The sequence below is a fragment of the Cricetulus griseus genome, chromosome 6 (assembly GCF_003668045.3).
Source record: "Cricetulus griseus strain 17A/GY chromosome 6, alternate assembly CriGri-PICRH-1.0, whole genome shotgun sequence".
In the NCBI taxonomy this organism is placed as follows: domain Eukaryota; kingdom Metazoa; phylum Chordata; class Mammalia; order Rodentia; family Cricetidae; genus Cricetulus; species Cricetulus griseus.
The window spans coordinates 146,702,659-146,821,135 of NC_048599.1; the positions used below are offsets into that span (position 1 = coordinate 146,702,659).

The window sequence follows — 118,477 nt, forward strand, 5'->3', positions numbered from 1 at the left end:
ATAGTAGTCTGGGCTGGCATCCATGGTCTCTTAGTGTAGGTAGAATATCTATCCAGGACCTTCTGGCTTTCAAAGTTTCCAAGGAAAAGTCAGGTGTGATTCTGATAAGTTTGCCTTTATAGGTTACTTGACCTTTTTCCTTTGCTGCTCTTAATATTTTCTCTTTGTTGTGTATTCTTGTTGTTTTGATTATTATGTGGTGATCGTGACCTTTTTTTTTTTTGTTCAGTCTATTTGGTGTTCTGTAGGCTTCTTGTATTTTCATTGGCATGTCTTTCTTTAGGTTGGGAAAGTTTTCTTCTATGATTTTTTTTTTTTTTTAGATTTTATTTATTATGTATACAACATTCTGCTTCCATGTATATCTGCACACCAGAAGAGGGCACCAGATCTCATTACGGATGGTTGTGAGCCACCATGTGGTTGCTGGGAATTGAACTCAGGACCTCTGGAAGAACAGTCAGTGCTCTTAATCTCTGAGCCATCTCTCCAGCCCCTTCTTCTATGATTTTGTTGAATATGTTTTCTGCGCCTTTGAGTTGGATTTCTTCACCTTCTTCTATACCTATTATTCTTAGGTTTGGTCTTTTCATAGTATCCCATATTTTCTGGATATTTTGTGTTAGGGATTTGTTGGACTTAAGATTTTCTTTGGTCGATAAATCTATTTCTGCTAGTGTGTCTTCAACTCCTTAGATTCTCTCTTCCATCTCTTGAATTCTGTTGGTTATGTTTACATCTGTAGTTCCTGATCATTTACCCAGCTTTTCTATTTCCAGCATTCCCTCAGATTGTGCTTTCTTTATTGTCTCTAATTCAGTTTTTAGGTCTTGAACAGTTTCCTTGAGAGATTTGTTGATAATTTGTAATTTTTTGGTTTGTTTTGTCTTCAATTTCTTTAAGGGATTTTCTCATGTTCTCTTTGAGGTCCTCTATCATTTTCCTGAAGATGTTTTTAAGGTCATTCTCTTTTGGTTCATCTGCATCGTGATGTTGAGGTCTTAACTGGTGTATGGTTCCTAGTCTCTGGTGATGTCATATTGGGTTTTCTGTTGTTGGATGTACTTTTACCTTGTCCTCTTCTCATCCTTTCTTCTGGTGGGTGTAGCAAGTGTTTCTTGTTCTCCTGGTGGTTGTGGGACCACTGTTCCCTTCTGGTAGATGCAAGCAGATCCAATACTGTGATGTCGGCCCTCTTCTCGTGGATGGAGGTGTCACTGTTACCCCGGTATCGGCAGTGTTCCGGCGTGCCAGGTCCGGCCGGGCCCGCCGGGCCTTGGGGTGACTCTGAGCAGCGATGCCTTCATTAAAAACCCCTTTCTCCCTTTCCTGCTCCTCTCCTTCCATTCTCTCCACACATTCCTTTCTCTGTCTTATCTGGCTTAGAGGCATTAAAGAATATTCTACTCATTTATCTAATTGAGTGTGTGTGTACATGTGAGCACCTGTGTGTGGTGTCCACCTTTTTTTTTTTTAAGATTTATTTATTTAGTATGAATACAACATCCTGCCTGCATGTCTGTCTGCAGGTCAGAAGAGGGTGCCAGATCTCATTATGGATGGTTGTGAGCCACCATGTGTGTTCAAGAGGAGGGCAGCCCTTGACATTGGCCTGGTGCTTGAGGGCAAGCTATGGTGTTCTTTGTGTATTATGTCACAGAACACCAAGGCCAGACAAAATGCAGATGACATAGAAAGAGTACCTTTACAGATACCCAGCCTACAATCCACAGCCCCAGAGAAGCTAGAACCCTCTTCCAGAAACAGACGCAGAAATCCACAACTAACCATTGACCCAAGCTCCTGGAGTACAATCAAAGTGAGGGAGGAGTGATAATATGAACAAAGGAGTCAAGACCATGATGGGGAAACCCACAGAATCAGCTGACCCAAGCTAGTGAGAGATCACTGACTCAGATCTGACGAATGGGGAACCTGCATAAGACCAAACTAGACTCCCTGAATATAGGTGACAGTGGTGTGATTGGGGCAATATATGAGGCCACTGGCAGTGGGTCCAAGATCTAACTCTAAAGCACAAACTGACTTAGTGGAGCCCATTCTATATTGAGAGATACCTTGCCCAGCCTAGACACAGGGGTGTGGGGGTGGAGAGGTGCCTTGGTCCTGCCTCAGTGAGATGATGGGGCAGACTTAGGCTTCCTAGGGGAGGCCTTACCCTCTCTGAAGAGCAGATGGGAGGTGGAGTGGGGAGGAGGAAGTGGGAGGAGCGGGAGGAGAGGAGGGAGGGGGAACTGGGATTGGAATGTAAAAAAATAAATTAATAAAAATGCTAGCCGGGCGTTGGTGGCACACGCCTTTAATCCCAGCCCTCAGGAGGCAGAGGCAGGCGGATCTCTGTGAGTTCGAGACCAGCCTGGTCTACAAGAGCTAGTTCCTGGACAGCCTCCAAAGCCACAGAGAAACCCTGTCTCGAAAAAAAAAATGCTAACAAAGAATACCTTTACAATCATGTTTGAGCAGAGAAGAAAAACAAGAACATTGTCCAAACCACAAAAAACCAAACAAACAAACAAAAAACCAAAAAAAAAAAAAAATGCATCTGGCTAATCTGAGCCAATGACTTTTTTTTTTAACTAACTGGAAGAGAGTCAAGATGCCCCATTATAGGGTTGCCTGTGTGTCCAGCCCAGGGCAGAGCTCTGCGTCCTTGAAGTCTCCCCAAATAATTTACCACAGCCCAAATCCCATAGTCTTTTCTTACCCCCTCTTACCATGGTATGTTTTGCCTCTTTGAAATCAACAGATGCTCTGAAAAGAGCATGAATGTGGCTGGGAAAGTCCTAGTACCCAGGCTGACCTGCCCCCCCTTTAGATTCCTGACTGGAAACCTCCAGTGGTCTCTTCCCACTGAGAGTGCATTATAACCCACAGTCTGTTCACTTTCTTTCTAAACAATCATCTTCCTTTCGAGATACAATTGATCCTTTCCATCCCGAGTTTCAGAGACATGAACTTCCTCAGCACATTTGCCCACTGGTCACCTTCAGAACCATCTTGCACACTCATACCCATTCCCTGTGTGTTAGTGTCAGAGCGTTTGCACATCACGATTGTTGAGCAGCTGCCACAGAGGCCATATGACCTGGAATGGCTGACATGTCTACTGAGGTTCAGATCCAGCCATGGCAAAGACGAGCAAGCAATATGCTTATTGAATCCACCCTTCCATTCTTCCTCTTCCTTCTTTTTAAGACAAGCTTTGAGACTCATCAAATAGTCTAGGGAGGTTGTCCAGAGAGTTCCTGGAACCCACCTGTCCCCACCTGCCCAGCACTGGGGTCACCAGTGCATGGTATCTATCACTCCCAGCTTTTTACAAATTCTGGCAAGTGAATTTCTTGGCTTCTCTAGCCTAAGATGAGCTTCCTACATCTCAACCATTTATGTGTCAAACTGGCTTTTCCTTAAGAAAAATCTAGACCTCTGCTTAATATTTTTCATTAGAGTTACTTCTTGACACACCTATGGCAAAGGGAGATTTTAAACCAGGACTCGGACATGCCGCCTGTTTCCCAGGACTCTCTTGTAGAGCTCTAACATAGAAACTGTTGGTGTTCTGGTCCACCTCCACAGTAACTTGCTTAGGTGTCTTCCTCAGCTTTGAAGACTCTCCTGCCTCCCCCCCCCTCCAGGTCCCTACATCCTTCTCTAGGAAGCCCCAGACAGCACCTTCAGCTCTCTTCACATTTACAGACAGAAATACATAACTCATTGTGTGCATGCGTTTGGTTTTGTTTCTGTTTCTCATCTGAGATTATCACATGATCTTAGTGCTTTAGATAGAAATGACCAGAATGGCCAGGTCCCTTGTTTTCCAGACCAACAGAGAGATTTTTTAGGTTGTGAGCCTAGCCTTTAACAGCTGAGCTATCCCTCCAGGCCCCAACAGAGAGATTAAGGGAGCTTAATCTACCAATGAGGGGCAAAGCCAAATCTAGAACTTGGATGCTCATGTTCTTCTCTGTCAGTGAGAGCCCACAGGCAAGAGCTTCCTGGATCCCTGTCAAATTCTGGGCATTGTGCAAGGCCCTGGAAATAAAGGAAAATAGAGTGGTTATAGACCTTGCTCATGCACAGCTCATTATGGATTCAGGGTGGCACATGCTATACAATTCTATATGATTAAATCGAAACGGTGTACAAGTGTCTTGGAGGAGAATTGCATTTGGCCTGGTTATGACTAAGGAAGTGTGCTTGGAAGGTATAGGAGCAGAAGAGCTATTAACAACCCAGCTTCGTTTCTGGATTAAACTGGTTCATTTGCCACCACTCTTGGGGATGGGAGCCCAACAGCTTGTGCCTCAGAAGCAGGCCCCTTTACCCTTTGTTCATCACGAAGAGGCAGGAGCCATATGCAGGCGTGCTTAGCTGAAGCCCCTCTGCTCTCACTTGGCATCTTGGTCATATGCTGTGTAGCTAGGCATCTTTTTGGCATTGACACCCAAAAGTCTGCAGTTCCTGGAAGTAGAAAAGTCCCTGCCATTGATGAGACAAGTTATGAAGGTTCAGATATTTCCACTGACTTGGTAAAAGGCAGATTCCTTTTGTCCTTGTTACCATGACATCAACTGACCTATTTACACATTTCTTATGTTAACTCAGTGGGGCATAGTTAACTACGCTTAAGCTCTGGTTACATTTTGCTTTCATCTTAGGAAATCATCCAGTGTAAGCCTGGGCTGTTCAGGGGTGGACCGGGGACACACGTAAGCTTTTATCTCTGATCTGCCTCTCACTAGGCTGGGGAATTGCTCATGTTTGGAGCCTCCATTTTGGCAGCTGTGAAATGGGGATAACAATCATCTCCATACTCTGGCAAGTCTGAGACCAAATGCAGACATCTAGAACTCTTTCATGAGACCTAATGCACTGTCACTTGAAATTTAACCTCCTGTATAAAGCACAAACTTAGGATCCGAGAGAGACTAGGTCCAGGCCAGAACGACAGTCTTTGGTTTCCTTTCTCTGGGTTTTTGCACTGGGGTCTGCCTTCTGGTAGAGCAATTACTGGCAAGAATGAGTTCCCTGGGAAATGGACAGGAGCTGAGAGAGGGAGGAAGGGAGGAGAGTGGAGACTTTTCCTGTCAGGGGCACAGGGAGAGTGGGAGAGGGAGCTGACAGAGAACAACTCTTCTGCCTTCTCAGTAGCTGGAGGCCTCTGGGGGTGGACTTCTGGGGTCAAGGTTCTCTATTGCCTTTTCGCCCTCTGTGTATTTGAAGCTGAGTCAGGACAAAGTAACAGTTTTTAATACAGTTGAGTGCAAAGCCAAGTTTCTGCCCTTGCTTTCTTTCAAGTAAAGGCTATGTTTTATAGGGTGCTACATTTCAGGGGACTCTTTTTCTGGCCCCAACAATCACTCCCAACTGCTAAGTGTTCAGTGTTGCTCAGTTTATTGGTGCCGATGTCCAACAACTTTGGGGGACCTGTCTTCATGTCCCCACAAAGCTCTGTTATTGCACAAAGTCATAACTTCAACTTGTGCCTTATTAAAAGAAAGTGCAGTGAATTTTGGGATAAGTTTCCAAATAAGACTATCTTCTAGGGGAAAGAGAATGCCACCAACAGGAGTCCACAGGGAAAGTGACCCAGCTGAATTTCCTCAGGCATTTTCACAGCCGTTTAAAAAGATGTCTTCAACAAACTCATCCAAATTAGCTAAAAATGCTTGACATGATGTACAAGTCCTGTCTGTGGGCCAATATTCAATCCAGGTGGAGGAGTCTAGAGGGTAGATGTACCTGTCAAGGCAAAATGGAAACAGTGTTGGTGAGGCCAGCCACAGCCAGAGGAAAGCTCTTCCTTGGGAAGAGATCAGATGTGGGCAAGTGTGTGTGTGTGTGTGTGTGTGTGTGTGTGTGTGTGTGTGTGTGTGTGTGTGTGTGTGTGTGAATGTGGTGTGTGTGTATGAGTGTGTGTGAATGTGTTGTATGTGTGTGCTTTCATGCATGTACATGTAGAAGCCAGAAGTCAACCTTGGGTGCTGTTCCTTGGACACTGTCTACATTTGTATTTTTTGAGACAAAGCCTCTTACTGGCCTAGAACTTGCCAAGTAGGTATGCTAGTCTGTCCTGCAAGCCCCAGGGATTCATCTGTCTCCATTTCTCCAGCAATGAGATTACAAGTGCACCACCATGCCTGGCTTTTGTTTAAATTCTTTTTTATTATTATTTTATGAGTGTAGGTGTTTTGTCTGACTGAAAGTTTGTGCACTACATGTGATCCTGGTACCTGCAGAGCCCAAAGGAAAGCATTAGTTCCCCCACAATTACAGTTACAGATGGTTGAAGCCACCATGTGTGTGTAGGGAATTGAACCTGGGGCCTCTGGGAGAGCAGCCAGTGCTCTCAATCACTGAGCCATCTCTCCAGTCCTGAATGTCTATTTTGTTTGAATGTTGATTCTGGTCCTTGCTTGAACTCGGTTCTTTATGCTTGCATAGCAAGCACTTTCCTGACAAAGTTGTGCTCTCTGCCTTCAAGCCCAGCTCTGTCCAGATAATAAGGTGTGTATTTAAACATTCTTCTCTCTACAGTTAGGACTCTTTGCACACTGAGGGAGCGGGCAGGTGACTAGAGGATGTGGACACACTGTCTTAGTTCCTCATCAGGTTGAGTCACTTGGATGTCTCAGCTCTCAGTCAAGGCTTTAGGCACTGTGGAATTCTAGATACTCATAATGCACTGTTAGTTGAAGTTAAGGCACAAATGGAATGTCAGTGTAGTTAAGAGAAAATGACACTCAGGTTGGAGAAGAGACCGGGGGCTACAAATGCTGGTGACTTACCGGAAACTGAAATTGTGTTTGATTTGCAGAGCCTCTTTGCCCATGATTAAGTACTGCTTGCCTTTCACCAGATCAGCGTTGGCACAGCTCATCTTTCTAATGAAGGTGATTTCAGAGTCCTTCTCAGCAGCAGCATCACCTAAGAGACGCACAGGAGTGCTATCATAGCCACATTCTAATGTTAGAGTCACAAACTCTCTTGTGCTGCCCAGTTCCTCATGGCCATGAGAGGCGAATAGCGAATACTGTTGAATAGCGAATAGCTAATACTATACTCCCCCTGTGACTGAGGGGGGACTCTGGAGTCAGGCTGTCTGGGTTAAACCCCACCAGTGCCACTTCCTGTTGTGTGGCTCTGGTCACTGGTTCATGCTCCCTGTAGTAAGGGCTCAGTCCCCTCATTTGAATAATAAGCATGACAATATTACTGCAGAACTATAGGGAGATTAAACGGCTAACATGAAAAGTGCTGAGGACAAAGTAAGACTAAGTGTTATTACTTCTCAGATCCAGGATTGCTGTTCAACAGTTGTGCAGTATTTATCTCCAGGTGTTATATACATAATTAGGGATGAATTTGGTAGCTGGCAATGGTCAGCTTTCTGGAAAAGCATGTGATGTGGAGGGACGGCAGGTTTTATGGAAGATAACTTGGAGAATACAAAAGGATTCAGAAGTAGCCAGGACATGCTGCTTCGACCCAGCATGCAATCTTCCCCATGTTGAGCCTGTTGAGTTTCACATATGTTTGGGTTCACAGTATCAGCTAAGCCCTGCTTGTCTACCTTTGTAGTAACAGTAACAGAGATTGACTCAGGGTCTTCTACACTGATTACTCAGCCCCTCCCTCACTTCTTTCATATCTTTATGCCTTAACCTATCCAATCTCTCCCTCTCCCGTCCCTCTCTTCTCACTTCCCTCCCTCCCCTACTCGGTCTCTCTCTGGTCTATATGTATGTGCTTATGCAGGCAAGAGGTTGACTTTGGATGTTTCCTGTATCACTTTTCATCTTAGTTTTGGAGACAAGGTCTCTTAACCAAGGGGTCACCATTTTGGCTAGACTTGGTGGCCAGGATCCATTTGCTTACACACCCAGCTCGAACACTGGGCTTACAGATGTGCATCATTGTATCTGGCTATCTATGAGTGGTGGGGATCTGAACTCTAGTCCTCATGCTTGAGCAGTGGTACTTTACTCACTGGGCCAACCCCCAGCACGGACACCTGAATTTTTACTCCAGTGTTTTGTTCCACATGTCTTAGTTCTCAGACACACGAGAAATGTCAGGGATTGCACCTGACTCATTGTTGTAATATTAAGTGCCATTATTCAGCTATTAAACTGTGACACGGTCTCCTGAACAGTTAAAGCCTGAAGAACTCTTGAACCTGTCAGTAAAGTATATATCATTGCTGCATACATAACTTTTTCTAGTAACATCGATTCTAGCATAATACACTAGTTCAGACTAGTTTTTTTAGACTATCCAGGGATACAGCTCCCTGTTGTAGCAATGCCTGAGTCACATCCCCAGCAACCTCAAGCCAGCCACTGTTAGAGAAAACAGTGAGGCTACACTGGCTCTTAAATTTTACAACATTTTGTTAGTGAAAATTTTCAAGTGAGTTCAGATGAGCGAGAATAGTTAGCTTCAGCAATCACAACCCCTTTCTTTTGTCCCAATATTCTCACCTGCTCCTAGCATGCTTGAATATATAGAAACAAAAATTTGTCAATATACCTTGATTCTAAATGGGTTCTGTGTAAGCAGGAAGCATGGGGGCTTCTGGTATTTATGTGAATTCAAATTTTCTAATAAGCATTGAAGTGAACATCCAAGATGAGGAGACAAAGTACCAAAAATTTGTTTAGCCTTTCAAGTTTACTAGAATTAATCTTCAGAATCCATAGGACAAAGAGGAAATGACACTAACAAAGGGCTGTGACTTAGGGACCATCCGATACTGGCGTGAAATCAGAGCCATCTGGGTGTCTGTGGATACCAAGCGAGCACTGGTGTTAAACAAACGAACAATTTGTATTTCTCAGGAGAAAAAAGCCTTCATTCTTTTAGTGAAAGACAAATGGCAGCCAGAGGAAGGGGCACATGCCTTTGAGCCAGGCATGTGGGCAGCTGATACAGAGGGTTGTGAGTTCAAGGCCAGTCTGAGCTACACGGTAAGACCATATCGTTTTAAAACTTAAAGAAAAGATGTGGTTAATTATTGCTTCCGATGCGACGATCATACAAAAACAGTGCTTAAAATTTGGAGAGTGGAAAGATCAAACCATTTCATCAGAATGGCAATCACAGTGCAAAAAAGAGGGGCCAGTGATCCTCAATGATACACAAATGAGACAGCAGACAACAGAAACCAGGGAAGATTATTAAAAAAATTAGCTTGATCTAGAGCATGCTAGTCAAGAGCCAAGAATCTTCTGACATCAGGACAGATGCACATCAAGAAAATCATATTACAGTGTAGACTTAGAGTCTTACTCATTACAGAATGTATATCTACTCAACTGAGAAATCTGCTGTTTGGAGATATAAACAAGGCTATAAACTCAAGTTACTTAATAAATAATTATTTCATTTTAATGTCTTTTAAGGGCCGGCAAGATGGCCCAGCAGGGAAAGGTACTTGGCTCTAAGCCTGATGACCTAAGTTCAAGGCCCAGGTGTCACATGGTGGAAGGAGAGAGCCAACTCCTTCAAGTTGTCCTCTGACTCCCATGTATGCCATAGATGCACACACACACACACACACACACACACACACACACACACACACACACACATGTACAAATGAGTAAATGTGATAAAAGGTGTGTTTTAATTAACTTAAATGAAACGCTAAGGCTAAGATGGTTATGCAGACATGGGAAACATTTGCTGAAACCAGTGACAAGAGAATTCAAGGAGAAATAGACACTTCATGAAGGTGAGGCCCCATGACTGTTTTCCAGTCTTCTCCTCCATGTCTGCTACAGTGTCTGGCTGGTAAGGTACACTAAATGCCGAGGGGGAGGAGGAGATCTCACCTGCTCTGTAAATATCCAGAAGAGTTGCAGTGTACTTGACAAAAATGTTTTCTTCAGTGGTGGCTGTGATCCTAACCTTGTAAGCTGGTAAAGACAAAACAGGACAGGATGAAGCAGTTCTGACAGACACCACTAATGCCACCCCGTAGGAGCCAGGGCTTGTCATCAGATGGGGAATGTGGATGGCAGTTATCAGGGCACCCTAGGGTGGATCTCATTTATTCCATGGATCTTCCCAAATCCCTCGGCCAAATCGTTAGATTAAAAAAGAAAAGTGAAGATGAATTCAAAGGAAGGAAACACAGGAAGTTCATTCCAGTGTGAGGAAATCTGCTGAGAAGATTCTGTGGACAGAGATGGCAGGAACAGCAGGATTAGGGCCACTCCGTTCCCATCACTAGGTCCCTCATGGCCCTGGGCAAACATTTAAGTTCCTTGAGCCTCAGTTTCTTCACTGGTAAATAGTGCCAGGGTTTGATGTTCTAGAGCAGTGGCCTTCAACCTTCCTAATGCTGTGACCCTATAATAAGATTTCATAACTCTAATCTTGCTACTGTTATGAATTTTAATGTAAATATCTGCTATTCGACCCCAAGGGGTCATGACACACAGGTTGAGAACTGCTGGCTGCTTTTAAGGGCCTTATGGAACTCATGTTGCGGTCTGAGTGTGAATGTTCTCTGTAAGATCACGTGTTTGAGGCTGGAAAGATGGCTCAGAGGTTAAGAACACTGCCTGTCCTTCCAGAGGACCTGAGTTCAATTCCCACCACCCATATGGTGGCTCACAACTATCCATAGTGAGATCTGGTGGCCTCTTCTGGCCTGCAGAGAGAACACTGTATACATAATAAATAAATAAATCATCTAAAAAAACCATGTGTTTGAATGCTTGGTTACCAGCTGGTTGGAAAGGGTGTGGAATCTTTAAGAAGTAAAGCCCTCCCAGAGGAAATGGGTCACTGGGGGTGGGTCCTACAGCTTTATAGACAAGGCTTACTTCCTGTTCCCTTTCTACTTCTTGAGTGCAGATGCAATGTGCCCTCCCAACCTGCAGTCTTGTGTTCCCACCATGGTGGGCTTTATTCTGCTGGAACAAGAAGCCAAAATGAAGCCTTTCTCCCTTATGATGCTTTTATTGAGGTATTTTGTCACAGTAATGGAAAAGGAACTCAGATGTCCAGTGAAAAACCACCAGCAAAGCATACAAAAAAGCTAAACCAGCTGTGTGTGTGTGTGTGTGTGTGTGTGTTTAAACTTGGAAACAACATTCTTTCTGAAGGAATTTAAAAATGATAGTGTACGATTTTATACCCCCCAAAAAACTCAACCCAAGCCAGAAGCACCTGAAATAAACACAGGGAATGAAAGACAGGCAGGGTATCCCACACCACAGCAGACAGCATCAACTCCAAAGGCAGGCAAGGGTGTCCCACACCACAACGGACAGTATCAACTCCAAAGACAAAGGAGCCATTTTCGTTTTCTTTTCTTTCCTTTTTCTCCCCCCCTCCCCCCGCCAAGGGTGTCAGATCCCCTGGGACTGGAGTTATAGACAGTTATAGATATCTATGTGGGTACTGGGAATTGAACCTTGATCCCCTGGAAGAGAAGCCAGTGCTCTTAATCCTCAAGCCATCTCTCCAGCCCCTACTTATTTAGTTTTCTATAGCAGTGATAAGATACATGGGTCGAGGCAACTCAGAGAAGAAAGTTTATTTGTGGCTTCTGGCTTCAGAGTTAGAGCCTATGATAGCAGAGCAGAGGCACCGTGAAAGAACAGCTGAGAGTTTATATCTCACCTCCAGCTGGAGGCAGAGAGAGAGTCTGGGACTAGCAAGGACTCTTGAAACTTTGAAGCCTCCTCCCCAAACAATTCTACCAACTGAGGACCAAGTATTCAAATGTATGGAGCCTATGGAGGCCATTCTTATTCAGGGACAGCTATCCACGGAAACTTAGATCTGAGCTCCGGACACTGAGAAATGAGGAGAGTCCCAAGACAGCAACTCCCCCCCACCTCTCTCTCTCTCTCTCTCTCTCTCTCTATCTATCTAAATATAATTATTTAGTAGCCCTTCTATGCCTTAAAGAAAAATATAAAAAAAAAAACCTTTGCTTTTTTTCTCCTCCTACTCTATTGTCTTCACTGGAAGAACACACAGCTGAAATCCTAAGACTCTGTGGTCTTCCTTCCTCTTTCCTTCCTTCCTTCCTTACTTCCTTCCTTCCTTCCTCCCTCCCTCCCTCCCTCCTTCCCTCCTTCCTTCCTTCCTTTCTTTCTGTTATTTTTAAATTGTGTGTGTGTGTGTGTGTGTGTGTGTGTGTGTGTGTGTGTGTGTGTATGTGTTGATGCACACAAATGCAGGTACTCACGGAGGCCAGAGAGCTTGGATCTCTAAATCTGGAGTTACAGGAGGTTGTGAGCTGCCCAACTGACATAGGTGCTGGGGACTAAACTCAGAGTCTATGGAAGAGGACTATACACGCCTAACCACTGAGCAATTCCTTAAGCCCCAAGTTCTGTGTTTTTTTTCCAAAAGTTTTCTTGGAATAAGCATAATATATCTATTCAGAAGGACCTAGCAAGGGAAATGTTTTGCTGGACACCTGTCTCTCCAATTATCATCAATGAAAAATCATACTTCTTTGTTGAATAACATATAACTTTGTACCCTAATGCTAAAAATTGATGACATTTTCCTTCAAGGGACTCCCCCAAAATGTTGTATCCACACAATGTCACTAATGTGCAGTGTTCCATCTTTCTAACTGAACATGTATTGATGAAATTTCATGGTCAACTCTGTTGAACGTCTTCACTTACCATATGCAATCTCTGGTTTACATGCTGTTTCTTTCCTGGTGTTTGCAGAGATGGACAGGTCCAGTTCCACCTGCAGCTGCCCACAGTCAGCTAGATTGTGTGGAGAGTGGCTGAGAGTTAGCTGACTGTACTGAAGCAGGCACTCACTGTGCACGTAGACAGTCTCCAATGAGCCCTGAGACAATCTGGGATCATTTTTTACAAATGCTAGATCCCTAAGACCTGTCCATTTTCTTTCTTCCATGAAGTGAAATATTACATAAGGCAAAAGATAAACCAGCAGCCAAAGGTTTAGCTATAAGTTGGTACAATAAGGACCTAAGAAGTAGAAAAACAAAAAATAACCAGAAACAACAAAACAAACACAATTAAGCAAACCCTAATAGATGGGCAAACAATCAAAACCAACACTAACTTGGACTCATAGAGAAATGATGTTGATTTCTGATGAGTTTGGTGAGTTGCCAAAAAGGCTTCCTTTGATCTCAAGTTAAACTTGGAGAAGTGACAGAAAATTCCATTAACTAGAATTAGGAGAGAGAGGAAGGCCTGGTGGGCTAGTCCTGCATTCTGTTCTCTTTGACTATGGTCCTTTGCTAAAAAAAATTAGGTGAAAGTAAAAAAGAAACTATTATGTCCCCCAGGAAACCCACCAGCCATCTCGATGGAGTTTCTTCTGCTTTTGTATAGGGTCCCACCAAGGTGTTTGGGAGCTGTAAGGAAGCATCTTAGGGAGTCATTACTTTTCAGTCATCTAAGATTACATATCTACTTCTGAGAAACTATGGTTTGGCCAAACAGCTTCCCAAGATTCCCTTAAGACAGGGACAGGCAGGGTAAACAGGCAATTACCTTCTACACATTTGCATGCTGTTCCTTCACAAACTCTCTGAAGCCTGCTGTCAGAGGTGCTATAAAACATGGTGCATTGCTTGTCTGTGGGAAAGGAGACACGGTCACAAGAAGTGGCTGGGCTGATACACAACACATGTAGTCATTGAGTCTTTTACAATTTAAAAGATTGACTGTCGCCGGTGTTGGTGGCGCATGCCTTGAATCCCAGCACACGGGAGGCAGAGGCTGAGGCAGAGGCAGGCGGATCTCTGTGAATTCGAGGCCAGCTTGGTCTCCAGAGCGAGTGCCAGGATAGGCTCCAAAGCTACACAGAGAAACCCTGTCTTGAAAAACAAAACAAAACAAAACAAAAAAAGATTGACTGTCTTTGTCAATCTTTTAAATTATAGCTCCAGGCCCAAGGGGGTTAAATTATGAATTGGCTGTCCTGGAAGGGTCCCTGTTCCCGAAGAACCTTCCCACCTCCACCTTGTTATTTTGGCTCTGTGCTTGGGATTTTACTGTTCATTAGTCATTTCTTAGTTATATAGTCCAGTTATTTTAAAAAGGAAGAAGCTGAACAATGACACATGAATCCATTGCTTGATTATGAAGTCATTTGAATGCAGTATCTAAAAGAGAGTGTTCAGGCTGGACTTTCTTAAGTGGCTCTAAGAACGGCAGTTGGTAAAATGTGTGGACTTCCTTTGATTTTTAAGTTACAGGAACACAGCAGAGACTTCAGAGTGGAGTAGAGCTGGTTACCTGGTCTATGATATTCATACACCGTGAAGGTAGCAGGATTCAGAAACCCAACTTGGAAAAGTTCAAATATCCGGAAGCGGACACAAAGGAAATCTCTGGAGGGAATCTGTTTGACACATTGAAGGTTGTAAGGAAGTTGTGGGGGAGAGTGATTCACAATGGCTCAGGCTGGAAAGATGTGAGGGTAGGAGGGGATGCCAGGAGGCCAAGCTTACCGAATTCAGTTGCAGAATAACATGGCCATCTTTGATCTGGTAATCATTTAGGAGTTGATCCACTCCTTCTACAAGCTAAGGAAGAAAGAGGAGACAGAGACAGACAGACAGAGAGAGGGGGAGAGAGAGAGAGAGAGCTTGATTTTACTTTCCCATCTTTGAGTTTAATTGCATTTCCCCATTGCCTATGCCTCACCACTCAGCTGAAGCATGAGCCCAATAAATCCCTGAGCACACTACTGCTTCATTTTCATAAGTCAAATCACAGATTGTTTGTTTTGGAGAGTATTTTGGGTGATTGTATGAGATTGAGGTATTAAGGTAAAAAAATATAAATTTGCCCATAAAATTTATGTAGGAAATAATGTAGGAAAGAAACCCCAGCATTCACAACATCTCAAAGAAAACACTTGCAGCACGTAAATCTTCTTGGTTTGCTCCAATTCCAGTTGGCAGAGAGATATCCATCACTGCGTGGGAGGACCCAGATGCTGACTCTTCTCTGCTGGGCTTGTAGCTAGGACATGGTAGAGATTGAGAAATGGATTAAATAAATTAAAAGATTCTTAAAGAAAGGGCCTAACAATGCAGCCTTTGGCTCTCCTGAGACTATGAGAGCTGTATCGCCTAGGCTGGCCTCAAACTCACTAGTTCTGCCTGCCTCTTCTTTCCCAAGTGCTAAGCTTAAAAGTGCACCACTATGCCTGCCATCAGCCTTTAACGTTTAAGTTTGGTTCTATGTATTATGGTATATGGGTCAGAATGTGTGAGTGTTAGAGTTGTGGAGGGTCTCTGGGCTCTCTATTCTAATGCTTCCTTGGCCAGAAATGCCAGCACACCACTGTTCTGGAACGGAGCAGATGAAGTTAGGGCTGGAGTGTGTCCCCTGGCCGAGGTTACACAGCTTACACAGCTGCTTCCAACAGAGCTGTGTGTGAATCCAGGCTTCAAAGACTCTGTTGTCTAGGAAGTTTGCTAGTTTGAAGTTAAGGAAAAGCAAAGTGGGTAAAATATAATCTCTCTCTCTCTCTCTCTCTCTCTCTCTCTCTCTCTCTCTTTCTCTGAAGGGGGACCAGGAAATCCAGGTCTTGACCCAGTTTTACTGAGCAATTTCCACAAATCATTTTCTTATTTGTGAAAGTCACTGTAAGGAGTATAGCCAGGTGTTTTAAACCATCTTTATGACTCTTGGGCTTTGAGAGGAGGAGGCTTAGTGCTACCAGTGGACAGAGGAGAAGGGTGGGTGAGGAGGAGGCGGGGAAGGAGCTAGTGGTGCAAGGCGACCCTTGGTTCCAGCCACACCTCAAGATTCTCAAAAGCTGATGCACACTGGAGCGGAGAGGCAGGGGTGGGGGTGGGGGAGTGAGGGTAGGGGTAGTTCACAATTGATTTCACCCAAAGGACCACTTAGGGAAACAGATGGCATGGGGAGCTTGAGAGGTATTGGGGTACATCTTTTCCTCAGTCACCCGTGAAGAGCACTCAAACCAGCTCTTAGGAGGAATTAAAAAAAATCTCATTTATCACAATAATTAAAGGCACTAAAAAGATAATCCCTGACTCATAAAAATGTAACTCCATCCCCACCAAAGGAGCCATTTAGAAGGGTACACGGGATGCCTTTGACCTATGCCTTGACATCTGAGCTTGTCCTTAATTGGATGGGAAGAAGCAGAGATTTCTGGCTCACAGATGCAAATACTAGTCTGCAGGGTGCAAAAGGGCCTCCCGGTGGAGAGTGTCTATGAAAAGGTCGTTGGAGCTCGATGATTGGTTGCCATGGGGACTGTTTCAATGGTGCAACAGAAATCCTTCGTCCAAGAAGCCCTTTGCCTGATGCTAAAACTAGCAATCTTCCCCAAAGGCGTTTTGATTTAGAAATGAAATCCTTCCCCACCCCCACCCATTTTCCTATGATTTTTACCAAGAGGTTGTTTAAAAAAAAAACAAAAAACCCAAAACTAATTAACACAAAAGAGGCCTCTGACTGTACAGTGTGCTAGCAATTTTTTAATCAGGAGAGAATATTTGAAGGCAAAGAATTTCTTAAATGAATAAGGATTGCTTAGTTACTTTGGAATCCACCCAAGCTAACTTTAGTGACACTGTTCCAAAAGCAATTTCCACCTGCCTATTTGGAACCCTCTGTCTTTAATTTGTTTAAAAAAAATCAAGCGAAACAAGCAAAAAACCAAAGCAAGACCAAAACAACATCCAAAAGATATGCTGTCTAGCACCACAGTTGCACATGCTCTCTTTTTTTTTAATTTTAATTTTTTTCTTTTGTTTTTCGAAACAAGGTTTCTCTGTGCAGCAGGCTGGCCTCGAACTCACATAGATCCGACTGCCTCTGCCTCCTGAGTGCTGGGATTAAAGGCATGTGACACCATTGCCTGGCTTCCACTTGCTCTTTTGTATTTTGACAACTGGGATTAGACATCCCCTCCAAGAAGTTCAATGACTTTGAAAGCACCGTTTTGTGTACAGCAGGGTTGGGGACAATCAGAACTAGCAGAAACTCAGAGGCAGGACAGTCCGATATGCTTCCTAGGACAGATGCAGAGAATGAAGGGATATACTCTGCTCAGGGCCATTGGAATGTTTGCAGGGAGAGCTACCTGTGAGTGAGCCACCCCTTATCCCAGAGCTCTTCTCCAGGCAGCTCCACGAGTCGCCTTGTCAGTCCTGTGCACTGATTCTAGCTCTCCTTCTGTTTGCTCAGACCGCTGTGACAGATATTTCAGGTGTCAAAGATAGCTGTGGCATGGCTTCATCCCCAGCTAAGGGGATTTAAGAGGAGGAATGGCAGCTAGCTTGAAGAAAGCTTCTGGGAGAAAGGTTTGAGAAGCAGAGGGTAAAATCTGCCAAGGTGATGGAAGGAAAGATGATGGAAGGAAGGAAGTTAGGAAGAAAGGGAGGGAGGGAGAGAGAGAAAGAGGGAGAGAAGGAGGGAGGAAAGAGAGAATTAAGGAGGGAAGGAAATGCAGGCAATGAAGCATGGCGGTGAGAAAATCCAGAGAAGTGCAAGGCTGGGGGCATAGAGAAGAAACTGCTGGGAAGGCAGCAGCGGAGGGCAACTGCTTCTCAGGATTGACAGTCTTAGAGTGTATAGATTGAAAGAGGTAGTTTAGATGCTGTAAGGGGGGGGGTCAGGGAATTGAGGCCTTTCTGGTTTCTTTACCTCCTTTATTTCTAAAACCAGGGAATTCCTATGTCATCCCCAAAGTCCATTCAGTTAGAATCTAGTATACATTTTGTGCCAATTTTCTCAGTCCACACTGGGTACTTCAGTATCGTGTATGATTACATGTATGTATAACCAACAAAACATGATTTGGGCTTTACCTGATATTAACAATGTTGAGATTTATGAGGACAGAACATGGCTTGTGGCCCTGAGAGGTGATGGGAAGATGAAGGAACTTGTCCTTGGTCTGGCTTTGCTACCGACGGTTCACTCTGTGCTCACTAAACCTGGAAGTATGTATGTTTCAAAATCCATGCACACTTTACACACACACCAGGAAGGAGGCTGTGGTGAGCAGTGCACACTTTAGACATGCACTAGGAAGGAGGCTGTGGTGAGCAGTGCAGTTTGTAGGCTATGCTGAGTAGATTCATGGTCTTCAAAGATGCTCATATCCTAATCTCCCGAGCCTGTGATGATCTGTGGCAATGAGGGCATCACACATGTGACTTGGTTCAGGATGGGGTGTCAAGGGTTATTCGTTGGACTCACAAGGCACTTTGTAAAGGCAAGATAAAGGTGAGTCAGTGGAGGTGATGATGACTGGAGCCAAAACTATAGCGAGCCGGGATGCTGCCTAGCAGCAATAAGAGCTAATATAGAGGCCAACTTAGGGTTTTGCCAGCAGATGGGTTGACATCAACAGTCTCAATGTGGGCTGCATTTGGGTGCTTCTTAAGTTTCTGACCTGAGTGTGCAGCTTGGGCTGAGGGCAATTGGCTCTAAGGAATGGAGGTTTTGCTGGTAAATGTGATTCCAGCCTTCCCCTCCCCTCCCCCCAAAAAGATAGGAATCGTGTATGAGAATTTTTCTGGTATCACATTTCTACCATTCTGAAAGATCAACAAAGGTTATTATACCATTGGAATCAGAAGAAGACAAAACCCAGGAGGGATGACAATGTGTGAGCAAACCCAGAGTTGCCCTCTAGAATAAGCAGCTATTTAAGAATTCTTGCTGCATTCTGCATTTAAAAATGAACAACTGGCTGGGTGGTGGTGGCACACACCTTTAATCCCAGCACTCAGGAGGCAGAGGGAGGTGGATTTCTGAGTTTGAGGTCAGCCTGGTCTACAGAAGTGAGTTACAGGATAGCCAGGACTGTTAACCAAAACCAACCAACCAACCTACCAACAAAACAAAACAAAATAAAAAACTAGAATCAAGTGAATGAATGAACAAATGAACAGCTGAGTTCTCACTAAAAGGCACTGAAGTACTGCAGTGAAAGCAAGGCCCACGGAAGCCTCTACCCCTGCTGTGAAATGGGCTCACCTGGCACATGCTATTATGTGCTTGTGTCCAGAGTCACTGCGGCTGGGGTAGCTGGAGGCTGGCACACAGACAAACACACAAATTACAAAGTAGAAAGTAGACTATTTTTTACTTGTTTTGGAGCATGCTTGGACAGAATCCTTAATGAGAAAGTCTCTAAACACATTTAACAATGATTTGTGATCTGCAAGTTGGTACTTGTGGAGATTTTAAAGCTACTGGCACCAAAAGCAATAGAAATCCAAAGGAATATTCCATTTTGAGCCTTACAACCTGTTGTCTTCTTTAAAAATATCAGTACTAAAGCACCAACCCTGAGTACATTCAGCTTAGCAGCTATGCCACTTGATATTAGTTTGTAACAGTTAATAAAATTACATCTATTGTAATAAATGGTAGTCATGGTTACTTGGAAGCCAACCTACTTAATAACTAGATTAAGATTTTTTTTTCTTCTCACAGGCACAGGTTTCCTAATTAGCAAAGTTCTCTACCTGACATTTTCAAAGTGTAGCCAAAATACAGAGAACAGCAGGTCATCTTACCGTCAATGTCTTGAGTATCAATTTTCAGGTAAAAGCTGCAGAATTCATCAGAGATGCTGGTTTTGTGAACCACAGTTTTTACCTATGTTGGGGTACACAAACAAGAAGACTATGTAACATGGGAAATGAAAGGGCATCACTCTAGCTAGGAGAGAGGAGACTGGCTTTTGGAATCCAGCATAGTTAGTACATGTGAATGAATCAGTAACTCTGCAGTCCAAGCAAACACAAAAACTTGAAAACACAAAATGATGACTTTGGGCCAAGCACAGTGTTCATCTGAATCCCACATAGTCAGATGGGAAGAATGACTTCTCAGGCATCTGCTCCTTAGCCTGTACAGTTTAATGTCTTACCTTAGTCTTAGCTAGCCTAAGAAGAGTTCATTTCTCCTAACTCCACACACTATCAAGGCAAACAACTCACTGTAAATGTGTTTGGATGAGTGTTTGCCAGAAATAGATACACTGACAGCAACCAGGATTTCTGGAAAAATAAACAGCCCATTTTCCTCCATGTCATCACATAAACAGTCCTTGAAACAATTAATGTGCCAAAGGTGAAAATGTCATCAAAAGAATCAATAGAATGTTAATTTCTGTTCAGAAAATGAAGACTGTGTGGACATACACAAAGATGTGTAAATGAGAGATGTTATGAACCATGCAACACACACAACATGAGTCTGGTAAATATACATGCAACCATAAAATTTATACATATGTGTACTAGGTAACAATAGGGATATTTTCTAAGAAAAATTCATTAGGCAACTTTTTCATTGTGCAAACATCATAGGGTATATTTTTATAAACTAAGATAGCTATGGCATCACTAGCTATTGCAGTCTTATGAGACTATAATACATGTAGCCAATTGTTGGCAGAAATATCACAATGCAGTTGCATGCCTATATGCAATATGTACAAAATTTCCACAAACACACAGAGAGTATGCAAACAAGGACCACCAGTTACTATCCAAAATAAACTGTGACAATGGTCAAGACAGCAAGAAAGAATTAGACAAATGAACCTTACTTCAGTCATGGTAATCTTATGTTCTTCTATATATATGTTTCTCTTATTGGTTGATGAATAAAACACTGATTGGCCAGTAGCCAGTCAGGAATTATAGGTGGGGCTACCAGATGAGGAGAAGGCTGGGTAGAGGAAAGAGAGAAGTCACCAGGGGAGACTCCATGTAGCTGTTGGGAAGATAGGATGCTGGAGATGAAACCATGTAGAAATATATAGATTAGTTGTTATGGGTTAATATTTAAGAGCGAGCTAGCCAGTAAGAAGCTTGAGCTATCGGCCAACAGTTTATAATTAATAGAAGCCTCTTTGTTAATTTGGTGCTAAAGGGCTTCAGGGCCAGATGGGAAAGAAACTCCATCCACAATGATCCAAGTCATATTTATGTGACTTTCCATTTCCATCAAAGTGTGTGTGTGTGTGTGTGTGTGTGTGTGTGTGTGTGTGTGTGTGTACACAGCTTTCCTTGGTACCTGTCAAATACTCACATATACTGTAGCCAAGCCATTGCTAAATCCTGTGGTGATGATGAGGTCATCATTGACAGGTACCTGAGGGGCGGACAGAGAAACCATGCTTTCACTCATCATTTGATAGAGGGCAGAGAGAGCAAAGAAAGGAGGGGGAGACCTGCAGTCTCTCTTGTTCTTGTGAAATTAAATGGATGACACTGAAGATCTGAACACAGCAGGCACTAAAAGATCCTGGGGTCTTCCTACCCCTCCCTTCTATGTGTAAACAGGAAGTCCTTCCCCTTAGCAAGCCAACTAAAGCAACACATTAGAGGTCAAATATATATATATATATATATATAATATATATATATATATATATAATGTTGTGTGTGTGTGTGTGTGTGTGTGTGTGTGTGTGTGTATGTATATATTCTATATAAAACTAGATATTCATTAAATATATATATATATATATATATACATACATACATATATATTCATTGTAAAAACTAGATATTTATTCATTTTTCCAAAATGAATTCCTTTTGGAGTTTAGTTCAGGACTTAGCATCTCATGTGCCAATGGAATTGTTTTTTCTCTTTCTGTTTCTCTCTCTCTCTTTTTGTTGTTTTTCGAGCCAGCTGGCTGTCCTGGAACTCTATCTGTAGACCAGGTTGGCCTCAAATTCACAGAGATCTGCCCGTCTCTGCCTCCTGAGTGCTGGGATTAAAGGTGTGCGCCACACTGTGGATTGTTTTCATAAGCATCAAGATGCAAGACTCTGAAGTGGCCACAAAACATTTCAATCCTCTACTACTTCTCCCTTTGCACCTCCCTTTCACTTCTTGATGGCTCATCTTCCCACTTCTCGTTGGCTTGTGTTAATTTAAATCCCAGGCATCCCCCCCCTAGCCCCTAGAACGCTACCCCAAGTCTCTGGCCACTCCACTTAATTGCACTGCAAATCTATCTTAGCTGTTCTTCCCACTCTTCTGGGAGGAAAGTGAAGACATGGATTCCCCCAAGCAGCCCCCCTCTCTCGAGGTGTGCTATCACCCACAGACTCGGTAGTTTGGGGACATAATGGAAAAGATGTTTTTTATCCAGACCAAAGCCTCAGCTGCTACTTCACGCCACACTTTGAGGGTTCATTTCTCTTTGCCTAGCACAGTGGTGCAAGGGGGGCTTGGCACACGTTCAAGTCTGTCAATCTTTCCTTCAAATTTTAGTAAACCTAGGGAAATAGGTCACCTCTCCTGCTGTCCCTGACAGGACACAGCAGCATTGCTTAGGGGATGAGTGCTTTGAGATGCCGAATGAGGGACATTTCTGGGGTGATGAGTCTTGGAAATGCTGTGCTATACGCCATCTCTGTCCCTCTTCCTCCCAGAGTCACCATGCTTGGTAACAAACATATTAAAGACAGATTTAACTGAATTTAAAGTAGTCAGCAATCTCACACATTGCTTCACGTAACACATTTTAGGAAAAGCTGTGGCAGAGAATCTGAAGGTGGGTAGCAGCGGCCCAGGCAGCATCCACGCGGAGGTGGGCCTAGTGTAAGTTGGCAAAAGGCCCCTCACAGCATTACTCATAAAGAGAGAAGTAATTCTGCCTACTTGAAGTAGGCTGTGGTGGTTCATTTTGATGGTCACGTTGATACGATTAGCATCATCCAGGAAGAGCATCTCAGTGAGGGATTGTCTGTATTGGGTTGGCCCCTCAGCATGTCTATAGGGGAGTGTCTTAATTATACTAATTTATATAGGAAGATCTGCCTACTGTGGGTGGCACTATTCTCTGGGTGCTGGATTGTATAAAACTGGAGCAAGTGAGCTGAACATAAGCATTCTCACACACTGGACTGCGAACACGAGTTCACAGCCGCTTAATGCTCCCGCCTCCTTGAATTCCCGACAATGATGGACTGTGTCCCAGAATTGAGTTAAAAGAACCCTTTCTCCCCTAAGTAGATTTTTTGGGGTGGGGATATTTTATCACAGCACAGGGAATGAAAATAGGACATGCTGCTGAGACCTACAGCTCCTCGTTAGAGCATAGACTCAGGGCACGTGCCTCTGGTGACTTCTTTTTTTTTTTTTTTTTTTTTGCGGGTGGTGGTGGGACAGCGTGAACACAGTCCCCCACACCTACAAATTATGCAGTCGAGTTTCCTGAATTTGGAGAAATCGCAGGGGTCAGCACATCCAGAGTGCAACGGATAAACCTCTACCTGGGAAAACCACTTTCGTGATCATGGTATCTCCCCTGCCAAATAAGTATGTCTCCAGTGACTTCTAAATGTTCCCTGGGACAAAAGACATTCCCAACCTAGGGGTCAGCACAGCAACCTTCAGAGTCCCAGGGAGTGAAAAAATATGGACACCAATGCATATGCATATATCATGTGACCAGTACAGATTGAAAAAGCCACGCCCAATGCCTATGCCCTGTTTCCAGATCTAACTTTCTAAAAGGAAGTTGAGAATCAGATCTGTATTTGAATGTTTGCATCACTAACTATTGACATAGATCTTTGTCTATGGCCATGTCCTTATCACTATTGTATTATTATTTTGCTATGAGCCACTGGTTTGTGGTTTTTGCTTAAGCTTTATTTCTCATGTCTATTTATAAGCATGGATCTGTAGGGCATGTAGACAGTGAGGACTATTTATGGTGATATATTATTTATAATTTGTTAAAGCTTGCCTGGAGTTTCAGAAAGCAAAGTCAGTCACAAGCCATAGAAGCCAGGCACACAGAAGCTAGAAGCTAGGAGGTGGTGGTACACACCTCAATCCTAGGACTCAGGATTAAGAGATAGATGGATCTCTGTGAGTTCAAGGCCATCCAGATCTATACAAGATTGATCCAGTCCTAAAGAGAAACAACTCACACAAAGATGATCTCAGCACCCAGGATGGCACGCCTTTAATCTCAGCATTAGGGAGGTATATAAGACAGGAGCAAAGTAATATCAGGCATTCATTCTCCAGCCATGCTGAGAATAGGAACACCTCAGCCCTGTAGGAGGTAAGAGTTTTCTGGTGGCTTGGCTGCTTTGCTTTCCTGATCTATAGCTTGAACCCCAATCTCTGTCTTTGGGTCTTTTATTTATTGTGTTACAACGATTGCCATTTGCTTATATATTAAATGCATTAAATTCACACACGATAATTAGAAAAATGTGCATTTGCCTATGTAGACTGGCAGCAATAATAATATAGAATATACTTTGCCTAATGTATGCTTTTCTTTGGGAAGTTTTCATAAACTGTTAAGAGTTTTCCCTTAAAAAAAATCTAGCCTTGGAAATAGACATGGAGCTTGACCTAAGTTCAAGCTAGCTGCAGTCCATGAGCAAGACCGATGGCAAGAGGGACCTGCAGCAGGTGCCAGGCAGGTCTTTCACTTCTCTGCAGTGGCACTTTTGTGTGTGCTGCTACTTATGGTGAAGGTTCTTCTCTTCTCTTCACCTGGCTACCCCTCTCTGATTCTCCCAGTGTAGCCCATACGTGTGGACATACCCTTCCCTACACAGAACCTCTGTCAGCCTGCATCAGATGGCCCCACTGCACCTCCATGTAGGTGTTTCTGGACTCTTATTTAAATGACTGTCCCTCCACAGGACATGAGTTTGTTGTATTTTTTTCTTGAGTCACCAGTGCCTGAGATGTAACAGGCACCCTGCTTATGTGTCGGCTGGTACTTGGTGCATGCTTAAACAGTGAATAAAAGCATACATACAGAAAGGATGGGAGAAATGATTTAAAGTCTCCCATCTGATTGCAAAATATTTCATTTACCTCCACTGGTCTCCCAAGGAAATTCTTCTCCGTCATCTTATACTGGTAGAAATCACCTTTGTGTTTGTAGGAGACATTGATGTCCATATTCAAATGAAGTTGTTTAGCCAGGAGTGAATATTCTGTCAGGCCCTCGATGGCATTAATTGTGTCCTATCAATAATTAGCAAGGCACAAAAACATATTTAGTTTATTTATACATGCTCAGTTTGCAAATAACCCACTTTTGTTTTGACAATAGAATTCTGATATGTAGACTTGAACTTGGAATACTCTTACTTCAGCCTCCCAAGTGCTGTGTACACCCAGCTAGCTCTACAAATGCCTGTCATAGGTAGCACTGTCAGGAGATGAAACTCAAGCTGACTGAGTGAAGCGAGTGGAGGGGCCCACTGTGGAGGCATAAGGACGATCCCTCTCTCCCTAGGAAGGACATTGTTTTCATCAGGGACAGGAAGGAAGTGTGGCTCAGGTATGGGTTCTCAACATATTCTGCACACATGCATCCTCAGGTAGGTCACTCTGAAAAATGCCTCTGATACGTAGGATTATCTCTTTCTCACACTTTAGTCTCAGTTTAAACACACCCACAGCAAGGCCACAAACCATCCCTTTATGATAGTTTTAATGTTCATTTCTTGCCTTTTATAGCATTCACGTCTATTTATAACACTTTTATTTATAGTTGTTGATTGCTGACAATTAGAATGTAAGATTCATGGAGCACACGGGTACCCATCCTTCCTTGGTGTTTGCTACAGTTGATTTTGTATCCTTCAGTTCATAAATTGGAAACTTGATATTCAATGTGGCAATGTGGAGGAAGGTAGGATTTAATGGGAGGTGTGCAGGTCATGGGCACCTGTTGTGGTATATTATTTGAAGCCTCTGGGCTTTTATCCTCTATTCTATATACCTTTCTTTTCTTTTCTTTTCTTTTCTTTTCTTTTCTTTTCTTGCCTTCTCTTTTCTTTTCCCTTCTTTCTTCCTTTCTTTCTTCCTTCCTTTCTTCCTTCCTTTCTTCCTTCCTTCCTTCCCTCCCTTTCTCTGTTACTGGCTGTGGAGCTGGGTGGCTGGCCCCTGTTGTCTTCCTCTCCTTCTCCTTTTCTTGCTCCCCATTCTTTCTTCCCAAATTTCTCCTCCTATTTATTGTCTCTGCCTGCCAGCCCCACCTATCCTTTCTCTTGTCTACCTATTGGCCATTCAGCTCTTTATTGGACCAATCAGGTGTTTTAGACAAGCAAAGTAACACAGCTTCACAGAGTTAGACAAATGCAACATTAAAGCATGCAACACATCTTTGCATCATTAAAAAAAAAGTTTCACAGCATGAACAAATGTAATGCATCTTCAAGTAATATTCCACAACAGGCACCACCCTCACAAGTAGATTGATGCCGTTATCCGTATAAAAGAATGAATTTGCCCCTCTCTCTCCTCTCCCCTCGTCTCCTTCTTCCCCTCCCTTCCTTCTTCTCTCCCCTCTTTTTCCTTCTCTTTGTCCTTCGTGGGATGACACAGAAAACATTTCCTTGCCAAATTACAGCCCCTCAATCTTGGTCTTTCCATCCTTGAGAAGCATGAGCTAATAAATGCCTATTAATTAGAATTAGAAATTTCTATACATTATAAATTAATTATAATGATTTGTAATTATTAATTATTAATAATTTTAAGTGTTATATTTTTATGTGATTGGCAGTACTCACATCTGCACAAACGCATAATGTGTTATATACAACATTATAATAGCCACAAATCTAGTAGTAGGCAATAGGAAATTTTCAGCTCTATTATAATTTTATGAATCACCATTATATTTATGGTCTGTTATTGACCAAAACATTGTATGCAATACATGATTGTGCATTATCCAACTATATAACAGGGTCACAACATAAAACATGATTGATAGCTAAACACCATTCAGGAGAGGAATCATTAGCACCTTTGCTTCCATGGCAACCACTATTTCTTAAACAGGATGTGATGTAATTGCTGGTAACCTGCAGCCTTTCATGGTCTTCAAAGACAATGAAAGAAGCACAGGGGGCCATAGAGTCAGGAGACATGGTGCTGATTTGGCTCCTTGAATAAACCTCTTTAGGTTCATTTCTTTTCCTGAATAATGAAGTTACCAATAATCTCCAGGGTCCTGTGATTCTAGACCTGATTTGTACCTATGGCAGGCAGCTCATTTGTTGGAAAAAGTCATGGAGGCCAGATGAGTGTGGAAGGTGTGAGAAACAAGCACAGATCAAGCGAACTACATGTTACCTGGGTAGAGTAAAAGCCGCCTCCGTATCTCTGCTCTTCAGACAGCCACTTGATGATTGGGTTGACATAATTTGTCTCCTTCAGGTTCAGGCTGGTGAGCAAAGCATAGGCTGTGGTTTCTACCATACCTGCCGAGCCGCTGTTAGGTACAGAGCTGTCTGTATGTTGCAGAGTGTCTTTCCAGAAACGGTAAAAGGGTGGATCACCTGATGGCAACACACAACATTCATTAGCAGAAGTAAAAATGGAAACACCTAGCAGGTGTGTGATGACCTTCTTATCTCTAGAAGTTCTCATCTTTTTCAGAACTTTGTCAAGTTTCAAACCTGAGACAAATGACTGAGGTGTCTATTTATCATATCACAGTGGACCTGGCTACCAGGTTCTCCCAGCATCCCCCAATACCTACCTGTTACAGGGTATGGCTGACATGCTCCTCTCTCTACCCTGAACTCTCCAGCCCAGGGTCTGGGCTGTCCTTCCTCCAGAGGCTCTTCCTTATATAATCCAGACATTTTGGTTACCCTCACCTTTTGCACCTTTGGCCTCCTGGCTGCTGCACCTGGTTCCTCTTTCTACCTTCCCCTCCCCCTCCCCACATGGCCCAGCTCAGTCTGGTCATGTCCCCTCTGGACTGTCCCAGATGTCCCTGCCTCTGGCTATGCTCTCCCACAATGCCTAGAATAAACTTTCTCCTCCACCATACCTAGGAGCAGTCCTGTCCTTTCCTTTTTAGTTTTTTTTCCATTCAAACTTCATCAAGGTAGCCAAGACAAAATGAGATCCCATAATACTAGGCCCCTTGCCTCCATTGTAGGATGGGCATGCATGCCGGAGCACATAGACTGGCTGACAGCAGAGCAGTAGCCTGAAAAGCTGGGACTCAGGAACCAGGTTCTAATCTGTTCTCTCCTACTAACCAGCTGGACCAACACAGAAAGTTGATTAGTTCTGTGGGACCCAGGCTCCTCATACTGTGAGTAGGTAATATTCATGTCTATGTAGTGAAACTCACAGAGATAAACAGGAAAACGTATTTATAAGTCAGCAAGCTCCATGCATAAATGAAGGATTATCATTATCCACACTGGAAGAATAATTTGATGTATTATCTTTCTCTTTTGAGGAACACCAAAATCACAGCCTGGAATGTGTGAGATGATACCCAAATCAACAGGTAGGGTCTTCTATTATCTCTTCCCAAAGAATGTATCCATATTTTCACATGTGCAATGTTTTTCATACCATAGATCCTAACTTATATTTACTGTTGCTCTAGTAACATAAAGAAATCACTGCAAATCTTTCTTGGAGTAATTTTTTTAAATAGTAAGATCTGACTTTTTTGCGGGTTATCTAATTTTGAGGTATCTTTACAATTAGTTGATATATGATTTACATGACTCTGAACAAAATATTTTCTTATTCTTCTCATATTCAGATTTACCATATTTAAAATGAAAGGTTTATTTGAGTTATTCAGTTCCCTCCTAGTTTTTTAAGTGTATGATTTTATAATGCACCTTACAATACCCCAGACATTTTTGTGCTATTTCTGAATCATTGAAGAAGTGGTTTTGAGGTGTGTATTAAAGTTTGGGCATTTTTAAACAATGACAAAAGTGAAATTTTGTAGATGGTCATACACCTCACATAAAACTTATTAAACATTTACAAAACTCAGATTGGGACAGGGCTCGGAACTGCCAGCCATGACAACCACTTTAATCTCCTGGTGAGATATAAACCAGGTCACACAGTCCTTGGTTCAGTGTCTTCTGGGGTCTTGAAGTGAAACTTAATGCCTTGAGCCAGGCAGTTCTGTGATGGAGGACACAGTCTGGAGAGTGAAAGCAGCATAGCCAATTTTAGCTTCAGCTCATCAACTCACCTGGGCTGCTGCGGTTTAAGCTGGCTTGTTCTCAATGACACCAGGGTTGGGTGGGAAGAGAGAGGAAGGGATGCTTTTCTGGAGGGAATAGGTTAGTCACTCTAGTTCGGTCCTCTCTTCTGTCTCCCTAAAGCTCCCACTTGTATTCCCACCATTAGGGCTTCACCAGAAGCCATCATGATGCTGGAGCTGTGTGTTTGGATCTCTTTCCTTTGCCCAACTCCGGTACTGCATTGTGACAACAGAACATGTACCAAGACAGGTGCTTAACCATTGCATAACTGTATACTTAATCCTGGAGACATCGTAATGACCCCTAAGTTCCCATCTCGCTCACCTTTCCTCCTTGCTCTCACTTCCTGCTCTTCATCTCATTGCTTTGCACCACACTGGCCTCCATGCTGCTATGGGAACACCAGGAATGCTCAGGCCCTGGGCATTTACACAGCTGTTTCTTGCTTCCTTTCAACTTTATACTCAAATACAGTTATATGCTGCACAATGATATTTCAGCTAATGGTAAACCCATATGTGGCATTATTTTCCCCATTATCTACATGGTTGTGGTACTTAGGTTTGTGTAAGTACTCTGTGATGCTCGTGCAGAGAGAAACCTTTCTCTGAATACACTGAGTGACATTCAGCTGTACCATGTTCTTGTGAGGCTTAATCCCAAGTACACAACCCAGCTCCTTATTGTATCTTTTCTCTGCATTGTGGGATATTTGTACACTGTGAGGATGTGTTGCTGTGATGGGTGTAACGGTCAACAGACAGGCAGGACAGACAGGAAGGACTTCCAGACAGAGAGAGAACACTGAGAAGAAGAAAGGCAGAGTCACCAGCCAGATGGAGAGGAAACAGGATGGGCAGTACAGAGTAAAGGTAACCGAGCCATGTAAAAGAATGTAGATGAAACGATATGGGTTAATTTAAGTTATAAGAACTAGTAGGAACAAGCCTAAGGTAAGGCCAAGCTTTCATGTTATTATTATTACTTTTTGTGAGCTGGCAGCCCAAGGAAAACTCCATCTACACCCTGTTTGATTTTTCTTCATTTTACTTATTTCTCATGCTTACCTCTCCCCAACTAGAATTTAAGTATTATAAGAACATGGGTTTTTTTTAAATAAGTATGTTATTTGTTTGTTTATTTGTGTGTGTGTGTGTGTAAGTGAGTGCAAATGTGCCGTGGCATGCTTGTATCTCAGTGATTAGACTCAGGTTGTCAGGCTGAGCAGCAACCCCCCAGTTGGCCCTGGATGTTTTCTTTGTCTTTTTCTTTGAGATAGTGTCTCACCATGTAGCCCAAACTGGTGTGGAACTCTGGATCCCCCTGCCTCAGTGACTTGAGTGCTGGGATTACAGGAGTGCACTATCACAGTCAGCCACTTAGGATTTATCCTTCTCTGTTTTATTTGTTGATTTGTCCTGGGTACAGCAGTGTCCAGCACCCAGGAAGAATTCATAGGATGTCCAACAGCAATGCACTGAATGAATGAATAAGTATTTGCTGAGTGAATAAATGATTGAGTAGCAGGATTCATCACCTTGAGGTGTGATGGTTGCTTTCTCCTGGGTAAGGATAGTGTCTCACTTTACTTCCATCTCACTCACTCCCCAGTGTTTGGTTGGAATCTCCAATTTGCCCCTGCATAATTCAGAAAGCCCCATACCTCTCTTTCCCCAAACCCTGACTGCTCAGAGAGTCTCCAAACACAGGAAAGGCGCCAAAAAGCCCAGTTCCGCATTCTCGGTGGCCACTGCGGCTTCCTCCCCTGAAGCTGTCAGCTGCCCAGGTCTCCACCTAAGTGCTCAGCTTTTGACCATACTTGAGCACAAACCTAGCTTGTAGCAGACACCCCTCACCTAGAACCTATAAAGTCTCCCTGCTTTCCTTTATGGGCCTGACTCTTCTAGCTTTGATTTTGGAATGGAGAACCTGTCCAGGAGTTGCTTTGCTTAAATAAACCTGTTGTTATACCTTTCCAATTTGGATTGAACTGGCTTACTGCATTGGTGGAGAAACCTATTATTGGGGGGCAGGAAACCTATTACCCAGGGTGCAGACTCTTGGTGCTCAGTCAGTGCCTGCTGAGAAGCAGTATGGAAAGAGTCCTACCTTTAACCAAAGCTTCCCTTTTCAGGGCTGAGACGACTGAACGAAATTGAGGGTGGGTTTTGTCTCCTAGGGAAAGAGCATAGGCCACAATGGCCAGTGTGAAGGTACTCTTGGATGGCAGGGCCTTTTCAAGCAGGAAGGAGTCAGCTTTAGCTAGTGCTGTGTTAATTTTCTGGAAACAAGAGCAGAAGACAATTAATTTTCTTTGTCCAGCATCTGTAAACTGATGGGAGTAACCTCGAGGTTGCTGGTACACTGCTGTGTGTGTGTGTGGTACAAAGACCCTAGAGACCTGTGAATACAGTCAGCAATGGGTGGCAGTGAAGACCCTGGACATCTGTGAACACAATCAACAAAGCAAATCCTTTACGGAGAAGGGGTGGAGTGTATCTCAGAAGAAATCATGTGGTTGTCCAAATTGGGCTATGCTCTCTGCCACTGAGTTCCTATTTTCCTTGAGAAGTTTGTCACTTGAGTTTATAATTCCATCACTGACCCAACCCCTTGAGGAGATGCAACAGTGTAGACAGGATTTTCATCCTGAGTCAGTGTAGCTGAGACAAAGCCATGTGTTCAAAAGGATCATACCAAAACAAAAGAGAACAGAACCATAGCAGCAAAAGGAACAGAGCATACAGAGCTCTCTGACCCTCACAAGAGTCCCTGTTGTGAACCACTATGAATGACAAGCCAGGTTGAGCTTGCTAGCATCCTACCTGGCCCCTGTGGGCACGAGTGTCAACCAGCACCTAGAAGGCTGGGACTGAGTTCTTGTTGATTATTTTCTCTGAGGTGTGAACACCGGTGCTTATGGAACTACCAGAACAGAAGAAAGCTTTTGTGGCTCCTGTTCTGCAAATCCTCATTGGAAACTGAAGTTCCAGCTCAGTTCTGTACCCTCCTTTACAGGACATGTGTAGTTGACTTTGGCTTTGCAGACAGGAGTGCTTTAGCCTCAGAGCAGGGCTCTCACTCTTCCACAAAGGGCTGCTATCTATGTTAACCTTTGGATGCTTCCTTTACCTCCTTTTTTTGGGGGGGGGACATGGACTCCCACTGAACTTGGAGCTTCCTAGTAGGCAATACTGTCTGACCAGCAACTCTCGGGGATCATCAGTCTCTGCCTTCCAGGACTGGTGTTACAGATGTGGTCAGGTTGCACCCAGCTTTTTATGTTCATGCTGCCTCAGTGGCAAGCACTTTACTGACTGAGCCATCTCCCATCTCCCACTGGGGAGCTTCTGTGCTAAATAAGTGGGTCTTCTCTGTATCTCCTCAGCTTCCAAGCAAACAAAATAGTATGACCCAAAGAAATGAAAGTGTGATTGGATGCTGGGGGGGGCGGGGGCTGTCCTCTACAATGCTGAAGGCAACAGTAATGCACACGTAACAGAAGAGATTAGAGCAGGAGGCTAGGAGCTGGAGAGATGGTTCAGCAGGTTAAGAGCACTGGCTGCTCTTGCAGGGAACCTGAGTTCAGTTCCCAACATCCATTATCAGGTGGCTCACCCGTCACCTATAACTCTAGCTCCAGGGAACCTGATGGCCTCTTCTGGCCTCCAAGGTGGGCATACAGACAAGCAGGCACATATGCTTACATAGTACATATGCACAAAAATAAAATTTAAAAAGAGAGGGGAGCTAGACACATTGACTCATTCTCCCCTCAATGTCCCAGTTACTATCCCAGCTCTACAATCTACTAATCAATAACACGGAGCAATGGGGTCATCCTACCTTGTCACCTCTTGATGGACCTACAGGCCGGACTACATGGCAGAACCCATCACAGTAATGAAACTCTGTGATTCTGGTCTTAAGGTTATTTTCAAGTAATAGGAAAAGCAGTAAAAGAAGCATTTGAAATGAAGTGTACTCTGATTGGTGCCCCCCCCCCCCCGCCAGGTGTGTGACAGACTATGCCAGGCTCGGGAAAGAGAACTGGTTCTTACCATTAGAGGGCATATGTCGATGGCTTTCCTAATTCCAATCACAGAAAAGGCTGTAAGATACAAAGTTCTCTCTTGGGCTTCAACAGGCAAAGTACCCTAAAAACAAAACAGTTTTAAAAGAAGGGCAAATGACATTTTTAAACTGAAACGATCTGGTTCAAATCTCTTTTGGGGCCACCTCCATGTGCCCACATCACGCACTCCAGCTGGACACTTATGCTTTCCCAAGAACACTGGAGTTTTGCAAATGCCTTCCTTAGCCTGTCGCCCCATCTTCACCTGTCAGCCACACCTCATGATTCTTTAACCTCCCCTTCATGATCCTGTTAAAATGCCACGCCCACTATGCAGCACCATTTAGCCCTCTTAGTGCAGGTGTGATCCAGTGCCAGGCTTACAAGATCTCCAGTGGAGTTGTTCTACCTCCACAGACGAATTTTATGTCACTCACAATCTAATTCTCTTGGTGCAATTCTAATTCTTTGAATGAATTTCAATCTCTCTCTTTCTCCTCTCTCTTCTCTTTCTACTCCTTCCCTCTCCTTCACTCTGAATTAAAATTTGCAAGTATAATAGGTATATGAAAAGTGTTCATTGTTGCTAGTCATCAGAGAAATCCAAACTCAAACCACAAGGAGACAATATCTCACACGGTTGCCATTGAGATGACAGAAACACAGGAGGTGAATGTTGCCAAGGTATGGAGAAAAGAGAAGCACCGTGCATCATTGCTGGGAAATTAGCACAGCCACTGTGCAACATAGTACAGAGGTCTCCAAACTATTGATGTACCAGTTCTACTCCAGGGTATATATCCAGGAAAAGTGAATTAGGATCTCAAAGATGCATTTCACTCCCATGTTCACTGCAGCACTGTTCATGATAGCAAGCTTTGGGACACACACACACACACACACACACACACACACTCGAAAACAGGTTTTATGTTATAAATATGAACAGCTTTGGTAAAAAGGAGAAATAACTTTGAAGAAAGATTCAGACACGTTTCATTGTCTCTCCTACATCTCCCAGGAGTCACATGTGAGCTTCATCTTTTCTGCTCCTCCAATCTAGACTCAGTGCCCTGCTGCCAGTGAAACTGGGTTTCCCTTTCACTACTAAGTAATACACATTTGAAAATCCTCATGTCTGACTTATATGCTCATTGTCAACCTGCCACCATCTAGAGTCCCCTGGAAGAGGATGATGGAGGATTGTCTAGATGAGGTTGGCTGTGGGCATTTTTGTGGATAATTAATTATCTTGATTATGTTAATTGATGTGAGAAGACAAGCCCCTGTGGCATCATCCAGCATTCCCCTCTTCAGTTCCTGCTGCCATGACTTCCCAGCTACAACGGGCTGTGTCTGTAACTGTGAGCAGAAAAACCTTCTCCCAGAATTTGCTGTTGTTGGGTATTTTATCACAGCAACATAATGAAACTAGGATAATTGTATATCTTTTCCTCTCTCCTCTAACCTCCATAATAGGATGGAAATAAAATGAGAGTCTGTAAGTAAAACTAACACTGATTTACACATTTGATTTCCTTACCTGTAATTTTACTGGTAGATATTGGGAATTTTCCTTGAAAGATCCATTTTCCAGCTGACAGTTCTCAATCAGCCACAGAAGAGAATTACAGATTGAGTTTTGGTCTTGTTTCACATACTTAGCCACTTGTCCAAGAACCCGCAAAGCAAAGGCTGTTAACCTTCAAGACAAAACCACACACACACTTTAGAACATGGAGTCTCCCCTGGCTTTGTATGTACAGTGGTTATTTGCATACTTTTATTCTTTAGAAGAAACTAAAACACAAGACATGCAATTCTAGAGTAAGTCATTCATTATTTTACAAAGTGACAAGATTTGAAAAACCTTCAAGACATTCAGTCAACAATATGAGCAGCACATCTGTGATTATGACGCTGTTAGCTAGCACTCAAAAAGTTGACTCCTGGAAAGGGTTCAACCTCCACTGCTGGTGGGAATGCTAACTTGTACAGCCACTTTGGAAATCAGTATGGCGACTCCTCAAGAAAATGGGAATCAGTCTACCACAAGATCCAGCAATTCCACTCCTAGGCATATACCCAAAAGAAGCACATTCATACAACAAGAACATCTGTTCAACGATGTTCATAGCAGCACTATTTGTAATACCCAGAAACTGGAAGCAGCCTAGATGCCCCTCAATGGAAGAATAGATAGAGAAAATGTGGTACATTTATACAATGGAGTACTACTCGGCAGAAAAAAAAAAACAATGGAATTTTGAAATTTGCAGGAAAATGGATGGAACTTGAAGAAACCATTCTGAGTGAGGTAACCCAATCACAAAAAGACAAACATGGTATGTACTCACTCATATGTGGATTTCAGACATAGAGTAAGGGATTACCAGACTACAATCCACACTGACAGAGAAGCCAGTAAACAAGGAGGACCCTAAGAGAGACACACATGGTCCCCTGGAGAAGGGAAAAGGGTCAAGATTCCCTGAGCAAATTGAGAGCACGGGAAGAGGGGGGAGGGAGCTACGAGAATGAGAAGGGAAGAAGAGGAAGGATGCAGAGGGGGCAGAAAGGTTGAGTCAGGTGTAGATTAGAAGAAAGGATATGTGATAGGTAGGATTTTAGTTGGGGGGGTGGTAGGGGAGGAAGGGAGGGAGAAGGGAACTGGGATTGTTATGTAATTCAATCTTGTTTGTAATTCAAATTAAAAAAATGATTAAAAAATAAAAAAGTTGACTCCTGGTGACATAAAAAAAAGTGCCACATTAAGTTAAAGGTCACAGAGTTGAGGCAAGCAGTTTTGAGTTAAAGCACTGATCCATAAAAGTGAGCTAAGAAGAGGAAATGTGTGCATCTGTGCCTTCCTGAGGACTATCTGGGGTCATTTGTCCCTGGAAGCAGCTCTCTCCCTTCCTGTTAAGCTCTGCCCTGACTCAGAATCTGCCACCTGACAAGGAAGCTTTAGGGACGTCACCTACTTAGACAGAAAGCGGTCCACTAACATCCAGCACAGACTAATCGTGAGGACAGGACTCATGGCCTTGCTAGCGGCCCCAGAGCCCACTCTTGGAGCCTTCTGATATCCTTAAGCTTTGGACTCTCCTTGCTCCTCACTTCAAAGTTTTGTTTTAACTTGTTTTCAAACAGCATTTTAAATAAAATTTTTAAAAAGATTTTATTTATTTATTATGTATACAGTGTTCAGCCTGCATGTATCCCCGAAGGCCAGAAAAGGGTGCCAGATTTCATAGATGGTTGTGAGCCACCTTGTGGTTGCTGGGAATTGAACTCAGGACCTCTGGAAGAGCAGCTGGTGCTCTTAACCTCTGAGCCATCTCTCCAGGCCCTTTAAATAAAATTTTAAAGAGCAAAAAGTTTTCAGAAGTCCCAAAGCACAAAAGAATAGCTAAAAAACCAACACAAGCAAACAAACAAAACACCTCTCTGTGCCCCTTTCCCTCTCCCAACAGTCATCAACTGCTTCCAAAATCCAGCCAACAAATGCAAACAGCTCAAGCTAACACATGGCTCCAAACAGCAAATGGAAGTCTAGAGGTTTCTTGTCTACCTACCAATTCCATCATATTAAATTTAATTTAATTCCATCAGTATGATATTTAATTTTCATGTCCTTGGAGCTTTCTTATTTGGTACCTTTTGGCGGTCCTGTGCTTCACTTTGAGGCACTCTCGCTATGGGTGCCCTGTGAGCTGAGGCTGGACAAAGAACCAAAAGCAAAGAGGAGGGTCTTAAAAACCAGCAGGTGATTCTGATTCAGTGGAGGACAGGGGTTCAGTGAGGGGTCAGGAAAACATATTTGAGAAACAGCAATGACTTTGGAATGCATTGTATTTGGAGCTCTTTGCGTCTAGACACCTCAAAATGTCTAGGAGAGAAGTTATGTCTCCAGATGTTGATTAGAGAGGTTGATCAGGGATCCGTAGACAGAGAAGTGATGGATGTCACAGGCAAAGATAAGATCATGCAAGAGAGACAACAAGAAATAAGAAGCCAAGGGTGAAATTCTGGGAAACATCTAAAATTCAATAACTGTAACTTGCTGGGCATGGAGGCACATGTCTGCAGTCCTAGGACTCTGGAGGGAGAGGCAGGAGAATGGATGCAATCCAGGTTGGGTCTAAAAAGTTTCAGACCATCCAGGGCTACATAAAAACACTGTTAAAAAACCAGTGAATTACTATGGACTGTGAACTCGAGGACTGTATGTATTATGCAGTAAGCCCTATGAAGTACTTGGCACACTGTGAAGTGTTGTGTATCTTTCACTCTTTGGAGACATCACCTTGTGATTCAGCCCAACCTTGAACTTCTGATCCTCCAACCTCCTCCTCTGAGCTACCATTCCCAACTGTTTCTTTTTTTTTGTTTGTTTGTTAAAATTAAGTATCTTCCAAAGGGGGAAAACAATACATAAGTAAGTAAGTAAATAAAATAAGTATCTAGTCAAAGCAGGAGGGCTTGCTTTGAAAGCAGACTGCTGGATAAATGTTTGGTTCATCTAAACTCTTTCCTGAAGTGATCAGGATTGCAGAAGCTATTCCTCACTGAATAAATATTTATTGAAGGTACAAGGTCCTAGGAACACATGGAACTGCCCACACACCACATACTGATGGGGACACAAATAAGTGAGGTAAGCAAGAATGTTAATAATAAATGGGAAGGAAGACAGAAGCTGAGCAGGGAAGGGTTAAGTGCTGGGCGCAGTGGATTGTGGTTTTATATAGAATGAGACAATGGTGACATCGTTAAGATAAGAAGGTAACTTTCAGTAAGTCCTGGGGGAAATAAGACATTGGGTCTTGTCCAGGGAGGAACATTGCAGACAGGGAGGGGTCAGTGCCGAGACCCAGTGTGGAAGCTATGTCTGGTTGTATGTGTTTGAGGAGCAATTAGGAGACCATAGAGCTTGAGTAGAGCATAAAACAAGGAGCGTAAGTGAGGGAGAAATGAGGAAACAGTGGTTGCCATTCCAGGTGAGATGAGAAGCATCTAAAAAGGCTCTGAGTGGTATGGCCACTCCAGCTTCCATACTGAGTGTAAACTCAGGGGATCAAAGTCTGAAGTCAGAGGAATGAAAAGAAGGAGAGCTGCTTGGACCAGGATGGTGCACTGAAGTTGGGGAACAAAATCCAGGCTTGGTTTGAAGGTGCAACCCCACCCTTTAACTAGATCAGACATAGGTTGGAAGAGAAAGTGAGGCGTGCAGAAGGGGTGTCTATCTGAGCAAATGGAAGAGGAGTTTCACTACGGAAGTCATTTTTGTTCATTCGTGTGTAAAATTGTGGAGGTCACTTCTCTCCTCATACCACATGGGGCTTGGTGATAGAATTCAGGTCGCCTGGCATGGCACCAAGCGCCTATCTGCACCATCCCGTGGCTGTTATCCTTAATGAATGAGTCAACTACTTCGTGAGAACGTAAGATAACCCTGTTACTCACCAGGTACTGGCACTTCCCCCCTTCCACATGCTGTAAGAATAGTCACTGTTTCTGTAGGACATGATGCTCACCATCCCTAAGAAGAACCAGATGAAAAGAACACAGCATTTCACGTCACAGGCTTGCTGGGTCAGCCCCGGGGTGCTGGGCCCTCTTTGGTGTGAGCAGCCAACACTGCACTTCTCACAGGAAGTGCATGAATTACTCAGGTTGGAGATCAAAAAGAACATTCTATTCTACTCCCATTCAAAGAGGAAGACAGTGGTCCTTGGGGTCTGGAAGGTGTCTTGTTTCTCATCCAGGCGTTTTGGTGAGTTAAACCAAAATGCCTCTCAGAAAGGGCTTATCACATGATTTTTTTCTGTTATTGTTGCTAAAATCCTTTCATAATTAATCATATATGTGTAATTCATAATAATTTAAATATTACAGTAAATAAAGTATCTGCTTTAAATCTATAAAATGATGTATAAAAATAGTGCATAAAATAATGTTTTACCTTCTTTTATTTTTCTCTGCAGGTTCTGTTTTCTAGTTAACGAGTCAGGGTGAAAGATGTTCCAATGGTTTCCTGCTTCCAGATAATGGAAAACATAGAACACTGGGACAATGCTCATGAGTTCTGCCTCCGCACTCCCCCTAGGGAGGTGGGTTAGGGTGTCGATGCCTTCCTTACTCAGGACTGTGGACAGGAATTCCCCTATCAGCAGTCCTGAAACACAGAGAGACCTATGTAGAGATGACCACTCTATCAGCTTTCACCAGTGTGTTCTGAAGAGGAAACAGCCACTGTCTCATCTTCCCCTTTTAATATTAGCAATTTACTGTATCACAGAAACTGAGAGAGAAAGCTGTATTTGATTGGGAACATAGATTTTGGTGCTAGATAAAGCAATATGGTGGCCGGTACTCTGCTCAGATCCACCTGAGGCCTGGGGACTGCATGCTGTGGATCCCATCCTGGCAGTGTCCAGCCCAGCCAGAGATTGCCAGCCAGCGCCCTAGTCCCATACTCTGTCCACAGGATGAGGAAGAGGAGAGCCATCAGAGTACTGGACCTGCTTGCACCCACCGGAAGGGAACCTTGGTCCTGTACCCACCAGGAAAGGAAAAGACTCCTTCTGTACCCACTGGAAGAAGGGATGGGAAGAAGACAATACAAAAACACATTCAACAACAGAAAAACCACTATGACACCCCTCAACTTCAAAGACAGCCGTTACCTCAGAGTTACGGGTTGGGAAAAGATTTTCTAATCAAATGGACCCAAGAAACAAGCGGGGGTAACAATCCTAATATCTAACAAATTAGACTAACTTAAAGTCAATCAAAAGAGATGAAGGAGGTCATTTCATATTCTTCAAAGGAGAAATCCATCAGGATGAAGTCTCAATTCTGAACATCTGTGCCCCAAATACAAAGGCATCCACATTCATAAAAGAAACATTCTAAACCTCAAATCAATTATAAAACCTCACACACCTATAGTGGGAGATTTCAACACCCCTCTCACCACTAGACAGGACCACCAGACAGAAACGTAACAAAGAGACAAAGAAACTAATAGAAGTTATGACCCAATTGGGATTAACAGACATTTATAGAACATTCCATCCAAACACAAAAGAATATAACTTCTCAGCGCCATATGGAACCTTCTCTAAAATCAACCACATATTTGGCAACATAGAAAACCTCATCAGGTACAAAAAATTGGAATAACCTCCTGTATCTAATCAGACCACCATGCTTTAAAGTTAGAATTCAACAACAACACAAATTGCAGAAGACCTTCAAACTCATGGAAATTGAATAATGCACAGCTGCACTATTCCTGGGTCAAGGAAGAAATAAAGAAAGAAATTAAAGACTTCCTAGAATTCAGTGAGAATGAAGACACAACATACCCAAACTTATGGGACACTCTCTCCCAGACTGATGGCTGAGAGGCCAGCATGGGACTGATCCAGATCCCCTGAACGTGGGTGTCAATAAGGAGGCTTCTGCAATCTATGGGGTTTCGGGTAGTAGACCAGTATTTATCCCTGGCACACAAATGGACTTTGGGAGCCCATTCCACATGGAGGAAGGCTCTCTCAGTCTGGACACATGGGGGAGGGCCTAGGCCCTGCCTGGGATTATATAACAGACTTTGGAGATCCCCCATGGAGGGCCTCACCCTCCCTGGAGGGTGGAGGGGGGGAGTGGATGGGGACTTGGAGGGGTTAGTGGGGGGTGGGGGAGGGAGAAGGATCCAGGATTGACATGAGAAGCAAGCTTGTTACTAATTTAAAATAATAATAATAATAATAATAATAATAATAATAATAATAATAATGAAATAGTAAGCAAAGCACTAGCCCCCCCCCCAAAAAAATCATCCACCATGATCAAGTAGGCTTCATCCCAGGGATGCAGTGATGGTTCAACATACGAAAATCCATCAATGTAATCCACCATATAAACAGACTGAGAAAGAAAAACCACATGATCCTCTCACTAGATGCTGAAAAACCCTTTGATAAAATCCAACACCCCTTCATGATAAAGGTCTTGGGGAGATCAGGAATAACAGAAACATACCTAAACATAATAAAAGCAATATACAGCAAACCCACAGCCAACATCAAATTAAATGGAAAGAAACTCAAAGCAATCCAGTTGAAATCAGGAACAAGACAAGGCTGTCCACTCTCTCCATACCTCTTCAATATTGTCCTTGAAGTTCTAGTTAGAGCAATAAGACAAGAAAAGGAGATCAAGGGGATACAAATTAGAAAGGGAGAAGTCAAACTCTCACTATTTGCAGATGATATGATAGTCTACATAAGTGACCTGAAAAAACTCTACCAGGGAACTCCTACAGCTGATAAACACCTTTAGCAAAGTGGCAGGATACAAAATTAACTAAAAAAAAAAAATCAGTAGCACTACTATATACAGACGATAAATGGGCTGAGAAACAAATCAGAGAAACATCACCCTTTACAATTGCCACAAACAACATAAAATACCTTGGGGTAATACTAACCAAAACAAGTGAAAGACCTGTACACCAGAACTTTGAATCTCTAAAGACAGAAATTAAAGAAGATACCAGAAAATGGAAAGATCTCCCATGCTCTTGGATAGGTAGAATCAACATAGTAAAAATGGCAATCTTGCCAAAAGCAATCTACAGATTCAATGCAATCCCCATTAAAATCCCAGTACAATTCTTCACAGACATTGAAAGAATAATTCTCAACTTTATATGGAAAAACAAAAGACCCAGGATATCCAAAACATTCCTGTACAATAAAGGAATGTCTGGGGCATCACCATTCCTGACTTCAAGCTCTATTATAGAGCTATAGTTCTGAAAACAGCTTGGTATCGGCACAAAAATAGATAGGTAGACCAATGGAATTGAATTGGAAACCCTGATATTAACCCACACACCTATGAATTTTTGACAAAGAAGCTAAAATTATACAATGGTAAAAAGAAAGCATCTTCAACAAATGGTGCTGGCATAACTGGATGCTGGAATGTAGAAGACTGCACGTAGATCCATGTCTATCGCCAGTGCACAAAACTTAAGTCCAAGTGGATCAAAGACCTCAACATAAATCCAGCCACACTGAACCTCTTAGAAGAGAAAGTAGGTAGTACCCTGGAACAAATTGGTACAGGATACTGCTTCCTGAACATAAAACACCAGTAGCACAGACACTGAGATCGACAACTAATAAATGGGACCTCCTGAAACTGAGAAGCTTTTGTAAGGCAAAGGACACAGTCAACAAGACAAAACAGAAGCCCACAGAATGGGAAAAGATATTCACCAACCCCACATCTGACGGAGGGCTGATCTCCAAAATATACAAAGAACTCAAGAAGCTAGTCACAAAAATACCAAATAATCCAATTAAAAAGTAGGGTACAGAACTAAATAGAGAATTCTCAATAGAAGAACCTAAAATGGCTGAAAGACACTTAAGAAAGTGCTCAAACATCCTTAGCCATCAGAGAAATGCAAATCAAAACAACTCTGAGATACCATCTTACTTCTGTCAGAATGGCTTAAATCAATAACACCAATGACAGTTTATGCTGGAGAGGATGTGGAGAAAGGGGAACACTCCTCCATTGCTGGTGGGAGTACAAATTCATACAGCCATTATGGAAATCAGTATGGTGGTTCCTCAGAAAAATGGGAATCAGTTTACCACAAGATCAGCAATACCACTCTTGGGTATATACCCCCAAAATGCACATTCAAACAACAAGATCATCTGCTCAACTATGTTCATAGCAGCATTATTTGTAATAACCAGAACCTGGAAGAAACCTAGATGCCCCTCAACTGAAGAATGGATGGAGAAAATGTGGTACATTTATACAATGGAGTACTACTCAGCGGGGGAAAAACCAATGGAATCTTGAAATTCACAGGAAAATGGATGGAACTAGAAGAAACCATCCTGAGTGAGGTAACCCAGTCACAAAAAGACAAACATGGTATGTACTCACTCACATATGGATTTTAGACATAAAGCAACGATTACCAGCCTACAATCCACACTGACAGAGAAGCTAGTAAACAAGGTGGATACTAAAAGAGACATACATGGTACCGTGGAGAAGGGGAAAGGGACAAGATCTCCTGAGCTAATTGGGGGCTTGGGGGGAGGGGAGAGGGAGTTAGGAGAAAGAGAAGGGAAGAAGAGGAGGGGAGAGGAGGACATGAGGGAGCAAGAAGATAGAGTCAGGGGAAGAATAGAAGAGGACAAGACAAGAGATACCATAATAGAGGGAGCCATTATAGGTTTAAAGAGAAATCTGGCACTAGGGAAATGTCCAGAGATCTAAAAGGTTGACCTCAACTAACAATCTAAGCAATAGTCGATAGGCTACCTTAAATGCCTTTCTCCAATAATGAGATTGATGACTACCTTATATGCCATCCTAGAGCCTTCATCCAGTAGCTGATGGAAGTAGAAGCAGACACCCACAGTTAAACACTGAGCTGAACTCTGGAACCCAGTTGCAGAGAGGGAGGAGTGATGAGCAAAGGGGCCAAGACCAGGCTGGTGAATCTCACAGAAGCTGACCTGAACAAGGGGGATCTCATGGACCCAGACTGATGGCTGGGATTGTTCCAGATCCCTTGAATGAGGATGTCAGTTTGGAGGTCTGGGCAATCTATGGGGCCTCTGGTAGTGGATCAGTATTTATCCCTAGTACACGAATGGACTTTGGGAGCCCATTCCACATAGAAGGATGCTCTCCCAGCCAAGACACACAGGGGAGGGTCTAGGCTCTGCTTCAAATGATATGGCAGACTTAGTAGATCACCCATGGAAGGCCTCACCCTTTCAGGGGAGCAGAAAGGGTTTGGGATGGGGGTGGGGTGAGCAGGGGAGGAGAGGAAGCAGAGGGAACTAGGATTGATATTTAAAAGAAGCATGTTTCTAATTTAAAATTGGTCTAATTACAAGTATAAAAATAATAAAAAAAGATAATTTAGCTGTTCACATTTCTCTAGGGCAGAGACATACTTTGTTTTCTCCTCCAGCCATAAAAAAGTAATATGGTGGACATATGACTGCAGAATTAGGGGCAGACATCTGACCACACTGACCAACCGTCAAGTGAAGCAAAAGAGCCTGGAGAGAGTGTTGACCTCTGGATCTACAGCAATGTTTGCTGTGCAACCTTGGGCAACCAATTTCTTGTACATCTAGTATCAGGATTGCACATGATCAAAAAGGCTCCTTCTAGTACTGATAGTCTGTGATCCCAATGTTTGATCTGTGATGAAATGTAGCCAGGATGTTCTGTTGTGTCGGTGATAGGTGACTGCACTGTGGAGGCTGAAGCCAAGGGGAAACCTATCAAAGAAGCCCCTGTATGAGCAAACACCCTGGAGGGGAGGGAATCCCTGTCAGGCTTGAATGCAGCTGCCCCCTCATCTGCTGAAGCCCAAGGCATGGAGGTGACGGTGTTGGAAAGTGGGACTTTTCTGAAGGAGTTGGGGAGCCATTCACTCCTTTTGACATCTTGCACATCTCCCCTTAGCCATGTGGGTGCTCTGGGACAAGGCAGTGGCTAGAAAAGCAAGCAGCAGCCCTTGCCAGGTACTCCATTGCCTTGATCTTGGACAAACTCCAGATGTGAGGACTAAGAACCTGTCCTTTACAAATTACCCAGACTCTGGCGTTTCATTAAAGCTTCACAAATGGGCTAAGCCACCCCCACCAGCCCAGGACTGGTACTTAGAAGGAGAGTTGGTGCCCCCTAAGCCACTCCTACCAGCTCAGCATTGACACTTGGAAGGAGAGCTGGCACCCTGGGGCCTTTTGTAGGCTATACAGTCTTCAATGGGGCAGGACTGGCTGGGGAGACTGTGGGAAGTTAAGTATTGAAGCAGCTGTGCCCATCCTAGAGAAGTCACTGGGCTAACCACAGGAATCCCCTCATCAGAGGAGAAGAATTTCCAGTTAGCTAAGGTGAAGACAGTTGGAAAGCAATCAAGTGTTTGAAGATGAGGAAGGTGGAAGACAAGGTTCTATCAAAAGTCAATATATGTTTGTAAACAAAGAAAAATGAAGAATAATCACAAATGTATTTGACTTTGGTTTGAAGCCCAGAGTGAAAAATAATAAGAAAAATGAGATTTATGGTCAGGTGTTGGTGGCACACACCTTCAATCCCAGCACTTGGGAGGCAGAGGCAGGCAGATCTCTGTGAGTTCAAGGCCAGCCTGGTCTACAGAGTGACTTCCAGGTCAACCAGGGCTATACAGGGAAACCCTGTCTGAAAAACCAAAAGGAAGAAAGAAAGAAAGAAAGAAAGGAAGGAAGGAAGGAAGGAAGGAAGGAAGGAAGAAAAAGAAGGAGGAAGAGGGGGAGGAGGGAGATTAGTTTCTGAGACCAGGTTGCTCGCACCGGCCTCCATCTTACTGTGCAGTTACAGATGACCTTCAGTCTCTGACCTCCTTGCCTCCACCTCCCCAGTTTGGGTATTACAGGTGAGGACCACCATCCCTGGGTCCTCAGGCATGCTAGGCAGCCACTCCACCAACTGAGATCCATCCCTGGCCATAAGTTGGATTTATTAATTTACCTTTTACACTCAAAATCCTTTTGACGCTGGTTTTGGGGACCAAATCTAATGGTATCCTGTATGGAAATTCCTTTCGTCTGCTAACAATACCTGTAATAATAATTGATAATAAAAATCAGATTTGCCCAGAGTTCTTAAGGGAAAGAACTATTTTTAGGTTATATATCTAACAAAGAAATTTTCAAAACAAAACACATTTATAATAACAACATCAAATTTTAAAAAGAGAAAAAATGATAAAAGGTTTAAATCAAATCCTAGGCTTGTAATTATATAAAGATATGCTGCTTTTGTTTCACCTTGCCTGCCTAAGGCACCTGATTGGTCTAATAAAAAGCTGAATGGCCAGTAGCCAGGCAAGAGAGGGATAGGTGGGGCTGGTGGGCAGATAGAATAAATAGGAGGAGAGAGAATAAGAAGAGGAGGAGAAAACCAGGGAGAAAGAGTGGGACCCACCCGGGACCAGAAGCCAGCCAGACACAAGAAGCAGTAAAAATAAGAAACAGAAGCAAAGAAAGGTAAAAACTCCTGAGGCAAAACATAGGTGAAGAGAAACAGGATAAATTATAAGAGCTAGCAAGAAACGAGCCTAAGCTAGGGTCCAGCATTCATAATTAATGAATTATGTAAGTAAGTCTCTGTGTCATGATTTGGGAGCTAGTTGGTGGCCCCCAAAGAAAAAGCCCAATGCACTGTTGCAATGTGTTTGTGTTGTAATGCTTAGTGAGTATAGTTAAGAGGTCTGCTTGGCTCCAATCACACAGATCACAGCTAGCCAGGGCAGTGCTACACAAGTGGACATTGCTGATTCTGCATACTGGACACTCTGAAAAGTGTTTTTTTGTTTGTTTGTTTTGTTTTGTTTTTTGTTTTGTTTTGTTTTAGTTTTTGGTTTTTTGAGACAGGGTTTCTCTGTGTAGCTTTGTAGACCAGGCTGGCCTCAAACTCACAGAGATCTGCCTGCCTCTGCCTCCCAAGAGCTGTGTGTGGTGTGCCACCACCACCTGGCTCTAAAAGTGGTGTTTTAAGTTACATCAAAATTACACTTTAATTTCTACTTCTGAAATACAACATATAAAAAAATAAAAATATTTTTTTCCTACCATAAATTCCATTAGGGTCCAATGTAAAGCCAGCATAGCTTTCTCTTTTGACTCCTTCTGGCTATAGTGAAAACAGAAAACAGAAAAAATTCCATTAAAATCATGATTGCATTTATAAGATTCCTTGGATCAAATTTCTCCAGACCATTTTGCAAATAAAAATAATAAAAAAAGAAACACTAAAGACCTTCTCTTCTGAAAAGGCAAACTTGATATAAATACTTAAATGCATATAGGCAATGGAAAGATTCTGGCTATTTGAATATTGATCAGAGTGAACACTTAAATGGATGCTCTTATAGGTTGGGCAATTTGTCTAAACGCTTTGTATATATTAACTCATCAGTCTCCATGGACCTCTGTGAGGAAGGTGCTGCCATGGCTCCCAGTGACAGATGATGAAGCCAATGTAGAGATCAGCGACTTATCCCGGTAATTCTGCTAGGAAGCTTGGATCCAGGATTAAAAAAGCAAGAACTGCTCCAGCTCCAATCATGAAACAGAGGTACTCAGGCATGGACACAGCACAAAAGAAATCAGCACAACTTTTCTTTTCAACAGGACTCATTAAGTTGCCCATGGTGGCCTCAAACTTGCCATAGCCTTCTGGGCAGTTGGGATTACAGACAAGTCACTCTGCCAGCTGAATACACGTTTACTGAAGTTAATGGCACAGATCAAAACAGAACCCAAAGAATGAAGGCTCCAGAAGGTCTGAGAGGTCATTAGCTAGTGTGACAAGAACAGTGTTCCATTCTAAGTGAGCAAATCATAATTGTAAGATCACAAAGGTAGAAAAACCCTCAACAGGTGGCAGGGCCAACAATGCTTTTGGCCTGTGCATTCATTTATAAAGTGGGAAATCTTCATACTGAGGGGTCTTTAAATGTATGTGTGCAGTTTATTACTGCTTTACATTTGTTATCTAGCCTGACATCTTGCACATGGATTTCAAGATACACTTTCTGAATTAGTGGGGTAGCAGGTGTGACCCAGAAGATGTGTATCAAATAGCAAAACTCAGGAATCTCTGGGCTTGGGGATTTATTGGTGACTTTTCTTTTTCTTGGTGGATTTTTGGTATGCTTATTTTCTACAATAATCAGGTGTTATTCTTCTATTCAATAATTTTACACATAATTTCAGATTAGTGTAAAAATTACAAGAATAGCACCAAAAATGTAGGAGAGCCTCCCTTAGACTCCTCAGCTGTTCTGTTCATGTCATCATTTCTCTCCTTTGCTTTGGGCCCCAAACATAATTATTGACACAAACTGTTGATAGCACTTTCCCCAGAAACAAAGAGATTTTAAAAGAGCCATATTTTCTTACCACTACCCGTAATGTTTTCACTAAGATTTCTCTTCCAAATGAAGTCTCTAGTGAGAAGTTGATGGAGTGGAGTCCAATTTCCAGAGGAAGCAGGCTGAAGGTCACCAAGTGACTGGAGGAGCCTTCGAGCCTCTGGCGCACACATTTGGAGTACTTGGAAGCCTGATGGCTGATGGCTGAGCCCCCTGACGTGCAGATTCCCTCCACAGTAGACATTTTAACACAGAACTGAAACACATCGGGTGAAGAACTGTATCAGAACACCTCATCATTTAAGCCACATTTGATGAAAAAGATATATCTATATCTAATTCTATATCTATCTATCTATCTATCTATCTATCTATCTATCTATCTATCTATCTATCTATATCCTGAGTTCTTTGGACACCCCTCTGGTTCCAGGCACAGCAGAAGGCTCATTTCAGATTTCCTGCAGGGACACACAAGCTGCTGGAGGCATAGCAAATGTCACAGGGTGAATGAAAACTTAGTGCAGAATCGTCAGACCTTCCTTCGGGTGCTCCCCACTCCATTACGACACAGCTGCTGTCATTCTTTGTTCTTGCAACTTCTGTGTGACTCTTTTGTCTTCTCCACACTCTGTGTTTTGGGTGGCAGGAGCCTTGGGGTTAGCTGTTCAGAATTTTACCTGTCCCTTTATCTTAGCCTTTGACTCATGATAAATGATAGTGTGACAAACGATTGGAAACTGTACCTCAGCTCACTCAAAGGCTCACCTAATGTATACCCAATGTCCAATCCTGATCGTATAAACTTCTCACTTGTGCTCTAGAAAGATAGATTTAAACTTGGGCTTTCCTCTTATGAACTGTGCCATGGAAACAGATTGCATGAGCCCTCTCATTTTCTGGGAACTTTGGTGAACCAATAGAATCAAGAACTATGCCCAGAGAATAAAATCCATAAAATCCAGAACCAAGCAGATAAGCACAAGAGAACACAGACATTCAATAGCTAATTTTGTGGGGTTTCTCCCCAAATGTAGAGTTCCTTCTGCTCCTTGGCCACATTTTTGGGACAGTGCCAATCATGGTAGATGGGGCAGGAGCTAGAGGAGTTAATGGGTCAAGGATTCTGAAGGGTGCTAGCCAACTAGAGCATGTGCCCGAGTCACCCTTTTCCCCTCATAATCGAGGATATCTCTGTGAAAACAGGTGTTTGTGTGTGGTCTGGAAGGGAGCCCCAGCTGGGTGGGAGTCCCCTTCAGATTCCCCCACATAGCAGATGTGGGGCAGAGAACATTCAACACAAGTTCATTGTAAAAACCCACAATAGCTGGGCACAGTGCCAGGAGGTTCTGATGCCAGTGCTAGAGAGGTTGGCCCAGAAAGACCATAACTTTGAGGCCAGGCTGGGCTATGCTGACAGTTCCAGGCTAGCCTGAAAGTCTAAGCTATACTGACAGTTCCAGACTAGCTACTAATGGAGCCCATCCTCGATTCAGAAAGAAAGAAAGAAAGAAAGAAAGAAAGAAAGAAAGAAAGAAAGAAAGAAAGAAAGGCTGACAGGCTGTTCTATGCAGACAGTTCTAGAGTAGCCTGACAGTCTGTTCTATGCAGACAGTTCTAGACTAGCCTGACAGTCTGTTCTATGCAGACAGTTATAGACTAGCCTGACAGGCTGGGCTATGCAGACAGTTCCAGGCTAGCCTGACAGTCTAGGCTATACAGACAGTTCTAGACTAGCCTGACAGGCTGTTCTATGCAGACAGTTCTAGACTAACCTGACAGGCTGGGCTATGCAGACAGTTCCAGTCTAGCCTGAACTACATACTCTGTCTCAAACAACAACAAAACAACCAAACTAAACCAAACAAAAAGCCCTAATGCAAACAATAGTAACCACAGTAAGTCCTTGTGGTAAGTTGAAATTAGGAAAGAACTTTTGAACCTGATAGGGCAATATGGGTAAAAAGCTACATGCAGCAGAGTTCTGATTTCAGTGATTGCCATGAGGCTAAGACCAACCATGGACTCCAGAAAACACATCTAAGCAAACAGCCTGAAGAGAAAGCGACACTTGGAAGATGGGAATGGCTTTGGGATGGAATCCTTTCTTTCTTTCTTTCTTTCTTTCTTTCTTTCTTTCTTTCTTTCTTTCTTTCTTTCTTTCTTTCTTTCTTTCTGAATCGAGGATGGGCTCCATTAGTAGAAACCTTCTGCCTTGCTGGCTCGGGGAACCAGAGGAAAGAGTGTGAAGAAGTCATGGCAACTGAACAGCGAAGACACTCCAAGTGCTGTGTATGTTCTTACTCAGACCCTGCTGACCCTTGGCCCACACAGAGCACAGATTCTAAGTACCCCAGCTAAGGATAAAAGGACAGGGACTCAGAAGTCTGGGACGATAGCCATCCAACTGCTAAAAGACATAAACAAACTGAGACACTTTGCAGAGGGACACAGCAGGACTCAGACTCTCCATATGATGTCAGTTAACACGGCTCAGAGTTGATCCAAAATTACCAGCCATGAGGGCACAGGACAACGTAATTTACACTCATAATGAAAGGAAATTAATAGGTGTTAGCCCTGATCTACCATGATGCACTTGTTTTGATATAATTGAAACATTTCAATTGCATCACCATATATCACAATAACTTTGGTTGACCGTGCTGTGACACTGCAAACTAGGACTAGAAAGCTAGGATACAGGGCAATCACATAAAACAAATAATCTGAATACAAATTCTAGTGTTAAAAATAAAAATGAGTCAATAAAATATGTCAATATGAGAGTAATAAAATTGACAATATTTTTACTTTCTCAGATTATTGATTTATAAAAATGATTACAATTTATTTAGAGTGAAATTTATTTCTAGGAATAGGTGCCCATAGTTATTAGACTAACAGAAAGCATTTTCTTTCCTTTTTTTTTTTTTTTGATTTTCGAGATAGGGTTTCTCTGGATTGCTTTGGAGGCTGTCCTGGAACTTGCTCTGTAGACCAGGCTGGCCTCAAACTCACAGAGAATCCGCCTGTCTCTGCCTCCCAAGTGCTGGGATTAAAGGCGTGTGCTACCACCCCACCCCTGTCGCATTTGCTTTTCTTAATAAAATTCTATTTTTGAAGATTTATTTTACTTTTGATTATGTGTATCTGTGTGTGTACACAGTTGGATGCAGATGCCTGCAGAGTCCAGAGAGCTGGAGTCACAGGTGTGTGGAGTCCAGGGATGTGAGCCCCCTACTTGGATTCTGGGAACTGGAACCAGGTCTTCTGGAGGAGTAGTCCACTCTCTTAGTGGCTGAGCCATTTCTCCACCCCATCCCACCCCTTTTTAGTAACTTTAACTTTTTTTTAAAGATTTATTTATTTATTATGTATACAGTGTTCTTGTCTGCATGTGTCCCTGCAGGTCAGAAGAGGGCACCAGATCTTATTACGGATGGTTGTGAGCCATCATGTGGTTACTGGGAATTGAACTCAGGACCTCTGGAAGGGCAGCCAGTGCTCTAAACCCCTGAGCCATCTCTCCAGCCCAATTTTAACATTTTTTAACATACTATTTTGTTTGTAAAAATTTGTAACATGCTTTTTAAAATAAATTATATACTAGTAATATTTGTAATGATAGCTGAATACTAAATTATTTTCTTAGAGTCTTAAAATGAGATTTAAATAACTTTTGTTGTTTATAAATATATTTTCATCAAAATATGACAAGATGATCAATAGAAAAAATTAAAGATAAATATACGTATAAGTGAGTAGAATAAAATAGCTGAAAAAGAAATGAAAGAAGAGCTTATTGAATATTTAAAAATAGATTACTTTGCTATTTAGATTTCACTATATACATTTAAATTATGTAACAGTCTTATTTCAACTGGTGATATAATTTTCAATATTTAAAGCTATTTTAAAAGTTATAGATTGGCATCTTTTAAAAATTTATGATGAAAATTTTATATGCCAATTTGAGGGAGAATCCCTGATTACAGGTACCACTGACCAAGCCCACTTGGGCATGGTCAAAGTTATGTAACAAGAGTTTAAGAAGGAGGGAGGCACCCATGTGGCTCTTTCGCTTGGCTGAGCTGACTGGGAAGCATTTCTGGGTCTGTCCTGCTCAGGTGCAAACCTGGTCACTGGCTCCCTTGCGTGAGTACTTTTCTCCCATAAACTACCAGTTATCAACCTATTTCTGACTCCACTTTGTAATTATCTATAGCCAATTTGAAAGTGTGCCAGAGGAGTGCATAGTCTTTAAAAGTCTTAGTGAATATGTACAATATTTGGGTGAGGGACCACTGAAATACTCAGACCTAAGAAGAAAACTATAAATTAAAATACATAGGTAGATCTGTGAATAGAGTTGGGTTCCCATCTAATGTCTTGTTATTGTGATGAAACCTGCCAGCCTATTGTATAGCTGGTTGTAGAGATAGATGCTCTGCAAAGAAAGGACAAATGGGAAGGTTCCCTGTGCTTGGAGCTTCTCACTGTTCAGATCCTGAGTGAGGGAGGTTCATGAGAGTTGATGTAGTTTTAGACAGTATGGTTATATGATGACTCATGAGCATCTTGCACAAAGAGGAGAGTAAAGACATCGGCAGTCTGGAGAATAATAAAAAAGGTTTTGAGTCAATCAATGGATTGGGGATTTCTATGGGCTTCAGACTTGCTATGGAAGTTATTGGCAATAATTAGTTAGAAAATGGCAAGGAGACGATGGCTGGAGGTGAGGTGTTGAACACAAAGAGGAGATGAGCAGGGATAGTGAAAATGCAGCACAGGATAGATTGTTAGCATCTAGGGTCGCAAGGAACTCAGATGAACCACACGTGAACGTCCTTCTTTGAAAGTCACAGTACCTTAGTTACCTTCTATGTGTCAGATTGACATCACATGGCCAGATTTTATCCCTTCTTCCTTTCTGTACCCCTTAACAGACCAAAATGTACTTCCAGGACAACACTCAACACACATGTGCTTATTGGAGTCCTCTCTGTTTCTCTCTCTTTCTCTCTCTCTCTCTCTCTCTCTCTCTCTCTCTCTCTCTCTCTCTCTCTGTGTGTGTGTGTGTGTGGTATTTTAATGACATTCTCAGACAACTAAAGACTATATCCTTTCTCTCTTTTATTCTAACACATCATAAAACACTACTCACCATTGTCCCTGAAGTCCTATAATTGTAAACAGTTCCTTTCAATTGGATCTGTTCCCCTCGTACAACAGAATACGGTATGTTCATCTCCAGAAAGACATCTTTGAACACTTTTGCCTTGAGTGTATCAGCAACACATATACCTTCAACCCAAATGAAAAGCAAGGTAAGGTCATATTAGGGAATTCTTATTATACTTTATTGGTACTAAAATGTGTCACATTCTCTTTCTTTAAAAATAATATTTCAGCCAGGCGTTAGTGGCGTACTCCTTTAAGCCCAGCACTCAGGAGGCAGAGGCAGAGGCAGGCGGATCTCTGTGAGTTTGAGACCAGCCTGATCTACAAGAGCTAGTTCCAGGACAGCCTCCAAAGCTACACAGGGAAACCCTGTCTTGAAAAAACAAACAAAAATAGTATTTCATTTGTTTGTCAAATATTTAATTCTATTTAAGATATGAGAATGCTTATTAACTAGAGTTCTAGATCTTTTTGGATATTTATTGTTGGATCCACTGAATGACTATAAAATTTTGATTATGGAGACTAAGATTTTGTAAAACATTAAACAAATGACAGTATTCCAGTAGTTGTGTATAAAGCATCTGCATTAAGTTACTTCCAGGGGACATAAGCCAAGGGAGAGGACATAGGTTTACTCCTAACTCTCCTCATGCTCCCACTCACTGTGGAAAGTGAGGGATTTGATCCCAGCACTGTAACTGGCAGCTCATGAAAGAGCAGAAGAAATTCAGTGGCTTCAAAGGTATAGATACATTCAAGTCTTTTGAAAAGAAAGAAAATTAAAAATTTGCCTCTTATATCCTGGGCAAACAAAATTTACAATAACAAAGAATTATGCCTGGGCTAATTGATCCCTCCTGAGATGAGCATGTGACTCTGGGTTTCTTACCACTGTCTGAAATGCCGATGCCTTGGATCTCCCAGGTAGTCAGTGAGTCAGGCAGCACAACCCGCATCTGGTTTCTGGAAGTTCAAACATTGATATTCCTGATGGTTAATATCACCAGCTTGACAAGGTCTAGACTCACCAGAAGACAAGCCTCTGGGTGCGCCTGTCGTCACTGGGCTAGCTTCTAACTATACCTGTGAGTCATTTTCTTGATTGGGCTAGTTGAGGAGTAAAGAGCCACCCTAAAAGTAGGCAGTGCTGAAGGGGTGGTGGCAGTACATGCCTTTAATCCCAGCACTTGGGAGGCAGAGGCAGGCTGATCTCTGTGAGTTCAAGGTCAATCTGGTCTATAGAGCTAGCTCCAGGACAGCTATGGCTGCTACACAGAGAAACCCTGTGTCAAAAAAAACCCAACCCCCCAAAAACAAACAAAACCAACTAACAATGGCAGTGCTATACCCTAGGCTTGGGCCCTGGGTTGCACAAGAGGAGAATCTAGCTGACCAGGACATTTGTTATTCTTGCTTCCTAACCATCAATGCCTCAGGCTTGAGCCCCCAAGACTTCCCCACTGCAATGGACTGGGTCTCAGAACTGGGGACCATAATGAATCCATCCTCCCTTAAGTCACATTGGCCAGGTATTTTATCACAGAAACAGGAAGAGAAACACATACAATATTCAGCTACAGTGAAACATACAGTTGACAGTATTACACCAGCTATTAAGGGAAAACTAATCTAGATGGGTGTCTAAGATGGGTGTCTGCCCCACCCATCTCAGGTTTGTAGATACCATGTGTCGTGAAGACTGACTGGAGGGAGAAGTCACCTTTGAAATATTGCCCTGTCAGAGCATATAGTACAAAGAAAAACACATTCCCTATTATGTGCTAAAATATGGGGCAAAGTAATGAACGTTGACACTGTAACCAATTAGCATATCTTGACCCTTCAGGCAATGACTAAGTTTGTGATTCTTCATTAGTATGATAGCAAGTAGTAAGTGTTTGTAAGCTATGGTCCTGCTGTCTACTGGTTTACAGTCTAGGGGCAGACAGTCATGTGGATATCAGACATGAGCTGCATGCCAGTGTAACCACTGTGCCAAGAAAGAGTCCAGTCAACAAGCAGGTCCTGGATGGAACATAGAGATCTGAACTCAGGTTTTGCATTGGAGGTTTTGACATTTTAAAGGAGGAAACAGGTTACTGAAATAAATACCAAGTGATCCCTGCAACAGGGTAACTGGGACTAGTAATGGATCCAGTCATGTTTTGGTGCAGGGATAGTACTGGGATGTTAATAGAAGTGCTGAACAAAGAGCAATGTTGTGTGGAGCATTGGACAGCCATGAGGAGGAAGATTTACAGTGGGAAGGAGGAGGAGAAGCACACAGAGCGTATGGTGGCTTGGCACCAGGGCAAAGCCAGAAGTAGCTGGCCTAGGAATGATGAGGTGGGGCTCAGTGTTTCCATTACCTGGTATGGAAAGGCTTCCCTTTAAAATGAAAACTCTAATTAAAGAGCCTAGCAAAACATACCTCCATTTTTGTTACACCTATTTGTTTTATAACAGGTACTTTTATGTTGAAAATGGTTGCTCAATATGGTATATAGCACATAGCTGTGTGCAGTAAAAGCATAGTAAAGATAAACTAAAAGAGCAGTACCTCTCTTTACTAATAACTGATGCTGCTCTGGACTCAATTCTCAGACAAAACTACACTAAACAAAAATGAGAAAACAGCAAAATTTAGCCTAATAGTGACATTATCTTAATTACAGAAAAAATAGAGGTGTTCAGATTTGGGGCAATAATATTTGAATTTTCCACATCTTCCTCCAGAGGAGTATCAAAGATACCTTTTGGGGACATGATGGACTTCCCATAGCCAGCTCTCCGGAAAGTAACTTCGAATATCTGCTTTCATTACTGGTAACAGGGTCTTTATGTCTGAGGGAAATATATATTTAGTTATAGAAACCAGTATAAATTCTGCTTACAGGTGAATTTTTAAATAAAATCATTTATCTATGTCTTAACTGTTTTCTAAAAGGTCAGTAAGGCATTGTGTTTAATGATTTCAAAACAGAACTTTAAAGCCCTAGAGTACTTCTACTAATGACACTAACAAAACAGCAAAGCAACATCTGAGGATTTGTCTTTCTGAGATTGTACAAAACATCAGTGAGCCTATAAAATTATTTGCAATTTTGTGATTTTGGCTATTAGGTTTATATCAGAAAACATGGAAGTCTTCTGTGATCTCAGACTTAATTGGTAATTTGTATTTCCCTTAGTAAAATGGATGAGACTTCTGCTTCCACATAAGATGCATAAATAGGGGACTATGGATTTACTACTGAGTCTCAGAGACCTAGAAAACCAGATACAATATCAGAAACAACAGTTCTCAGACATTAGCATAAGCATCATGGGCCTGGGATCCCTCAGATGGGCCAGTTCTGTTTTCTTCAGCTCCCTCCTAGAGGCCAGTCACAAGCCAGGGCAGGCAGAGGAGTCCACACAGCCTAGTGGCCTTGAAGACTGGTGGCAGCACAGATGGGACTTTGGGGGGCCAAACTGACTAGGAGAGGGTGTAGACTCAGCAGGGACGGGGTTTGTAGAGAGTGGGTACCATGCAGCTGAAGCCAACTGGAAGATGCCAGTTGGAAAACTGGGCAGTGAAAGAAAATGTGTGTACTAGATTGTTCATCAGAATGGCGTTTGAATAAGCATATAACATCATGCTTATGGTAAAATGATCCCTAATAGCACGGATTTAAAGAAATCGCAATATCATTTATGTCCATAGGATGTATCAAATGAGATAGACAATATGGAAGATACACAGCTAAGTAAAACAGAGTAGAAAGGGAGATGCCGTTTTGCTTTTGTTTCTTTTCTTTTCTTAAAGATGATGCATAAATGAAGGTCTTAAAAGTTTTTAAAACATCAGAAGTTTTACAAATGCTAAAAAACGTTGTTGGCTGAAACTAAAATAAGGCTTCTAGTTTTATTGCAAGTAAACAATGTTTTACTCAGTTTAGAAGTCTTGCTATATTTGATCAGTGTAAACACAGATTCATTTTCAATGGTCACAATATAACAGAACCATAGAATTTTAGGATTCAGGGGTGTATTGGGGTTATCTAATCTAAGGCTCCTGCTTGAGGATCACAGGGAAAATCATTTCTCAAGCTTTGGGAATGAGTGGGCTTTAGATTTACACCCCATCGGGATCCAGGCTTGACTGGGAACTGTACCACTCCAAATTCCCAAGAATAAGAGAAGAGTTTGGATATGATTGAGTTATCATTTCTGATTTCAATTTTCCCAAAGCATCTAAGCTGCCTTTCTTAGCAGCATTGATTTACACAAAATCCCCCATATCAGGATTCGGGTAGAAAAACTCATACTTACGAATCCTCCCCAACTGCATAGGTTTAATGAAACCTTCTTGTCGGATCTTGGTTGCGATAATACAACACTCATTGAAGGCCCTGACACAGTTTGGGCCTATGGTGACCCGGGCAACTCGCTGTGCACAGGTTTCATATTCATTAAGCCGGGCTCCATCAAGACAACATTTCCTTGGCACTCGGTGCTTGTATTTAGCAGCTGAAATGGTGACAACACACAAACTCTTATCACACACAATCATAACATCTCAGATTTAGAACTCTGGAGGGATATTTGGTTCTTACCATCAAATAACCCCTTCACTACTGTACCCACAGCCGGCTGACTGACCAGCCTCTCCTTGGAACTTCTCCAAAAGCAGGGAGACTATGAGCAGCTGGTGGTCTATTCCCACTCACGCTGAATGGTTGAAAGACCTCGGGAAACTAAGCTAAATACTAACTTTTGAAAGACTTCAAACACCTTTTGAGTAAAACAAATTAAATATCCAAAATACTTTGACATATTTAAAGATGGCCATTGTTATAATTTACTTATTTATTTATTTTTTTTGGTTTTTCAAGACTGGGGTTCCCTGTGGCTTTGGAGGCTGTCCTGGAACTACCTCTTGTAGACCAGGCTGGTCTCGAACTCACAGAGATCCTCCTGTCTCTGCCTCCTGAGTGCTGGGATTAAAGGCGTGCACTACCACCAGCTGGCCGATGGCTATTGTTATTATACAGTAACTGTATATACTACTTTTTCTAATATTTTTCTGACATAGTTCGAAGACCTTCATTAAGGGAATCATCTTTTCTTGTATTCTAGAAAAAACACCAGAACTTATCTAGATGATCCTTCCTAGTCCATGTTCTTTACATGTTTATAGATAATTTATTAAAACTAATAAGTAAGTAAAATTAAATTTTATTACCAAAAGGTGGTTAATTATCATAGTAATTTTTAAAATAATTTCCAGTTTTGTTTTGTTTTCTGAATCAAGGTTTCTCTGTGTAGCCCTGTCTGTTCTGGAACTCACTATGTAGATCAGGTTGACCTCAAACTAAAAGAGATCCACCTGCCTCTGCCTCCTGAGTGTGCCACCATGCCTAGCTTAAAAAATTTTCATTAGCTGTATTTTATAAAGAATAATCTAAGTCAGTAGTTTTCAACCTTCCTAATACACGTTGTAGTGACCCCCAACCTTTAAATTATTTTCATTGCTACTTCATAACACTGTAACAAATAAGTCATTTTTTTCTTTTTTTTTAGTTTCTAGAGATAGAAATGTGTCCTTCTTACTCCAAGTACTGGATATTGAAGCTAGAGCCTGTGCATGCTGGGTGAACTTTACACCGAGCTGTGTGTCTCCTGCCATAATGATACAAGCAGTAAAGCCAGGCGGTCCCTGATTTAAGTGTATAGCCAATGAAATCGGGGCTTTGTTCAGATTAACCTTTCTGAAGGGTGACCTAGACTGCCCACACCTCTTTTCTCACTCATTCTTTTGAGACTGGGGGAGGTCCACAAGGCTTCATTTTTGACAGCTTTTGATATGATCATAATGTTTTACATTATGACACAGGAAACTTTGAATGAGTGTACCTTGTTCTTCTATTGTCCGCTGCAGGAGGTGTAGGTCTCTTTTTGGTCTGAGAATTTCCTCACATGATTCACCTGATTAGAAAAGGACAGAGACATAGAAAATGGGGGGGGGGATAACATAAAATCTAAAAACATAAGTTTCACGAGAGTATTTGAAACACCCTCAGTGATTTATTTAACAAGCCTGCACCAAGAGCCTGATTTAGATTAGGCTTTTCATTGCTTGCCTCTGCACTAGCCCTCTGCATACAAGCTGTGGTTGTATAGCTTAGTGTCCTTGTGGAGCTCCTAACAGTGGGAGTAGGGGTGCTTCTGACTGTCTTGTCTGCTCTTGGGACCCTTTTTATTCTACTGAGTGCCTTTCCCAGGCTTGATATGAGGGCTTGTGGCTAGTCTTATTGCATCTTGTTATGCCATGATTAGTTGATATCACTGGGGGCGGGGGGAGGCCTGCTCTTTTCTGAATGAAAATGGATCTGGGGAAGAGGCGAGGTGGGAGAGAGAACTGGGAGGAGTGAAGGAGAGTAGACTGCAGCCAGAATGTATTGTATGAGAAAAGAATAAGTAAAGAGAGAGAGAAAAAAAAACTAGATAGGCTCTATGTGTTACACCTCTGAATATGACACGATTCATCAAAGATCTAGCATCTTGTAATCTGTTTTATGATCTTGGTTTTGAATATGGCTGCTTTTTGGATCCATTGCTTACATTTAGGAGGAGCCAATTTTTTGGTTAAGTTACCTTTTCCTCTTCCAACTTTGTTAAATGTTTACTTATTTGTGTGTGTGTGTGTGTGTGTGTGTGTGTGTGTGTGTGTGTGTGTGTGTATGTGTGTGCCTGTGTGCACTCACATGCCAGTGTGCATGTGGAGGGCAGAGCACAGCTTGCAGCAGCTGGTTCTCTCCTTTCACAGTGTGGGTTCCAAAGATTGAACTCAGGTCATTAGGATTTGCAACACGGTACCCACTGTGCCACCTTGCTGGTCCCTATTTCTCTTACTTGTTTTTTTGAGCTTTATTATTTTAAATGTGAGGATGAATATCATGGTATCAAGTAGAATTTTAAACATTTTAAAACCACATAAAGAAGGTCATTGCTATGTGGTATCTGCTCTCAAAGAGCCCATGGTGCCAGAGGTGAGCAATGGTGTGGTTTAACCATGGAATTTTAGAACTCAAAGGTAAATTGGATTATTTAACTAAGGGTCTCCACAGCAGAGTATAAACAGATCTAACTCATATGAAATCCTCTGCAGCAGTAGAGGAGGCCATGGTTAATTCTGTACAGACGAGAGATCCCACAGAGGAGGTGGTTTGTTTGCTTTTGAGACAGGGCTGGCCTCAAATCCAGTTCTCCTGTCTCAGCCTCCTCAGTGGCTGGGATTTGCAGATGTGACCATGGCACCTGGTGCTAATTCTTAGTCTAACTTCATAGGCTGATAAGGGGGAATGTAGTCTCCAAGGAAGAGTGGAGGGAGAAAGAGTTGGAAAGGGCCAAGAAGAAAATCATGGAAGTTTTTGAGTACCACACTAAAGAAGTTGTATTTTATCTTGAAAGCCAACAAAATACCTTAAAGTGTGTGTGTGTGTGTGTGTGTGTGTGTGTGTGTGTGTGTGTACATATGCATGTGGAGATCAAAGGTCAATGTCTGAGGTTTTCTTCCATTACTCTCCACCTGTATGTATGTATGTATATATGTGTGTATGTATATATGTGTTTATGTATGTGTATATGTATGTATATATGTGTTTATGTATGTATGTATATATATGTGTATGTATATATGTGTTTATGTATTATGTATATATGTGTGCATGTATGTATATATGTGTTTATGTATTATGTATATATGTGTGTATGTATGTATATATGTGTTTATGTATGTATGTATATATGTGTGTATGTATATATGTGTTTATGTATTATGTATATACGTGTGCATGTATGTATATATGTGTTTATGTATTATGTATATATGTGTGTATGTATGTATTTGATGCCTATGGATATTTTGCCTACATGTATGTATGTGTACTGTATTCTTGCCTAGTGCCTGTAGAGGCCAGAAAAGAAATCAGGTCCCCTGGAACTGGAGTTACAGATGGTTGTGAGCTGCCATGTGGGTGCTAGGAATTGAGCCTGGGTCCTCTGGAAGAACAGCCAGTGCTCTTAACCATTGAACCATGTAGCCTCCACCTACTTTTTTGGGACAGAATCTCACTGAACTTAGAGCTCTCTGGCTGGCTAGACTGGCTGGCTGCTGAGTTCTAGGGATCTGCTTATCTGCCCATTTCCAGATACATGCCCACAACGAATATCAAGGAGACTGACAGATTCATGGCATCCTAGGAAGTGAAGTAAAAAATGAGGGCTGGAGGTACATCTCAGTAATCGAAATGCTGAATGTTTTACCATGGTGTTGGGAGTCATCTGCATTTGCGTTGGTGAGGAATGTGAGTCCTGCTAGATTGAATACATCTGCATTGTTACGGCCACCGCCTGCTCCACAGCCCAGGTCACTCTTATCAAAAGCTTGAAACACCTGTCCAGAAAGGTGAAATGCTGAGTCTATTCCTCCAAAGGAGTAAAGTCAACAAAACTGTGAAATACATCTAATGACCAAAGACCACATTTCCCAACTTCAGTCCTTCAGTTGTATTTATAAAAACCTTCCTATTTAAAATCAACCAAGAATGAAGCTTTAAGCAAATAGCATTGATGAGCAGACTGTTAGGAATTGTCCCAGAGTATATACCATATAGAATACATGAATATATACATAATACACACACACACACACACACACACACACACACACACACACACACACACACAAAAGTCCATGTGGGAAAGGATGAAGGAATGAACTAACAAACAACATTGATTTTTGTTTTAAGGAAAAACACTAGATTCTAAGTGGGAAAGCATGACAGGTGGTTTATTCTGGCTTTAATTTTGACTCAAGAAATATCCTTTCTTCTCTAAATATTTTTTATTAATTTACTTTACACATTCTAATCCCAGTTCCCTCCCTCCTCTCCTTCCACTACCCTCCCCCCTCCCATCTGCTCCTCGGAGAGGTTAAGGCCTCCCCTAGGAAATCTACTAAATTTGTGACATCATCTCCTTGAAGCAGGACCAAGGCACCTCTCCACCCCCCACACCCCTGTGTCTAGGCTGGGAAAGGTGCCTCTCCATAAAGAATGGGCTCCACTAAGTCAGTTTGTGCATTAGAGTTAGATCTTGAATCCACTGCCAGTGGCCTCATATATTGTCTCAGCAGCACCACTGTCATCTATATTAAGGGAGTCTAGTTCAGTCTTATGCAGGTTCCCCATTTGTTAGACCTGAGTCAGTGATCTCTCACTAGCTTGGGTCAGCTGATTCTGTGGGTTTCCCCATCATGGTCTTGACTCCTTTGTTCATATTATTGCTCCTCCCTCACTTCAATTGTACTCCAGGAGCTTGGCCATTGCTCCGTGTCTGAAGCTTGAACCCCTCTCTCCCAACTCTCTTTTAAGACAGTTTCACTGTGGAGCCCTGGCTGTCCTGAAGCTCACCATATAGACCAGGCTGACCTTTAACACACAAAGGTCTGCCTCTAGAATTCAAGTTTTTAAAATTTATTTTATTACCACTCAAAATTCTCCTAAAGCAACCCAATCTAGTGAGCTTTCTCTTTTTTTTCCGGGGGGACAGGATCTCCTGTAGACAGGCTGCCCTCGAGTTCTTGATCCTCCTGTGTCAGAGTTCAAGGTACTAGTATTACAAAGATGTCGATATGTAGTAGGCAGACCAGCTCCCAAATCAAGACACAGAGACTAACTACTTATTGCATATGCTCAGCCTTAGCTTAGGCTTGTTTCTAGCTAGCTTTTTTTTTTTTTAAATACTTAAATTAACCACTTCTTATTAATCTATGTGCTGTCCCAAGGGTTATTTACCTCAACTATGTACTATCCACCCTGCTTTCCTGCTTCCTCCCTCTAAATGTTTTTAACATCATAGTTTCTTAGTTCCTTTTGCCTCCCCAAAGAAATCCAAGCCAAGAAATAATCGCCGAATGTGGTAGAACTAGATGGGGACCTGTGGGATCTGGTCATTTCCAGAGTTGACTGCAGAGCAGATCTAAGTGAGAAGTCAAACAAGCAAACAAACTCAGCGATGTCCTGCTTTTCCCCAGTGTTCTCTTGTGCTGTTTCTATAACTACCTCCCCTGACCCAAGCCCTCAAACTCTCACTCGATGAGTCCTGCTGCTCCACAGGCCTGTCTGCTTATGGCGCTTGTATCTGTATTTTGAGGAGCCAATAAAAGATGGCTGACCTGTGTTTTAGTGACACATATGAGGATAGCTTACCTTTATAAGAAACTCTCTGTTGAGTGCAGAAAAGCAGGCGGGGGTGCTTTAACTCTTCCCCCACTGCCTGCCCCAGTGGGCCACATTTGTGAATCACTGCATCAAACTACCCCACCCGATGGTCACCTCGGGAGTGGACTTAACTCTTTGCATGGGCCTTTTGACTCTTTCCTGGACTCCATACACAGCACTGTCCACTGCTGCTAGTGCCACCCATGAGTCTGCTTTAGTCACCATATCAAGGGACACGGTTTGACCTGGAGAATAGCTGTCTGCATCTGGAGACAGATGAACCTAAAAAGTTTGGAAAAATAAAGCTCATTTGTATTTGATAAAACCAATCAAAGGTAACTAACTGCTTTGGCCCATCCTCTTCACCCACCAGAGAACGCACTGTGCCGTGGGTGCTGCCGCGCGGATGTGTGTCTTACCTGGAGCTGGTTGCCACACTTCTCTTCAATGTTTATCCAGACTGAGTCAGCCACTAATTCTGCTGTCTGCTCTCCTGTGACGATGTAATAGACCAGGAGTCGGGCTGAAGGAACCATGTTCTGTGTCACTGCAATGTTTATGTTTTGATAAGATGAATGGAGAAATTTCTCTTTTGTGCCATACTGTACAATTTTGCCCTTGGATAAAATCTGAAATTAAACAGCAGCAGCAACAATCAAAAAAACAGAAATAGAAACTGTGCTCCAGGATGCAGTTTGGAGCTGGAACAAAAATTACATTGAAAAAGAGGAAAATGAACCCATGTGTTCCTACTGTGTGCTGGGTGTTTCACATTTACTAAACTTCTTTAATTCGCACAGCACAGCAGTGAAACAGGAATATTTATCTCCACTGAAGAAACTGGGGCTCAGGTAGGTGAAATGCTTGGCACACAAGGGTGAGGACCAGAGTTCAAATTCAGAATCCACATAAATGCAGGTGTAGCAGCTCCCAGTAATCCTAGCACCCAGGAGTCTAAAACAGAGTCCCTCCGGGCAATCTGGGTAGTAAGATTAGCTGGCCAATAAGTTCTGGGTTTAGGGAGAGACCCTGCCTCAATTAATAAAGAGGAGAGTGATTGATGGAGGAGGGTGCTTGTCAGTTTCAGGCTTCCACATGTATACACACATACATGTGTATCTGCACAATGTTCTCATGTACACACAGGCATGAGTAAGCACACATACACACACAGAGACACACATATACACACAAGAAAGAAGGACACTAAGGCTTAGGAGCTAACAATAAATGTTAGAGTCAGTTTTACTGTTTAGTTCAGAACCACATAGTAGGAAATTGGAGAGTTCTATTTGAGACTAAACCTGTTTGAGATCTTAAACTCACTAAAACCTCCTTTGTCTTCTTGACAAAAGCAAAACCCCACAGCTGAGTAAGCAAATGTGTCTTATCTGAGGATTAAGTTTTAAAGTCCTGGATTAGATCCTAAATGGGGGATTAGAGTTAAAAAAAAAAAAGACATGAAATCAAAATGTCTTCAAAGGTCCCATTATCTTGTCTTTAGATAGTGGGATTGCATTCATCATATACAGCCCATAAACAGTTCCCCTAATTCTTTAATCAGTTAACATTTTCCCAATGGTCCTTGTTTTTCAATGTCTCCTTAAAAAACTTTAGAAAAGTCACCACCTATTTGCTCTGGGGTACTGGAATAATTCCTCCACCTCCTTGTCAACTGTTAGACATTTTTTGAACCCTCCTTTCTGAGGCTGTACCAGCTTAGCTGATGCATCTTGAACAAGAAACGGTATAGCATAACTCAGTTCTTAGCAGCAGGACTTGGGTTATATCAATGAAACACATACACTTGAATTAGGTATAGGTAAGTAATCATTGACTGTGACACAGAATGAGGTGATGTAATGAGATCGTCTCTGTTGGATGGAATTGTTGGGTGGGACACCAGGGCTCCTCAGTTCAAATCAGTCGTCCACCTCAACTTGGTGGATGTTTGGTCTTGCAAGTTCTCTGCCCCCATTTGAAATGATCATGAGACTCATGCCCTGCCTCAGCATTTAGAAAAGCTGTAGGCGACACACTTGAGCACACTCAGAAATATAAAAGTGAAAGTCACTACCATACTTGGCTGTCAATGTTCTGGGCTGGGGATCAGATGGGGATCTCTCATCATTGTACTTACCAAGTAATTATAGTGAGTTATTTTGTCAATATATGGACTCTTGGGGGTAACAATAATATTCAGAAATTCTCCTACAAGCACGGGCTTGTAGTTTTCAGTCCAAGCAATATAAATGTAACTTTGGCTGAGAGATGAGTATGTGATCGCTTGGTACTCTTTGCTGGCTTGATTTTCTTCTGGAAGTTCTGGGGCATCAGTTTTGACCTGGAAAGGAAAATTTCAAAAGTTCACGTGGACTGTGTGCAATGGTTTCTGTGAAACAGATCCTTTAAATCTTTTGTTTTTTTTTTTCAGATTCCTAAATTTCCCTATGCTGGTTGCTAAAGAGCAGAAACATCGAGCTTACTCCAGTGTTTGTGTAGTTTTACTTGTGGTATCAAGTAACTTTGGAAAGTCTATGGAAAATACTGAGGGCAGGGTGGGCTGTGTGGAGGAATCTGATAAAGCCAAGAGACGGCGGTTCCAAGGCAGGAATATGGGCACGCTTCCAGAAATATTCTATGAACTGGAGACTCCTAGGGCGGGAGATGACCTGGCAGGAGACGTGACAGAGAGGCGGCTATAACTCACCAGGACTGGAGTACAGGGTTTATGAATGCACGTCATGGTGCTGTCTGGCCCAGGTTCAGTGGGAAGTGATGACACAGCAGTGGTCATAAACTCAGGGGGAAGGGACACCTGCTTTCAGGCAGGGGGAGGGTTCCTAGACCATGCACTGGAGTTATCCTAATAAGGTTTCCATAGATGCCAGTGAATGCTAACTTCAGCCAGTGGCCTGAGTTCTTAGCCCCCTTGGGTTTTATTTGGGAACTTAAACACATTTTCTGGGAAAGAAGATGATGAAGTGAGCTCTGAAACAGTGTAGTTAATGTATCAGGGAAAAAAGGGAGGCTTTCACATCTGATTCCTGAGTGACCCTGAAAAGATAAAGTACATGTGTGTTGGAAGGGTATATTCCGGCCACTGATTCCACTGTTGGGTCTACTCTGACACTTCTGAATTGTGATGTAATCTTTTTGGTATAAAAGGAAATAGTTAATTTCCAAACAACAAAAAAATTTGACCATCCCTCCACCCCCCACCCCCCCGGGACCATTCACTATGTTAGCAAATTGTTTCAGGGTACTGGTTTCATTTTGGGTGCAAAACTATGGAATTATTCTCTGGACTTGTGGATAAAATCAGCCACATCTGGTCTGTACACCAGCCAAAACACACAGTCAGAAGCACACGCTGTGCTGAGAAACACAGCAAGAGCAGTAAGCTCACGTTAAAGTTCAGCGCCGTCACTTCAGATGGGAGATTGACCACGAACGAAGCTACCCCATCAGTGGTGTGAGTGACACTTCTCTTTGGTTCCAGGTCAGATGTCTCTTGATTCACATCAACTGTCTGCGCCGTCAGAGTTACCGGGACCCCTCCTACCAGCTGCTCAAGTGAATCCTTAACCTGGACCTGTTTGCCAGAATAATTCCATCAGGTTTCAAATCGGAAAGCCTCTGAAATGGTTTTCTGTCCTCTCTGCCTCCTTCAACCCTACCCACCTTGATGGAAAATGGAATGCCAGGCTTCAAGAAAAGAGGAGTAGCAACCAGATTCAGCGTGTAGGGAGAGAGGACATATTTGATGCCGGGGATTTCTGCCTCTTCTGAAAATCCACCTACGAGGGCAGCAGGCACTGTGTTAATGTTTCCGGAAAGGTGACGGTGGTCTGTAGGAGGCCTGGCTGATTTGTGTACCACACACGTACTCATCCCCTCCACTCATCCCTGCCTTCATTCATTGGCCAGCCGTAGCTGGGATGCGATTCCTGAGTGCAGACAAGAAGCAGGGGCTTCTGAAGCCTACGCAGACAGCTCCCTGTCAGATGTCCCTCTGAAAGTCAGGCTGTAGCACGAGACAGAGGGATTTGAAGGCCATAGTGCCTGCCACTCAGCAGCGGTTCAAGATGCAGTTGAATGTGTTCAGAGGATCCGGGAGAGAGCGGGGACCCCGAGGCTGAGCCTCAACAGGTAGAGAGAACTGGAGAAGAATCAGACACCTTGATACTGAGAAAAGTCCGAAGGCCTACTTGAACATCACAATAGGATTGCCCTGCAGCTTACAATTAAATGATAGTAGGATAATACAAACACCTCTAGTTTCCCCTGCCTCCTCTCTAACACTGCATCTCTATTTCCCCCGGCAGCCAGACCAGTCAGTGCTGTCCTCAAAGAGCAGACTTCACCCCCCTCAGTGCCTTCTTTCTCGGGCCTCTCTGTGGAGGGGACCCTGCTTTACCCCGTTTACCACTTCTGCCTCCAAACCCCACCCTTTCTTCAAGACCAGACATCTTTCCAACATTGTTGTTGGTTACTGTACAACCATCCAGAAGCCGGCCTCCGTTTACAGGGTAATAGCACGGAGCTCTTTGCTCAGAGCACTTTAGAATTCTTGCACAGGTCACTTGCTAACAAGTGTCTTTGTGCACATCTGATACTGATTTGTAAGCCACTTGTGTGCAGCTTTACACTTATACATGCGGTCCTGTACATTTATAAACAGGTTTTGAATATCTCAGTTGAGGAACATAAGAAATGTGGGAGAGACACGTTACTATCATGTTGAAAACAAAAGCCAGGTTGAGCAGTACAGCATCACCTATGCTCTCTAGTGGCTCTTGAGCCTCTAGCAATGCATGTCATCCAATAACATAATTATTTCAATTCTCTATTCTGCCACCAGAGAAGGACAAATTTCAGTAGTGAAGTGTGCCTTAGGAATCACTGAATATCATTATTTTAAAGAAAAAATTTGCCGGGCGGTGGTGGAGCACACCTTTAATCCCAGCACTAGGGAGGCAGATGCAGACAGATCTCTGAGAGTTCGAGACCAGCCTGGTCTTCAAGAGCTAGTTCCAGGACAAAGCCACAAAGAAACCCTGTCTCAAAAACCAAAACCAAAAACAAAAAAAAAGAAAGAAAAAGAAAAGAAAAGAATAAGAAAAAAGCTAGATTTGGTGTGGTTAAATTATTTATTCAAGGTCAGTTGGGGGTTTGATATGAACCTGAAATATAAAACCATAATAGTTGTAAGCAATACTAGAAGTCAGTGAGACTGAGTTTGGAGTAGTAATTAATAGCTATTAAAAACCATGAGAGCCATTAGCAAGAACACATGCTAATAATCCCAGCATTTAAGAGACAGGAACAGTAGGATTGTTGTAGGTTTGAGGCTAGTCTGTGCTACACAGTGAGAGCCTGTGCCAGAACAACAACCAATGAAGGGTATTTGAGAGCCACAGGCAATTAAGTAAATTAAACAGGCTAAAGACGTGCTAGGATGACCCTGCGAAGAAGCTGGGAGAAGAGAGGAAGAGTGGGAGAAGCCAGCGCTCAGGTGGCATTAGGTGTGTGATGAGCACTCTTTAGGTGCTCTTTGGGTAATGACTATTTAGCCTCACTATCACCATATGAGGTCAATGCTATGATTGTACCAGCAACACGGGGAAGGAGACCCGGATAATGATGATGACAGTGACTTGCACTTACATCATACCTTAGCAAACAGTTTTAGGCACATAATCTCATTTTTATTTTGGCTTTATACAGGTGAGACTGGGTGCAAGATGCACAAGTAAAACAGCTATAGAGCTACTGGCAAATGTTAGTTTGCTTTTGTGGTTCTGATGACAGGGATTCAGGCGCTGCTGTACAGCAGAGTGCTCATCCATCTTTAATGGCAGAAAAAAGATGGTAAAACTTAACTATGGAAGAAAATAAGTTATGAAGGAGCTGTAGAAGTCACTTACACCATTGATAAGATGTCTGAATCTATACCAAAAGAATGCTGTACACACACACACACACACACACACACACACACACACACACGCACACTTACTTACCGGAAGATTCTGTGACTGTTACAGCAACATAAAGGTACTTGTCATTTAGCTCCTCTAGGCTTTCATATGATAGTTCTTTAACTGCTGTTTCAGAATCAAATGTGACACGAGCAACTCCATTGATCAACTTTTTAAAAGGAACAAAAGGAAGAGTCAAAATAGAAAATGTAGAGGGAAACTTGAAAGTCTGCTTTTGTCAGCCTCTAAATTGAAGGCAAATTGCTGAAGACACATTTTATTGCCACAAGAGAGTGACTGAGCCTACAGTGACAGCCAGCATGCTGTTTTCTTTTTTCTTTTCTTTTCTTTTTTTCTTTTTTGGTTTTCCAGACAGGGTTTCTCTGTGTAGCTTTGAAGCCTATCCTGGCACTCGAGACCAGGCTGGCCTCAAACTCACAGAGATCTGCCTGCCTCTGCCTCAGAATGCTGTTTTCTAATGAGTTTGTACAAAATTATAGATGTGGAAGGGTTTTTGGCTATTGCATGGTCTTTTGGGTACCAGATGATAATATAGTATACAATAAGTAAAGAAACATGAGGTTTGTTTATATCATATTGTTTAATTACTAATTATATTATTGAATTATTAAAAGATACTATTTTTCTTATGTTTTGTTTTTTATTTATTTCTTATTTGAAAATGGTTTGACCTGGAGGCAGGCATTTTTGTCTGATTAGCTTGATTGATTGATGCTGGGGATTGAACCCAGGACCTCATGCATGTTAAAAATGCACTTTGAGCTACATCCCTTGTCTTTATTCCCTTTAAATCTCTGGGCTTAAAGTAGAATCTTGAATTTTTAGAAGAATCTTAATTTACATATTGAATAAATAAGGCTGTCTTTTCAAAAACAGAAGCTAAATGTTTGATCATGTAAAATGCAAAATCGATGAATGTGCAAATGTATACAAAAGAGACAAGACCCCATGTCATCTGTGGTGTAATGTGGAGAACATTAAATAAGAGAAAGGGAACAAGGGCTTGAATCTCAGTTCCTGTAACAGTCAGCCCTCAAGCCTAGACAGATCTCACCGGTATCCACACATCTTGTGGGCTACTCTGCACGGAAGAGGCTTCTCTGCCTCCAGCTGCTCCATGCCAGAAAGCAGCCTCGTTTTTAAACTAGGAAACAATTCTGGGCATTGTTAAGTATCCCGTTGGGTTAAATGCCCCCCATCCCAGTTGAAAGCCACACTGAAGAAAGCACAAAACATGTTTTAATGAGACCCTAGGCCTGGGAGTGAGGAACCTGTCTGACTCCATTTTGAAGTCAGGAAGCATTATGCTGTATTTTAAAAAATGTTTCTATTTACTGTGAGAGTTGAGTTGCTCTCTGTTTCCTGGAAACTGACCTTCCCCAACCCATGACCTTGATTTGTTTTTTTAGAACACACTGACCCTCTTTGACCCTCCCTACTCCTCCCTGATTCCTCCCTAATCACGTGGTGGGTGACCACATGATTTTTTTTAAAGATATGTATTTTTTTTTGTATTTCCCTATTGTTCTATTGTCTCCTTTCTGTAAAACCTATTTGTGATTTTTACTCCTTAAAAGAGGCCCAAGAGGTAGATTCGGGGCTGCTCTCTTTAACCTGACTTAGGAGGCAGTTGCTGGCCAGCTCTTAGGTATACCCCAATAAAATTCAAGCTTGCTTCAAATTTGGCTCAAATTCTTGCCATAGGGATTAACAGGAACATATAGAATGGCTGGCTAACCATGTTTGGGTGGCCAGGGGCTAAGACCAAAAACCAGTGCAGTGTTGAAACGAAGATGGGATCAGGCACAGAGGAGACAGGAAGGAATAGAGGGAAGAAGAGAAGACTTAGAGGCAAAAGTGGCTATGTTGAAGAAGGGAGGAGATGGCTGACAGGGGAGGCTGGAGCCAAAGAAAGGGCCATGTGTTTATTTTGTTTCTGTTTTGCATGCATGCGTGTTTGTTGTGTTTGCAGTATAAGCATGTGTGTGAACACACAGGTGAGGGTAAATGCATGTGCACATGAAGGCCCAGGTTGGCTCAAGTGTTTTTCCACTTTACTTGTTGAGGTGGGGTCTCTCAGTCCAGCCCAGGGATCAAGGGTATGGCCCAGGTCCACAGTCAGCTTGCTCTGGGGTTTGAAAGGGAGAGTTTATCTGAAGGCCAATAGATGCCCACTGGGGATTTTAACCTCAGTGTCCACACCTGCACAGATGTGGGGTTGGACTATAGAGGGCTTGTACGTGACGATCCCTCCTCACATCATCTTGAGGTCTCAGCAAACATCTTACCGTTGTGACTTGCATTGCTTTCTGCATCATTTCCTTCTGGTCCTCTTTTATACTTTCTCTCAAGCCAAAAAAGACATACACTTCAGCATCCGGGACTACTTTATTATAAAAATATCTGTGAACAAGACCAGAAAGTTGTTTTCCTGACACTGTTACAATCGATGACTCGGGTGAAAAATCTTACCGATTTTAAATTATATAAGGCACCTGATATACTTCTACCCACTATGGTATCTCACCCTTAGAAGACCACAGCAATGAAAAATATGGCTTTTTATGCCAGCACTCTGAGTTCAAGGTCAGCCTGGTCAACATATTGACCTATATATAGTTCATTAGGGGGACTATAGGTGAGAACTTGTCTCAAAAACAAAAATAAAGGTAGCTCAAGGCTTCATGACTTAAAAAGGTAGAAGGAGGTGGAGACAGGAACATGTGACTGTGGACTCCTGACATTTGGGCAGTCCAGGAAGCAGAAATGGGATTCGTCTTTTAGTTTGGCCAGAGCAACGAGAAAAGTGGGGGTGAATATGATTAAAAGACATTGCCTGTATGTGTGTGATTTTCAAAGAATTGAAACAGTGTATTAAATACAAGATACTAGGTGAAGCCTTCTGTATCAGTGTCCACACCCTCAGTCGAGCTGTGTGGTGGTTTGAATGTAATTGGCCTCCATGATCTCAAAGGGAGTGGCCCTATAAAGAGGTGTGGCTTTGTTGGCGTGAGCATGTATGGCCTTGTTGGAGGACGTGTGTCACTGTGGGGGTCAGCTTTGAAGTCTCCTATGCTCAGGTCCTGCCCAGTGTCTCAAGTCAACTTCCCATTGCCTGCAAGATGGACTCTCAGCTACTCCTCCAGCACCACGTCTGCCTGCACACCACCACGCTCCCTGCCATGATGATAATGGACTGAATCTCTGAAACTGTAAGCGATCCGCCCCAATGAAACTTTTTCCTTATAAGAGTTGCTGTGGTCATGGTGTCTCATCACAGCAATAGAAATCTTAACTAAGACATGTGCTTATGAATGCACACACTGAGCTTCAATCTTGAGGATGCTTTTCTCTGCCTTCTAAGGTGACATCAGTCTATCGCCAATTCAAGGAACACAGTAAGTCACAGGCCATCTTAGGACAACTCTGAGAGCTAGAGCCAGAACTAACGTAGCTAATATTAGGATTCAGGCATTATGCTGGCCTGACCCCTGTCACCTGGCAGGATGCACTCAGGCAGTACCCTGGCCAGCCCAGGGTCCTATGGCTGCTATATCACTATGTATTCTGTGTGTCACTATGTAGTCTGTGTGTCACTATGTAGTCTGTGTGCATGTGCTATGTCTCCCTTTAAGAGACAAGCTCCGCCTATTCCCGCTCTCCCCCCCCCCCCCCGTTCCTTTGAAGAGGCAGGCAGATCTTTGTCTGTCTGCCTGACTCTCTTTGTCTCTCTCTCTGTCTCTCAGTCTCTCTTCTTTCTCCCTTCCCTTTCTCCACTCCCCTTCCCCCAGTAAACTTCCCACATAAGTTCTGTCTGCATGGTGTGTTTGTCCTTCACCCGCTGTGCGGCTTCCTGCCAAGGTCCCTCTCATGCTGCAGAATCATAACAGCTAAACTGAGAAAGTCCTTACCTGGCTTTTACAGTGATTTCAAAGTTCTTAAAGTTCTTAAAACCAATGAAGTTACTTTCTGGTTCTATTGAAACAGAGAAACGTGGCAAGACTGGAAATAGAAATGAAGAGATGGTGTTATTATTTATCCAGACAGCTATACTTCCTAGTTGGACAACGGGTAATAAAGCATCTCCATCATCATCACCACCACCACCATCATCATCAACAATGATATCTTTGATAAGCTCTCCCTCTCTCCAAATCAGAGTGAATCCAGACTTGGTTTTTATTTTGGTTATAGTGTATATTATGGACAATAGATTATTTTCCCTGGTAGAGAGGAAGTTCTTTAAAAACAGAACAAGGACTTTTTTTGACTCTGTGTCTCTGTTTTTGTCTTCTATCTATCTATCTATCTATCTATCTATCTATCTATCTATCTATCTCTGTCTCTTCCTCTTATCTTTCTTGTAAGTCTTAAACATAGTGTTTCTTTAATGAGTATTTATTAAATTGAAAATAGCAAAGGAAAATGTGGGTTTATTTAGTATCTCTCTTTCATTAGTAGATAAAATCTATCCAGTATTTTAAGTGCTGTCATAATCTCTGGTGTTAGCATGTCTGTAGAGGGTTGTCTTGATTTTTAGTTGATGTAGGAGGTCCTAGCCCATTGTGGGAGGTGCCATTCCCTGGGCAGGTGGTCCTGGGTTCTATAGAAAAGCTAGCTAAACATGAGCCTGTGAGCCAGCCAGCAAGCAGTGTTTCCTCCACGGTTTCTGCTTCAGGTTCCTGTCCTGACTTCTCTCAGTGACAGACTGTGGCCTGGGAGGTAAGCCAAATAAATCCCCCCTTCCTCTAAGATGCTTCTGGCCATAGTACTTTGCTGGTTAGGATTTTTCATTTTTATTAAAAAGGGATTCCTTTCTGATTACAGTATTCCCTCTCAGTTCCTCTCCTCCTCCTTCCCTCCCATCAAGATCCACTCCCTTTCTGTCTCTCATTAGAAAAGAACAGGCTTCTAAGAGATAACAACAAAACATAACAAAATAAAATATGACAAGATAAAACAAAAACTGTCACATCAAAGTTGGACAAGGCAAACCAACAGAAGGAAAATAAGAAACCACAAAAATCAGAGACCCACTCATTCCCACACTCAGGAGTCCGGTAAAAATACTAATCTGAAAGCTGTACTATACATACAGAGGACCTGGTGCAGACCTGTGTGGGCCCTGTGCTTGCTGCTTCAGTCTCTGTGAGTTCACAGGAGATTTTTCTCTGTTGATTTAAAGGGCCTTGTTCTCCTGGTGTCCTCCATACCCTCTAGCGCTTACACTCTGAGCTCTGAGGGGAGAGATTTGATGGAGACATCCCGTTTAGAGCTGTGTGCTCCAAGGTCTATCTGTCTGACTGCCTCTCTCTCTCTCTCTCTCTCTCTCTCTCTCTCTCTCTCTCTCTCTTCCTCTCTCTGTCTGAGTAATGTCTAGCTGTGGGTCTTTGTATTTGTTCCCATCTTCTGCAGGAAGTGCTGGCTAGTTTTATGTCAACTTGATACAAGCTGTAGTCACCTAAGAGAAGGGACACTCAATTGAGAAAATGCCTCTATAAGATCAGGCTGAGCACAAATCCTGTAGAGGATTTTCTTAGTGACTGATGTGGGAGGCCACAGCCCATTTCGGGTGGTGTCATCCCTGGGCTGGTGGTCTTGGATTCTATAAGAAAGCAGGCTGAGCAAGACATAAGGAACAAACCAGTAAGCAGCTCCCTTCCAGGGCCTCTGCGTCAGCTCCTACCTGCAGGTTCCTGCCCTGTTTGAGTTCCTGTCCTGGCTTCCTTCAGTGATAAATAGTGATGTAGAATTGCAAGCCAAATAAAGCCTTCTCTCCGCAAGTTGCTTTGGCCGTGGTGTTTCATCACAGCAATAGTAGCCCTAACTAGGGTAGTAGTTTATTACCACAACAGAAATCAAGCAACAGGGATAATTAAATGATGTCACAGATGTGTGGAGGTGCTACTTAGGAAATAAACCAAAAGAAAGCTTCTCCAAGTAAATCATGTTAGACTGAGACATGAGACATGAATGGAATAAACTGGCCAAGGAGGGAAATGGGAAAACACCATGTGTAATATTCCCAAGGCTGTGAAAATTAGGCCAAGAGTGGTATAAGATGAGGCTGAAGAAGGAACGGGCCAGCTCAAGCTAAGGACTTAGAGTTCATTTTAAGAGGAATAAAGAGCTAGTTAGTAGGCGCTTCTCAGTGTGAACAACATGATTTTCATTTTGAGATGACTTGATTAGCAAGACAGTTTAGAAACCCGCTGCTGGAGGAGGCTGCTGCAGTTTCCACATAAGCCTAGTGAGATGAACAGATGTGGCAACTGTAGGAAACGAGATACTGGCAAAATCTGGATATGAACAGAATGCAGCCAATGTATGGGAGTGAAAGAGGTCACTTAGATCAGCAAGTTACTGGGAGCTTAATCTTTAAAGTTGAGTTTCATTATGGCAGAATTTGTCACCGTTTTCCCTCTATTTGTTAACTGCTGTGCATCTACCTTTACTATGAATCTCCTGAGGAAATAAAGACCGGCCTCAAGTGGAGACATTCAGTCTGATAACATAGCACATAGCTACTAGAGTGAACTACTACAAGAAATGGGGGAAAATGGGGGAAATGGCGGCAAGGTGGTGCACACCTTTAATCCCAGTACAGAGGCAGGGGAAACTTTGTGAGTCTGAGGCCAGTCTGGTATACAAAGTGAGTTCTAGTTCTAGCATGGCCAGGGCTACACAGAGAAACCCTGTCTCCAAAAATCCAAACCAAAGCAAAAAAAAAAAAAAAAAAAAAAAAAAAAAAAAAAAAGAAAAAAAAGGGGGGGGGGGAAATGAAGCTATTTATAAGTCACATCATGGTCCAGTAATATGACTGATCTCAAAATACGACTATGTTTGGTTTCTAAATGACTCTTATCAGACTCTATTCACTTTCTCTCTAATTATTTATCATAAGACTATAATTCTAGAAAGAACTTTAATAAGCAAGTGCCTTGAGGAAGCACATGTCTCCCAGCTCTGTCATGAAGGACATGATCCAGGAGGATTGGGTGACTTCTTTAAGGTTGACAGCACAAGCTGGGACTAAACACTAGTCACCCAAGCCATCATAACAGTCTCTCTGTGCTCACTCCTTCCGGTACTCTAGAGGTATGGCAAAATCCCTTAGTTATGATAATATAGTAATATTAGAGTTTACCATATTCTTTAATTTCAAAGTATGCAGCGCCAGTTGTTGAAAAATCCTTCTTATATTTAGCTTTAATTGTCCATACACCATACCTGTGGAAGCAAAATATTTCAAAGCATAGATGTTATTAAATAGTTGTAATTTTGACATAGGCAATTCTACTTAAAGATGTTAGAATAAATACAGACATGAATACCCTAAGTAAATATTTTGTGGGAGATTCTAAAGCAATAAATAGAAATAGTTGAATATTTTTCTTTTGATAATATAAATTATTCATTAATTAGATTTTCACATATTGTATTATTTTTCCATGTATTTTGTCTTAATATAGCCATTATGTTGATTTAAAGGGTTGATGATAACTTCAGAATTTACTTAATCCTTGAGTTTAACGATGCTAACATGATATTACAATCTATGCTATATGACAAAACCCTCTGCTTTAGAGGGTCCCTCCCCGTCTCCCATGAGGACCTTCACAGCAGCTTCGGGGCTAAAGTAGCCTTTGCCAAGACCCTGTCCCTGGGTGTGGTCTTTTGATGCCTATTTCAGTCTTTCTTTCTCTCTCTCTCTCTCTCTCTCTCTCTCTCTCTTTCTCTCTCTCTCTCTCTTCCTTCCTTCCTCTCGCTCTCCTTCTTTTGAGTTTTGCTGTTTGCTTGTTTTTGAGGCAGGATCTCACTCTACCTCAGGTTGGCCTGGAATTCATTCTTCACCCCAGACTGGCCTCAAATCCCTGTTGATTCCCATCTCAGTCTCCTACGAGGGCTGGGGTCACAGGCAGGACCACCCTATCTGCCACACTCCCACCTCTCTAGTTTCCAGTTGACTGGACTCCCCAAGGGCAGCCCTTGCCTGGACTGCTTGCTTCGTCTCAGCAGTCATTAGAAGAGATACTTGACATTGACATTATGTTTTCACTTCACAAATGACGCTAAGTGACTCGGTCTCATCAAACCCACTAGTATACACATGGACTATTAACTATGAAGACTGTGACTCCTGTTACTCATTTTTTATCCTTTATTGCAAAGGCTACTTTAGCCCTGAAGATGCAGTGAAGCTCAGCATTGGGAGACAGGGAAGCGCCCTGTAAAGCAGAGGAGACACATGCAAAGGCACTGAGGTGGTAAAGTATGCGTCGGCAGAGTCTCCTAGTGGTGTATACCCTGCATAGGACAAATGGCACACGATAAAGTCAGAGAAATGATAGTGGCGACAAGAAGCTCAATTCTGTACTAGAGAGCACATAGTATTTTCAAAAAATGACACAACTTAAAAATTATTCAATCTACTGAAACTCCCCAGTTTCAATATCAAAACTTTAGAATAATACATTTACTGTAAATTCCTTTTTAGAGAGCACAGGGGAAAGGACAATGGAAGGGTTGGTTGACATTCTGTAGTAGCTGTTTGTAGATGCCCTTGTCTTATACATGTGACACTGCTTTCCATTGGAAACAGGGATGGAGTCTCCATCTATGGACTGCACTGCCCACTTCCAGTGTGATTCAAATATACAGATATGTGATAGCTAAATATGTATCATACTGAAAGCCTCTCTCTCTCTCTCTCTCTCTCTCTCTCTCTCTCTCTCTCTCTCTCTGTGTGTGTGTGTGTGTGTACACATTTCAGGCAGCTATCTCTGTTTCCCAGCCGACAATGAGCCTCTGGGCTCCTCCTGCCTCAGTCCCCTGGGTATCTGGGAAAGTGGTGGGGCTATGCTGGACCCCAGCAGTGAGAACATTTTTCTTTCCCTAGCAGGAAGCAGCCTCACGTGACCAAAGTCTCCGCATTCACATCTGTGGTGCCCTGCCAACACTAGGTGGCTCTATTTGATTGTATATTTCCTTCCCCAACCATTCCAGATGTGCTTTTTTTTTTTTTTTAAAGAAAATTTGTTTATAACAAATATTTTTTACTTACTTAGGATTAGATGGAATCTTGAAGTCAGGAAAAGAGATAATTCCTGTGTAATCATTTTCTTCCATGATGTCAACTTCTGATCCTTCTGGATCCTTTGAATAGAAACAGACAATGCACCTTAGTTCACTTTCTGTGGCTATAAAAGAATATCCGAGACGGGTAATTTACAGGGGATGGAGATTTATTTAGGCTTGTGGCTTTGGAGGTTGGTAAGTCCAAGAGGGTGGAAATGGCATTGGGTGGGTAGGGGAGTCCTTCAGCTCACAGTAATGAGAAGTGGCACAATGAACAGATTCTGCAGGAGGCCTTTCAGCTCTACCACTGTCCCGAGGACTTAGCCCCACCGGAACACCTGGAATTCATTCATAAAGGTAGCTCCCCTCCCCCGCCCTACATATGTCCCACTGTCTCCCACTCTCTCACATTGCCAATCTGAGAATTTAGCTTTACCACATGAACTTTAGGGAGACACAGTGAAACCATAGCAGTTTTCAAAGCACAGAACCCACATTTAAAGTTTCTGACTGCGATATAATCTTTGATCTGCAAAAAAAATATTTCCCAATAGGCATCCATGACTTTGTTAAATATGAAGGACAAAATTCAAGCAAAGATTATGAAAGGCAAATTGTCTACATTGTACACTAAGAGAAATGCAAGCCCAGACCAGACCACACTTGTCATCCAGCACTTGGGAGGGAGAGGAAGGAAGATTGTGAACTCAAGGCCAGCCTGGGCTACACAGTGAGACTTGGCCTCAAAAAAAGGGAGGGGCTTTAATAACATACAGGACAAAAGCAAAATAACTCCTCATTTGGTGTTTAAAAAAAACCTTTTCTTTTGTTAAACTGAAGAACTAGCCCACCTCCAACTTAGGCTTAAAAGCCATCTTATAGTAAAGACAAACTAGGTTCATTCCTGTTTATGATTAAACCTCTGTTTCTCAAGGATTGGGGTATGCCTCATCTGTAACTTTAACTATGAATGGTTCTTAACTGCCTGTTCCAGGAATAGCAATCATGTCTTTGTTTCAAAAAGTTGTCTTGCAACCCTACCTTTGTTTCAAAGATTATATGACCACCTATGACTATCTGGTGTTATGCCCACCTTGCAAGTCTTTGTTTCAGGAGGTTGTTAGGACTAATTTGTTGTGCTTATGCTCTGCTCCTGTATCCCAGCTATTTTGCCCACCCCCAGTGTCCCATTAGGAAACTCCATACTGGAGTTGTAGCAGCCTTGACTTCCTCACATCTAAGGCTTACCTCTCGAACCTTACCTTAGGGGAAGGCAGCCTGGGTACATGAATAAAAAAGCTTGTTTCAATTAATTGCTTGCTTTAATTAATATGACCATAGTGATTTGGGTTGGTGGTCTTTCTCCTCTGATCTTTGGGATTAACAAAACATTTCTCTCTGTCTTATCTCTGTCTCTGTCTGTCTCTGTCTGTCTGTCTCTGTCTCTGTCTCTGTCTTTCTCTCTCTCTCTCTCTCTCTCTCTCTCTCTCTCTCTCTCACACACACACACACACACACACACACACACACACACACACACGCACGCACACACTTTTTAGCCCTGACACAACCCGTTAAATGGTTATACACACTGAAAGTTCTCATAAATCTTCCCCATGAGTGACATTGTATTGGGGTCAGTGACATGGGACTTTCTTAGATCTCTTCATGGAGTCCCTGGTGAGTCTTAACTTAAAAACTCAACATTGTTTACCATTTACCATGACTGGGATTCATGGCTGGAAGTTTGGGGTATATTTTTTCTTGAATTACAAATTGGAAAACTGACAAAAGCCTGCTTTAAACAACAATGGTCCTCGTAGATTTACAGCTGAGTGTCTTCCTAGCTGTTCTTTGTCACATCATCATTCACTAGGGACCTTTCTCAAATCCTTTGCTCAGATTGCTTCCTACATCCTGCCTCCTTGTGGCTCTGGGTTCAACCCTCTACCCACAGGAAGCTCTTTCATGGATGACAGGCATCCATTTCTTTTGCATGTGGTTCCAAGATTCAGTTTCACTCAAGTTCACTTGCAGCAAGGTAGGAAAAGAGAGCCTGTGTGGCTTCACCCCTTATTCTCCAGTAGATGTAAGAACATTTGAGCTGACATCTCTCCAGGCTTTGCCAGCCAATTATTCACTCTGCTTGTGTCTACACTATTCTCATTGTGCTGGCTAGTTGTATGACAACTTCACACAAGCTAGAGTCATCAGGAGGAGGGAGCCAAAATTGAGAAAGCACCTCCATAAGATCAGGCTGTAGGCCAGTCCATAGGGCATTTTCTTAATTATTAATTGATGTGCAAGTGCCTAGCCCATTGTGGGTACTGCTGTCCCTGGACTGGTGGTCCTGGGTGCTATAAGAATGCAGGCTGAGCACGGGGAAGAAGCCAGTGAGCAGCCTTTCATGGCCTCTACATCAGCTCCTGCCACAAGGCCCCTGCCCTGTTTGAATTCCTATCCTGACTTCCTTCAATGATGGACTATGATGTGGAAGTGTAAGCCACATAAACCCTTTCCTCCCCAACCTGCTTTTGGTCAGGGTGTTTCATTACAGCATGAGTAACCCTAATTAAGACATTAATATTTCCTGCTTCTATAATTAACTCATGCTCGTCCCTACGTGGATAGCCTTCATCACTTCAAAAGAACCCATGGCAGGTCCTTTCATTAAGACCTAATTCGGGGTTTTCTTTACCTTTTTCCACTCCAGAGAAGGAATGTATCACCCCTCAGGCTCATCATAATGCATTTTCCTCCAGAATCCTTGAGTCATAAATGCACATTTCGCTATATATTCTAGTACAGTTTTGTTCTAATACACACTCCTTTATATGTACATTCTAAATTTGTTTGAGAATGAAAAAGATGCCTATAGGTAATTTGCAGTACTATCACTGTTGGTATGTGAGCAGTTGACTAATTGCAGTAATTATTTCTTCACAAAAATGTCTCTGGGAATTTATTATAAATTTATGAATAGGTAAAACTGTGGAAGTTGTTTTCACATCATCTGCTGTGTATGATTTGCAGTTTAGTGAATGGTAGATGCTGAGCATATTAGTATACTAGATATTAACATCTAAGCTCCTTAAAAATAAGTGAAATCATACAAATCAAAGTTTTATATATCACAGACAGCCAAGTGATTCTTTTTAGATTTATTTTGTTATTTGGGGTGTATAAATGCTTTGCCTGCATGTCTGTCCATGTACCACATGTGTGTCTGGTACCCAAGAAGGTGGTGAGCCTTCATGTGGGTGCTGGGAATTGAACCTGGGTCCTTTGCAAGAACAACAAGTCCTTTAACCAATGAATCAGCTCTCCCACCCTGACATTTATTTCTTGATGGGCACACTTTAAAAAGAAGTAGTGTGGAGGACAGATGTCGGTGGTTTAGATCAGTAGCCTTCCCTGTGTTAGCTTGTCTGGGCTTTCTACCTGTCTGTCGTAAGGTATAAATCTATAATGCTACATCCATGCTAAGCATTTATAACCATTTTTGTTACAGCAAATGATTTAGTGTGGTGTATGGATGGAATTGTGGAGGGAGGTTCCTCAATAAAATAAAAAAGGTTAAAGAGATTTTCACAGAAATAAATACTTACTATGAAAGTTAAGACAGTCTCCCTTTTGGCTGGCTTCAAGTCGTCATTCAGCGAGTAGACTCTAACTTTTACTGCAAAAACATGCAATTATCATCAGAAACTCTGACAGACAAGCAGGTTTCAGTCTTTCATTTATTTATTTACTTTTCTTTCACTTTTTATTTTTAGTCAGGGTTTCATTAAATTGATTATCCTGATCTTGAACTCACTCTGAAGCCTAGTCTGACTGTGAACTCATAATCCTCCTGCCTCAGCCTCTTGAATAGCTGGGATTACATTCTCATTTAAAAGGCTACATACACAATCCATAAATGAAAATATATATTCAATCTCTCTATCTCTCTGTTTCTCTCAAAAGAAAATATATATTAAAAAGAAAGAGACTAACCAGGGATTTATTATATATATGTGTTCCTTTGGGAACACATCCATAGTATAAATAATTGTATTTGTAATTATCAAGTAGCTACCATATGATTAGAGTATCAGATGTTGTTTTTGAGTTGATGGAAAATTGGAAGTTTGATTCAGACAGTATGTATTCTTCTACTTACAAAATCGAACAGGGAGGCAGCTGGGCATTGGTGGCGCACACCTTTAAGCCCAGCACTCAGGAGGCAGAGGCAGGCAGATCTCCGTGAGTTTGAGACCAGCTTGGTCTACAAGAGCTAGTTCCTGGACAGTCTCCAAAGCCACAGAGAAACCCTGTCTTGAAAAATCAAAGAACAAAACAAAATCTAACAGGGATAAAATACTATGACCAACAGCAACTTGGTAGGAAAGGGTTTATTTCAGCTTACAACTCTCAGGTCACACTCCCTCACCAAGGGAAGTCAGGGCAGGAACTCAAGGCAGGAACCTGGGGGCAGGAACTGAAGCAGATGCCATGGAGGAGTGCTGCTTACAGGCTTGCTCTTCCTGGCTAGCTACCCTGCTTTTATAAAATCATGGCCATTTGCCCAGGGATATCACCTCCCCCAACCCCCATCATGGGCAGGGCCCACCTACATCAATATCTGGCAAATTGTATTATTATCTTTTTTTAAAATCAGATGAGGAATGGAGCTGTGAGAGTAATTCACACATGATCACATAGTCAATAAACAGCCAATTCTTGGATTTGACCCCAGTTAATATGGTTCCAGAGTAATGCACACATCATCACAGAGTCAATAATAGCCAATGCTTGTTTGACCTAGTAAGTATGGCTCCAGACTACATAAACTACTCTATTTTGCTATCTGTTACCAAAGGAGAAACATTTATAAGAAGTTGTTTCATTTTCATTTATGACTAAATTAAGTGAAAAAACTGTGTCTTATCAGTCAAGTCCTGATAGGAAAAATAAGGCCATTCCTAAGGTAAGCCCTAACAACCAAGAATGGTCCTGGACTCTGGGATGTAGACTACATACTTGCTATACAAGTCTGATGACCTGAAGTGGTAGGGATTGCGAATGGTACCCGTTCCATGAAGCATCCTCTATGATAGGAGGGCAAGGGGAGTTTATACTTGTTTTTAGGTAGGATGGAGGTGAAAAAGGTCCAATATTTATGGGTAGAGACTATAACTTTTCTTTGAAAAAAATCTTTTTTTTTTTTCAGCCTTAAAAGAATTTTAGGTGAATGGGTGTTTTGCCTGAATATGTTTGTGTACTGTGTACATGCTATGTCTGCAGAGGCCAGAAGAGGGTGACAGATCCCTTGAGACCAGAGTTACAGACAGTTGAGCCAATAAACGGGTGCCAGTGCTGAACCATCTCTCCAGTCCCACGTCCCCCAGACATCTTCTTTCGGTCATGAGCTTACACTATTCTCCAAGCGGCATCCTCGCCCTCTGTAGGCTTTTCCTGCCTGAGTCAGTCATAGCAGGTGCTCTATCCACGTCACCATCGACATCATCAATGACCACCGTTAGCATAATGCAATGCTTTTGAATGAAGCCGGACGATCCTGTCTCCCTTGCTCTGTCCTCTCCATCAGTGTTAGTTATGACATCTCATCTCCTCCCTTTTCCACATCTGGGTCGCTTACAGATCATCTCTGATGTGGTTTACAGTCAATGATGGAGAGGAGGAGAGATGAAAGAATTGAAGACTGACAGGAGGAGCAGCATTCCTAGGCTCCTGTGTAAATCGGGGCTTTCTTTAACCACAGGGGCTGGGCAGACTAGGCCCCCTTCCCTCTGTAACAGGAGAGGGAAGTGTCTTAGCAGACACTTTCGAAGACAAATGACCGTTGATACTACTACCCACCCATTCCCAGGATGCGGTTCTTCTCGTCTGAAACATCCAGTCTCCCCATGCTGGGTGTTGTTTCCCAGTTTGAGAACTCAGTCCTGACTCTGCACTTGTTATGAACATGGCTCTATAATAAATATTTCTCCTTTGTCAAAATTTTATTTGAAATAAAGTTTATTTGTTTACTGTGTAAGTTCTAACAACATTTTACAATGTTTAGGGAGCTTTTTATCTTCTTAGAAATAACTGATAATGTGGCAAATGTAATTTTTGATTTTTCAATCTATTTAGAAATTTTCCTATAAATTAAAAATCAAATGCTATTTGAAAATATAAAAGTAATTAGGAACTGAGGACTGGTTTTGATTTTTTTTTTCAGGGTGGAAACCATTTTCCCCTCAGTTCCATGTGTCAAAAAGGTCTATATCAGTTTCCCCACAAAGAAGTGCTTCATATTCTACCTGACTGGTCTGGAGTGTAAACAGGTTTGTCTGTATGTATGAAGAGAAATCCATTGTCATAGGATAGTGGCATTTTTTTCGATTTTGAGAAATGCTTTGACACGACTTCTAGGTACACATGTGAGACTGGGTCTTGTTCTCCAGGCAGTTGGCTGGGTTGTATCTGTAAGAATAACAATGGAAAAGGTATAATTCTAAGGTTATAAAGCATACTGCAAAGCCACTGCAATCTCATTAGAACCAAAAAACAATGCTGCACATTGCATCATTTAGAAAGTGGTATAGCCTAGCACTCTAGAGACCACAAGTTCAAGATCACCCTGGGCTACATAGTGAATAACCATCTCAAAAATTAAACCAACTCAACCAGCAAGTTAAAAAAATCAACAAAATGGCACCAAGAGCTAGAAGGGCAAATTAGTTTTGTCAAAAGCCCTTCATTGTCTAATGTCATGATGAAAATTTAGCTGTCGGCAATGGAAAGTTTTTGTTTTCTAAGAACTCTGAAAAGGGGCTGGAAAGACACCTCAGTTGGTAAAGTATTTGCCTTGCAAATATGAGGTCCTGAGTTCAAGTCCCCCAAATCAATGTTACAAAAACACTGGGTGTTGTGGCCAGTAGTTGTAGTCCCAAAACCTGGGAAGTGGAGACAGACAGATGCCTGGGGCCCACCACTTGGCCAGCCTCCTCTACCTGGTGAATTCCAGGCCACTGAGAGACACTGTTATAAAAAATAAGGCAGATGGCAACCAAGGGATCACAGATGAGCTTGTCCTCTGGCCTCCACAAGTATGTGTTTGGTCACTGGCACACACACACACACACACACACACACACACACACACACACACACACACACACTCACATGGGGGGCGTGGAGGAAAGTAACAGTCTAAAAAAAAAAACAACAACAACAACAAAAAAAACAAGCAAAACAAAACCCAGAGACTCAAATACAACAATGGCAAAATGACTGAGCAGATCTGCAGTCCAATCAGACAGGTAAATACTGTATCATGTACTGGGTCTAAATACTGGGTCTAAATACTGTATCATGTACCATAGAGTGCTGGGATCTCCTCTTGGGGATTGATGGGAGCAGCAGCTGGGTGGTTGTGGAGGCAAAGCTCCGCCCTGGATAGCCCATTCTGAGAATCTAGGGGCAGTATCAGGGGACTACTCTGGGTTCTAGCATGCAGAATACCTCTAGTTACAGTGTTGAAATGTGGTCTGAAACATAGACAAGAGTGAGACTTACTAGCTCTGCAGAACAGGGATAAAAGTGTTTGCCAATGGAAAGCTCACCAGTAGCCCTTTTCTAGTACCCAGAGACCTTAAGACTCCTCTCACTATTGTACTCCTGCCTGGCCTAAAACCACACCTTCTGGATGTGGGACCAATGATACAAAGATCAACACAGGAAACCTAACACCACAAACGTCCAGCTGTTATGAGAGGATACCAAGCCAAATTGTCAAAGAAGTGCAATGCAGAGAGATATGGTTCACCCTGGAGAGTGATGGCATAGACACCCTGTACCTGGGGCCACAGTGAGTACTCTGCACCCTGTACATGTGCATGGCCACATAAACACAGTCTGTCCCTGAACACACCGAGGCAAGTGACCACATAGGGACAGATGCTACTTAATAGCTATATTTAATTTTGTAGACCACTTTGTACCACATTATTCTCCCAAAGGGCAGAGGCGCTTTCTATGCCTTGGCCTTCTGGTGATTCAGTTGCTTTAGGTTGAGTAGTTACACTTTTTTTTTTTAATTCTTTTCTGTTTCCATGCCACCTTTAACTGGAACTACTCCGTTTCGTCCCTTCTTTATTGATTCCATTCACTTTTCTCCCCATTTTTCCTTGTTGTTTTAATGATAATGGCTAATTTTACTTGTTACTTTACTTAACTTAATATTTCCTTCCATTCCTACTCTGAATAGCTAATACCTAAATCACACTATGTTTTCTTTGATCCTTTATTGTCCTGAAGTTATTGTAATTGAAAAGTGATTGCGTTTAATTTATCTTACTGTATTTTCATAGCAGGCCTATATCAGTTGTGGGTTGATTCTGCAGTTAGAATTCTATTCTTAGAGTAGTAATAGAGATTGTGCCTGGACCCTTGAGCATGTGAGTTGAGAGTTTAGCCACTGGACCAGTCTAGAATTAGAGGAATAACAAATAAATCCAACTACAACTTAGTTCCTGAACTGAAGAATACAGGTAATTAAAAAAACAACCAATGACCTAATCCCAGATGCTCAAATCCAATTACGGTAACAAAAGAAACATTAAAAAAAATCACAACATGACTCCTCCCAAAATCACCAAGTTACAGTAATTGGTTCCAAAGAATGTAAATTAAATGAAATCCCAAAGAATTTAAAATAATGATTATAAGAATGTTCATTGAATTGCTGGATCTTGTGGTAGACTGATTCCCATTTTCCTGAGGAATCGCCATACTGATTTCCAAAGTGGCTGTACAAGTTTGCACTCCCACCAGCAGTGGAGAAGTGTTCCTCTTTCTCCACATCCTCTCCAGTGTAAGTTATCATTGGTGTTTTTTATTTTAGCCATTCTGACTGGAGTAAGATGGTATACCCAAAAGAAGCACATTCATACAAGGACATCTGTTCAACTATGTTCATAGCAGCATTATTTGTAATAGCCAGAACCTGGAAGCAACCTAGATGCCCCTCAACTGAAGAATGGATAGAGAAAATGTGGTACATTTACACAATGGAGTACTACTCAGTGGAAAAAAACCATGGAATCTTGAAATTCGCAGGCAAATGGATGGAACTAGAAGAACCATTCTGAGCGAGGTAACCCAGTCACAAAAAGACAAACATGGTATGTATTCACTTATATGTGGATTTTAGACATAGAGTAAAGGATTACCAGCCTACAATCCACAATGCCAGAGAAACTAGTAAACAAGGAGGACACTAAGAGAGACATGGTTACCTGGAGAAGGGAAAGGGACAAGATCTCCTGAACAAATTGGGAGCACGGGAAGAGTGGGGAGGGAGCTAGGAGAATGAGAAGGGGAGAAGAGGAGGGATACAGAGGACATGAGGGAGCAGAAAGGTTGAGTAGGGGCAAGAATAGAAGATAACAAGAATGGAGATGCCATAATAGAGGGAGACATTTTAGGTTTACAGAGAAATCAGGCACTAGGGAAAGGTCTGGAGATCTACAAAGATGATACCAGCTAACAATCTAAGCAACAGAGGAGAGGCTACCTTAAATGCCCTCCCCTTATAATGAGATTGATGACTGACTTGTATGCCACCTGATAGCCCTCATCCAGCAGCTGGTGGAAGCAGAAGCAGACACCCACAACTAATCACTGAACTGAACTAGAATCCAGTTTCAGAGAAGGACGAATGATGAGCAAAGGGATCCAGACCAGGCTGGTGAAACCCACAGAAACAGCTGACCTGAACATCGGGGAGCTCTTGGTCCCCAGACTGATAGCTGGGATACCAGCAGGGGACTGATCCAGACCCCAGGAACATGGGTTTTAGTGAGAAAACCTTGGAAATCTAAGGTAGTAGTTCTCGTACTTATCCCTAGCATAGGTGTGGACTTTGGGAGCCCATTCCACATAGAGGAATACTCCCTGAGCCAAGACACACGGGATGGACCAAGGCCCAAATGATACAATAGTCTCTGATGACACCCTATGGAAGGCCTTACCCTCCAGAGAAAGAACATGTAATGGGTAGGGTTTTAGTTGGGGAGAATGGTAGGGGAGGAAGGGAGGGAGAGGGAAATGGGGTTGACATGTAAAATAATCATGTTTCTAATTCAAATAAAAAAATCTGCAAAAAAAGACAAATTGAGATTTTTAGAAACTAAAACCTTAATAAGATGAATTTGAAACCCAGAGGAAGCCTTTCCAAAGGAGTGTATCAAGCAGAAGATGTGGCTTAAAGGTAATACAGAAAACTTAGAGAAGCCAGACAATGGCTATAATAAAAGAACAATAACACATGAACGGACAGAGCATACACCATTTATGGAACACCATGAAAATAACAACTCTATAGTTCAGGGACACAGAAGAGATCAAGCTAAAAAGCCTAGGAAACATATTCAACAAAATCAAAATGGAGCAACTTTCAAATCTATGGAAAGAAATAGGTTTCTGGAAACAGAAGACACTTAATATTCCAGATACATTAGATCAGAAAAGAATCTTTCCACATCATACTATAATTGAAACACTAAGTATATAGAATGAATAAAGAATATTGAAAGCTGCAAGTGAGAAACACAGAATCATTTATAAAAACAAAACACATCAGAATAACAGCAAATTTTTCAACAGAAACTCCAAATACCAAGAGAATATGGAACAATGTATTTTTAGCTGTGAAAGACAATTGCCAAACTAGATAACTATATCCAGCAAAGGTTTCCCTCATAATTAAAGAAGAAAGAAAATCTTCTAACAATAAACACTGACTAAAGGAATTTATGACCAGACATCAGCATCACAGATGCCACAATGAAAAGAAAGATGATCACATCTATGAAACCACAAGAAAGAATAAGCTGCACTAGAACTGCATGATTAAGGAATAGAAAGAGCCAAACACTGCAAAACAGCAAAACAATAGGATTTAACACAACTTCCAGTAGTAAGACTGGATGTCAATAGTCTCAATTCTCCAATTGAAAGACACAGTATAGCAGATTGATGTTAACCATGGAACTTATCTGTTTGTTGACTGCTAGAAACACTGCTTACTGGCAAAGACAAACAGCCTTAGAGTGAAAGAGTTGAAAAAGGAATTCAGAGCAAAAGCACTAGCCAACAAGCAAGCGTAGCTACCATGACACCTGAAAAAATAAACTTAAAAACTAGTCAAGCCAGGCCGTGGTGGCGCACGCCTTTAATCCCAGCACTCAGGAGGCAGAGGCAGGCAGATCTATGTGAGTTCGAGACCAGCCTGGTCTACAAGAGCTAGTTCCAGGACAGCCTCCAAAGTGACAGAGAAACCCTGACTCCAAAAAAAAAAAAAAAAAAAAAAAACTAGTCAAAAAAGATTAAAAAGCTACTTCGTATTAATTAAGGCAACAATCCATTAGGAAGACATTCAATCCCAGACATATGTATGTATGTTGGACATCAGCACAGCCAGATATATAACAAACAACATTGGATGCAAGGCACAGACTGACATCAACAGAGCAATAGTAGTTATCTTCAGCATCATACTCTCACCAGACCAAAAGAAAATCAGCCAAGAAATATCAGGTTTAAATACTATTATAAGTCATATGAACTTAACAAAACATTCATAGACTATTCCACCCAAACACTGAAGGAAACATGTTTTTATCAATGACTCACAGAACTTTCTCTAAAGTACACACCTTTTAGGACATACATGTCTAGCTGAGTAAAAACTTTTAAATGATTTCTTACATTCTATCTGAGGACAATGAACTCAAACTAAAAATAAATAGCTGGAAAATTATAGAAAATATGCAAAGTCATGCAGATTGAACAACACATCACCAAATAATGAGCAAGTCACCAAAGATGAAGAGTGAAATTAAAAACTCCAAGAATCAAATAAAAATGAAAACAACAGAATCTGGGAATACAGTTAAAATGGTTATGGGAGGGGATTTTACAGCTAAAAATTGCCTATAAAAACCCCAACAATCACAAATAATGATGCACTTCACTGTCCTAAAGAAAATGAACAAGCCAAAAGTCGAATTAGTGGATTGAAAGAAGTGAACAACATGAAGAATCAATCAGTGAAACAATAAATGGTTTCTCTGAAAAGATAAGCCAGACTAGCAAAGAATGGGTACTGCTTTTGCAAGAGGGTCCCAGATACCTGTGTCAGATGTGTCTCACGGCCATCTATACTTCCACTCCAGGGATCTGACATGTCTGATCTCCAAGGGCACCTCCACTCATCCCACACATTCATATAATTGAAATTAGGATTAATTTTAAAGGAGAAATAAGATTCAGTAGCTCTTATCAAGCTATCGGAGATAGATAATGACAATGAAGATGAAGATAGGTAGGTAGATAGATAGACTGATAGATAAACTAAAACTAGAGATGAAAAGATAGACATTACTACAGATTTTTAACAAAACTCAGCAACTTGTTGGAATAAGTTTTGAAAGCCTATTTTCCAATGAATAGTGCAATGAAGCACATATGAAGAGAAGAAATAGATAAATTTCTTGACATGTATGACCTAACAAAATGAAATTAAGAGAACGTGTGCAACTTAAACTAATCTAAAACAAGTCAATGAGATTCAAACAGTAATAAACTTACTAAAAATGCCCAACCCCAGATGTAGTCACAGCTGATCCTGTGCTGCCCACACTATCCCATTAAATAAAAATGAATAGTGCTGTTCTAATTTGCTTTTTAATGTAAGAGCAGAAAATCTTGAAGCTGTTAGAGGAAAGCATAGGAAGACACTTCAAGATACAAACACAGGCAAGGACTCTCTGAACAGGACCCCAAGAGTTCAGGAAACAATAACACCTAGAACTAACAAACATGATTGAAAGAAATGATTAATTTTTCTGTACAACGAGGGAAACAAGTGAAAATGTGTAATGCATAATAGGAGAATTTTTCTTAAACATTTGATGGAGAATTATTATCTAGAATAAAGGACTTTTTGTTTGTTTGTTTGTTTTGTTTTTCGAGACAGGGTTTCTCTGTGGCTTTGGAGCCTATCCTGGAACTAGCTCTTGTAGACGAGGCTGGTCTCGAACTCACATAGATCTGCCTGCCTGCCTCTGCCTCCCAAGTGCTGAGATTAAAGTTGTGCCCAACTTAGAATAAAGAACTTTTAAAACTAAGTACTAAAACAAAATGAAACAAAACTCCAAACAACATAAACAATAAACTGGCTAGTGAATGATCACACAGCTCATAAGCAACAACGCATAGATGGCTGATGAACATATGAAAATCTGTCCAACGTGCTTAGCCTTATGGAAAATGCCAATGAAACTGAGATCCCATCTCACTGCAGTAAGAACAGCTATCCTCAAAATGGTGATATAACAAGAAACACTGGTAAAGAAGCAGGGAAAGAGAACCCTTATTGCTAGAGGGACTAAACTGGTGCAGACACTAAGAAAACAGGTGTGGAATTCCTAAAAATAGAGCTACTTCTGGCCCAGCTGTAGCACTTGGGCATGTATCAGGGGTGAACAGAGTCAACATGGTAAGACCTGCTTGGACACCCATCTTTATCATTGCACTATTCATGATACCCAAACTATGAAGACGGTCTGCTTGTCCATCAACAGGTAGATGGATACAGAAAATGCAGGATATACACATGGTGGAGTTTTATTCCACCACAAAGGACAAAACTGCTGTGAAATGGATGCAGCTGGAGATCTCCATAGTAAATGAAATAAGCCAGACTCAGAAAACAAGCATTATGTGTTTCTATTTTTTCTCTCATTATACACACACACACACACACACACACACACACACACACACACACACACACAGACACAGGACATAAGGAAATAGAAGGGAGCCCTGAGTAAGAAGCATGCTAGCAGGAGGGAGAAAAAGGAGAGTGGATGAGGAGGACTGAGAGGGATAAAAGTGGTCAAAGCACACAACACTCTTGTAAGAATTTGTCTTTATGAAACCCATCAGCATCTACAATGAGCATGCTCAGAAAATAAAAGTGGAACTCAAGCGTCTAACCAATCTGAACCCCAAAGTCTCAATGGCATTTGAAGTTATTTGACCACTTTGTTCTTTTCACTCATTGTGTTTGCAGTGAGAATTGTTGGCTGCAGAAGTGGGAACTATACCTACACTTTGAGAATAATGACGTTTGGCAAACATTCAACAAACACCCATATGCATATTCAATTAATATCTCACTTTTCCTAGTTTTCCCCTCAAAAGTATTTCCAGTTAAATTTGTATTTAAATTAAAAAGAGTATTATAGTTCATCCCCAAATATTTTCATAGAGAGTATTTTATTTTTAAGGATGTGGACATGGACACACTTGGCTCACAAGAGGAGATGTGATTTTTTTCTGTTCGGAGTTTGGGTTTCCCTCATCACTAATAATTGTTCACCATCTCATAACCACACAATTGAGGAACAATACTAATGACTATAATTTTATCAATGTTCAAGCTTTGCACAGATTTTACCAAGAGTACATAAAGGAAAGGAAGAATAAATACATACTGTTAACATTGCTGAGTTTTGGAATTTATTTTCTGGAGATAGATTAACATAGCCTGAAGAGTAGGTAATTTTTTTGTCAGGATAACTTCTTATAGAGATTGTCGCATCAAATGCTTCGGTGTAGCCATGGGCTTGAATTACAACATTTTCGGATGCTCCAACCTGGAAGACTTTGGGTGCTGAAATAACATAGCTGTTGAAACAGAAAAAAGAAAAGGTTCACTGCCTTTGTAGCTTTTCTCACAGGTCTGATATTTTTTTCTTTCACTCGAGATTAATTTTAAAAACCTACTTTAAGGCAGGCAGTGGTGGCATAAGCCTTTAAACCTAGCACTCGGGAGGCAGAGGCAAGTGTTTTTCTGAATTTGAGGCCAGCCTAGTCTACAGAGTGAGTTCCAGGACAGCCAGAGCTGCACAGAGAAACTCTGTATTAAAAAAATAATTTTGATAGTTGGGCGTTGGTGGCACACGACTTTAATCCCAGCACTCGGGAGGCAGAGGCAGGCTGATCTCTGTGAGTTCGAGGACAGCCTGGTCTCCAGAGCGAGTGCCAGGATAGGCTCCAAAGCTACACAGAGAAACCCTGTCTTGAAAAACCAAAAAAAAAATTAATTTTGAAAATGGGTGGTGGTGCACACTCATATAATCCCAGCACTCAGGAGGCAGAGGCAAGCAGATCTTGAAGAGGCCAGCCTGGTCTACAAAGTGAGTTCCAGGACAGCTAGGACTGTGACACATACACATCCTGTTTCGGAAAAATTAAAAAAGAAACAAATAAAGAAAGAAACAAATATTTTCAAATTAAAGTAATAATTTGAGAGTAAAATTATATTATGATGGAAAAGTGCAAGTTTTCCAGGAAGGAACAGGTTGTATTTAAACCTAAGAAACAGCTAAAAGATTAGTTTACATTTACAAAGTCAGTAATAGAGCCTCCCTGGGATGCTGCACCCAAATTGAACTTAATGGTGCTGCCTGAAACATGAAACTTGGTCATTTTTATTTCTAACTTAAAAAAGTTTCAACATAGGAATGGACCACTGAACATCAGCCTCGACATTTACTAGAGGAGCAGCTGAGGTAAAGCCACTAGTCAAAGACACAATTCACGAATTAGTTAACAGGAAGTAATTTTAGAAATATGCTAAACAAATGGGTGACTAAGGACAGTGATAGAATACAGGAATATTGTGGCAATCTGTAAACGAAATAGTAATGGAGATCCTTAACAGGCTAAAATATGATAATGACGTTAGTAACCATACAACAGCAATGCTAGCAGTAAATGAGGACTCGCCACATGCTGAAGGCTTTGTTAGCAATTTACACAGAACTCTTAACATTTGCAAACTATTTAGACTGTATGACTATCCTTATTTTAGACACATTCAGAGGCAAATTTTCTCAAGGTCAATTGGCTTATAAAAGAATGCGATGGAACTTTATATCCAGGTCTGTTTCAGCTATTATATATCACTGAGGTCAGTGCTACACTTGTAATGTTGTAACGTCAACAACCACAGGCAGACCTCTAATTGTCTTCCATGCAATTTATATAAGAATGGAACTTATTCTATGTAAGCTTTTGAATCATGGCTTTTAAAAAGCATTTTGTCTCTTTTGTCAACTTTGACACTATTAATAACTCATTACCAGAGTGTCTACTCTGAATCATGAGAGCTGCATATGTGATCACATAGGAAAAGAAATGCATGTCAACCTAGTCATTTAGTGTCCCCATAATGACACTTGGTGAGCCTGTTCTCCTGGCCTGACAGCTTGTGCCCACCAACAGGTGCTCAATAAGACTAGGGGCTTCTGTGTTCTCATCAGGCTCCTTCCCCACCTGACCTATCATACTGAAAGAGTTTCTGTCACTCTACTTGGGTCAGCTGGGACCTGTCAGAACAAAAAGAGAGCCTACCACAGCAATACCTCCAAATCTCCTTCTGGGGACAGGAATTGCTGCCAGTATAGGTACCAGGACCACAGCACTCATACAACAAGGACAATACTATTCCACCGCAAGGCCAGGCTTAGACTCAGATCTTAAATGACTTGAGGATTCTACTAGTCATTTACAGGGCTCCCTAAGCTCCTTAGCAGAGGTAGCCCTACAGAATTGGAGGGGGCTAGACCTTCTATTCCTGCAACAGGGAGGCCTTTGTGCAGCCCTAAAGGAGGAAGGTTGTTTTTACCGAGACCACTCAGGTAAAATAAAAGACAACATGGCCAAGATTAGAGAGGGGCTAGAAAAACACAGGCGGGAAAGAGAGACTAGCCAGGGATGGTATGAGTCCTGGTGTAACAGCTCCCCTTGGATGACTATTCTGATATCTGTCCTCACAGGCCCCCTTCTGATACTTCTTTTACTGCTAACATTCAGCCCCTGTATTATTAATAAGCTACTCCAGTTCATGAAAGATCATTTAGGCACTATTCAGTTAATGGTTCAGAGATCCCAGGTCTACCAACTCATGCTCCAGGCTTCCCCAGAAGTTTTTGAATTAACCATCAGGAACCCAAGTTTGGGTTCTTGATGCAAAAGACAAAGGGAGGAATGTAATAGGAAAAATTAATACAAAAAAAATACTTAAGACCACTAAGCCCATACAGGAAGAAAGGGAATTTCTGATCTTGAGCTCCCTAAGACAGCACAAAAGGGCTGGATAAAGGAATTCAACCTCCTGACTGAGTATGTGACTAGAGGGCTAAGGGACAGTCAACACACCACCAGCTGTGTCAACATTCCTTTGTCCTAAAGAAAACCAGATAACAACCAATTACAGGTTGTAACCCACCCCCATGGGATAACTGTCCTACCCTGCTCAATTGTATCTTGCTTAAACATACAGTTATTGCTTTATCTTGTGTAACCATGGAAACTTTGTAATCTCGAGGGTTTCAGCCTTGTGGGTTTTCCATATAAAAACCCCCTTAGATGCCGGGCGTTGGTGGCGCATGCCTTTAATCCTAGCACTCAGGAGGCAGAGGCAGGCAGATCTCTGTGAGTTCGAGGCCAGCCTGGTCTCCAGAGCGAGTGCCAGGACAGCCTCCAAAGCTACACAGAGAAACCCTGTCTCGAAAAACAAACAAAAAACAAAAACAAAAAAAACAAAACAAACAAACAAAAAAACCTTAGCTGTAAGCAAGTGCGATCCCTGCCATGGCTTGATTAATAAAGAAACCTTTGTCTTTACATTTGGTGAGTTGTCTCCTTAGTGGTGGTCCTTTTGGGGTTCCTCGGACTGAGTGTAAGAATGGTAAAGCATAAAGCTGTTGGAAGCCAAATCTCAGGGCTGGGCATGAGATCCTAGGCCATTCTTGGCCGGCCACATAGTTATATATTAACCATTACGTAGGAGCTCCTTAGCACCTCAGCTCAAGAAAAGAAACAACTTAACCCACAGGCTCAGTTACCTAGGCAACCCTTTCTGGACCTCTTACTCATAAACTCTTTACCCTGCCAAACATCCTCTTTGTGGCTTCCTAATATCCCGCCTACACTAATATCCTGGCTCACAAACATCCCATTCTACCCCTCCCCATATCCTGCTCTGCCGACTATATAAGCTAGCCTAAGAAAAAAAATAAAGTTTGCCACTTGATCAGAATTCAGTATTGTGGTTGTTCTTTCTTCGTCTCTTGTCCCCATTCCTTATCCCTAACTCTCTTGCCCCAGGTTGACGTCCTGTGGGTCAGGACATAAAGCACTGAGTGTGTAGATACAAAGCTGGTCATGTAGGGTTGGAGAGATGGCTTAGCAGCTAACAGCATGTATATCTTTTACAGAGGACTTCATTTTGGTTCCCAGCACTAATAACAGTGGGTCACCACCTGTAACTCTTGCTACAAGCCACAGGATCACACTGTAATTATACAGCTATCATATCATGAGACAACGAAGAAGAATTAAGGGTTCTTCTGATGCATTAAACCAGTTCAAGACTGTATTTGGTGTTTTAGTCTTGTGAATGAATTGGTTGTTTCTTGCTGTAGATTCTTCCTGTAGCTTATTCCTCTCTGCAACAAACTTGGGTTTTACGTCCCACAGTTTAGCACTATCTCATCATTTACTGGGAACAATTTCTCCCATGCATTTGAAGTTTACTGATCACATCCCTTAGCTTTGTGTAAAATCTGTTCTCCATTAGCAGGTCCTAGTTTACTGATTACATTCCTTAGCTATGTGTGAGGCCTGTTTCCCATTCTCAGGTCCTTGTTCTCTCCATTGTAATTGCAGAGATCTGCCTTCCTGCAATTAATTACACTTATTGACAGACATTTGGTCAGTGTTTTGGGCACAGGCAAAAACATTCCATCTAAGACATTCCCAGATATCCAAGGACATAGAATTACTATGCACCCAAAGTTTTTGATTCATAGCTGCCTAGATGGATAGAAAAAATAAGCATGCCCTGGTTTTACCTCACTGGCAGATAAACAAGTGATAACTTAATCTAACCGTGCACTAAAACATTCTCAAACTTCTTGTTTTATTAACCCAAGATTTTAGTCCAAAATTTACTGCTTGTGTTTCCCCTGAGAAGATAATGACAAAGGTAATCAGCCCATTTGCTCATCTTCAGGGAAAAGTAAACTCCCCTGAAGCCTGTGAAGCCACTGGGGCCAGAGCACTGGAAGGTGCCAGGTTTTGTTTCTTGTGCAAATTAAACTTAGACCCTTTCCTTGACCTACAGTCCTAAGCAACTGGTGCTAAAAGTTTCTCCTAGCAGTTTTAGTTAATTGCTCTGTGTGTAAATCTTATCTGCCTTGCTGACCCTGAGAAACTCAAGTCTCACATTGTATAGCAAAAAGAATTACTGTTGCAAACATACATATATACCTGTATCCCCAAGAACTGGGGAGAAACAGAGAGAAGAAGACAAGAAAGAGAAAAAGAAAAAAAATGTAGAGGAGCAATTATATGTGAGTCAATTCTATTTTCTCTTAGATTTTAGTTCCTTTGCTTATTTATAGTTCCCCTTTTGAACCATGAGGGAAAACTCTAGAAGCTGGTCTTATAAAGTTTTTGATAAATTCCAGCATTGGGGGACCCAACATCATCTTCCAGCCTCTACACACATGCATGCACGTGTACACACACACACACACACACACACACACACACACACACACACACACACACACACATTTTAAGGTGGCTATCGGCTAGCAAGAAGGCTCAGCACATAAGGACAGTTGCTACCAAGACTAATGGCCTGAGTTTGATCCCAGAAACACACATAGTGGAAAGGGAGAATTGACTCTTAGTAGGTGTCCTTTGACCTACCTATATTTGTGGTGTAATATGCATGCCTACCCACCTCTATACACTTTGGTCCAGATTGATGCACCAGCTACGAAGTCTGCACATGCAAAGAAATTTTACCTTCTATATTTTTTCCACACTCTCAGAAGCTCAGGCCATAGAGCATGCTCAGAGACAGGTATTACTTGGGTTGTTTTTATAGTTCTGCAGATATTTGTATGGCATTACCTCATTTCCTCCAGGCTCCAGCTACATATCACCTTTGTCAGAGAACCTTTTCTGTCCAGAGCCTTAAATGTGGCCTTTGGTTTCTGTATTCTCCTGTTTTCTTTATACTACTGGAACTGCCTGTCCTTATTCATTCATTCTGTCCTTGGATACTTTGTTCTTTTATTGACTCATTCATTCTGCCATTGGCTCATTCATTCTTTCATTGGCTCATTCATTCTGCTATTGCCTCGTGAATTCTGCCATTGACTCATTCATTATGTCATTGACTCCTTCATTCTGTCATTGGATAATTTGTCTTTCATTGACTTATTCATTCTGCCATTGGCTCATTCATTCTATCATAGGCTCATTGATTCTGTCATTGGCTCATTCATTCATTCATTATCTGCTTCTTCAACTAGAATGCAAGCTCTAGGAACTGTCTTCTCCCACCTTCAGAACCTATTACAAAGTAGGTGTCATGACAGTTGGCTTGATTGTCATCTTTTTTGGACTGAAAATGCCTTGTAGCTTAGTAAAGCACATCTGGCCAGTTGTGTCTATGCTGGTTTCAGGGAGTTAAATAAGGAATGTCATCCTCATACCTTGAAGGTGGATAATGACACCATCCCTTAGACCAAGGGATCCCTTGCAATGGGGGAGGGGGAGGGGCTGGAGTGCAAGCATTCTTTCTTTACTTCTGAGCTGCTCCATAGGAGCTGCCCAGTCTGTCATACTTCCTGCAGTGAAGGACTAAAACCTCTGACATCTGAGCAAAATAAATTCCTCTTTAAATTGCTTATTCCAGTATTTTGTCCCAGTGGCAGGAAAGCTGACAAGTATGGGGTTCAAAAATTATTTGCTAAATCAGCAAAGTGCTTAACTACTGTGCAGTGGTGGCAGGCTTCCTCATGTTTCCTGAGAGGAAATACTTTTATAGTATGGGCCATTGCAGTAGAGCAGGAAGAATTCTGAATACCCCTGGACAAGAATCATGAAGGTCTAGGTTCTGATGTTTAATCTTTACTGTCCCTGCATTTCAATTGCTTGTCTGTCAAAAAGGAATATATAAGAGTAGCTAGTAGTACTCATGGATGACTGTGACCTTGCAATAAAATCTGAGAGTAGACGTGTGTGTCAGGCTTATGGCATTAGTCCACATTTCCTGACATTTGTATTTCTGCAGACACAATTTTGACAGAGTCAGAGAGGAAGTGAAGTGCTAAACAGGAGACCTCAGTAAAAATCCTCTCTCCCTAGCAGTGTGACCTTTGGCCAGGCCCTTCTCCTGTCTAGACTTGCCGTCAGATGTAGACTGAGCAGGCTCCACACATTACCAAGGTCTTTAGTACCAGTTAGCCAGGGAGCTGAAGGCAGAGGTTCATGTGGGCACATGATTTGAGACCAGCCTAGATAGCATAGTGAAACCTCATCTTAAAAAGAAGAAAAGGAAAAGAATAGTTCAGTGAGATACTTTTCAGTTAACTTCCAATACTAAGATATTTGTACACATCACAGCACTATTTTAAGGCAAGATTTTAGTAACAATAAAATTATGACAAATTGGTTTATGAATATAGATGTGGTTATAACCATAGTTTTAAATTTTATTCCTTAGTGGGAATGCTTCATGATCCACCATTAGTAATCTTATACATCATTAATTAAAATAAAATTATGATTATTAGCAACTACGGTATTCAAGTTACTCTGAATTCACTGCACTTAGAACAGGAAAATTACAAACTAAGTACCAAGTACAAGTAGGTGATAAGTGAAAAAATAATTGATTATCTTGGTTTGACTTTGACATCCCAAAGAAACAGTTGTGTTGTTAGCTGTTCCCCAAATCCAGATGTGTCCTCAGCTCTCTCATGAGCAGCTGAAACTATCCTTTTATTATTTCAGAATGGGACGGTTATTGTCAAATCAACACAGCCCTGAATCTCCTTTTCACTCCCCACAACTAAGATGACCAGGAAAATGAAGATGGCTTATTTTACTTACGTTTGTTCCTGTCCCCAGGTTTTGTCCAGGAAAATTAAAAAGCAAAGTGTCCCCCAAATTCCCATGGCTAGAAATGGCTAGAAATGGCATACACCCATGGGCATGGCCGTCTTGTAGCTACTTTTCTTTTAAGTAAACAGAGTTGGAAGAATTTGGGTAAATTAGTTCTCTGGTTAATTATTAATGCCAGAGGAAAAAAACTTTAAGTGAGAAAGCTAAAATCAGGAATGGGCACAAGAGGATGTTTTAATGAACATAAAACACGTTTTAACATCCTGTCATGTCCAGTAAGAAAGACTGGGGTGTTTGGCATCAACTTAGACCCAGGGGCTTATTTTATGAATCCAAGTAAAAGCAGGGGCCTGGGTGCTTGCCAATGTGGGGGAGGCTCGGTGTGGGGAGCCAGGAGTCACTTTGTTTCGGCTTTCTTCTCTCATCCAGGTCCTTTGTTGTGACACCCTGCTACCTTCAAGCTTGATTCTGGCAAGTTTCATTGGTTTCTAAGATTGACAGAAAACTTACTTGGATTTCATTTTAAATGGATGATTTTAGAATGAGTTTGGCCAGGCCTTTAATTCCAGCACTCAGGAGGCAGAGGCAGGTGGATTTCTGTGAGTACTAGGCCAGCCTAGTCTACAGAGTGAGTTCCAGGACAGCCAGGCTACACAGAGAAGCTCTGTCTTTGAAAGCCAAATAAATAAATGATATAGATAGACAGACAGACAGACAGACAGACAGACAGACAGATAGATAGATAGAGATAAAAAGTCTGAGCTAGAGAAGTGGCAATTGCATCCTTGATACTGGTTTTAGTCGAGGGTAACCTAGATCTACAGAGGCAGTCCAAGAACTAGATCACATGGTCCCTCCTAGTCTAGAGAATAGGATGGAGAAAAGGTTGTAACTGCCTGGAAACCCAGGAGAGATGCTCATGCGATTCCCTGACCAATCAGCCACTTAGTCCTTAACAGGGGATGTGTCTCTATGAACCCACTTGTCACTCTTCCAAAATTTGCATGCCATCAGTAATAGAATATTTCATTTTTAAATGTTCATGCTTTTCAGATAGGATATCAATAGTTTAAGACAAGAACTTAACATGAACAGAGATGAATTACAACTTTCTTTAAAAAAAAAAAAACAGGTTTTATTTTTTGGAGACAGGGTCTCTCTATATAGCCCAGGCAGTCCTGGAACTCACTGTAGACCAGGCTGGCCTTGAACTCACAGAGATCCACCTTCCTCTGCTTCCTGAGTGCTGGGATTAAAAGCATGTACTACTAGACCTCACAACAGATGATTTTCATAACTCATTTTTAATTTAGAATAATTATGTAAATGGTAATATTAATTAAACTTATTTTTATGTAAGTTAGACAATTTTATTTACATTTCCCTTTTGTTAGCATTCATTTGTACATTAGTATATGATGTATACTTCAAGGTAATAGAAGAAATGTCCTGGAGCTGGAGGTGTATTTCAGTTGGTAGAGGGCCTGATTAGCATGCTCAAGCCATGGCTGGAGACCCAGACTCTCATGAATATCAGGTGTGGGAGTGTACACCTGTAATCTCAGCACTCAGGAGGTAGAGGCAGGAGGATCAGAAATTATAGGTCATCTTCAGCCACATAGTGAATTTGAGACTAGCCTGGGCAACATGAGACCCTATCTAGGTAATAATAATGATAATGATTTAAATGATGATGATGAAGAGATATCTCAGCACAGTCCTGTAAGTTAGAGTTTTTTGTCACACTGGCAATGGTATCCCTGACTTTAAATTAGTAAGGTGCTATTTAGCAGTACTTTAATACTGAATTTGTTAAAAGAACAGGAAGTAGAAAGAAAAATTTATACACTATTTCACTAGCAGTATTTCTTTTATACATATCATTTAAATGGAAAAATCTGCCCCTATTTTTCAAGTATCTATCTCATTTATTTCCAAAGAAAACCTGTAAAATGATTAAGCTGGGTTGCAAAAGATGGGTCAGGTTAAAGCAAACAGTACTTCTGTGATCACTTTCGGGAAACAAAACCTAAGAGCTCAGAAGACCGCCCAGTGGACAAACGCAATAGCTATTTTTTTCAAGTGCCAGCAAAGTGCACTTTTTGTGCTATAAGGGCAAATGCTAGGAAATGCTATTTCCAAACACTCTTGAGGAAAATGCTTAAGGAATGACAGTTTGCAACAATTCATAGAGTCTCGACTGTTTAACAGAAAATGTGTACATCCAGCTGTCTTCTAAATGTAGCTCAAAGATGGGTTTTCTTCCTTGTTTAATATGAGACCTTTCCACACATTCTTGATGTTGTATGTGGATTAGGAGAGTAGGCAGTTCACTCTTAGTGTGTAAAATACCTCATTCCTTTCTATCTTTCTTTCTTTTTTGGACACGGTTTCTTTTGTTGCCCTGAGCTGATGCTCTGTTCTGTTAGAAACTCTGAGGGTCACCGAACCTCTGTCAACCTTCACATGTCTTCTGGGGACCAGACGTGTGCTGGATAGTTTTCATGCCAACTTGACACAAACTAGAGCCATTTGGTAAAGGGGACCTCAGTTGCGAAATGCCCCCACTAGATTGGCCAGTGGCAAGTCTGTGGGGCATTTTCTCGATAGGTGATTGATGTGGGAGGGCCCGGCCCATTGTGTGCATTGTCTACCTGGCAGGTGGTCCTGAGAGCTATGTATGAAAACAGGCCTAGTAAGCCATGAGGAGCAAGCCAATAGCAGCACCCTCCATGGCCTCTGCATCAGCTCCTGCCTCCAGGTTCCTGCCCTGACTTCCCTCGATGATGGACTGTGATGTGGAACTGTGAGCTGAAATAAGCCCCTGCCACCCCAAGTTGCTCTTGCCATGGTGTTTGTCACAGTGACAGGAAACCTAAGTAGGACAATATGGTCCTCAGAGCCTCTCACAATCTGGGTCCTGCTCGATTCTCCTGTCCCCACATCCCTTTATTGCTTAGAAAGTGGCTATGATTGAAGGGCTCCTTTAGGGTGGGTCCTTCAAGTGAATCTCTTTAGGTAGAGATTTCCCATTCACTTAGTAAAGAGAAAACATCTAGAAATCAACTACCAATAGGAACCACAGACTTCCTTTTCATAAATAAAGGGTCTTAATGTATGATTTCCAAAACCAAATAGCTTGTAGGAAGGAACTATTAATGGGTTGTAAATGAGCAGAATCACAGTATTTTGTGCACTGCCGGCCTCCGGTGCCTGCAGCCTGGCTAGCACAGGAGAGCTGGTGTGGCCCATTCCTACCCCATGGAATTCTTACAGTCTGAGGACAACCAGAGGAAGAGGGCTGTCTCCTCTGAAACTGAATCATTCTAAGTGGAGACTTGACAATGTCTAAAGTTTTATTTAACCATGGTGGGCTGACAAAGGAGCTTGTCCTTCATCAAGATTTTGGTCTCAAATCCAGTTCCATGTCTCATTACTATTGTTCTTACATACTTATAGACACAAATTGTAGTATCTTGTTACTCATCCGTTAGTTTGATGGTGTAGCCATCCCCTATTGGTCCTTGCCTCTCAAGTGTCCATACATGTGCATAGCCTCATCTCAAGGTATCAGTCTTGGGTCCATTTGACCGTGACAAAAGTAAAAGTGTGTGACTTGTGAGGTTAGGTCACAGTTTCGTTACTGCTCCTGCATTGTACAATCATGGACTGCCTGTTCTGGGAGAAACTAAACTCCACGAAATGAAGACATTCAAAAAACCCAAGGTAGGACAGCTCAGTTGATAAACAGCTTGCCATGTAAGTATGAGTACCTGTGCCCAACTCTGTCTCAACCAGTCCATGTACACACATGCAGATGAATACATATGACCATACAAGCAGGCACACATGCATGCATTCCCGCATGCACACTCACACACCTCCTGCTCAGAGCCATGTGAGCAAGCTGCCCTGGAAGTGAACCCCACAGCTCAGTCTTCCTTTTAGATGGCTGCAGCCTGGCTGACATTTTTGACTGCAACTTCATAAAGACTTGAAGTTATACTCACCCAGATAAGACATTGTGAAGAGAGTGTCTGTTGTTATTTTAACCACTGAGTTCATACTTTATACCATTGTGGTAACTTGTACACCAGCATAATTTTCTCAAAAGACAGTGCTCGTGAAAGCCTCTGACATCTGCCATTCCACTAACAGATGCATACTTTTCACACATCTATTTTTAATTTTTAGGCATACCTTAGGATCTTATAGCTGCTTTGTAAGACAAATTTAATACAATTTTGAATTTTTTTTGAGATGGGGTTCTGCTTAATTCCTTGTTTCATTTAGAACTCAACATGTAGACCAGGCTGGCCTTTAACTTAGAGCAGAGATGTCCTGCCTCTTCCTGAAAAGTTTTAGGATTATAGACTTAAATTGCCACACCTTCCTGTAAGCCTATTATGGAAGTGTCACCTGCTTGTAGGGAGTTAATATAGTCCCAAAGTAAATGTTTTTTTTTTTTTTCTGATCCAGCCAGTGCCTTGGAGCAATCCCTTCTTATGGTAACTTCTGAGACCCAGCTCCTTCAGTCCCCAGAGGATGGACCCTGCTTCAAGGGGATGCCTGAATGTGGTCCTTCTCATCTGGAAACCATAAAAGCAGCCACAAAACTTTCAGGATTGCTCCTTCTAGCATGTTACCTCTCCCACATTCCCAACTTCTTTCTTTTGCAAATGACTTTTAAATGGACACGTGCCAAATATATATCTCTGGTAAAAAGAAAGCCAAGTACTACATAACTTTTCCTTTAAATTTATTTTCATTTTATGTGTATGAATGCTTTGCCTGCATGTATATCTGTGTACCATGTATGTGCCTGGTGTCTGAAGAGCCAGAAGAACATGTCCCACATGCTTACTGCCATGGTGGTGGGAATTGAACCTGGGTCCTCTGGAAGAGCAACCAGTACAATTAACCTCTAAGTCAGCTCTCCAGCTACCTGCAGAACTTCAGTGGCCTCTACTCCTAAAATAAATGCTATGTCTCTCAAACCTTTATTCTTTCTTCCCCTACCAAACTTATATTGTTTTCTTCTTCTCATTTTCAGAGACACCATGCTTCAGGACACTCTCTAGACATCTCCATGAAAGTTAGAATAAAAGGCCCAAGAAACAGATAACGTGAGTCCCTGCTGGCAGAAGCCACGGATACTAGTTGACATGATCCATGTAGCATTAAGCCCATTGTTAAGTTAGCAACAACCCATAAGCAGAGAAAGTTGGAAAGAGTGACAGCAGATGAACAGAATCACACTGAGAGAAGTCCTAACAGACAATTTGTTTTTTAGAATCTTCAGCACCAATATCCAGAAAACTCACTGAACTGGAATGCATTTCCTCCAAGTTAAGTTTTTAAGGCCTGAGATAAGATGTGGTGGTCTCCCTTTAAGGCAATATAAAAATATGAAAAGACTTCTTTTTGCAATATGCTTTTTTGGCAAGAATATCTTCTAGAATATAGATAACTTAAAACCAGCACTCATTTCTGGAAAATTGGGAGTTGTGCCTACTTAGTGTTTCAGCAGCCAGTTTCTTTGTAAGAGCTGGAGCATGCTTCCATAAATCACCAACATTGACCTCCGACTCCACCATTCTTCCATTCTGGCCCATCTGCCATTAGAGAAAGACATAGAGAAATAATATGCTCAGAAATGTATTATTAATGAAGAAATAAAGGAAAAAAGGGAATCTGTGTCAGGTGGACTGTGTTTTAAGTGGCTTGTAAAAGACTTATAAGGTATCACTTATATTTATAATTGTATTTACATTTGTGCTGAAAATGCAGCTCTTTTACCAATTATTTTCATTTCTCTTGATAAATAAATGCATGGTGTTCTTCACATATATTTCATTGAGTCAGTATATTTTTGCATGTTAGGATGTGAATACCTCTCTATTTGTTTTTTAAGCATTATTGGCAAATGTGTTGAAATAAGGTTTGTTTAATACAAGCACAAAGCAAAAATACTAACAGCAATGTAGGGTATATTTTGTGTATATTATATATTCATATTTTTATTTATCTCACTCAGACATTTACACTTCTTTATGATGACCCTAAATGAGCAGCTGACTCCTCACTTAACATTTCCCCTTCCTTACATGGAAGCTTGTCTCACTCATATTTTAATCCAAATACATAAAATGTGTCAACAAACGTTCATTTGTGTGATATAAAAAGAAACATTTCACATCTAAAAGATGTGAGATGAATGAGATAAACACCCATAGTTAAGACTGCAGTTTGGTAATTTAGATTCTGGAGATAATTTGGCCAGAATTGTGTGGAGAACTCCTGTCCGGAAGCCATGATCACAGCAGACAGTTCTGTGTATCCATAACCCTGAGTCACTATGTTTGTGCAGTGTCACAGAATGCCTTGGGTACAGAGGTGGCATACTGTTCAGACAGTGATGCTATACAATATCTTAATAAATCTTAATATTATTTTACTTAGAATCAACACAAATTATTTGTAACATGAATAAGAAAAGACAAATATTGAGTTTCAAACTTCAGGCTGAAGATCAGAAAAGCAAAACAGCCGGTCACCAGCTCTCACTCTACCTCAGAATGAAAGGCGATCCTGGCTCTACCAAACCTCAGACTGAAGCCTCTCCTCAGTGTGGCTGGAGAATCCTGAGACTTCACTGTCTTCCTATCCTCAGTGTGGCTGGAGAATGAATGCCTGATCCTGACTATTGAAGACCCTGCTCCTATCTTTTATACCCCTCCGGTACTGGAATTAAAGGCATTTGATTCCAAGTGCTGACATCACCTTTGTGTGAGCTGTTTCTCTTTAGGACTGGAGCAATCTTGTGTATATCTCAGTGGCCTTGAATTTGTAGAGATCCATCTACCTCAATCCTGAGTCCTGGGATTAAAGGTGTGTACCACTATCTCCTAGCTTCCGGCTGCTGGGATTAAATGTGTGTGCCTGGCTTCTATGGCTTGTGGCTGACTTTGCTTTCTGGATCCTCAGGCAACTTTATAAATCATAAATAATATATCACCATAATTACTAATGTTTCTTTTAAAAAAAAACAATATGTTTTTATTTCTCAAACTGCTGTTGGCTGTGGCAAAGCGATTGTAGTCTACATAAGGCAACTGGGAATGAGATTTCTTTCTTTTTTTAAGATTTTTTTTATTTATTATAGATACAACATTCTGCTTCCATGTATATCTGCACACCAGAAGAGGGCACCAGATCTCATAAGGGATGGTTGTGAGCTACCATGTGGTTGCTGGGAATTGAACTCAGGACCTCTGGAAGAGCATTCAGTGCTCTTAACCTCTGAGCCATCTCTCCAGTCCCAGAATGAGATTTCTAAGCAAATAATTGATTGTGATCTTTTGTACACCAGGAATGTTTAATAAAGTTCCCCAGAAATTCAAACTGGAATCACGTTTCTGCCTTTCTAGGACTCCATTTTGAAACCAAATTGCAACCAGGAAGTTACTTTTCTAGCAATAGGCTCGAGGAAGGAGTGGGAAACCGTGAGCCAAGGAAACCATGAGGCATTTGGAATACAAATTCTGGCCAGCTCACAAAATGCCCACACAGCAGCAACACTGGATATTAGAGACGAGAAAAACTTCACCTGCAGGGCTCAAAAACCAAATTTAATTTATTGTGTCACTGATCCAATTCTGGTCTCTGAAAAATTACAACAATGTATTTTAAAAGTGCAAACAGCAGCTTCCATATGCCCCTGTCCCCAGATTATTCCTAAAATCTTTACGGACGGGACGGGGTGTGTTATCATCAGCACAACCTTATTTCACACTGCCTGTTTTGTGGTGAACTCATCTTGAATTTGGTTAAATTTGTCCTCCAGTTAATTACTAGCAACAAACAGTCCGTACACAAGAAGGGAAGACTCAATATTTATTTTGTACCTTTTAACATCTGTAGTTAATTCTGGAGGTTCAGGCAGGGACACTTGAAATTGACAAGTAAAATGGAAAGAAAGGAGACACCCATCTGCTAGTGTCCAGAAAAATGTTTCAAAGCTGCTGCAACTAAGAAATGTTACTGGCTGCTCGAAGCTGCATGTTCCCTGGGTGCAGTGCATTCCATGGCCAGGCCCTCTTTACTGACCAGGACACTCAGCCTACAGACACCGCTGGAGTTACCCATGTACACCCTCCTATATGTAATTCAACTCAGGCACGGGAGAAAACTAGAAATGCACTCGAAGTTACATCTTCTCTCTGGGTTCGTCCCTCTATGGTAACAGACGTATTCTGAGTACATGAGGGGTATATTTCTTGCCCCAAATAGGGCAACTGTGGTAACTTAATGCCTGAGAAGCCCTATGAGAGCAGTGTTGGGTGGTCCTTAGTTGATAGCATGATCATCGCTTAGCTTTTCCTGCTGTATTGTGTTTCACTAACTGCTTATGAGTTTCTCTTGGGGACATGGCCTTATTTCAGGCTCCACTTCTAGAGAAGCAACCTAAATTAAGGAATATGGGATGGCCTGTTCTGCATTTGATACAGAATACTTCACGTCTGAAGAGGGTGGAGGGGCTGCTCTGGAGGTAATCTTGTTCTATCTGGATCAGATGTGGCCAGTGCTACACTTATTAGAGCAGATCTGTGATCTTCCAAATACCAAGATGTTCCCAGTTATCTCTGGTACTGGAAATGAGCCACCATGGACATAAATAAGCTACATAGGCAAGGAAGCAGTGAAGCTACTCCTGACTTAGGTTTCCTGTAGCCTGACTCAACTGCATATATGGCCTATACTCAAGAACACTTTTCTAGATGGATTAATAGTGTGGATGGTTGTTGGACTGATACAACTCATAGTTTTTCTCTTGTTTGTTTTTCCTTCCTGACCCTTAAGTTCCAGAGAATAGGCACAGGTCCAACATATAAAATGGAGAATCAAACTAGAACTTATCACAGCGCCTAAAGATGCTTGACACTTGGAGAACTGCTGCCCAATGGCTGACTGTGTTTGAAGAAGTGGGTCAGAAGGGACACTGGAAGGCAAGCTTGAGGCAAACCGTGTGTATCCAGAAAGGTCGATGCTAAGGAGCCTGGACGTCCTTCTCTAGGTATCAGGATGTGAAGACAGACATTGACCCTTGCTGCCTCGATCCGGGAGATGCTACTATCCGGGAGATGAACTTGTCTTCCTCCAAAGACCAGCCAGCCAGGGCATGCTCCTCAGATTACGAGAGAAGTAGTCCTCTAAGGTCAACTGCAAACAGAATGACCCACGAAACCTCCGTCCACAACAGTAACTTTTAAGAATGCTTCACTGTGGCAGCATTAGATTTCAGTATGTGGGGCAGGGATCTTGTAAAGCAAAGCCAGATTAACAGAATTGCCAGGGTTGAAATGAACATTCTGATGCAAGCAACACCTTGGACATTTGTGCATATCTGACCTGGGGCAGGAGAACAATAATTAAACCACTGTTTGAGTTGTGAACCAAAACCAAACAGAATATCACTGGCCCAGACACATGAAAATTCCTGATCAACAATGCCCTGAAAAGGTGATACTGTGACACAAAAATGTGGTGATATATTGTTTATGGCTTATTAGAACCACTAGAGATAATAATATCAAAGCAGCCACACTATTTAGCCACAGGAGCCAGGCACACACATTTAATCCCAGGACTCAGGACTAAGAGGTACATAGATCTCTGCTAGTTCAAGGCCATACTGACTACACAAAAGTGATCCAATCCTAAAAGAAACAGCTCACACAAAGGTGATCTAAGCACCTGAGATCACATGCCTTTAGTCCCAGCACTAGAGAGGTATAGAACACAGGAACAGGATCTCAGAGCTGGCATTCAGTCTGAGAGTTAGTCTCTAGCCATGTTGATGAGAGCATAGCAGTCTCAGTGAATCTGAGGAGCAATGAAGTCGGGAGCAGTCTGTGAATTGCCCCTTTGGTCTGAGCTGAGGTAGAGGTAAGAGCTAGTGGCTTGGCTGCTTTGCTTCTCTGATCTTCAGCTTGAAGCTTGAACCCCAATATCTGTTTCTAGGTGTTTTTATTTTTCTTGTTACAATTGACACCTAACATTAATGTACAAATATAAGAAAAAACTGCTTCGAGGCCACATTCCTGGCTCTAGTGGGACTCCCACCTGAGTCCCTCCTGCCTGAGTCCCTGCTGGACCAGCTAGGTTTTCTTTTGTTTTCTCCTCAAATATTTGAGCAAGTGTGGGATTTTTCAGTTGTAGCTGTTCTAAACAGTATTCAGCTGTTACCCAAACTCGGGAGGCTTTCAGGTTTTTCCTGGAGTCCCTCTCTTTGGGCAGACATTCTCAGCTCAAGGCCACAAGCTAGTTCTCCAATTCAAATGTGCTATCCCTCATAGTTCATTGACATTGTTGGAAGATTTGGAAAATAAAAACAACATCTGTGGAATTTAAAACCTTTGGAGAAATAAGCATCCAAAGAAGAAGAGAGAGCTACCTGGAAAAATTTACCAAGAAAAATATTCTGACCTAAAGAGAAGATGGAATCCAAGCTGGGTAGAGGTCTCACACACACCTTTAATCCCACCACTTGGGAGGCAGAAGCATGTGGAGCTCAGTGAGTTTGAGGCCAGCCTGAACTACAAAGTGAGTTCCAAGACAGCCAAGACTGTTAAAAACAGAGAAAACACATCTTGAAAACAATACAGAAAGAGGAGAAGGAGGAGGAGAAGGAAGAGAAGGAGGAGGAGGAGGAGAATGAGGAGGAGGAGGAGAAGGAGGAGGAGGAGGAGGAGGAGGAGAAGGAGGAGGAGGAGGAGGAGGAAGAGAATGAGGAGGAGGAGGAGGAACCCACAATGACAATTCCACCAGGACTATGACAACACTGCTAAGCTGAAGATCAGCTTTGGACTACAAACTGCTCAGAACAATTTGAGGTGGTCAATTGAGATGAATCAGCCTCACAGAGACTACTCAGAAGAATTTCAAGGAGGCTAAGTGAGGTGATACATCCTCACAGACTACTCTAGACAGGACTTGGGACAAGTCCTGCACTTTCCCCTTATGCAGAGACCCAACAAAATTGATGTGTTTGACAGTTAATCCAAATTGTTTTTTTCAAGATCCCCCAAAAATGCCACCCCCCATAGTCAGCAGGCAGTAACCTTAAGAACACAATGTCCACATTCCCAAGGGGTGGATGGTTTTTAGTCATTCAATGGGTTTTGGATATTTGTCATTGTTTAGGGAATTGGTTACAAAATGATGTTGGTTACAGTGAGGAGAAAAGTTGAAGAAAGGGGATTAGATTCAAGGTTTTTGTTTTGAAAAACAGAAAAAGAAAAAAGGAGGATATATATGTGATAAGGTAAAAAGGTAGATTATTGAATCTACTCTCAAAAAGCAACTATTAATATTAAATATTTTACATTGATTGGACTTTTATATATTGATACAAATTTGAGATTAATTTTGTTAAAACATACCATACATATGTTTCTAACCCTGTTCAATTTATTGAACCTATACAACTCATTTAGTAATGTAATGCAAATTTCTAATCCTTGAAGATTATTATTAACAACTATATAAACTAATGAAGTAATGTAGGTTAATAGTCAACTATTAATAGAACTTGTAGTCATATTGGGTAATGTCTTTAAGGTCAAATGGATATATTTTAGAAAGACAGATCATCTTCAGAAATCTACAGAAAATGTCATTTAAGTGGTTTTATTAACATGGGTTCTTTTGTATGACAATTAGATATGACTGCTCCTGGAAGCACCAATCTACTTAAGAGAAGATGATGGGCACTGAAGAAACTCCACATGAAGTTTACTTTCTTTGTGGCAAAAGTTAGCCACTGGGCAAGAAAGTGTGCTTTGCCTCGAATGCTGACAGTATCCTGTCCAAATTGGACAAACAGGACACCAAAGACAGTGACTGCAAACTTTGCCAAGACAAGGCAGGATAGTCCTGTAGAAAGTCCTGCTTCACAGAAACGTCTGTCAGATATGCTAGGCTTATAAGCCAAATATGGATGCCCCAACATTGCAGAGGAACATTGGGTGACTGTCCAAGCAACCAGCTGTGCCTGTCATTTCTCACATTTTTGGAATTCGCTTGCGCACACTTCCTGCTTACTCAGTTAATATTTTTTCCTTCTCGTGTCTCTGAGTAAGTTGAAGACTAGATAGTATAGTTATAGTTTTTAATTGTTCACCAGACTCAGAAAAAATTCACTAAAGATATGTAAAGTGTTAAAGGTTGAAAGACATTAAAAGATAATTTGATAATGCAAATTAGAATAGAAAGTAAATTAGGTACAAGACTTTGGACTCACCAAGATAGAATAGATAATGAAGATATTTTCTCTGAATTTGACAAATGAAAATGGACTAAATATTTTCTCTGAATTTGTCAAATGTAAGTGGACTAGACATTGTTGATGTATTTATTGCCTGTAAATATTGCATATAGTTATTGTACTTATCGTATATAGTTTCTTATGTTAGTTATAGCCTTTTTGTATTAGACAAAAGGGGGAATTGTGGTGATATATCATTTATGATTTATTAAAACCACTGGAGATCAAATATCAAAGCAGCCATACTAGTTAGCCACAGAAACCAGGCACACACATTTAAATGCAGGACTCAGGATTAAGAGGTAGACAGATCTCTGTTAGTTCAGGACCACACTGACTACATGAAATCGATCCAGTCCGTAAAAGAAACAGCCCACACAAAGGTGATCTCAGTACCTGGGATCACATGCCTTTAATCCCAGAACTAGAGAGGTATACAAGACAGGAGCAGGATCTCAGTGCTGGCATTCAGTCTGAGAGTTAGTCTCAGGATTCTCCAGTCACATTGAGGAGACCATAGCAGTCTGAGCAAGTCTGAGGAGCAGTGAAGTCAGGAGCAGTCTGTGAATCACCCCTTTGGTCTGAGCTGAGGTAGAGGTCAGAGCTAGTGACTGATTTCTTTGCTTCTTTGATCTTCAGCTTGAAGCTTGAACCCCAGTATCTGTCTCTGGGTCTTTTATTTATCATGCTACACAAAAGGATCTGTATGACAATTGGAGCAGCAGGTCACTTTGGCATCAGTGCAGTCCAGACAGTTTTCACACCCGTGTTGACAGGAAATACTGTCATTTCTGAGGAGAATGATTGCAGCTTTCCTTCACTGTGTGGCCAGGTGTTTTGGTAACTGAAGCCATCCATATAAGCTCCGTTTCATAGGCATGTGGGCCATATTCAGTCCCTTCTCCAGCAGGTCTCAAACTTCCGGTCACAGTGAGACAATTTATGTTCACGAAAGTAAATTATCACCAAAAAGGAGAAAACAAGGTGACAACAGTGAGGAGCCTGGCACACCCTACTGTTTCAAGTTCATCCTATTACCAGAACCTCTGGAACTTAGGACAAAGCTTTGACATTCTCAAATCTGGCAGTTTTCAGAATGTTTCCCTAACTTTGTAACAGGAGGAAAACAGCAATGCAGGTGGGGTTAGATGGACACGGTCATCCAAAGCATAATATATTTTTGGAAATTGGCCTTGACCCCACAGCCTCCAATGTGGTAGGCAAGTACTCAACTAGGGAGCCTTATCCCAAGGCATTTTTTATTATTTTTATTTTTAGACAGTCTTACTGATTAGGGGTACAGAAATGAAAGCACTACCATAAGTCTTAGGGAGTCCAGGAGAAAACACCATGTTATATCAGAAATATGGGGTCCCCTTTGGGGTTTCTTCCTAAGTAGGGAAAGCATACTTAGGGGCTGCCTAGAATACACAAGAAAATATAGATGAGAACAGTGGGAACAATTAAATCTTTCTGAATTGTACCTCAGAAACACAAGCAAACCCAGCCAAAGCTCATGACCACTTGTAGGGACTACACTTGTGGATGGGGGTAGGGTATGGCAAGGGCAGGAATTCTAGGTTGGAAAACAGCATTATTTTAAAGTGAACCTATTTTCCTAAGGGTGTCCACTGGACCAGGCCTTGACCTGTCCTGCGGATTGACTCCTTTTTTTTTTTTCTTTTGCCATTTTAAAAATTGAGCTAAACATTTTCTTCCCAATTCTCTTCCTCCTCCCTCCTCTCCCCTTCCACCCTCTGCCCTACCCCCCATGTTCCCAATTTATTCAGGAGATTTTGTCTTTTTCCCCTTCCAAGGGAGATCCATGTGTGTCTCTCTAAGGGTCCTTTTTGTTACCTAGGTGCTCTGGGGGTTGTGGCCTGTCATCTGGTTGTCTTTTGCTTTATGTCTAATATCCACTTATGATTGAGTACATGTTATATTTCTCCTTCTGGGTCTGCGTTACCTCATGCAGGATGGCTTTTTCTACTTCCATCCATTTGCATGCAAATTTCAAGATGTCATTGTAGTAGTTCTCCATTATGTAAATGCACCATTTTTTTTTCTTATCCATGGTGTCTCTTCACAGCAATAGAAACCCTAAGACAACCAGGCATATAATGGGGCACAATTGATGCGTACCGCAAAAGAGTCAGTGCAAGTTTGATGAACAGATGTTTTAATAGGAGAGTACTCACATGACTGAGTCAGTCTCCTACAACCAGGTGAACCATGGACCTGAGAGAGAGTCGCCTGTGTGTGACCCTCATATTTAAAGTCTTGCTAATTCACTGACCATGCCTTAGTGTGCATGGTCTGCATCACCTGTGCCAGCCCCCAAGAGGGCGTGGCTAACATTTCCCCTATACAGGCATTAGGAGGTGTGGCAGATCCCACTGTCCAGCCAGCCTTATAGAAATGGCAAGCTTCCAGTTCAGTGAGAGACTCTACCTGAAGGCAATAGGGGAGAACACAGTACAAAGCACCCAACATCCTACTCTTTCCTCTCCATATGTGTACATGAGCAGGTGCTCCCACACACTCAGCCACACATACACTATGTATGTACTTACATCACACACATATACAGACACCCCATAAAATCTGCACAATTAAGTAAAGCATAGATTGAAGAGGTAGCATACAGAAGGGAGAAAATCTTTACAATCCATTAATCTCACTGGGATTATTAGTCAGAATGTGTAAAGAAATTGAAAACCCAATGCCAAATAAACAATCCAACCAAGAAAGGAGTAAATGAGTTGGATGCAGTTTTAAACAGAAGTACAAATGCCAAGGAATACTTGAAAACATGTTCATCTCTGCTGTGTGAGTTCTTGAAGAGTCACAAACATCTATTCACCCAGATAAAGTAACTATGACAGATCAAAGAAACAATTCTACTCAAGTGTAGCTTGGTGAACCTAAGAGTTCACTGGGGTCACAGGAGCATGGGGTGATTTGGAGCAACTGAATTGACAAAAGACCCACCCTAATGTGGGTAAAGAATCAAGAAAGCTGCATCCCTGGAATTTCCTGCCAAATTTCCAGGCAGCCCCACTAAGCATCTCTTCTCCTCTAGCAATTGTATATTGCTTACAGAAACTCAGGGAGGGGTCCTGGGAATCTGGTAACTCCCTGTGCCTTTGAGCCTAGTTTCATGAGATTCCTGAGCTCCATTGTTTCCTTGGGCATTCAGTCTTATGAACCTACCACTCTTCTCCAGAATGGTTCCATTTGGAGGAAATGGCTACATTAGCCATCAGGGAAATGTAAATCAAAACTACATAGAGATTGTGTTTCACCAGTCAGAGTGGCCATCATCAAGAGAAATTCTGGGGATGGTGTGAAGGAGAGGGAATCAGTATACATAGTCTCTCTCTCTCTCTCTCTCTGTCTCTCTGTCTCTCTCTCTCTCTCTCTCTCTCTGTGTGTGTGTGTGTGTGTGTGTGTGTGTGTGTGTGTGTGTGTGTGTGTGGTCTGTGTGTGTGTTTATGCCTGAGTGTGTGGCAGCACCTGCTCATGTACACACATGCAAAGGAGAATGTAGGGTGCTGTCTAGTGTGCTCTCCCTATTGCCTTCAGGTAGAGTCTCTCACTGAACTGGAAGCTTGCCATTTCTATAAGGCTGGCAGGACAGTGTGATCTGCCACATCTCCTAGTGTTGGGATCATAGAGATGCATAACATGCCTGGTTGTCTTAGGGTTTCTATTGCTGTGAAGAGACACCATGACCACAGTAACTCTTACAAAGAATGACATTTAATTGGGGCTGCTTTACAGTTCAGAGGTTTAGTCCATTATCATCATGGAAGGAAGCGTGGTGGCATGCAGGCAAACATGGTTCTGGAGAGGGGGCTGATAGCTCTACATCTGGATAGGCAGGCAGCAGGAAGACTGAGTGACACTGGGCCTGGCTGTAGAATCTGAAAACTCAAAGCTCACTCCCAGTGACACACTTCCTCCAACAAGGCCACACCTATTCAAATAAGGCTACAACCTCTATAGTGTCACTCCATGTGGGCCTTTGGGAACCGTTTTCATTCAAACCAACACACTGGCTTTAAAAATAGCAAGAACAAGAAGCAAAACAAAACAACAAAACCCACCCAGTTGCTAAAGATTTACACTTAGATCCTCACGCTTACAGAGCAAGTGCTGGTGTCCATCAAAAGTTGTCTCCCCAGCCTCATGGGCAGCTTTTCATTACTTGCAAGTCAATTTTTCAACTCTTGCTCTCATTTTCTATTCAGAAACTCCTTGCCTACATCTAGATCTTAAAGTATCCCCCCTCTGTTTTTTACTGGTGTTTCAAATTTTCACATCTGAATTGTTTCTCTACATGGTGAAAGACAGGGATCAACTTTCACTCTTCTACCTGGGCATATTGCTTTCCCACACCGTGTGCTAAAAGGGCTGTCTTCCTCAGCATAGGCTTCTGGACTTTTGTCTAGGATCAGACATCTGTAGCTTCATGCACTTACTTCTGTGTCCTCTATTCCATACATCTCTATGCCTGGTTTTGTGCTGGTATCATGCTATGTTGTCAGTTGTCTCTGGATATCTTTCTATAGCTCTGTAGTACAACTGAAAACAAAGCATTACAATCTATGCACAACAAATATAAGCTCCATGAGGTGGGAAAATTTGTCTAATTTACTGCTATGGCAACATTGCTTCTTGCCACACTTGAATGCAGTCAGTGCACAATGCGTATGTCATATAAAGTGACTGCCTTAAACTCTGAGGCAAAGGTTGAGAAGAGAGGGACATTGAGTGCCCTAGAGAAGGGAAGAGGGTGAGGTTTTATAGAATAGCACCTGATTTTGAAGGGGAATACTATTTTCATCATTGGAAATTTCTCCACACTGATAATAATATTTTATTGATTTAAATATTATGATTATGATCTTAATTTGTAAGCACACTATCATTTCAGGAGCTTCAGGCTCTGCTGGCACAACTGGTCATTTGTGATGCTTTCATGTAGAGGTACAGACATCTGAGTATCTGGGCAGCAGGGTGGCACACAGCAGAGTGTGCTGTCGGTTCTTCAGCTCTCCCTGGGTAGTATGGCAGCATTCTTTATGGCAGCCACAGTGCCGTGAGTATCCTCTTCCCAGTTTGTTTACAGTTAAATATTCAACACAGTTAGATGCTCACTTCATTTCCTAGGTAAAATATTAGTGGAATCTGTGTTAAAATTGAAAAAAATCATACTAGTCACAGAATAGAAGTCTGTGGGCCTAAACTTGCCTTTTATGACCCTAAATAATCCCTAATTTCTTTTCAGTGTCCTTATTAAGGCGGAGAAAAGAGTAGCTGGGAGACACTCACTGGGTAAGTTACTTGCTGTCCAAGCAAAGGGACCTGTGTTTGGATTTCTAATGCCTATGCACATGTGTGAGAGCTGTGCTCATCTGCATTCCCAGCACTGGGGAGGCAGG

At 42.0% G+C, this 118,477-nt stretch overlaps 1 protein-coding gene, 1 long non-coding RNA gene and 1 other non-coding gene across 3 annotated transcripts; 1 reads left to right on the plus strand and 2 right to left on the minus strand.

Moving 5' to 3' along the window:
- Positions 1–5,624: 5,624 nt before the first annotated feature.
- LOC100753880 (complement C5) lies at positions 5,625–100,755 on the minus strand. Its single transcript, XM_027423696.2, has 41 exons — positions 100,691–100,755; positions 93,202–93,394; positions 84,955–85,117; positions 82,255–82,325; positions 78,633–78,724; positions 76,716–76,798; positions 73,480–73,570; positions 71,857–71,971; positions 69,590–69,716; positions 67,248–67,363; positions 66,973–67,158; positions 65,704–65,907; positions 63,983–64,192; positions 63,696–63,845; positions 61,606–61,735; positions 59,194–59,265; positions 57,610–57,807; positions 56,049–56,139; positions 54,185–54,258; positions 53,276–53,415; positions 48,137–48,364; positions 46,805–46,865; positions 45,702–45,791; positions 39,091–39,303; positions 38,592–38,667; positions 34,666–34,825; positions 33,109–33,204; positions 31,157–31,328; positions 27,144–27,349; positions 24,867–25,019; positions 21,090–21,152; positions 19,565–19,646; positions 19,020–19,077; positions 14,912–15,014; positions 14,498–14,572; positions 14,283–14,388; positions 13,536–13,619; positions 12,684–12,773; positions 9,858–9,941; positions 6,810–6,948; positions 5,625–5,763 (listed from the first exon to the last, which is right to left on the minus strand). Exons 1-41 carry the CDS (start codon positions 100,753–100,755, stop codon positions 5,625–5,627), a joined length of 5,049 nt encoding a protein of 1,682 aa, XP_027279497.1.
- On the minus strand, positions 23,177–23,340 carry LOC113831812. Its single transcript, XR_003486866.1, has one exon. It is a non-coding gene; the product is annotated as a U1 spliceosomal RNA (small nuclear RNA).
- Positions 26,676–39,738, plus strand: LOC118239049. Its single transcript, XR_004770457.1, has 3 exons — positions 26,676–27,404; positions 28,270–28,320; positions 39,113–39,738. It is a non-coding gene; the product is annotated as an uncharacterized LOC118239049 (long non-coding RNA).
- Positions 100,756–118,477: the final 17,722 nt, after the last annotated feature.

Excerpts from the sequence above, each read along its gene's own strand:
- LOC100753880 (XM_027423696.2), bottom strand. The coding sequence starts at position 100,755 with ATGGGAATTTGGGGGACACTTTGCTTTTTAATTTTCCTGGACAAAACC. Across the intron at positions 59,266-61,605 it reads AGATGACTCCCAACACCATG|GTGAATCATGTGAGGAAATT; the intron begins GTAAAACATTCA and ends TTTTCTAATCAG. Across the intron at positions 19,078-19,564 it reads TGATACTCAAGACATTGACG|CCTCCAGCTACCCCAGCCGC; the intron begins GTAAGATGACCT and ends TCTGTGTGCCAG.